General features: G+C 38.4%; 3 protein-coding genes and 1 pseudogene across 7 annotated transcripts; all 4 read right to left on the bottom strand.

Annotated features, from left to right (window-relative positions):
* Positions 1-15,694: 15,694 nt before the first annotated feature.
* Positions 15,695-16,436, bottom strand: LOC100054304 (non-selective voltage-gated ion channel VDAC1-like; annotated as a pseudogene).
* A 7,257-nt stretch (positions 16,437-23,693) lies between these two features.
* Positions 23,694-32,266, bottom strand: LOC100630378 (Fc receptor-like protein 2). The gene is given in 9 exon segments (XM_070267583.1): positions 23,694-24,134; positions 25,754-25,790; positions 29,268-29,478; positions 29,481-29,522; positions 29,832-30,101; positions 30,559-30,805; positions 30,807-30,847; positions 31,994-32,044; positions 32,047-32,266. Coding segments are annotated over 9 exon segments (1,425 nt in total). The 3' UTR covers positions 23,694-23,828.
* Positions 32,267-38,214: 5,948 nt separating this feature from the next.
* On the bottom strand, positions 38,215-84,875 carry FCRL1 (Fc receptor like 1). 5 transcript variants are annotated; one of them, XR_011438674.1, is made up of 12 exons: positions 84,731-84,864; positions 71,455-71,475; positions 68,929-69,198; positions 67,437-67,724; positions 66,994-67,272; positions 66,532-66,648; positions 65,262-65,289; positions 64,166-64,248; positions 63,874-63,945; positions 63,225-63,256; positions 61,960-62,290; positions 38,215-38,653 (listed from the first exon to the last, which is right to left on the bottom strand). XR_011438674.1 is itself a non-coding variant. In XM_023640948.2 (11 exons), exons 1-11 carry the CDS (start codon positions 84,759-84,761, stop codon positions 62,219-62,221), a joined length of 1,293 nt encoding a protein of 430 aa, XP_023496716.1. In that variant the 5' UTR covers positions 84,762-84,864; the 3' UTR covers positions 61,657-62,218. The 5 variants fall into 5 exon arrangements, 4 of the variants coding, with proteins under 4 accessions (XP_023496716.1, XP_070123095.1, XP_023496717.1 ...); XM_023640948.2 differs by lacking the exon at positions 38,215-38,653 and having other exon boundaries at positions 61,657-62,290; XM_070266994.1 differs by lacking the exon at positions 38,215-38,653 and having other exon boundaries at positions 61,657-62,290; positions 69,416-71,475; positions 84,731-84,855.
* A 15,942-nt stretch (positions 84,876-100,817) lies between these two features.
* On the bottom strand, positions 100,818-111,106 carry CD5L (CD5 molecule like). Its single transcript, XM_005609987.4, has 6 exons — positions 110,830-111,106; positions 108,504-108,530; positions 105,348-105,668; positions 103,878-104,195; positions 103,012-103,332; positions 100,818-101,832 (listed from the first exon to the last, which is right to left on the bottom strand). Exons 1-6 carry the CDS (start codon positions 110,855-110,857, stop codon positions 101,804-101,806), a joined length of 1,044 nt encoding a protein of 347 aa, XP_005610044.1. The 5' UTR covers positions 110,858-111,106; the 3' UTR covers positions 100,818-101,803.
* Between the last annotated feature and the right edge of the window lie 24,715 nt (positions 111,107-135,821).

The raw sequence follows: 135,821 nt of genomic DNA, 5'->3' as shown, positions 1-135,821 counted from the left end.
AGTCAATTCTCTTTTAATATACTAGGAACCAAAAAATAGAAATAAAATTTCAAAACCATACCATTTACAATAGCATCAAAATACATCAAATATCTAGTAAATATTCTAATGAAATATGTACAAAACCTCTACACAGAAAGCTACAAAGCATCCCTGAGACGAATTAAACACCTAAATAAATGGAGAGTTACATCATGTCCATAGATGGGCAGACTCTACACTGTTAAGATGTCCACTCTGTCTAAATAAATAGAAAATTGAGACGTATCACAGCCCTAAACATAAAACGCAGTTCTGTAAAGCTTCTAGAAGAAAACACAGAAAAATATCGTGATGACCTAAGGTCTGCTTAGAGATTTCTCAGAACACAAAAAGCTCTAATTATTAAAAAACATTTAATAAATCGGACTTTATCAAAATTATCATTTTTCTTGTAAAAATAAACAAGAAAAAGTAGACAGATTGGAATAGGAAAAAATATTTGTAACTAGACTATGCAGAGAATTTCTACAAAATAATAAAAAGATGAACAATCAATTAAAATCTAGCAAAACCTTTGAGCAGGCGCTTCAAAAAAGAAGATGTTTGAATGGCCAATATGCACATGAAAAGGTGCTTAACATCATTAATCATCAGGGAAACGTGAACTAAAAACGTACAACACAATACCCACCAGAATAAGTGTAATTTTAAAAACTGACAACATTAAGTATTAGGATGTAGAGCAACCAGAACTCTCATGTCTTGCCAGTGATAGTATATAATGATACTATTTTATACTATTATATAAAGGACTATTTAGCAGTTTCTAAATTTAAACATAAACTACTTGTAACCCATGAATTCCCTTTCTAGATATTTATCCCACATCTCATAAAAATATATGTCCACAAAAAGACTTGTAGAACAATGCTTATAATGACATTTTCATAATAACCAAAAACTAGAAAATATCCAAATGTTCGTCAACAAGAAAATGAATCAATAAATTGTAATATATTCATATAACAGTGACATACTCAGCAATTTAAAAAATACAAACTACTAATATATGAGAAAGCATGCATTATTCTCAAAAACGTTATGTCGAATGAAAACAAACCTTAACAAAATAGAACATTCTGTATGGATTAATTTATATGATATCTGACATCAGGCAAAACTAATTTGTATTGGTAACAATGAGAAAGAGATTGTTCCAGGGTGAGGAACGTATACTGGTCAGAAAGAAGTATAAGGGAAATCCTTGGTGATGGATATGTTCCATATTGGGGATGGGTGGACACATGAGTAGATAGAATTGTCAAAATACATCAGACTGAACATTTGAGATCTGTGCATTTTATTGTTCATCAATAAGACTTCAATCTAAAGAAGCTGTTATATATTCTTAATCATTAAAACATAACTGTATTGATGTATAAATAAGTATCACAAATTGGAAATTTCTTAAAAATCAAATACATGTGAATTTAGTACATGATAAAGATATTATTGGGGGAAAATGGATTATTCAATTAATCAGATTTGGGTCTCTAGTGTAGACATAGAAAGAATAAAATTGGGTCCAAATCGTATAACTTATACCAGAAAAATCCCAAATATATCTAAATATTTAAATATAAAAAGTAAAATTACTAAAAGAAACTTTGAAAGCATTCTTTTATAATCTATATGTTAAAAAAAACATTTCTAGCTAAGATACAAAACTCTACAGCCACAAAATACTCTTTTAAATTTCTACAGGTCAAGTATGACCATAAACAAAGTAAAAAGAGGGACGGCAAATAGGGCAAAAAAAGAATTCTATTTATATCACCAAACCTAAATTCCCTAATTTATAAAAATTCTTAGAAATCAATAAGAAAAAGAGCAATTACCCCATCTAAAAATGAGTAAAGGATATTTAGTTAATTTTGGTTTCATAGCAATAAAGTCAAAATCTGAGTTGTTTTTAAACACAAACATTTATTTTCTTGCTCACACGCATGGGGGTCTGGTGGGTGTGACTACAGGATGAACTGAACTGGGCTTGAGGACGTCAGCTGCATTAAGGCCTGCTCTAAATATTTCCTTGTTCTCCTTGGACCAGCAGCTGTACAGAGGTATGCCCTTCTCACGGTGGATCACAGAGGCGTAAAAGGACCAATGTAAACACAATGTCCGTTAAAACTTTGATTCAAAAACTGGCACACTGTCACTCCCATCCCGATTCCATTAACCAAAACAAGTCAGCTGACAAGCACACCAATGGGTGGGAAAATATATATTACTCAGTCTAATGGGAGTTAAAGAAAAGTCAAAAGGAAAAAGCTGAGGATATATAATTTTAATTCAGGTAAGGATGGAGAATGGAGAACAATGATCCAATTAACAACAAAGAGTAAAAGACAATTTAAAAAAATAAAAGTATCTGTGGCACTCAGTCTCACTCGTATTAAGAGAAATGTAAATTAACCTACACTGAAATACTATCAGATTTGCAAAGATAATAAAATCTTTTCCTAAAACTGTGGAGAAAAGGGTATTTTCATACATTATATCAGCTCCATGGATAGTTTTATCTATTAAAATGTTCTAATATTCATTTTGGAATATATTTACCCCAACAATTCCACTTATGGAAATTTATCTTACAGATAGACCAATGCATATCTGAAATGATAGTTTAATTCCACAAATATTGACTTATCATTTACTATGTACCAGGCACTTCTGTGGACACTGGGGATACATTAGTCATCAACACAGATGTTAGAATTAACAAACCAATTCAGTAAAGTTATAGTATACAAAATCAACATACAAAAATCAGTTACATTTCCATATTCTAATAATAAACTATCTGAAAAGGTAATTAAGAAAACAATCAAATTTATAATAGCATCAAAAGGAAGAAAATACCTAGAAATAAACTTAACTAAGGAGGTGAAAGACTTGTATATTGAAAACTTGTATACTGAAATGCTTTGTATACAAAGCATTGCTGAAGTAAATTAAACAAGACACAAACAAATGGAAAGACATCACGTGTCCATGAATTGGAAGACTTAATATTGTTAAAATGTTCACACTACCCCAAGCAATCTACAGATTCAATGCAATCCCTATCAGAATCCCAATGACATTTTTTACAGAAATAGAAAAAAACAATTCTAAAATTCTTATGGAACTAAAAAGACCACAAATTGCCAAAGTGATTTTGAGAAAGAGGAACAAAACTGGAGGTATCATACTACCTAATTTCAAAATATATTATAAAACTACAGTAATTAAAACAATATATTACTGGCTTGAAGACAGATATATAGACCAATGGAACAGGATAGAAAGGCCAAAAAGAAATCCACACATACACAGTCAACTGATCTCAACAAAGATGGAAGAATACACAATGGGAAAGTTTAGTCTCTTCAACAAAAGGTGTTGGGAAAATTGGATATCCACATGCAAAAGAATGAAATTGGGCACTTATCTTACACCATACACAAAAATCAACTCAAAATGGATCAAAGACTTAAACATAAGACCCAAACCTGTACAACTCCTAGAAGAAAACATAGGGGAAATCTTCATGACATTGATCTTGGAAATAATTTCATGGATATGACACCAAAAGCATAGGCAACAAAAACCAAAATAAACAAGTTGAACTACATCAAACTGAAAAGCATCTGTACAGCAGAGGAGTCAGTCAACAAAATGAAAATGCAACCTATGGAATGGAGAATATATTTACAAACCATATATTTGAAAAGTGGTTAATCTCCAAAATATATAAGAAAGTCCTAAAACTTAAAAGTAAAAAATAACCCAGTTGAAACATGGGCCAAGAATTTGAATAGATATTTCTCCAAAGAAAACATATAAATTACCAAGAGATGTATAAAAAGATGATCAACATCACTAATGATGAGGGAAATGAAAATCAAAATCACAATATGATGTCACCTTACACCTGTCAGTATGGTTATAAATAAAGACAACAAATGTTGGTGAGAGTGTAGAGAAATGGGAACCTTTGTACAATGTTGGTGGGAACACGAAATGGTGCAGCCACCATGGAAAATGATATGAAGTTTTCTCAAAACATTAAATACAAAAATATCATTTAGTACACTAATTCCACTTCTGAGAATATATATAAGGAATTGAAATTAGGTTCTTGAAGAATTCTGCACTGTCATGTTCATAGCAGCATTATTCACAGTAGCCAAGATAATGGAAACAATCTAAATGCCCAGTGACAGATGATTGGATGAAGAAAATGTATATATATACAATGGAATATTGTTCAGTCTTAAAAAAGAAGGAAATACAGCCCTTTGTAACATGATGGATAGACCAGGAGAACATGATAATAAGTGAAATAGTCCAGACACAGGAAGACAAATACTGCGTATCCCACTTTTATGCAAAATCTAAAATAGTAAAACTCACAAAACCAAAGAGCAGAATAGTGGTTACCAGGATACAGGAGAAGGGAAAATAGAGAGATGTCAGTCAAAGGGCACAAAGTTTAACTTATGCAAGATGAATAAGTTCTGGCAATATACTATACAACATAGGGCCTATAGTCCTATTGTACTGTATACTTAAAATACAGTTGTATTGTATACTTAAAATTTTGCTAAATGGGTAAATCTTATGTTATGTGCTCTTACCACAAAAAAAAAAAAACAAGTAAATAATAAATATATAAAGTGGGCAGGAGACAATTTTTAGAGGTGATGGATAAGTTTATGGCCTTGATGTGAATGGTTTCACAGGTATATACTTATCTCCAAACTTATCAAGTGGTATATATTAACTATGTACAGCTTTTTGTATGTCAGTCATAACTTAATAAAATTGTTTAAAAAATTTAAAAAATGAAATGTTTGTATTTCTTTCAATGATAAAATTTTTTTAAACTGCTAAAAATAATATATGTCTCAACTAAACTTTCATTCTTTAAAATGAAGAGTGGTGTAAATACGCAGAAGAATCTGGAAGAAGTGGAATTCATATAGGATCAAAACAGAAAGTATTTTATTGATGAAACTGATTAGGGAGAAACACTATTTTCTTAGCAAGGAAAGACTGAAATTAAGCACCGGAAACTAGTCTATTGTATTCTTAGTTACTAAGTAAGAAGCATATTTGGGTTACTGTATATACGTTTTATTACAGAGTATAGATTTAGCCACTTGTATTCAATTCTTTCATTGGAGAAGCAAGATATTTCCATAAGATAACAACCTGTAACATGTCTCAATCCTCAATAAGATTCCTATTTGCTCTTTTATTTCTTCTCATGGACTCCTGTATTAAACAGTTAGCTCTGGAGTAACCAGAACAGTTTTTTAAACATGAGAATGACTATCTTACATAAGGTCTAAATTTAGAATAAAGTCATTAAGGAAACCTATTTAGGGGCACAGCACGGGCTTAGACAATCAAAATTAGTGGTCTATATACACCATAACCCAGTGGGGTTTGTACCAAGAATTTTAGGATGGTTTGATATTAGAAAATATGTTAAGGTAGTTCACAATATTAATAGGCTTAAGGAGATAAATATGAATACCTTCCTAGATACTGAAAAAGTGACGAAATTCAACAGCCATTCTTCATAGAAATCTCTTTAGAAAATAAGGATTTACAGATACTTCCTTAACATGTTAAAATATGTTTACCTAAATTCTAAAGCTAGGATCTCATTTAATGGCGAAATATAAGAAGTAATCCCACTCAAGCCAGAAACAAGGCAAAAATACCCATTATTTCCACCTATTTAAAATTGCTCTGGATGTATCATCCAATGCAGTTCAAATAGAGGAGACAGTTAGAGGTAAAAGAAGAAAATAAGAAACAGAACTATTGATATTTATAGATAAACGTGTAGTACATCTGGTAAATACTGGAGAATAAATGATAAAACTAACTCAAACAATAAAATCTTTCAAGAAGGTAATAAGGTATAAAGTTAATCTTAAAATCAATAACATTTGTATACCAAAACAATGACAATGTGTTAGAATTATGTTAGGATAAATAACAGATAAAAAAATTAAACAGTAATAAGAACATGAAATACTTAGGAATAAACAAGAACTGTTCAAAATCTATGTGAATAAAAATGAAGTCACAAAAGTAGACTTGAGCAAGTGGAAAGATAGCCTTATATTTGGTTAGGATGTCTGTCATTGAACTAGACAAGTGAATACTAAAGTTCATTTGGGGAGAAGGGAGGTGTCACTTATTGTAGAATGATAAATGCCAAGTGACAAATGTTCAGGGAGTGCCAGAGTTGGAAAATCCTCATTTTGCTACATCTTGATGAAGATTTTTTCAGGCAATCAATGGAATAAATCTTGGGTGAAATTTTAATATGGGGAGCAGAATAGTTGCTTAAATATTCTTGAAGTGTCTCCCCATAAACTGCATATTAAGTGAAAGGGGAAAATGTAACTATAGAGAGAAGAAATTGGAGAACATTTTGACTGGATAATGAAAACATCATCAATGAAGGACAGATGAACATCATGAGCCACAACGTGTGGCATCCTGAAGATACAGCATCACTTACATAGTTTTCTGGCTTGGAATTCATGTGAAACATCACACATATCCAAAATGAGAAATATTCTTAAAAAAAAAAGAAGCAAGTGAAGAATAGTTCCTTAAAATGCCCAGAATATGAAAAGAAAGAAAAGAAAAGCTGTAGAAATGTTTTAGATTGAAGGAGACTAAGCAGACATAACAGCTAAATGATTATAGACTGCATACTCATTGGATCCTGGAGGGAAAAAAATGCTATAAAATACAGTATTGGGTCTATTAACAAAATTACAATACAAGAAATAGATTAGATAACTATCATCTCCCTTTTCCTTGTCCAATCTTTTTTCAAAAAGAGATGGCATATTTCAGTTGACAAAAGAGAAGGGAGGATCCTGAGAAAAAAAATAAAATACCCCTGTACAGACAACATGGAACAAATTATATGGACATACAGAAGAGGATCCACAGACCCTGAAGACGAGGAGTTAGGACTGGGTAAAACAGAAACAGTCCTCTTGGTCACAGAGACTAAGGAAAAGCACTATTTCCTGGTGGGAAAGGATTGGAGCTTAACATTAGAACTGGCAGTACGATATCCTCTTGGCTAAGTAGGAAGCACACAGGAGTAAATTGTGCATGTGACTCATTACAGACCTCTTATTTTAGCATTAGGATAATGTATTCCATGGTGAGGCAGCATAGTGCAGCAATGTCTAGTAACCCCTGGGAAACTTCCCAAACTGGGGCCAACTCCTCAGATGGCTCCTCTTGCTCTCTTCCCCTGAAGAACTATTTGTACTAAACTATTTATCCTTATGTTACCAGAATAGGGGCTTTCTCACATGGGAATACATCTTTCATAAGGACTAGTTTTAGGATCAGGGATGTCCAGGGAATCAGCTTTAGGGCACAGAAGAACTAAGACTAATTATCATTAGGAAGTAAGCTGGCCTCCACTGCTTGGTGCTTATCCAAGAAGTCACCCTATAAATTACTTGCTTTGCTGTCATTTTTGATTTCCCACTTAAAAGAGGAACATTAAAGTGGATTAAGCAAGAATAAAAAGTTAAATATGTATTTAATAAAACGCAGGAGTGAAAACTGATCATTCTAGCAAAAAAGGTATCAATCTTGTTCAAAAAAACTGTGCCAAAGGGTCAAAGTATCTCACTCAAGGTCACATGGCTATTAAGTGATTGAACTGGAATTGTAACCAGATCTACCTGCCTCCTAGACACATGCTCTTAGCCTCTGCACAGTAATGCCTCTGTGTAAGGATGTTTCCAGAAAAGCACAGGTTGAATTTCCAGGGCAGAGCACACCAGGGAGACATAAGGACAGCAAGGGACAGTTCTACTTATGGCAGGACATGGACAGCCAAGTGGGATGCAGACAGGGAAGCCAGACTTAGAGGGTTTCCTTCCTGTGGACTCTACTCTTTTGGCTGCCATTGCCTGTCCTCCTTCCTCTTGGATTTCTCATTTCTGGTGCCTGAAAATGAGAGGCCATTACCACTTTGTTGTGCCTGAGGGAGGCCACAGCTTAAGTGTCTTGCTTGTCCCTCAGCATCTACAAGGGTCTCCAGACTGACAGGGTTGCTGCTGGTATTTTAAGAAGTCTTTAGGATCTTTTTCCTTGCACTGATTAGAATGTGTTTTTCAGTTTTCAAACTTGGTGACCAAAAATAAATCATTAGTAATAATCACCCAAGTGACACCAGCATCATGGCAGAGTGAGTTGTTGCCTTTATCTCTCCACTCTAAGTTACAACCAAACAGACATTCATTAACCAACAGAGGATTCCCTCCACAACACAACAGGATGCCTGAGAGATGCATACAGCCACGCATCTGAAAGTGGGTAGATTGGATCCCTGAGAAGCAGTGGAACTAGGTGAGCAGTTCCCTCACCATCCCTAGGGGCAGCGATCCAGGTTGTGGGTCCTCATACAGCAGTTGGCACCACTGTAAGTGGAAGCAGGAGCAGCCCAGCCCATGAACAAATGCATTCTGAGTGCTAGCTTGAACCACAGGAGCACCCAGATACTGAGGTGGCCCAATCTGTGGGAACATTCCCCACCAAGGGGTAGAGGCTCAGCCCATGCAAATGCACCCCACCCACCAAGCACAGCATCTCAGCCAAACCACCTGTAAGCACAATGCCAGCCCACTCAAAATAAAGTTCCCCTCCTGCCTAGAGCAGCAGCTCAGCTTGTCCCTGCTGAGCACAACGGTCCTGCCCAAATAAAAGCAACCTGCCCTCTGAGCACAGAGGTCTTGGCTGCGTGTGCATGACCAGCCTAGTGAGCACAGAGTGCAGGCTTGCAAGAGTGCAACCCGCTGAGCACCTGCAGCTGGCCCACACAAACACAGAGCAGCCCTACCAGAAAACTACCAGTAGATGGGGAAGGATCAGAAAACACAGCTCCTGCCTCCCCTAGTGGTAGCAGGTGCAATCTGTCACCTGATACTACCACAAATGCACCAGCAGGGGATCAATTCGTCAAATACCATGAAGAATTACAGTAACACTTAAGAGCAGAAGGAAAATGACAAGTCTCCAGAAACCAATCCTGAATTCATAGAAGGCAACAATGTAAATGACAGGGAATTCGAAATAGTTGTCATGAAGAAACTCAATGAATTACAAGAAAACTGAGAAAGACAGTTCAACGAGCTCAGGAATAAAATTAATGAGCAGAAGGAATACTTCACCAAAGAGACTGAAGCTCTTAAAAAAAAAAAAAAAGCTATACAAAAATTCTGGATATAAAGAGCACAATTAATGAGATCAAAACTAATCAAGAAACCATAAAAAATAGAAGTGACATTACAGAGGACAGAATTAGTGAATTAGTAGATACAAATATAGAAACACTACAGGTGGAAGAGAAGAGATTTTCTAAAAAAGAAGGAACTCTTTGAGAAATATCCAATTCAATTAGAAAAGCAATATAAGGATTATAGGTATTCCAGAGGGAGAAAAGAGGGAGAGAGGAGAAGAGAGTTTGTTCAAAGAAACAATAGCTGAGAACTTCACAAACGTGGGGAAGGAACTGGACATAAAAGTATATTAAGTCAATAGAACTAATTACATCACTGCAAAAAGACCTTCTCCAAGGCATACATCAGTAAAATTGGCAAAAGTCAATGACAAAGAAAAAATATTAAGGGCAGCAAGAGAGAAGAAAATAACTTACAAAGGAACCTGTATGAAGCTTTCAGTGGATTTCTCAGCAGAAACCTTACAAGCTAGGAGAGAATGGAATGATATATTCAAAATACTGAAAAACAAAAACTTTCAGCCAGGAATTCTCTATCCAGTGAAACTATCCTTCAGATACAATGGAGAAATACAAGCATTCCCAGATATGGGGCTGGCCCGGTGGCATAGTGGGTAAGTTTGCACACTCTGCTTTGGTAGCCTTTGGTTCACAGGTTTGGATCCCAGGCACAGTCCTGGCACCACTCGTCAAGCCGCACTCTGGCAGCATCCCACATAAAATAGAGGAAGATTGGAATGGATGTTAGCTTAGTGACAATCTTCCTCAAGCAAAAAGAGGAAGATTGGGAACAGATGTTAGCTCAGGGCCAATCTTCCTCACAAAAAAATAAAACCTTCCCAGATGAACAAAAGCTGAGGGGGTTCATTGCCACTAGACCTGCCTTACAAGAAATGATGAAGGAAGCCCTCTCACATGAAACATAAAGGGAAAGGTTTGCAAAACTTTGAGCGAGGAGATAAACAGAAAGACAAAATCAGAAAATTGCAGCTCTCTATCAGAACAGGTTAGCAAACAATTATAATATAAAACACAAAGGGAAGGAAAGCATCAAAAATAACTATAAACACTTCAATTTAGTCACAAAGTCACAACATTAAAAACACAGTAATTTGTGACAACGATAACTCAGAAAGGCAATATTGTTCCAAAAAGGATATACACATGCCCAACAGGCACATGAAAAGATATTCAACATCACTAATTATTAGGGAAATGCAAATCAAAACTACAGTGAGATTTCACCTTACACTGGTCAGAATAGCTATAACTACCAAGACGAAAAATAACAAATGTTGGAGAAGATGTGGAGAAGAGCGAACCCTTATACACTGCTGGTGGGAGTGTAAACTAGTGCAGCCACTATGGAAAACAGTATGGAGATTTCTCAAAAAATTAAAAATAGGGACTGGCCCAGTGGCACAGTGATTAAGTTCACACACTCTGCTTTGGTGGACTGGGATTCACAGGTTCAGATCCCAGGCGTAGACCTGCACACCACTCATCGATCCATGCTCTGCTGGCATCCCACATGCAAAATACAGGAAGACTGGCATGGATGTTAGCTCAGGAATGGTCTTCCTCATGAAAAAAAAAATTAAAATTAGAAATACCTTATGATCCAGCTATCCTACTACTGGATATTTGTCTAAAGAACTTAAAATCAATAATTCAAAGAGATTTATGCACCCCTGTGTTCACTGCAGCATTATTCACAATAGCCAAGATGTAGAAGTAACCAAGTGCTCATCAGCTGATGAATGGATAAAGAGGGTGTGGCATATATACACAATGGAATACTATCAAGCCATAAAAAAGATAAAATCGTCCCATTTGCAAGAACATGGATGGACCTTGAGGGTATTATCTTCAGCAAAATAAGCCAGACAAAGAAAGACAAACACGGCATGATTTTTGTTCATATGTGGAAGATAAACAAACACGTGGATAAACAGAACAGATTAGCGGTTACCAGAGGTGAAGGGGGTTGGGGGTGGGCGAAAGGGGTAAGGGGACACACATATATGGTGACTGATGAAAACTAGACTGTTGGTGGTGAGCATGATGCAGTCTATACAGAAACTGATAAATAATAATGTGCACCCAAAATTACACAATATTATAAACCATTATGAGCTCAATAAGATAATTCTTTAAAAAGAATTAATAGGGTAGGTTTCAAGATTGTATATTACTATAAATGGGCATGCAGTTCATGCCTGTATCCTTTGAGAATGTGACTGATAAATTTATTGAATTTAAAAGAGAAGGAAGTTCAGTTTCTTGTGGTGCATATTTGGGAACGAGTGGTTCTCACCAGGCCCTTTGGGGCACAGGCTTCAGAAACATATACAGCAGTTTCATTTCCAGAATCTGCTGAGATATATTTCCCAACTGAAATAAATGAGGGGGCAAGGTGAAAATGTCTCCCAGGTTGCAGGCTTCTTAGGCCAATGCAATTCTATGACAAGCAGCAGCCGGTCTGCTCACTCGAGAGTGCAGACACTGTCACTTAAGAGATGCTCCACTCAGTTCAGAGCCAAGGTGTCAGAAGCACCTCACTCAAAAGGGAAGTGAAAACGAAGAGGTTTTGAATAGATTCAATGGGAAAAAAGGCACAAGAGTTTGTTCCACTCACTCCCCAAAATAGTAAATGCTCGTGTTAAGATTAACCTTGTGCTGGGAGGTTTCTCACGATTGAGTTTAAGTTCAAAGGCTCTGGGTTAACTGGCCTCAATTGGCACCAACTGATTGGCATCCTACTGAAGCTAGACAAAGAATTACTTTATCTGCTCTCCCTTCCTCACATGTGGCTAGATCTCTGTTATGGTCTTTGGAGACATTAAATGTGGATTCTAGGAATGTAAGTCTGCTCAGCAGAACTGTTCTAGAGTTGGAGATTGGCTTTTTAAAAAATCCAGTGAGTATGGGGCCTGTACTGTGATAATTTTTTATGTCTTATTAATTCTTTGAACTCACTAACTGTAGCCCATGAAAGTCTTGGCATTGACCCGATGCAACCTCCAAGGTCCTGAAAGAAATTACTCAAGTCTACTGCGACACGGTCCAGACAGTAATTGCTCAAAGAATGTCAGCTCCAACCAAACATTGAGAACCTCCTTTTGGCTGAGATTGAACAGAATAAAAAATTGGGGGCAGAGCGTTACTTTAATTTCTTTAGATTTTTAACTCACAAAAGATAATTGGATTTAAAACTTTATTTTTATTTTAATGTGTCTGGAATTTTTCTTACAAGGGAATTTAATCTTTGAACTTTGGTTTCCTCCTAGGCATATTAAAAAGGGAAAGAATTTACAGTAAAATTTATAGTATCTCAGTATTGTTGTAATTTAACTATTAAAGGATCTTGTGTTATTGTTTAATCTCACTGCAGAACCTCTGAACAGCTTACTGGACTTAATTTGGGATAGAAAATGTAATTAGAAACAAATTTTCAACCTGGGATGCCAAATGACATTGGTATTATTTAATTAATATTTTTTTCTGAGTCTTTTGGGAAAATTGTGCACCACTGCCCACTGGTGGTACCATGAGAATACCCACAGGAGCATAGTTGGTCCTGAGGAAGCAGCTTCATGAACGTGGGTGATAACTTCTGGGAACTCCATTAGCTACTATCAAAAATATAAAGAGTGATGAGATAGGATTCCCAAAAATCTGCAAAGAAGTACCCAAGTCCTAACAGCAAAGGGCAATAAATGTGATAAAAATTATGCTTGCCAAGTATATTACCTATTTCAAATATTTGCAAGTGTTGGTGTAAAGTTGTTGTTATTTTCTTCAAAATATTTGATAGAATTACTAGTAAGGCTATCTGAGCCTGAAGTTTTCATTACAGAAAGTTTTAAATCACTGATTCAATTTCAATAGTTACAATACTATCTAGGTATTCTATTTCTTCCAATGTCCTTTTCAGTTTATTTTTCTATTTTTCTTGCTGGAAAAAAAATATCAGTTTTTCTAGGAACATGGCTATTTCATCTAATTTTTATTTTTTAATAAAATTATGTCATATCCTTTTATTTCACTTTTAATAAGTTCAGAATATGTAATCATTGCTTGTTTTTCATTCCAGATATTGGTTATTTGTGCCTTCTCTCTTTTTTCATCCTGATCAGCCTAACCAAAGGTTTGGTTTGTCTCTTGTTATTTCTTCTGATTGTTACTCATGGTGTCTTGTTTCTTTGTGTGCCTATCTTTGTGTATAGAGTACATTTAACTAGGCACAGAGCAAGAAGCCCTTTTCAGTGCCCCAGACCTGGGAATAAACCTCGTTGATACCTCCAAGATTCACTGGTGGAAAGGCAAGGAGTCACAGACATCTCCAGCACTACCTTCCCAGCCCTTGGAGCTATTGTTTATGGGGAGAGACTAAGTTTCAGCAAGGCATAACAGCCAGAAAACCTTTCATCTATGATCCCTTCCCCAGGCTCCTCCTTTCTCTCTTGCCCTAACCCAGAGTGCTTCCTACATAATAGGGTCTTGCCACTTCTGTACTCTGGCTGTAGCTCCCCCACCTCAACAAGTGGGCTCTTTGGGGCCAGGGCTGGAAGCACCACACAGGAACCAGAAACACAGGAAAATCTTGGGGACAGTGACTGATACCAAGAAAGAGAATGTCTGAGGAGAGAGGGCAGGATAATGAGCCAGGAAGACACAGAATCTATATGGTTCGTGGAGCCCTATAGACAGACTGGTTGTGTGAGGTCTTTCAGGAGAAACACCTGAGATATAGAATGACCCCAGATGAAACTAGGTTGGCACTGCATGCAGAGACAGAAATTATTAAAGAATACTAGTGAATTAGAGCTTCCAAGAAGGAAAGACAACAGTTTTTAATACCTATATGCCTATATGATCTGAAGCCTGCTTTTTTCTCATCTTGCCTTCCCACGTGCTGGCTCCAAAGTTCTTGATGCTACCTGGGGAGACAAAATGGAGAAAAAGAGATGAAACTAAACACATTCCACACTACTTTTTCACTGTAGACTTTCGGCATGAAACAGACTGAGGCTGAGAGAAGGGGGTTGATTTGATGCTAACTCAAGTTTTGAATTTTGATTAATATCTGGGACAGTGACATCCTAATTAATAAACTGAGAATTAAATATGCAACTTACCTACTACCGAAGGGTGAGAAATAAAACCAGGAGACCTCCCTGAATTCTCTCCTTGGACAAGGAGAATTTTACAACCACAAAATTCATTTTAATGGTAAAATGGGAGGCAAAATTAGTTGGATTTTGAATTAGTATTTAAATAGTACTTATTTGAATTGAAACAGTATTATTTGTGTTTGTTTAGCATTTGTGTTACAAATATATTTCTGAGTGCATTTTGGTTGTTTTTAAAAAGAATTCAATCTTAGAGTCCATGATTTTTGATTGCTAAGTTTAAATTATTTACAATTCTTTAAGTACTTTGCTAGTGGAATCTAATTTCTGTTGTTTTATTTTGTCATTTCTGCTTACCCATGTTTTCTTTTTATGTCTTTTTTCCCCCTTGCCTGCCAGTTTTTGTTACATAAATTGAATTTTATTTCTATTTTTTTGAGGTTTCAATATTTTATTCAAGTTTTATTTTGAGTGATGTTAATTACAGAATTTGAAAGGGGGGTGACCTAATTCCACACAAAATAGAAGACTCAAAAATGTACCCATTAAACTGCTAAAAACTAAATCAAGGGTTAAGAATATAATTTAGTCCAATTTTGATTCTGAGTGTTGCAACCATGTGATTATAGCTACAAAAATTCTTCCCAGTTGATGGCTGGAATTCTCAGAAGCTATTTCATACGCTGGTGCAAGGGCAAAAAACCACACAAGAGAAAATGAAGTCCTCAATTATTGGCTTCATCACATCCACCCTTGTTACCCCAACACGGAAGAAAAGAAGTAGCCACCACACTTTGCAGACTATTTTTGGTGTAAAAGAGGTGATGGACTGGGGTGGAAACAGGTCACAAAGATCTGTCTGAAAAAACCCCTTTCAGATGATTTTGTACACACCGTTAAGTAATGAGTCACCCTTCAGTTGCGGAAGGAAACCAAGTTTCAATTCTCAGGAATTCACAATTTCATTCACTTACTCAATATGAATTTACAAAGTGCCCACACATTGTTAGCTTCCACCTGCAGCCATTGCTATATAATAAAACTGATATCCCGAGAGGGGCTATCAATTCCCTCCAAATCTATAGCTACCTGAAAGGACCCTTCTTTTGAATTGGATTTCCGCTTTACCTCTGAGAGCATAACTTCTTTGGGCTGAATCATCATTAACCTGGAGGTCTAACATGATATTTAGCAATACTGGCATTTCAGATATACAATGTTAAAATGTATACTAAATTCCTCGCTGTAGGGTCTGAATGTATCCTAAACCCATCAGGCTGGGTTTACTTTAGTTGAGAAGCAGGTGTTAGGGTTGATCTGATACTTGGCTGCTATTCCTAAGCTAATGTTACTGTTTCCTGCTGTCCAGGTGAGATGGACAGTCGTCTCCAGCTTCTTGTTCACCTTCTGGTAAAAGGAGTCACCAACTCTTTCTCATTGTTCACCTTAGTGTGAAGCTAGAATTTAGCAGCCTTCTAGCTAACTGTAAAGTTGCCCTGGGTCACTTGGGACGTGTTGGTCTCAAAATTCATTTGATAGCCTGCCAACCAATCCTCACAACTCAGCACAGAGTACCCCGATTGAAGGCCCAGAGATGTCAAAATTCACATCACAGCCCAGGTTGATATGCTCCCTCTTATACCCTGTCTTGAAATTAGCTTTTATTTCCCCACACTGTTAGGTGAGAAGGATGAATCAAACATCAGGCCAGTCCACGTACAAGTTGATCTTCCATGATAATCTCGGTGTCTAACATGTTGTCGTGTCCTGATTCTCCATAAACGTCAGACCATTTTCAGTCGATCTGTACCTGGTGTCCAAACTGCTTTTCCCTTGGGTGATCTCAGTGTTGGCTGAGCCTGAATTTGTAAATTCCAGTCCATTTTAAAATTTTATTTTCAAATCAACTTTTATTAAGCCAAATCCATAGCCCTTGGTGAAGACATCTTTGGCAGATTTGCCAAGATCAGCATACATGGGAGATACAGATCTCTTCTGCTCAGCAGTAGCTACAGCCCAGTTGGAGGTTGAGTATTCTTATGCTGCTCTGAAAGTTACACGTCCTGTTTTTGTTTTCTGGTGGTAATTACTAACTTACTGGGAGGAGTAACAGCATCCTTTTATTTTTCTTCAAAACAACTCCCTCCCACCCTTCAATTATGAGATCATACTCTTGAGTTTTTTAGTTTATTAGTTTATTTTTTCTTTCTATTTATTTTGTTATTGCTTATTTGAACAACAAAATTTTGCTATTTGATTACTCAAACTTATTTTCCATATGTTGTGGTGTATGCTTGCATATATTTTTCTTCTCACTGCAGCACTTCCTCTAAGAGTGTTTTTAGAGGGGGAAGTGTGTGTGTTAAAATCTCAAGGCTTGTTATACCAAAGAATATCTTTATTTACTCTCATTGTTAAATGAAAGTCTAGTTAGATATAAAATTATAGGTTTGGCTTTTTAGTCTAGTTAGATATAAAATTATCTATCTTCATGTAGCTAGATATAAGATTATACACTCCCCTTTGAAAACATTATTTTCCATTGACTTACATTTACTGTTATTGTTAAGAAGCCTGAAGTCAGTCTGATTTCTATGACTTACAGATAATACCTATATCCTCTTAAATTTTTCAGAATTTTCCCTTAGTCTGATATTCTTAAATTTTACTTTAATGTTTAGGTTTTTCCTGTCTATTCAGCTTAGCAAATTATAACACTTTCAATGTGAAATCGTTCATCTTTTTCTTTTTTTAATGTTTTTTGTTTGTTTGTTTGCTTGTTTTGTTTTGTTGAGGAAGATTAGCCCTGAGCTAACATCTGCCGCCAATACTCCTCTTTTTACTGAGGAAGACTGGCCCTGAGCTAGCATCTGTGCCCATCTTCCTCTACTTTATATGTGGGACGCCTACCACAGCATGGCTTAACAAGTGGTGCGTAGGTCTGCACCCAGGATCCAAACTGGCAAACCCCAGGGCACCAAAGTGGAACATGCGAAATCAACCGCTGTACCATCGGGCTGGCCCCTCACCTTTTTCTGATTATGTAAAATTCTTAGTAATTATTTTTTCCACGAGTTTTTTCCTATTCTTTATTTTTATCTGTCGTACATACATTATACAGATATTGACACTTTCACTGCCATCATCCGTATTTCTTAATTTTCCTTTTATAGTTTCCATTTCTTTACCCTTTTTTGGTATTTTTAAGAGAGTTTTCCTGATCTTCCAAATCACTTTTTTCTTTAGTATTATTCTATGTGCTAATTAATCACCCATCAGTTATTTTTATTTTGACTATTATAATTTTCATATTTAGGATCTCTACTTGGCTATTCTTTAACTTGTGCACAATTCGATGTGTCTAGGGAGTGTTGAGGAGTGTTTGCAGGCAGAAAATCTCCAGAGCTCTAACTGGACACAATCACTTCCTATTGGCCCACCCACTAGAGGATTGTCTATACTTCTACACTAGTTGCTGCTCTTCCAAGGGATTTCTCTGCCTCTTTCAATGATGATCACTCAGTCCTTGGGCTGTGGCGGGCAGTGGGGAGACAAGAATTCCAAGGAGCCCAGCAATATACCTGTACCCACTGTTATCTGCTGTCTATAATGGCTGGGTTCTAGTGCTGCCCTGATAGCTACTCCACTGGCTCTGGTGGTAGAATTGCCCAGCTGGGTTGGGCAAGAGTCAGCTCAGAGCAATATGAGGGAGAGAAGAGATGTCATCCAAGAAGCACTCCCTCATTTCCAATCCTCCTCTTCCTCTCTAAGCAGCTTCTGCTTCCCTATATTTCTGTCTTTTTTGTATTTATGGTAGTTTTTATATAAAGTCTTGATATACACCAACCTCCATCTTGTTTATCTAGTATTTCCAAGAAAAAGTTTAGGAGAAAGAGCCTAGAGCCATTTTGTCCACAAATGTAAAGTTTTTAATTAAAAAGAAAAACATGCTAGTGAAACAAAACAGGTCTGTGAGCTAGAGAGAGGTCATAGATCACCAGTTTTGAGCCTCTGATTTGAAGGGTAGAGAATTGGAGAGCTTTAAAAGATAGATAACATCTGTCCACTCAGCAAAAGCATGCGTATTTTCAGAGCAGATATCATATGAAAACAGAACAGCCTGGGCCTGAGGAAACCACTAAGCATTTACATGTCTAGTACTCCTCAATTTCATCCATCTGAGATGGAACTTTCATGCCTCCTGAGCTGGTCTAAAGGACAGAATTTCTCAAAATTGTAAGAAAGGAACAGCAGGAACACTGGTACTAATTTTTTCACTGATCAAAGCTGCAAGAGAGAGAATAGTGAGAAATGAGCACAGAGCAGTATCCTCATTTCTCTCTTCAATCTGCAGTTCTGAGGACTTTCCCAGTTCTGTTCCACTCTTCTCTCTTTCCCTCTTCCTTTCATATTTCTTCTTCCACATTCCACCTCTCCCCAAAGGCTGTACATTTCCCATCAACACTACATCGCTCGCTTCATTTTACACCCGCAAAGGAAGTTCCCAACATATACACTGCTTATTACTCAGCGCTGTTCCCTTTGCCAAGAAGTTCATCTACACTCCAGTGTGTATTCCTTTGACTATTACTTCTGCTTCTCCAGAGCCCCAATATAGCTTAAGACACAGAGCCAGGGGAACACATGGAGACGAAGAGGGGCTTCCTCTGTTTTGTATGATGTGCAAATCCTCCTTTCCCAACTTTAGGCCAAGTTTTGGCTTAAGAATCCATTATTTCATTCTAAAATTATGTACAGAATTCCTCCCAAGTACAGGAGAGAAGAGTCAGGTTTCTTAGCAAAGTTCTGACACTCCCTTATCCAGAATTAAGCAGTGGTACCTTACCAAGAGGGTCTCATTGTCTATCGTGAATTTTAATCTGTTATCTAGACAGTTTTTTTAAGATGAAGTAAATTGCTTTGCAGTTTACAGAGTACTTTCTCTTTTTTAAAGATTGGCACCTGAGCTAAGACCTGTTGCCAATCTTTTTTTTTTTCTCTCTCTCTCTTCTTCTTCTTCCTAAAGCCCCCCAGTAATCATTGTATATTCTATTTGCAGGTCCTTCAGGTTATGCTAGGTGTGGCGCCACCTCAGCATGGCTTGATGAGCAGTGCCGTGTCCATGCCCAGGATCCAAACGGGGGGAAACTTGGGCTGCCACAGTAGAGCTCGCAAACTTAAACACTCAGCCACAGGCCGGCTCTGTTATCTAAATAAGTTTGATTTTTATTCAGTATGGTGAAGGAATAGATTACTGGGGTTTAATATAGAAAAAAATCCCAATTACATCATTTATAAAGTTTCCTGTATGATCAGAAGAGAAATTCATGGCAAAGACTTCTTTCCCTAATAGAAATTGAAATGTATCCTTTCTATGCATTCTTGGAAATCTAGGTCTTCTCATCTTTTCAATTCTCAAATATCTCCGGAGACTGAAATGGAAGTGGAGACCCAGCCTCACTGTTAGGCATTAGCCAAAGATGTGGACTCTGAGAAAGCCCCACGGATCTCTACATACTCTGGTCTCCATCCTCTTGCTGCCCCAGATCTCGTTCCAAGTTGTCCACTCACCAAACACCAGCAACAATGATCACAGCAGCATGAAGGCCTCACCATTCAGCATTTTGAGAAGACGCTCTCTCAGTAACTGACCTGAAAAACTCTTTCAAAAAAGTACCAGGAAGCAAGGACAAGAAGCTACTCTTCAGAATGTTCTATATAAATAGAAAGCCAGGAAGAAAGAGACTCCTCCAATGTTTGATCTCTATTTCGTTACGTAGGATGCTGAGAAAATGGAGATTGTTCTTTCCTATAAGGTTGTTTCAATTCTATATCATGATATAACGTATAATAAGCTGCTTGACCCTTCACACTGAAGTATTAGTAGCAATTGTCTTAGGTTGATGGAAGCGACAGTGATTTTAACAGTGATTGTTTTAATTTTCTCGATTTCTAGTTTTTGTACAATGAAGATATCTTATGTGTAAAAATCCACAGGTTCTTGTGGTCCCTCTCAGCTCAAAGGGTCCAGGTGGTAGCCCTCTCAGATTTAAGAATAGTCAGGTCATATGCACGTGTGTTAAGTGTGTGGAGAAGTGTTAAATGGCAGCTCTGAGATAGTCTCCTTCTAAAATGAGAGTGGTTACTGGCAACTTAACCATTGAGCCAGACCATGGTAACATGGATTGTTACCTGAAAACCTATAATTTCACACAGGTTCTAGCAAGCCATAAATATGGAGATAAATAATTCTTGATAGGTAAGGGTGATTTGGAGTGACTAGAGCAGAGAGAGATCAAATTACCTATGCAATTTTGATCTATTCCTCTAGAGGTTTTGAACCCAGAGTTACTGTTAATAAGGAGAGTGCATACTATCCCCCAGGGATGGTTAGATGTAAATAATGCTGAGAGCAGTTCATCACTGCTAAGGGGCGGGGTCTCAGGGTTAATTCTAGGGTTGACATTACCCTCACCCTGTCATAAATCTATGGGATATACTAGCTCTCAGTCCTTGATGCTCAGATCTCAGAATTTAGGTGATCTTGACAAGGGTGTACTATTATTTGAATATAAAATTTAAATAATAAATTTCACTATTCTTAATTATTTATTTTTTCTGATGAACTTCAAAATTATTCTCTAAATTTTATAAAGCATTCTAAATTATTTTTGGTAGATTAATTATCAAATTCAAATCCCCAGTCATCTATGTCCCTCCTATTGGTGAACTATCTTTGGCAGGGCAGGGGATTGTATAAAATGTTAATCAAAGAGGTGTTGTGGTGAAAATTCTGACAGTTGTGTTTGATAATCCTTTGGTTAGAGACTGATATCACTCTGCTTTTTGAACTTTCTTAGTACTGAGTTTAAGGCCAAGTGATAATTATGCATGTTTTATTTAATGAACGCTTACATAATGCTACCTATATGCCGGACATTGTTCTAGGTGATTTACAAACATTTATTTACTCTTCATAATAACCTATGGGTTATCCTCATTTTAAGGTGAAGAAACTGAGGCATAGGAAGGTTAAGTAGTTTGCTCAAAGCTAACAATTAATAAGGGATGGATTTGTGACACACCCGAGGCAGCAGATTCCAAAGGCTGTGGTCTTACTCCATACATGATGATGGCAAGTGTAAAGCATTTAGCATTTCAAAAAGATACAAACATACTATTAATTTTAAATCAATGTGAATTAATATAAAAATTGAACATTCAAGAGTGAGCTATATGGCAAGCTAACTCAAGCTGCTGTTTCCTCCCACAAACTCACCCTAAAGTTTTCACAAAAGCAAGAGAGGATTCAATTTAAAACTTGAGATCTCTGTGGAGATAAAAGACAACAGATATCCAATTTAGGAGGGAAAGAAAAACCCAGAAATGGAGTCTCTTTATGTCACTTCAGAGTAGGTAAATGTGAGAACTTGTCTTTTGTTCATTCTGCTTTCTCAACTCTTTGGATATTGATAGCTTAAGAGAAGATAGCAGAAATAATTTCCTCACATAGCGCCTTGGATATAGTAGCAGTTCAATAAACATTTAACTAATAGAAGAAGATATTGGGAAAAGAACATGATGAGAACAAAAATGATGACACAGGTGGCTTGCCTAGAGTCCCTGAAGCACATTCTGTCTGTGACAGGTTATGAGAGCTGAGCATTTTTACAAGGTCCTATGGCAGTCCTTAGGGCTGCTCCACCCTTGTTTCTGGTCTCCCCCTCTTGTTCCTCCAAGTGTTATGCCTTCTTCACACCAGAGTAGATCACTTAGGAGTCCTAGGAGAAACACACAGAAGGAAGGACTTAAGTGAGCAAGAGAAGGAACATGGTGGAGGGACACAAGATGAAGAACTTATAAGGAGCCTAGCTCAATATGTTCTCCAGAAATGTCCTTCTGGTGTTTTCTGTGAAGGAGAAAAAAATTACTGAGCTCTTGAGTTCCTACTTATACCTCACTTCCAGACTTTATGCCCCAAGACACAGAACTGCCATGCTTAATGTGTGGATTTCCATCTTCACATGCTCTTCCGTAAAATCCATCCTTTAATGTTGCCCACTCTGAAGTGCTTCAAAGACTCCATCCATCCTATAGGCCCTCCACCAACATATATCAGACAAAACTCTTCCCAGCTCTAATGCAACTTCCATGGTTTATTATTCTTATGATCTTTTCCCTTTTGGTTTCACTGATCATTCTGTCGGAGCCCATTTTCCTGTCATTCCTCTGTGTTCTGTAGATAACCAAACATATAGAAGGAAATTGGAGACATAAATAAGGAGAGATCCTGAGTCACACGGCAGCTTGAGTGTGTGGCTGCAGGGACTGCTTAGTGATATCTGTTTCTTTCTCCCTTTTTACAGGTGGGCATAGTGGGACTGAATCTCCTTTTTTCCCTTAACCATAGATCAGCATCTAGAGGGGTCGAAGATAAACATCCAGTGGAGATGACTGTGCCTTTTCCATTTTGCTGGGCTATTCACAGACAGAGAAGGAGAATCACAGGATAAGTGATTCTCTATAGGAAGCTGTAGTGGCACAACCGTAAGCCATGCTGGCAGAAGACCCAGCTTCAGAGGCTTAGTAGAGAGTGGCTGGATGACCATCTCCCAGGAAATTGGCTGAGCTTCTAGCAGCCACTTGTTCTTTCAGGAGCAGCTAGGAGCACAGATCAAAGGGCAGGTTTCAAGGTTGCAGCTTCAAGGAAAGTGAAGCAGCAGCTTGAAGGCTCTGCACTGCTAAATAATTGTTGTCTCAATTCTTGCAAAGTTACATGTCAAAGTGAAAACTCTCTAGGTTAGGTGATTTGTTTAATGAATTCTTCCATCCCATTCCAAGACTTCAAGTCCTTTAAAAGAGGCACTTCAAGACCCTCTTCAACTGAGACAATTCCTCCTGGACTTTAGACACCATGATTTTAGATGTTCTCACTCTTGTCTGATTCCATCCCTTTGCCTTGTATCCCAGATTCTCCCTGTCTATTCTCATCTGAATGAAGTCTCAATGGACCTCCTGTCTTTTTTTTTTAAAACTCAGCTTCTCTACAAGAACCAACTCAAATATCTCTTACTCCCTCTTGGATCTACAGATTTCACATCAAAGGCAATTGATGTTTTGAAGCCTCTATTATGCACACTATGCCACTTTCCTGGGAAGATGCATCTAACAAGAACCATTTTGCCGTTTCTCACCTGCACTGCTGGATGCTCCAACCCTGGGAATAAACCACATTCACATCTACAGGGCGCACTGCAGAGTTCACTGATGTCGGTGGATAAGGGTTCAAATATATACACATTTCCCAGTCCTCTGCTTCATGACTATCCTCTCAACCCTAAGATGACTCTGAGGGAGTAATTTACTTATTGGGAGTGACTGGGATTCATGGGGTTGAGGTGGTTAAAACACCTCATGGTCTTTTCTCTGTTCTCTCTTCCCTCCTGGCCTGAGCCACAGAGCCCCTTCCAATGGGAAGACTCACCACTGACATACACTGGTTGCAGCTCCTTGATGGCTGGAGTGGAGAGGAGTGGGAGTGGGCTGGGGTAGGTGGACTCTTGAGGGTTTGGACTGGAAGCCTCTCTGTGATAAAGAGAACTAAGTACAAGATAGTCTCCAGGACAGTGAATGACAACAGAGAGGACACAGGCTAGGGAGCGTATGGCACTCTAAGTGATATTATGTTCCTTTGTATAGACTGTGTGTGGTCTTTCAGGTTGTCACTGCAGATGGGCAGCCAGACATAAGTGACATAATCACAAAGTATTTCCTTAATAGGATAGCCACTCTGACTTGGCAAAAATTTTTCTGTTCCTCATGCTTAGCTTTTTCAAAACTTATAAGTAAGACAATGATATTGCCCCAGATTTATTTTTTCTCTTATAAACTCATAGAACTTCATCTGCCTCTTTATCATTACTTTCTCTCTCTCTTTTTCTTACACTCTGTGCATATTTCACATTCCCTCTACAGACAATATGTCCATTGAGGAAATAAATTCCATTCTATGCATATTTTCACCTCTCAAAACCTAACAAAACATTACTCATACATTATAAATATTCACTAAATAATCTTGAATATATGAATTAGTAAATTAATTTAAAAATATCTAATCCTGTGCAAGATAACACCTAGAATCACATGGAGCACCCTAAGATGGAACACTGATAGCATAAATATAGTAAAGTAGAGACACGAGTAAGTGTTATAGAAAAACATTGTGTAATCAAATAGCCTTTATGTTTATGTACAGAGCAGTAATACTTATTTAAAATTATGAATAAAGGAGGCCTCTAGAGTTGCAATTTTGAATAAGGAGAGTTTTCACTTGGGTGCATTTGCGGCAAAATCTCCTTCTGAAAAACAGATAAAGGAACATTCATTTCAGGGGAGAAAGCTTTATTTTTTAAAGCTTTTGCATGGCTTAACCATGTGTAATCAGCTGGTAAAATATAAGATACAGAATAAGAATTCAATTATATTCCATCCAAAGACTACTTATTTATTCCATCACTGTAGTTGAATAGTCCATTCTTGTTTCCCAATTGATTTGGAATTCCACTTCAAATGGTGAATCCCACAGACATTGCTCACTGTTTCTAGATTTTCTTTCTATTCTGTTCTGATTGTCTCTCTCTACTCATGCACCTGTACAATGCTGTTTTACTTATTATAAAATACTTGTTAATTTTTGATGGCTCTAATTCTACTTTACTACTCTTCTTGTTTAGAATTTACATGACCATTCTTACTTTTTAAATTTTTTTATATTTGCAAAATCCACTCTATAGCAGTGGTCTTGGGGTAGGCTTGATATTGACACTCATAAGACCAAATAGGCTGTGTTTTGCACCATTTAGCTTTACAGAGAGATACAGAATAAGAAACACAGCATATCAGCATGGATGTATCAGATGCGTCACCAGAGGGAGTCTTCATAGTGGTCAAGGAGCTCTTTTCTAGTCCTCCAAGTAACAGCTCAGAGGACAAGGCCACATAGATGGGTATCGGGGCCACTGCGAGGGACATGCTCAGTTTCAGGAGTCACATTGCACTTGAGGTTGCCCCTATTTCTGCTTCCCACCAAACATTTGTAATCCTGTTCAGAGTCCTCTCAGTTTAGATATGGTTTACTAATCATGAAAACTGTTGCCTGGTAACACAGTCAGTGTCCCAACTTTATCGGGTTTCCTGGAAAACAGTGTTAGAAGATTAACCTAAGTTTATTTTCCCAAGGGGAGGAGAAACTATAGTTTATTTCATCTTCAAGAAGAGGAACAATGACCTCAGGATTTTCTACCAAGCCAAACTGTCCTTCAAGCCTAAGGCAAGAGGCACACATTTTCAAAGAGTGTGAAATCAGTGTATATGATTCTAGCAACTCTTTCTTGAATAAATTATTTTTAAAATAAACTTTAGTCTACTTTCTAAGCATAGTTGAACAATAGCAAAAATTGATGATATGTTGGGTCACAGAGAAAACTTCAAAAATATTCCAAAAAATGGATATGACATAAATAATCCTCTCTAACTATAGCACAACTGGTAATTCATAACAAAACTATGAAAAAAATCTAAATATGCCAATAACTTTAAATTTAAGGGAATTAAGTCTCAAGCTACTGAATATACATAAATATATAAGCCAAAGGAAAACAAATGTATTAATACCCAATTTGTTCAAAAGAACGAGACTAGCAACAGAAGGAAGAAGCTAACAAAGATGAGAGCAGAAATTCCAGAATTAGAAAACAAAATTGGTACATCAAATAATTCTAATAGCTTTACTTCTTAATCAAAATGACAAATAAAACATTTTCTATATTATTGCAAGAACAGAAAAAGAAGAAATTGTGGAGTAATAACCAGACACAGGGAAAGCTACAAGAATCACAGGAGACCACTATGTTCAATTCTAAGTAAGTAAATTTGGAATCTAGATAAAATGAATGATTTTCTAGGAAAACTTCCTAGAAGAGAAAAAAATGTAAACATATTGTAACAGTCAGGATGGAGTATGTTATGCTGTTATACAAACCTCAAATTACAGTGGTTTAAAGCAACAATGGTTTATTTCCAACTTGTGCCACAAATCCATCATATATTTGCCAGGCAGCTCTGTTTACTACAGTTACGCAGGGACCTATGCTGATGGAGGCTGCACTATCCTAAGATGCTGTCAGGTCAGCATGTTTCCATAATCACTAGAACATGGGAAGAGGAAATGGAAAATCAACCCTTCGCTCTTACATGCTTCTGCCAGGAAATGACGCATATTACTTCTGCTAACATTTCACTGGTCACATGTAACTTCAAGGAGACAGGGAAATGCAAACTTTCCACATGCCCGGAAGTAAAAGAGAACTAGATATTGGTGAACATTAGTAGTAACATCTCTCACAAGATTAATCACAAGATCAGAAATAGAGAAAGTTGTCAAAGAACTAACTCCTTCAAAACCCCACCAGGCACAGATGGTTTCACGGGGGTTTCACAAAATCTTTAAAAAACAGATAATTATGTTGCTGTGTAAACTATTTCAGAATATAGGAAAAGAAGGAAAACTTTGAACTTCCTTTGGTAAAGATAGGAAAATATTGAGTATAAAACCCCAAAAAGAGCACGATAATGGCAAACCTGGAAAATTTCACACATTAATATTTACGAAAAAATCTTCAATAGAATGCTTGTTTATATTAAAAAATACATCATTAAAATTGGATTTTTACCAAGAATCCAAAAGTTATTCAATATTAGATATTCTGGCATAATATAATTAGTTGATTTAAAAGATGAAAAAGAAATATTATATGATTATCTCCACAGGTATTAACAAAGTATTAGCAAAATTAAAAGTTGTTCCTGAAAAATAGTACTAATAAAATAAGAATGCTAGAACTTCATTAAAAGGAGTATTTGAATATATTACATATTAGAGAAACACAACAAAATTTCCCTTAAAAGCATGAGCTAGACAAAGTTATATGCTGTAACTACTATTATCTTTCAATGTACCAGAGGCCATGAAGCATATAATACGACTTGAAAAAATAATTTGCTTAAAACTTGAAAAGGAGGAAGTAAATGTTTTATTGTGTTGCAGATTATTTGCTTCTAAATTTGAAAAAATCTATAGAATTGGTGTGTTACTTGAAAAAATGAAAGAATTTAACAGAGTGAATGAATTAGAAATTATTTTACATAAACAACATCTCTTTTCATATACATATATTTTTTAGCAATTAGAAACTTAATGAAAGAAAAAACAATTTCCAACAATGTTAAATTGGACTTCTCTGTTTCCATTTTGGCTGAAGCATGAAAACAATAAGTTGCAATTATGGCCACATTCCAAAATAAGGCATTCCAAGGACTTAACTTAAACATTTACATTGCAATTCTGTTGTACTCCATGCTTGTTCTGTATCTTATAGATTAAAAAATAACACCTTACTAAAATGAGTGAAACTTATAAGAGGAGAATAATTAAAGTCAGGAGGTGCATATGGTCAGGCAAGTATGGATTCTGGTCTTAGCTTTGCCCTCTACTGGCTGTGTGAACACGGCAAAGTACTTAACTTTTCCAAGATTGTTAAACATGGACAATAATTCACACTTCAAGTTATTTTTTATAATTGCAGATAACGTGTGGTATCTTGCCATACAAAATAAACCAAATAATCGGTCATTGGTAACATTTTTTTGGGCAGTAGAATGCCAGTAGGGGTCAGTAGGAGACATTGATTAGGAGAATTATCTAAATTCTTGATCTTAAAAATAATATGTTATAAAGAGATATGGTTATTCTGAAAATACTGAAAACACAGCAGCTTTATGAAAGTGTTGGTTATAAAAGATGGAGGCTTTTACACTTTCAGTAATATGGAAGGAGAAATTAAACTAATCTTTCTTCTGAGGATAACTAGAAATTCTGGGAAAATACTTTTAAAAGTCTATTTAAAGGTACTGAAAAGGTAATAAGATAGCGAAGAATTTCTGAGACAAGATGAGAGGGAAGAGCGGCTTATGGAGATAAATCCGGCTACCAGAACCACTTGTTCCACAGGGCATTTGTCAAGTCCAGAGAGGGCAACCAAGGGGCTTGTGGGGTTGGGAGGCATGGACTGGAATTCGTGATGGTGTACGTGGAAATTTTAAAAATATGGCTGCAAATTCTTTGACAGTTCTCCCATTTAGAGGTGCAGTCATTACTCTCTCCCCTTGAATCTGGATAAGTTTGTTAGGCACTAGGACTCAATAAAATTGTGGTGGAGGTGACACTGCATAATTCTGAAATTAGTTGATGAGAAGATGTTGCAGATTCACTATCACATTTGCTTTAGAAGCCTAAGCCAACACGTAAAAAGTTTGACTACCCTGAGGTCAAGATGCTACGAGGAAATCCAGGCCACATTGAGAGGTCACACACATGTGCTCTAATTGATGGTCTTATGACGGCATCGATCATCAGACATGTGGGTGAAGATGGCCCCATATGGTCCATATAATAGATCCAAGAATTCAAAAAAGAGTCACTGCTCTTGTCATGAATAGGATATCTAATAAGCAATGGGTAAATAAAAGAGAAAATATTACACTAAATTGTTTTAATTCTTTTAAATACAGCTCCTTATTACATTTTACTCTACTGCATAAAAACTAAATATGCCTATTGAAAGTTATTAAACGGTATTTAATAATCAGACATTTTTATTTAGAATGAAAGAGTATGTTAATAGTTTTAATCTCAGGTGACTGCATACAAGAAAAATGACATATTATCAAATTAGTAATATGGCAACGTTGACCGCTCCTTGTGAAGTTTAAAAAGAATTGAACAGATATTGGAAGGTTTTTTTTTCCTTTTTTCTTTCTTCTCCTTTTCGCAAATCCAACCTGTATCAGTAATGGAAAAGGTCACAGCAATAAGTGATAAACAAAATAAATAGTAGATACCAACCTGATATCTTGTGAGACCAGCAATAAAACCAAGGACACTAAACAGCCCCTAAGAACTCTGGCCGTGACAAGTTCTATTCTATAGCCACCATTCCCTGAGGGAAGAAACCAGTACTTCAGCCTCAGAGGTTAAAGGCTTGGGCCCTGAAATCCTTATGAATACTTTGCAGAAACTGTAAATATAAATTCATGTAATTTTAACTAAGTATAGTGTGTACTTTTCAGTTAGTGTGGAGAGAAGAGAAGCAGCTAGGCCTTTAGGTCACTTTCTTCAACTTCCCACACACAGGAGACATGACCTAGAACTCCATCCATCTTCTGAAACCTCAATATGGTACCAATAAAGACTTCTGGAACAGAGCCATTGATCATAATACTCCTGTATCCAGGGATCACCAACTCACTTGAGATGGAGAGTGGCACTATTCCACTGCACAGAGCCCCCAGGCCATAGTCAGCCTCACAGGAGTAGTTTCTAGAATGTCCAGTGGTCAGAGAGAGATTGAAGGATACTCCTCCTTCAGAGGGAGCCGAGACGTTCTCCAGGTTGACATCATCATGATAAAACTGATACAGGATTGGGGGAGAAGCCTCACAGCAAAGCTCCACTGTGTCCCCCATGATAGCCCTGGCTGCAGGAACCCTGAGGGTGAGGACAGGACAAGACACTGGAACTAACAGACACAAAGGGGACTATCAGAGAGGATTTGTGATGCTGAAGTAGATTTACAAACTCCCAGACTATACTAGAATCTCAGCAAAGGGCCTGGCCCCTTAGTCATTGTGTATTCCTTCCATCCTCACATCCACTCCAGAACAATCAGAGGTTATTTTCTCAACCATGTCTTTAGAAATTTGAGGGAACATCAACTCTGGGGTCCTGTCTAGAGATGTGGTCATTTGTTGTTCTCATCTTATTTTTTTCTAATGCCAATCCAGCCCTTTTTATATTTTCTTCCACAAAAAAGAAAAGTGTCAGCAGTTTAACTTAGAAGAGTAACCCACCTTCAAATTGCTGTTGCTTCTCCACAGCACTGATTTCTGGGAGCTGCTGAAATTTCTTCTTGACTCCTGGGCACTGTGACCTTGGTTTTGGGATTTCTCTCTGAGATGAATGAGCATGCAACTCCCTTCTCACAGGAATATTCACCACCGTGCTCTGAATGGGATCATGGTTATTGTCAGCTCTACAATAAAATTGGCCAGCCTCGCACTCCTTCGCAGTTGGAATCTGCAGCTCTGCTGACAGGAAATGCTGGGTCTTCTTTCCCAGACTTATTCCTGTGGCCTCTCTGTGCCAGGAAAATGTGATGTTTCCTATGCCCTCAGCCACTGAGCAGAGTAGGACAAGATTCTCTCCTTCAATCACCTGTCCCCCCAGGGGGCTGGGTCTCTAAGCTTGGATTAGCAACTGAGACTCCTGAGGACATAGAAGATAACATGTGAAAATACTGATTATAGACGATTCTGTGACCAGAGGATAGACTGATTTCACTATCTAATGACAGGAGTGGGAATATGGGTATTGCATATGTAAACCGTTGTAAGTATACCAAGATAGAGAATCCATGGTAATTATCCTTGAAGGATGTGGATGCAGATACTTGCATGTCTTAACCCTGATCCTGGCTAATTTCATGGGTAGCAATCATTAAAGAATTTGTGATCAGGGCCGGCACCATGGCTGAGTGGTTAAGTTCTCACGTTCTGCTTCTGTGGCCCAGGGTTTCGCTGGTTCGGATCCTGGGCGTGGACATGGCACAGCTCATCAGGCCATGCTGAGGCAGTGTCCCACATGCCACAACTAGAAGGACCCACAACTAAAATATGCAACTATGTACTGGGGGGATTTGGGGAGAAAAAGGAAAAAAATAAAAGAAGATTGACAGCAGTTGTTAGCTCTGGTGCCAATTTAAAAAAAGAAAAAAATTTGTGATGGATCATCCACTCCATGAGACGGGAAACATTTTAGGGGCATGAGTCATGGTGCAGACAGATGCCTTTTGTGTATAATGAAGAGGGTCATTGGTAGCATCCATCCTACCTTGGAAAAGGCACTGTTTCTAATAGCCATATGAAGAACAGTTCCTCCATTATTCTCAATTTAAAAGATCAAGACAAATCGCAACCCCTCCCGTAACCTTTCCAGTTCACTTTGATTTCTGATTTCTCTGATGCTTCATTTAGCCCCATACTCTGTAGCACCATGTTGCCTTCTGATAAGTCAATTTGTCTTGCAATCTAGCATGTGGAGCTACTTGGAGAACAGATGCCTTGCCTTTTAAAGTTCCCAGCCCACTGCAAAATGCCAAGGCATGCAGCCAGTGATCAACGAAGATTTGGTCAATGAATATTACTTACCTAATAAAGAAAAGAAAGATTATAAGGAGCCTAGTCCACTTGTTATTCTTACGAAGAGAGATGCCAAAGGCAATTTGGAGAGTTTCTGTAGGTCAGTTCCCACTTTCCACAAGAACAGTTGCACAAAGTAACAAAAAGACTAGCAGTCCAAGCTGGAGCTAGAGCACTCCTGTTTTTCCCCATGCTTAGCCCCACTAATACCCACTCTGCACATGAATTTGGGATTGGAAACTTGGTTTTCTGACTCTGTGAGTCCTGTCTCTGCCTTGCATCAGTAAGATCCTGAGTCTTCACTCCACTCGGCATGGATCTGGAGCTCTGGGGAGCTGCTCCAGCCTGAGCCGAGGGCTCTGCTCTCTCTGAAAAAGAAAAATTGGAGATGGGCATCTGATCTCTATGGAGAGAGCTGGGTCTCACTGGTCAGGGGCCCTGGGCTACCCTCAGTGGGCCAGGAGGGGCTGGCTCTAGAATAGGTCATTAGGTCATGAAACTAGCTCCAGAGAAGGATCATAACAGTTCCCAGAGCAGTGAGATTTATGGTTCCTGCTGAAAAGTATCTGGTGAGAAGCAATCCCAACAAACAGGACATTCAGAACCAGACATGTCACTCATCATGTCTTCCTTGCATGGTCAAATCACAAACACTCCAGAATAAGCTGGTTACTGGAATAAGGTCCACTATTTTTAATTCTAAGAACTTTCCACTCGAACGTTTTCAAAAGTTCTCTCCTATCCATTCAATGTGTAACGAGGTAGAGATGTATTTTAACCCAAAGCTCTTAGATGACTGATTTTAGTGAGAAAAAAATCATTGCCAAAGACTAATGTCTTCCTTCAAGGCTGCTCTTGTTAGATTGGTCAAGGATTCTCTAATTTCTACCCTGTCACTTCATGTATTTGTAGTACCAGACTATTTTCAATGTTTGTGACATCTGCATTATATTTTAAGATTATAGTTGAGGATTTTGAGCTTAGGTTGAGGAACTAAGTTCTGTTTCAAATAAAAATCTTCTCCCTACCACTGTTCAATTGTACGATGACTGCCAGAATTTGGATGTTCAGTGTAAGGAAGCAGAGGTCAGTCACATAAGGAAGCAGAGGTCAGTCATATAAGAAATGTGATGCCTTATAATATACCACTGCAGGGCCAGAGCCAAAATACCACAGGAAGCTTGTGGAATTAGAATTGTAATTTTTGGAAAAATGTATGGTTTGCTACTGCCTGTTCCAGGTGGAGAGCCAGATTTACATGTTGGACATTAGTAGACAATGTTTTGGATTTTTTTAAATGAAATTACGAGGGAAGGAAAGGGGGGTTGCAGAAACAATTAGCTTAATTCAAGATTTTTGCCCTCCTTCGTAGATGGAGACTAGATCCTATGGGGACTTGGCTTGAGACTTATAATCAAGACAAGTTTTACACCACTAGTATAGTCTTCATCCAGAAACTGGAAAAATTCCCAGTGAGAATGCTGTCAGGGATAGGAGAGAAATACTCTGAGTCATGGTTAGAGATGCCATTGAAAAAGCACGTGATGGGCAGCCTCACAGGTTTAGGGCTGCAGTTGACTAAGTGAGACTTTGAGTTGGTCATTAAGGATTACATAGAACAGAATGAACGCAAGAGATAAGTCTTGCTCCTGAACAAGCTCCAGGCCAGAACTCCTGTAGGTCTCCCTTGACATTCCTGTTTCATTAATGTCTCATCATTAGAAGTGAGAGAATAATCTGTTTATTCCAGCACAGTTTCTTAGAGCCCAAAGAGTTCTTTCCACTTCGCGGTTAGCATTGGATAGGCAAGGGAACAAGTCTCCATTTCTTTAGGTTTAATCTTGGCTCGTGGAGATTTTGTGTCTAGAATAAAATATTGTTTTCATTTACTTCCTTTCTTGAGCACAGCTTTAAATTAAGAAGAATAAGATGAAATTAGTTTTAGTTATACAACTTTAGAAAAGCAGCACATTAATGAAAAAATTCAGAATTAAATAATGGTCTAGAGTAAGGGTTGGAAAACTATGACTTGTGAGCTGGTAAGTTGCTTGTTGTGGCAAATAAAGTATTATTGGAACAAGGTCAAGTCCATTCCTTTACACACAGCCTATAGAGGATTTCTTGCTACAAGGACAGAGTTAAGTAGTTACAACAGAGACATGAAAAGCCTAAACTATTTACTCTCTGGCTTTTTACAGAGAAATCCAGCCAACTCCTGATCTAGAGTTAGAGAAGCAATGAGGACACTGGCCACTCTGACCAAGCATAAATTCTTAGCCATATTCCTCAGAGATGACTTTTTCAGAGCTGTGAGGATGTTTAGTGATGTTGAAGACTTATGGTCCTATGGCCAGGAAAACAATTCTCTCTAAATAGCCCTTCTGTCCAGTCTGCACATCCTCTTTCAGATGTCACTTCCCTCCCTACTCCTGGGGTTTTGACAAGGAGACCAACCCTGGGGCTTTGGGAAGGCTGAGCAGGGCCTGATCACCCAGCCAAGCACACAGTGTCAAGGGCAGAGACTGTGGGATCCTGGAGCAGGTTGGCCCAGGGAAGCAGTAACACTGATACTTCTTCCCAGTCTTTCTACATCCATCTCTACAGGACCTTGAGGTAACCTGGTGACTGATATACCAGAGACCAAGAACAATAAAGACAAGGAGTTCCTCACCTGCCTGTTCACTGACCAAAGCTGTGAGGGAATCAAAAATCAGATGTTATCACAGAGCATTTGCCCTCACAATTTAGAAACTTATATTACTCTGCTAAATTACTTAAAAACTTTCCATCTTTTCCTCCTTTTCTATTTCCATACTGCATTATCACCAACAATTCAATCTCCCTCAAGCACACAACTAACCCTCATTCCTTGTAAAATCACAAGGTGAGTTGCAAACTCATCCCTTGACCAAAGGGATTGGCAGGAGCAAGTCCCATGGATACTGGATGTTTACCAATTTTCTCCTTCATTTCATTTTCCTTCTGCCTTACCCCGCCGATGGCCCTTACATCCACGCTTTTCAAGGGTACGTGATAACATGTTCTCCAGTCCCATAGAGTTCATCAGGAAACATACCCAGTGAGAGTTATAAGACTTGAACAAATCCTGAATTGATCCCTTTTCTCTGGTCATATTTTATGTGAAGAGTCCTTTTACTCAATTAACAAATATTTATTTAGTAACAACTGAATGTAGAGAAAGGAATCTTGTTTTCCAGCATCAGCCCTCCTCCCCGTCATTGTCCATGATTAAACAGAGGAACATTAACAAAGGTTTCAATTCATCTTCTGAATCCAAATCTTGTAGATAACTATCTAAATATTTTTCATAGAAGAGTATTAAGCATTGAAATTATGAAAATTTTATGAGGACATATTACTCTCTGAGATCTAAGATATCAAAACAGAAATTTGCGACCAACAAATGGGGAGGTGGGCTGACTTGAACATCAAGGGTTAGGATACATTGCAATTTGATTTTCCTGGAGCCCACAGCTTTGCATCTGCCTTTGAAATCTAAGCTGGAAGCAGAGACCTGAGCATTCGTACTGGTCCCTGGGGTCTGATAAATCATTAGACCTTTCTGGAGCTGGAGATCTCATCTTACTGCCACCTCAGTGCTAACTCAAATTATTGAGCTCATCAAAGATGATCAGCAATGACCACAATGATATGAAGACCTAGTTCAGTTAGTTGAGAAGAGATGTTCCCTAAGCCACCAGCTGTGGTCTGTGTGCGGAGAATAGAAACTGCTTTTGCAAAATAAGTTTTGTATAATTAGCAGAAAAGGAACTAGAAGAGCTCTGCAATATCTGACCTTATCTTCTTTCCTGTAAGTGCTAAGAGGATTAAAGATGATCCTCTCAATGCCAGAGAAACTCCACATCTTGACATGGATGATAGCTAACATATAGATGGCTGTTAACGAGTTGGACACAATTCTAAGTGCCTTATGCTCACAAAGTTATTTAATAGCCTCAGCAAGCTTCTGAAGTCAGCAATATCCCATTTACACAATTGAGGAAATTGAGGCACCAGAAAAGGCAAGTAGACTGATCAAGATCAACATAGACAATTTCTAGTAGTGACAGCTGGGAGTCAAACCCAGGCAGTCTAGTTCCACAGTCTGGCTCTTGCACACTATAATATCTTACTATAATATGTTACTTCTCAATGTTCCTTAAGATAACAGGGCCATTGTTGCAATGGCTCAGGTATCTAAGGTGAAATTTTCCGTAGGTAATTTCTAACTTTCTAGAATAGGATTTTACTAAGATTCAAAACACCTGCTCTATATCAAAGCAAACACTGTCCCCTTCCCTATTTCTAGTCCATATTGCTATTTGTACCACAGGCTGGTCCTAATACAGCCACACCCTGCAAAGCACGCATCATGCCAAAGCATATTATCATTCTCATATTGATTAGCTGTAGTCACCATAAATATTGTATATAACAATGTGCTCAAGATTGGGCCGTCCAGGCAGATGCAAGTTGCCCTTTTGGATCTTATGCAGCATGAAACTTTAAATCACAAATCATGGGTATTTGTAACCTGGTGAGTGACTAAGAGTAAAGTCATAATCATAGACTCAAGGTCATCTGTTAAGGTGAATACTTAACATTATCACTCACTCACTGTAAACCTAGTTTTACTTTGGGAAATTCTGTTGTATGTACGTGATGTCATACATCATTATAAAAGTGTAAAAAGAAAATTCTAAAAATACCCAACAAAGGCAGATTAAAAAGTAAATTATATGCTAGACAGTGGACCACTAAGCAGCCATTAAAATAACTCTGTAGAGAATATTTAATAGCAATAAAAGATGGTCATGACATATTGTTAAGGGAAAAGTGGCCCCCAGATGCAATTTATGTGCTGCACTCAGCTCTCCCACCCCTCAGTGAAAAATGTCTAGGACAATAAACCCCAAAGTGTTGCTGTAATTATATCTGAATAATGTAATTAAAGGTGATTTTTACTTTTTTCATTTTATTCATTAGTGTTTTCTAGTATTCTTACAATAAACATATGCTATGTATGTATTTTTAAAAGCGTCATAAAAATAAGGCCCAGGTTTTATGGGGTTTGTAGCCTCTATCACCTTAGAGTATATCAAGCATTGCTACTTTAACTTTCTACATAAACAAATGTTTTACTTGTGTTTGGAAGAGAGTGAGTGAGTTTTTCTCTCCCTGGGACCAGAGCTGGTCACTGAGCTTCTTATCAAGTCCTTGCCTGCTGGAACGGTTTCTAGATGGCCTGTAATACCTCCTCATCCTGACCAGGTGCAGATTATCTGTAAACTCCGTTCAATGTCTTGAATGGGACACAAAGTGCAGTGCCAAGATGGGGTATGCCAGGATTGAGACAGAGACAAAGAGAGTCTCTATGAAATAAAATTCAGAACAAAATAAATAACATGTCTCATTTGATGAAGTTGATTACTAGGACAGTTAGAATGGAAAAATGAGTTTGGATAGCTCCAGAGACCTTTGGATATATTTGGTTGAACTTGTGGTTCGAAGGTCACTATGACAGAATTAAGTGTCATAATGTATACAAATCACTTATAGTAAATTTCTGAATACACGGCAGAAAAGTAGTCGTAATCTTGATCATCCTTGTTGCGTGTTGGTAGTTGTAGTAGTAGTTTTAATAGTTACTGTAATTATCTTGAACAACAAGATATCTTTGTTGAGTGGGGCTGGACCTAGAAATTTTATGTCCAGGGTAATAAATATATACTTTGGGAGGTGATACTGTTTGTTGGAGGCCGTCAGAAGCAGGACTGACTAGTGGGCATCTAGATGTTGTCTATGTAGACACTCTCCAGATGTTCTTTAGGCAGACACAGATGACTCTTCTGCCCAGGATATTCCCTACAGTGCAATTCATTCATTTCTGGAAGTCTACTGGAGCCCTGCATAGGCCAAATAGCATGACAGGGAACTCAGAATGAATAAGAATGTCTGCAAGCTGTTGCTCATTACCTCCCTGGCAGAAATGAAGATGGAGATGCTCCAGAGATCCAGATCCTAAAAGAAGTATCCACATATTTGCTCCAGACAATCATAGAAAAGCAAGAGTAAATTTAAGTTTCAGACAGTGAATGTTTTAAGAGAGTAGAGTTTTACAAAGCTCAAATTTTTCTTTTTCATGTGGAGTCGCATTTTCTTCAGTATCAGTAGAAGTTATTATAGACTCCATCTAAAAAAAGGCATTGCTATTTCAACTGTGGGAAGTGGAAGTGAACCCAGTGTTGGAGTCTGAGGGAAGACAGAGTCACAAGAAGACTTAGTGAGGCTCTCAGTAGATATCTGAGCAGCATCTGCATTAGGGAGAAGTTCCCCCTTCATGTGTGAAAATACATGGGCTCCCAGGGGACAGCAGATGTGGAGAGGCCTCCAGGGATTAAAGACAATTCGATCTGAATCCTTCTACTTTCTGTTTTAATTGTATGTGTGTGGGTTTTCCAGAAGGGGGATGGGTTATGACTTTCAAGGCAGGAAGGTGAATGACCAAGGGGAACTGTGGATCATGAGTCATTGACTATACAAACCCTTAATAGTCACTCACAGCAGCTTCCTGTGGGTATCTTCCTGGTAGTTGAACATAAGTTTTTGGTGGCAGGAGAAAAACCAACAACCAAGATCCAGATTGTACTTCCAGCTTTCAGTCTTAATTTCCTTTCAAGGGTTTTGCTCACTCTTGTAACATAATTTACTAACATCTCCTTCTCAGTTCACAAATGTTGATCTCCAGTCAGAGGTGGCCTTCATTCATTCATTCATTGATGGGTAAATGTTACATAATTTTTTAAATGCAAAGCCAAATAGGAAAGAAATAAGGGAAAATCCCCCAATACACCTAAAAAAAAGAAAGAAACAAAGTGTTAAACACGTAAATTGACATTATTGTTCCCCTGGGGAGGAGTGGGGAGGGAAACATTCCACTAAATAATTTTTGTAAAATTAGCATTTAAAGTCCATGTGGAACTAGGAAACAAAACCTTGGGCCTGCAAAGGGCATAAACTTGAAACTAAAACACCTACATAAAATACAGACCATCAGAAGACTTTCCTTTTAATAAATGCGTGGTTTGGTGGAGAAAAAGTTCACCCACGGGCACAGAGAGATGACAAGTAAGCTTATGTTTGTATGAGCTCTGGGAGAAATAGAAAGTTTCCCCTGAAATAACAAAACCTCAAGACTGTGCTACACTCATGGGTGTGCTCTGGGAAACTCCAAATAAAGAATTGTTATAAAAATTACTCCTGGGCCCATGACCTCCCAGGGCTTAGAAGAAGCAAATACAAAATCACTTTTGATGGACACCATCAGAAGTCCAGGTCACATGGAATTCCTACACTGCACAAGAAGCTTCTTAATCCAAACTCACAAAACCCACAAAAATATGATGAACAAGATTCGAAATATGTGATAAATGTAGGCTTAAATAATTAAAAATTCAGGTAGAAAAAACTATCTAAGAATTATAATAAATTAAATTTATTTAAACTAATTCAGGTTCTAAAATGAAGTATTATGCCCATAACAGTAAAATACTATAAATAACAAAGAGACAAATTTGAAAATGGATAATAACAATAATTCATTTTTGAGCACTTAATGTGTGCCAGGTACACTTTTAAGGATTTTAAACGAATAATTTTACATAATTAGCAAAATGACAGAATACATTAGATACAATTACTATCTAAGTTTTAAGCATGAAAAAACACAGAAAGGTTAATTAACTTGACCAAAACTTCAGAACTAATAAATGGTGGAGCCAAAATGTAAATCCAACAATTCTTCAGAAACCATGCTTTTAAACATTTTGCTATCAATACCTCTAAAAAAATGTAGTCATTGAAATAAGAAGGAAGCAGATTAAACAATAAAGTAGATATAGCTGAAAAGAGGATCACTAAACCAGAAGAGAGAGATTAAGAAATCACCCAGGATGCAACAGGAATGATAAAGAAATTAAAAATAAGAACGACTAACTAGGAGTCATGAGAAAAGAATAAGAAGGTCCAGCAATCTTCTAATATGAATTTATTAATGAGAGAATTAAAATAATAATGATGTAGCATAATAATAAAGAGATAATAATTAAATATTTTCTAAACTTGAAGAAAGACATAAATCCTCAGATTTAGGAAGCATTTATCTCAAGTAAAATAAATTCACATTTAGACATATAGTAGTGAAACTATAATACCAAAGATAGAAAGACTTAAAAGCAACTGGTGGGGGCCAACCCTGTGGCATAGTGGTTAAGTCTGGCACACTCCACTTTGGTGGCCCGCGTTCATAGGTTCGGATCCTGGGTGAGACCTACACCACTTGTCAAGCCATGCTGTGGTGGTTACCCACATACAAAATACAGAAAGATTGGCACAGATGTTAGCTTGGGGCAAATCTTCCTCATCCAAAAAAAGAGGAAGATTGCAACAGATGTTAGCTCAGAGAAAATTTTCCTTACCAAAAAACAAACAAACAAACAATGCAACTGGTGAGAAAAGACAGATTAACTACAAAGGAATAACAAACTGAGAGAAGATTTCTCAAAGGCAACAATAGAAGCTGGAAGACCATAGAATAAAATAGTAAAACTGTTGGGCAAACCTAAACTATCAGTCCTAAATTCTGCTTTTGGACTTTTTGGACAAATGAAGTCACAGACTCTAGCAAAAAAAAAAAAATAGAAAGTCGGAGTTCATAAAGAAAGAAATTGAACCATAGTGACATCATTATCATGGAAGAATAAGAGTTTTCTTCTATCATTCTTCCAAGACTACCAATTTAGATAATCATTCAAGAATAAAAGAGCTTTTGTGGAAACCCAGGAGTCTAGCAGAGAAGTCCCAACACACTGTTGGAGGAAAAAAATCAGATATTAGATACAATAAAGACAATTACTAAGGTGTGCTGTGTAACTGAGATTTAGGGAGCAGCTTGGAAAGCATAAAATAGGGCTCTCAGAGGGGACCAGAGGACACAAATGCTAGTAAATGCATCACGGAATCTGTTAGGAAGACAGCCCATGAGCCATTGGGGATGACTCACCTGCAGATCCCTCCAACTGGCCCACAGACACCAATAGCACTCTGCAGGCCTCACTCACACACGTCCCCAACTCCATGGCTGGCTATCTGTGCATGCTCCCCATGGCAGTGAGAACCAGCTTTTGAAGAAGGCAGATGAACATACACAGAAAGCCAGACCCACTCTGCAGGTCTAAGAGAAATGACACAACTTAAGCCTTCAGCACTACCCAAAGGAAAGTAAAAAGAAGTCTGTCAGCACCTAGGCTGGCTTTGCAGGATCAAGAGAAGGAATACAAGCTTAAGAATTCTACTAGAAGAGAGAACACATAATGTGGACCAGCTGTACTCATAGAAAAGATCCAAGAAAGCCTCAGAATACCTAGCAGGATTGACAGCAGGTATTTCTCTCCCAAAGTCAGTCAGTAAAGACAGGGGGAAGTAACTGATTTCTCAAGTGCAAAGACAGGAATGCAAGGCTTCAAGAAACATGAAAAATCAAAGAAATATAACGCTACCAAAGGAATACAATAACTTTCCAATAATTGACTCCAAAGAAATGGATCTATGATTTACTCAATAAAGAATTCAAAATAGCTGTTATAAGGAAACTCAGTAAGCTACAAGATAACAGAGAAAGACAATTCAACAAAATCAGGAAAAAATACACGAACAAAATAAGAAGTTTAACAGAGAGATAGAAATCATAAACAGGAACCAAACAGAAATTCTGGAGCTGAAGAATACAATGAATGAAATGAAAAATGCAATCAAGAGCATCAACAATAGAGTGGATCAAGCAGAAGAAAGAATCAGCGAAGTAGAAGATAGAGCCTTTGAAATTATCCAATCTAAGGAGAACAAAGGAAAAAATGAAAAAGAGCAAAGAAATTGTATGTGAACCATCAGATACAATTAAGAGAAACAATCTATTCATTATTGGAGTCCCAGAAGGAGAAGAGAAGGACAAAGGGACAAAAAGCTTATTTAAATAAATAATGGCTGAGAACTTCCCAAATCTGGAGAGATATTTGGGCATCCAGTTCATGAAGCTAATAAGCCACCCCAACATTTCAACCCAAAACAATCTTCTCCAGGACACATTATAATAGAATTCTTTTAAAGCAAAAACAAAGAATTTTAAAAGCAGCAAGGAAAAAAAATCCCTCATACAAGATAACTCCCATAAGGCTATCAGTGGATTTCTCAGCGGGAAGCTTGCAGGCCAGGAAAGAGTGGGATGATATATTCAAACTACTGAAAGAGAAAAAATTACCAACTAGGAAAACTATTTGGCAAAGTTGTCCTTCAGACATGAAGGGAGATAAAGACCTTCTCAGACAAACAAAAGCTGAAGGAATTGATCATCACTAGATCTGCCATATGAGAAAAGCTGAAAGGAGTTCTTCAAGTTGAAATGAAAGGATGCTAATTAATAACATAAAAATATATGAAAATATACAACACATTGGTAAAGGTAAGTATATAGTAAAATTCAGAAGATTGTAATATTGCAATACTGTGTTGTATTAACAACTTAACTGTAGTATAAAGGTTAAAGGACAAAAGTATTAAGAATAATAATAGCTACAATAATTTATTAATAGCTACGCAATACAAAAAGACATAAATTGTGACGCCAAAAACATAATGTGGAAGGAGGAGTAAAAGGTAGAGTTTTTATATGTAATGGAAATTAAGTTATCAGCATAAAATTGGCAAGTATATCTATAAGATGTTTTATGTAACAACATAGCAGAAACAAAGTAAAAATTTACAGTAGATAGACAAAAGATAAAGAGAGGAGAATCAAAGCATACTGTTACAAATAATCATCAATTCCAAAAAGAAGACTACAAGAGAGGAAGAAAGGAGCAGGAAACTACAAAATAGCCAGAAAACAATGAATAAGATGGCATTAGTAACTCCTTACCTATCAATAATTATTTACATGTAAATGGATTAAATCTTCCAATCAAAAGTCTAAATGGATAATAAAACAAGATCCAACTGTATGCTGCTTACAAGAGAAACACTTCAGCAATAAGGACACACATAGGCCCAAAGTGAAGGGATGGGAAAAGATATTCCAAGTAAATAGAACCAAAAAAGAGCAAGAGTAGCTATAATTATATCAGACAAAATAGACTTTAAGTCAAAATCTGTAACATGAGACAAAGAAAGTCATCACATAATGTAAAAGTGGTCAATTCATCAAGAAGAAATAATAATTACAAATATCTATGCAGCCAACATTGGAGTACCAAAATATATAAAGCAAATGCTAACAAAACTAAAGGAGAAATAAACACCAACACAGTAATAGTTGGGGACTTACATACACCATCTTAACAATGGATAGATCATCCACAGAATCAATAAGAAAACAATGAATTGGAGCAACGCTATAGACAAAATAGACTAAACAGACATATAGAACATTCCATCTAAAAGCAGCAGAATACACGCTCTCCTCAAGTACATATGGAACATTTTCTGGATATATCATGTTAAGCCACAATACAAGTCTCAACAAATTTAAAACGAAAGAAATTATATCAAGTACTTTTTTTCCTATTAAATTAGAAATCATAAACAGGAGGAAAGCTGGGAAATTCACAAATATGTGGAAACTAAACACACTCCAGAACAACCAACGGATTAAAGAAAAAATCAAAAGGGAAATCAAAAAATATCTTTTCAACAAACAAAAATGTAAACATAATATACCAAAACTTATGGGAAGAAGCAAAGCAGTTCAAGGAGAAAAGTTTATGGCTACAAATGCCTACATTTTAAAAAAAGAAAGATCTCAAATCAACAACCTAACATTACACCTCAAAGAACTAAAAAAAAGAGGAACAAATTAAACTAAAAGGAAGAAATGAAACTTCCTTTTGCTAACTAAACTGCTAAACAAAGTTACCAAAAGGAAGGAAATACTAAAGATCAAGCAAAAATAAAGGATAGAGAAGAGGAAGACAATAGAAGAGACTAAGAAAAATGAATTGATTCTTTGAAAAGGTAAACAAAATTAACAAACATTTAGTTAGACTAAACAAGAAAAAAAGGAGAGGATTCAAATAAATAAAATTGTCAGTGAAGCAAGAGACACTACAATTGGTATCATAGAAATAGAAAAGATCATAGAAAACTGCTATGAACAAGTATATTCCAGAAAATTGGACAATCTAGAAGAAATGAATAAATTCCTAGAAATATACAACCTTCCAAGACTGAATCATGAAGAAACATAAAATCTGAACAGATCAGCAATGAATAAGGACATTGAATCAATAATCAAAAACCTCCCAATGAAGAAATGCCCAGGACCAAATGGTTTCATGGGTGAATTCCACCAAATATTTAAAGAAGAATTAAAGCCAATACTTCTTAAACCTTCAAAATATTGAAGAGGAAGTAACATGTACAAAAACATTTTTGAGGCCAGAATGACCTTGATACCAAAGCCAAATAAGAATACTACAAGTAAATAAAACTACCGGCCAATATCCCCAATAAATATGTATGCAAAAATTATCCACAAAACACTAGGAAATCAAATTCAACAACACATTAAAAAGATTGTACACCATGATCAAGTGAAATTTATCCCTTGGATACAAAGATGGTTCAATATATGCAAATCAACAAATGTGATACATCAATTTAATAGAATCAAAAATAAAATGATCATTTTAATAGAGGTAGAAAAAGTATTTGATGAAATTCAACATCCTTTCATGATAAAAACACTCAACATTGAGTATTGAAGGAATGTACCTCAACATAATAAAGACCACATATGACAAGCCCACAGCTAACATCATACTCAATGGTGAAAAGCTGAAAGCTTTTCCTTGAAGATCAAGAACAAGCAAGAATGTCCATTCTTGCCATTCTTATTCAACATAATACTGGAAGTCCTAGCCAGAGAAATTAGACAAAAGAACAATCAGAAACGAAGAAGTAAAATAATCTGTTTGCAGATAACATGATCCTGTATATAGAAAACTCTAAAGACTCCACCAAAAAAACTGTTGAAAATAACAAACAAATTCAGTTAGATTTTAGGATATGAAGTCAACATACAAAAGTCAGTTGTACTCCAATGTCATCAACATAGTGGTGTGAGAGGATCCCTTTGTCTCTCTCCTTCAATCTACAGGAAGTAAAACATTCATAACCCAAAAAAGGCTACATTACCCAACACACCAGGACACTGGAGAGATCCACACATCAGTATATATGAAGGTGGGTGGATTGGAGCATGTAGAGGAGGCAAAATGGGGGAACAGCAGAGGTGGTGCCCAGAACTGTGGACCCCCAGTCATGGCAACTGAGCCAGCCACCCCTAGCACCAGAGAACTCAGTAGGCAGCAGTGGAGGTGTATGTGTGACTTTAGCCAGCCAGCTGTGACAACACCTACAGCCATGGGGAGCCAAGCATAGTGAAGGCAGAGGCCCATAATTCCGGGACCTCCAGCTATCGCTCAGAACCTGGTAACAGCAGCAGAGGTTCTCATGTGACTCTGACATCCCAGTAGTGGTGCCTGCAGTCACAAGGTAACAGGAAACAGCTGTCAGTGCCCCCACAAACTTGTCTCCCTCCCCACCCCCCCAATACAGCAGCAGAGCTTCTGACCCAGGTCATCCTGGATCTGATGGAGGAATCAGCCGTTCCTGTACTCCACACAGTGAAGCCAGAGACCACAATGACACTGGCAACAGTAAGGCATCAGTGACCCCTAGAGGTTCAGGCAGCGATGACGAGAGTATCAGTGACAACCTGTACAGAGGTGGTGCAGGGTGGAACTTGCCAATCCTCAGATATAGCCAGAGGTGGCTCAATTAAGAGAAACCAAAAACCAGTGCTATAGCGCCACCTGCTGAAAGACAAAAGAAAGGCTTCTAATTTTCAACCAGTTGAATAGTTTGAATCAAAACAAACGAAGCTATACCTAAATAAGAAAAGTGTTCACTATGACAAATGCACCAGTGTCAGAATAACTCAGCAAGCACCACAAAAAGCCACAGTAACATGGTATCACAAAAAGAAAATAACAATACTCCAGAAAGCAAATGTAAAGTCATAGAAGATTGTGATCTAACTGATAAAGAATTCAAAACAGCTGTCATGAAGAAACTTAATGAGCTACAGGAAAACTCAGAAAGGCAGTTCAATGAGCTTGGGAATAAAATCAATGAACAGAAAGAATACTTTACCAAAGAGATTAAAACTCTCAAAAGGATACGAATAAAAATTCTGGAGCCGAAGAACTCCATAAATGAGATGAAGACTGTATTAGAAAGCATTGGAAATAGAGCAGACTATATGGAAGAGAGAATTATGGAGCTCAAATATGGAAACCTAGAAATGATGCAAGTAGAATTGGAGAGAGAACTAAGATTTTTTAAAATGTATAAGTTGTACAGGAATTATATAACTCCAATAGAAAGGGCAACATAAGAATAATGAATATCCCAGAAGAAGAAGAGGAGGGGAAAGAGTTTATTTAAAGAAATAATATCTGAGAACTTCCCAAACCTGGGGAAAGAATTGGATATACAAATTCATTGAGCTAATAGAACACCCAATTATCTCAACACAGAAAGACCTCCAAGATGCATGATAATAATACCGTCAAAAGTCAATGACAAAGAAATAATATTAAAGACAGCCAGGGAAAAAAAGCAATAACTTACAAGGGAACCCCCATAAGTCTATCAGCAGATTTCTCTACAGAAACTGTACAGATCAGGAGATACTGGAATGATATATTCAAAATATTGAAAGATAAAAACTGTCAGCCAAGAATCCTCTGTCCAACAAAGTTATCTTCCAAATATGAAGGAGCACTAAAGGTTTTTCCAGACAAAGGAAAACTGAGGGAGTTCATTTCCACTAGACCTCCTTACAAGAAATGTTGAAAGGAGCTCTTCTACCCTGAAACTAAAAGGCTAAGGTACATAAAGCTTTGAGCAAGGTAATAAATAGGCAGACAGAATCAGAAAATTGCAACTCTATATCAGGACAGATTAGCAAAGAATTAAAACATAAAGGTTAAACAGAAAAGAAGCATAAAACTAACCTCTTTGATTTGGTGACAAACTCATAATTTAAAAGGAGATAATTTGTGACAACAAAAGCATCGAAGGGAAGAGGAAAAGGATAGAACCTGCATAGGCAAACGAAGATAATGTGCTATCAGCAGAAAAAGGACTATCTTGTTTATGAGACCTTTTATACAAACCTCACAGTAACCACAAAACAAACGTTCAGAGCAGAGACACAAATCATAAAAAATGAGTTGACTGAGAAGAACATCAAAAAAAACCCCACCAAATTGAAATGGCAGACAGAAATGATGGAAATATAGAACAATCAGAAAACAAAAGACAAAATGATAGTAATAAGTCCTCATATATCAATAACCACCCTAAATGTAGATAGATTAAATTAACCAATCAAAAGACACAGAGTGGCTAGATGGATTAAAAAACAGGACCCAACAATACGTTGCCTCCAGGAGACCCGTTTCAGACCTAAAGACAAACATAAGCTCAAAGTGAAAGGCTGGAAGATGATATTCCAAGAAAATGGTAGCCAAAAGAAAATGAGTGTAGCCATGCTTATATCACACAAAACAGACTTCAACAAAAATGATAAGAAGAGATAAAGATGAACATTATATAACAATAAAGGAGATGACCTATCAAGACATAGAGCATCAAAATATATAAAACAATTATTAACAGACCTAAAAGGAGAAATTGACAACAACACAATAATACTAGAAGACTTTAATATCCCATTTGCATCGATGGATATGTCATCCAGACAGAAAATAAACAAGGAAACAACAGCTTTCAATGAAAAATTAAACCAGATGGACATTCTGCCCCCAAACAACAGAATATACATTCTTCTCAAATGCATGTGGAACATTCTCAAAGATAGACCATGTGTTGGGAAACAAAACAAGTCTCAATAAATTTAAGAAGATTTAAATCATATCAAGCATCTTTTCCAACCACAACAGTATGAACCAGAAATCAACTACGAAAGAAAGATGGAAATGTCAAAAATACATGGAAGCTAAACAACACGCTACGGAAAAATTATGGGATCAACAAAGAAATAAAAGGCTAAATAAAAAATATCTGGTGGCAAATTAAAATGAAAACATGACATACCAAAATCTATGGGATGCAGCAAAAGCAGTACTAAGAGAGAAGGTTATAGCAATATAGGCGTATCTCAAGAAACAAGAAAAATCTCAAATAAGCAATCTAAATTTACACCTAAAGGAACTAGAAACATAAGAAACGAAGCTCAAAGTCAGTATAAGGATGAATATAGTAAAAATCAGCAGAAACATATAAAATAAAGACTAAAAGGACAACAGAAAAGATCAATGAAATTAAGAGCTGAGTCTTTGAAAAGATAAACAAAATTGACAAACCCTTAAGTAGACTCACTAAGCAAAAAAGAGAAAAGACTCAAACAAATAAAATTGAAAATTAAAGAGAAGAATTACAACAGATATCACAGAAATAAAAAGGATTATAAGAGAGCACTATGAAAAGCTATATGCGAACAAATTGGATAACCTAGAAGAAATGGATAAATTCCTGGGATCATACAACCTTCTAAAATGGAATCAATAAGAAATAGATAATCTGAATACACTGAACACTAGTAAGGAGATTGAAAAGTAATCAAAAACTCCCCAAAAAAGCAAAAGTCCAGGACCAGATGGCTTCTCTTGTGAATTCTACAAAACACTCAAAGAAAATTTAATACCTATCCTTTTCTAACTCTTCCAAAAAATTGAAGAGGAGGGTATATTTCCTAACTCATTTTACAAGGCCATTATTACCCTGATACCAAACCACACAAGGACAACACAAAAAAGGAAAATTATGAGTCAATATTGCTGATGAACATAGATGCAAAAATCCTCAGCAAAGTACTAGCAAGCAAAACACAACATTACATTAAATGGATCATACATCACAATCAAGTAGGATGCCAGGGATGCAAGCATGATTCAACATCCACAAATCAATCAGCCTGATACATTACATTAGTAAAATAAAGAATAAAAATCACAAGATCATCTCAGAAGGTTTGGAGAAAACATTGACAGGATTCAGTATCCAATTATAATAAAACTCTGATTAAAATGGGTATAGAAGAAAATTACCTCAACATAATAATGCCCGTGTATGACAAACCCACAGCTAACATCATACTCAATGGTGAAAAACTGAAAGCTAGCCCTCTAAGAACAGGAACAAGACAAGGATGCCCATTCTCACCTCTGATATTCAACACAGTACTGGAAATCCTAGCCAGAACAATTAGACAAGAAAAAGAAATAAAAGGTATTCAGATAAGAAAGGAAGAAGTAAAACTGTCACTATTTGCAGATGACATGATTTCATATATAGAAAACCCTAAAGAATTCACCATAAAACTGTTAGAAATAATAAGCAAATACAGTAAAGTTGCAGAGTATGAAATCAACATACAAAAAAAAACAGTGACATTTCTATACGCTAAAAGTGAACAAGCAGGAGAAATCAAGAATACAATCTGATTTACAACCACAACAAAGTGAATAAAATACCAAGGAATAAATTTAACCAACAAGGTGAAAGACCTGTACACTGAAAACTAGAAGACTTTGTTGACACAAATCGAAGAAGACATAAAGAAATGGGAAGTTATACCATGCCCATGGACTGGAAGAATTAGCATAGCTAAAATGTCCATACTACCTAAAGCAATCTACAGATTCAATGCAATCTTTATGAAAATCTCAATGACCGTCTTTATGAAAATAGAATAGCAAATTCTAAAATTTATAAGGAACAACAAAAGACCCCTAATACCCGAAAGAATCCTAAGAAAAAAGAATAAAGCTGGAGATATCACACTTTCAAAGTATACTGCAATGTTATACTAATCAATACAGAATGGTACTAGCAGAAAAACAGACATACACATCAATGGAACAAAAATGAGAGCCCACAAATAGATCCACACATTTACGGACAGCTAATTTTCTACAGAGGGGTCAAGAACATACAAAGGAGAAAGGAAAGTCTCTTCAATAAATGATATTGGGATAACTGGATAGTCACATGCAAAAGAATGAAAGTAGACCACTATCCTACAGCATACAGAAAAATTAACTTAAAATAGATTAAAGACTTGAATTTAAGACCTGAATCCATAAAACTCCTAGAAGAAAACATAGGCAGTATGCTCCTTGACATTGGCCTTAGCAGTATCTTTTTGGACATGTCTCCTTAAGCAAGAGAAATAAAAGAAAATATAAACAAATGGAAGTACATCAAATTAAAAATCTTCTGCACAGCAAAGGAAACAACTTACCAGTTGGGAGAAAATATCTGCAAATCATATATCCAATAAGAGTTTAATATCCAAAATCTATAAAAACTCATACAACTCAGCAACAACAAAATAAACAATCCAATTAAAAAATGACCAGAGGATCTGAACAGACATTTTTCCAAAGAAGATATACAGATGACCAACAGGCAACAGGCATGAAAAGATGTTCAACCATACTAATTATTAGGAAAATGCAAATCAAAACCACAATGAGATATCACCTCATTCCTGTCAGAATGGTTTTATTAAAAATACAAGAGTGACATCAGCATTATGGTAGACTGAGCTCTTCCAGAAATCTCTCCCCTCCACCACACAATGTAAAAGACATTCATACTCCAACAAAGGACATCCACACAACACAAAAGACCTCTGAGAGACCCATGCATCCACATGTCTGAATAAACTACTTAGGGTGGAGAGGCTGGAGTTCCCCTTGGAGGAGGTGGAACAGGGTAAGAGAAAACTTCATTCCCTCCCCAAAAAACTGCTATCCAGGACTGTGCACAGCCTCTGAGAGGGAAGAGGGGAGGGGATGCTAATGCAGGGATGATCTCATTAAGCCCACACCACAGAAGAGCAGATAGGGAGAGCAGAGCCAGTAAGCCCACAAGAGCACACAGAAGAAAGTGCCCCTCCCACCCACCTACCCAGCACTGGCCCCAGAGCCTGGGATCCTGGCAGAATGCAGAAGGCTCAGAATATGCGGCTCTTAACCCCCACCTAGTGGTGATAGTTGGTAACTGCAACCAAATAATAGCAGGATGGGAAAGAACAAAGTCACACCCTCTAGCTGTATCAAAAATTATGTTAAATCTCCATATCAGAAATAAAATGACAAGTACCCAGAAATCAGTCCTGAAGACACAAAAATATGTAATCTAAATTACAGAGAATTCAAAATAGGTATAATCAAAAACCTCAATGAGTTAAAGAGAATGTAGAGAAACATTTCAACAAGTTCAGGAGCTACTTCACAAAAGAGATTGCAACTATAAAGAGGAATCAATCAGAAATGTTGGAGATGAAAGACACAATCAATGAGATAAAACAAAATATAGATTCCCTGAATGTTCAAGCAGACGTCATAGAGGAGCAAATCAGCATAATCAAAGATAGACATATTGAAATGCTCCAGATAGAGGAGGAGAGAGAACTAAGACTAAAAAGAGGTAAAGAAAGTTTCCAAGAAATATCTGACTCAATTAGAAAATGCAACATAAGAATTATGGGTATTCAAGATGGAGAAGAGAAGGAGAATGGAGCAGAAATATTATTCAAAGAAATAATAGCAAAGAACTTCCCAAACCTAGGGAAAGAGATGGAAATCCATATGGAAGAGGCTATCAGATATCCTAAATACACCAATGTAAAAAGACCTACTGCAAGGCAGATAGTAGTGAAACTGGCAAAAGTGAATGACAGAGAAAGAATACCAAGGACAGCAAGGCAGAAGAAAATAACCTACAAAGGAACCCATATTAAGCTTTCATCAGATTTCTCTGCAGAAACCTTATAGGCTAGGAGAGACTGGAATGACATATTCTAATCTTTGAAGGACAAAAACTTTCAGGCAAAAATACTCTATCCAGTGAAAATATCCTTCAGATATGATGGAGAAATACAAACTTTCCCAGATAAAAACAAAAGCTAAGAGAGTTCATAGCCACAGGACACCGCCTCCCACCCCCAACAAGAAATTCTCAAGAAGGCTGTCATACCTGGGGAAAAATAGGTTAGCAAATTCTCAAGTATAACATTAAAGATAAAGGGAAGGAAAACACCAAAAACAGACATAATCTTATCATTTTAACCACAAACTCACAACACAAGATTAATAAGATGTGAGAAAAACAACTTAGGTGGGAAAGAGGACAGGGACTGAATCAGTTTAGTCTAAGGAAATAAGAAGCCATCAGAAAATGGACTATCTTATCTATGAGATGTTGAATACAAATCTCCTGGTAACCACTCAATAAAAAGGCAGAACAGAGACACAAATAATACATAAGGAGAAAACAAAGAAACACAACATAAAAAAACTACATAACTCAATTGATAGACCAAAACATATGACAAGAAACAAAGGAAAAGCAATAGAACAGGAAAACGAGTGATAAAAATGGCACCATTAAGGGCTCATATATCAATAGTCACCTTAAATATAAATGAATTGAATTCTCCACAAAAGGCACAGAGTGGCGAGATGAATTAAAGAACAAGACACAAAAATATGCTGCCTCCAGGAAATACATCTCAGCTCCAACGACAAACACAGGCTCATAGGAAAGGGATGGAAGACGATGCTCCAAGCTAATGGCAAACAAAAGAAATCAGGTGTCTCAATACTTATACTAGACAAAGTAGACTTCAAGATAAGACAGATAAAGATAAAGAGAGACAAAGAGGGGCAGCATATAATGATCAAAGGAAAAGTCCACCAAGAATACATAACACTTATAAATATCTATGCACCCAACACAGAAGTACCAAAGTACATAAAACAACTATTAACAAACCTGAAAGGAGATACTAATAATAATGCAATAATAGTAGGGGATGTCAATACTCCACTCACATCAATGGATAGATCACCTAGACAGAAAGTCAACAAGGAAACAGTGGAATTAAATGAAAAGCTAGACCAGGTGGACTTAATAGACATATATAGAACACTCCATCCAAAAACAGCAGAATACACATTCTTCTCAAGTGCACATGGAACATTCTCGGGGATAGACCATATGTTGGGAAACAAGGCAAGCCTCAATAAATTTAAGAAGATTGAAATAATAACAAGCATCTTTTCTGATCATAATGCTATGATGCTGGAAATTAATTACAAGAAAAAAGCTGAGAAAGAGACAAAGATGTGGAGACTAAACAACATACTATTGAACAACCAGTGGATCACTGCAGAAATTAAAGGAGAAATAAAAAAATTTCTGGAGACAAATGAAAAGGAAAACATATAATAATTCATATGGGGTGCAGCAAAAGCAGTACTAAAAGGAAAATTCATCACAATACAGGCTCACCTTAACAAACAAGAAAAATCCCAAACAAGCTGTCTCAAACTACACCTAACTGAATTAGAAAAAGAAGAACAAATAAAGCCCAAAGTCAGCAGAAGGAGAGAAATAATAAAAATCAGTGCAGAAATAAATGCAATGGAAACAAAAAAAGGCAGCAGAAAAGATCAATGAAACAAAGAGCCGGTTCTTTGAGAAGATAAACAAAATTGACAAACCCCTAGCCAGACTTACAAAGAAAAAAAAAGAGAAAGATCAGATAAATAAAATTAGAAATAAAAGAAGAAATTAACAACAGATACCACAGAAATACAAAGGATTATAAGAGAATACTACAAAAAGCTATATGCCAACAAAATGGACAGTGTAGAAGAAATGGATAAATTCTTAGATGCATACATCTTCCTAAAGCTGAATCAAGAAAAATAGATAATCTGAATAGACAAATCACAAGTAAAGAGATTGAAACAGTAATCAAAAACATCCCAAAAAATAAAAGCCCAGGACCAGGCAGCTTCCCTGGAGAATTCAACCAAACTTTCAGAGAGGATGTAATAGCTATCCTTCTCAAGATATTCCAAACAATCAAGGAAGGTGGAATGCTTCCTAACACATTCTACGAGGCCAACATCACTCTGATACCAAAGCCTGACAAGGATAACACAGAAAAGGAAAACTACAGGCCAATATCACTGATGAACATACATGCAAAAGTCCTCAACAAAATATTGGCCACCCAAATACAGCAATACATCAAAAGGATCATACATCATGATCAAGTGGGATTTATACCAGGGACACAGGAATGATTCAACATATGCAGATCAATCAATGTGATACATCACATTAACAAAATGAGGAATGAAAACCACTAAATCATCTCAATAGACACAGAGAAAGCATTTGACAAGATCCAACAGCCATTTATGATGAAAAACTCTTAACAAAATGAGGATAGAAGGAAATTAGCTCAACATAATAAAGGCTGTGTGTAACAAACCCACAGCCAACATCATATTCAATGGGGAAAAACTGAACTCCACGCCTCTGAGAATAGGAAGAAGACAAGAATGCCTACTCTTACCACTCTTACTCAACATAGTACTGGAGGTCTTGGCCAGAGCAATTAGGCAAGAGAAAGGAATAAAAGGAATCCAAATAGGGAGTGAAGAAAAGAAACTCTCGCTGTTTGCAGATGACACGATCTTATATATAGAAAACCCTAAAGAATCCATTGGAAAACTATTAGAAATAATTAACAACTACACAAAGTTGCAGAGTACAAAATCAACTTGCAAAAATCAGTTTCATTTCTATACTCTAATAATGAATTTACAGAAAGAGAACTCAAGAATACAATTCCATTTACAATTGCAACAAAAAGAGTAAAATATCTAAGAATAAATTTAACCAAGGAGGTGAAGGATTTATACAGTGAAAACTATAAGGCATTGTTGAAAGAAATAGATGATGACATAAAGAGATAGAAAGAAATTCCATGCACATGGACTGGAAAAACAAGCATAGTTAAAAATCTACAAAGCAATCTACAGATTCCAAGCAATCCTAATCAGAATCCCAATTACATTCTTCATGGAAACAGAACAAAGAATCCTAAAATTCACGTAGGGCAACAAAAAACTCTGAATTTCTAAAGTAATCCTGAGAAAAAGAACCAAGCTGGAGGCATCACAATCCCTGGCTTCAAAATGTACTACAAAGCCATAGGAAGCAAAACAGCATGGTACTGGTACAAAAACAGGCACATAGATCAATGGAACAGAACTGAAAGCCTGGAAATAAAACCACACATCTACAGACAGCTAATCTTCAACAAAGTTGCCAAGAACATACAATGGAGAAAAGATAGTCTCTTCAATAAATGGTATTGGGAAAACTGGACAGCCACATGCAAAAGAATGAAAGTAGACCATTGTCTTATGCTATACACAAAAATAAACTAAAAATGGATCAAAGAATTGAAGATAAATCCTGAAACTATAAAACTCCTGGAAGATAATACAGGTAGTACACTCTTTAACATCGAACTAAAAAGGATCTTTTCAAATACCATGTCTTCTCAGAAAAAGGAAACAAAAGAAAAAATAAACAAGTGGGATTTCATTAGACTAAAGAACTTCCACAGGCAAAAGAAAACTAGAATCAAAACCAAAATACAACCCACCAACTGGGAGAAAATATTTCCAAATCATATGTCTGACATGGGGTTAATCTCCATAGTATATAAGGAACTCACACAACTGAACACCAAAAAACAAACAGCCTGATCAAAAAATGGGCAGAGGACATGAACAGACATTTTTCCAAAGAAGATATACAGATGGTCAATAAACACATGAAAAGACGTTCAACATCACTAATCATCAGGGAAATGAAAATCAAAACTACACTAAGATATCACCTTACACCTGTTAAAATGGCTATAATCACTGAGACTAAAAATAACAAATGTTGGAGAGGGTGTGGAGAAAAGGGAACCCTCTTATACTGCTGGTGGGAATGCACAGTGGTGCAGCCACTATGGAAATTCCTCAAAAAACTAAAAACATAAATACCATATGACCCAGCCATCCCGCTACTGGGTATCTACCCAAACAACTTGAAATCAACAATCCAAAGTAACATATGTACCCCTATGTTCATTGCAGCACTATTCACATTAGCCAAGACATGGAAACAATCCAAATGACCAATGATTGGATAAAGAAGATGTGGTATATATATATACAATGGAATACTACTCAGCCATAAAAAAGACAAAATCATCCCATTCGCAACAACATGGATGGACCTGGAAGGTATTATGCTAAGTGAAATAAGCCAGACTGAGAAAGACAAACACCATATGATTTCACTCATATGTGGAATATAAACAAACACATGGGCAAAGAAAACAGTTCAGTGGTTACCAGGGGAAGGGCAGGGTGGGCACAGGGGTGAATGGGAGCACTTATGTGGTGACAGACAAGAAATAATATACAACTGAAATTTCACAATGATGTAAACTATTGTGAACTCAATTTTAAAAAGACAAGAAATAAGAAGCGTTAGAGAGGATGAGGAGAAAAGAGAACCCTTATACACTACTGGTGGTAATGTAAACTGGTGCAGCCACTATGGAATACAGTATGGAGTTTCCTCAAGAAATTAAGAATAGAACCATCATATGATCCAGCTATGCCACTTCTGGGTATTTATCCAAAGGACATGAAAACATTAATTCAAAAAGATATATGCATCCTTATGTTCACTGCAGCGTTATTCACAACAGCAAAGACAGAAACAACCCTAAGTGCCCATCAATGGATGAATGCATATAGAAGATGCAACACATATATTATATTATATATATATCATATATACAATGGTATACTACTTAGTCATAAAAAAGGTTGAAATCTTGCCATTTGCAACAACGTGGATGGACCTTAAGGGTATTATGCTAAGCAAAATAAGTCAGATGAAGAAAGGCAAATACCATATGATTTCACTCGTACGTGGAAGATTCAAAATAACAACAGACAAACACATAGATACAGAGAACAGATTTGTGGTTACTAGAGGGGAAGAGGAGTGGAGAAAGGGTGAAAGGGATAAAGGGGCACATTTGTATGGTGATGGATGGAAACTAGACTTTTGGTAATGAACACAATGCAGTGTGTACAGAAGTTGAACTATAATGACATACACCTGAAATTCATGTTACAAACCAATGCTGCCTCAGTAAAAAAAGAAACTCAATTGCATTTCTATACACCAACAACAAATTATCTGAAAAGAAATAAAGAAAACAATCCCATGTATTATAGCATCAAAAACAATATCATACTTTGGAATAAATTTAACCAATGAGGTAAAAGATGTGTATACTGAAAACAGTAAGACTGATGTAAGACATCGAAGAAGACACAAATAAGTGGAAAGATATCCTATGTTTATCAGTAACAAGAATTAATATTGTTAAAATATTTATATTATCCAAAGCCATCTACAAAGTCAATGTAATCCCTATCAAAATTCCAATGATTTTTTAAAGAAAAGGAAAAAACAATCTTAAAATTTATGCAGAGCCATAAAAGAGCCCAAATAGCTAAAGTAATCTTGAGAAAGAAGACTAAAGCTGGAGACATCACACTTTCTAATTTCAAATAATATTACAAAGCTATCATAACTGGCATTAAAACAGACACTTAGGCCAATGTTACAGAATTGAGAGCCCAGAAATAAAACCACATATATATGGTCAACTAATATTTGACAAGAGACCCAAGAATACTCAATGGAGAAGGTAGACTCTCTTCAATAAATGATGTAGGGAAAACTGGATATTCACATGCAAAATAATGAAACCAGACTCCTATCTTACACCATTCACAACAATTAACTTGAAATGGATTAAAGGCTTAAACGTAAGACCTGAAATCTTAAATCTCCTAGAAGAAAACAGGGAAAAACCTCCTTGACATTAGTCTTGGCAACAATTTTTTGGATATGACACCAAAAACACACGGAACAAAAGCAAAAATAAACAAGTGGACTACATCAAACTAAAAAGCTCTGCACAGCTAAGGAAACAATCAACAAGATGAAAAGGCAACCTATTTAATGGAAAAAAAAAATTGTAAACCATATATCTGACAAAAGGTTAATATCTAAAATATACAAGAAGCTCATACAACCCAATAGCAAAATCAAATAATCCAATTAAAAAATGGGCAAAGGACAGAAATAGACATTTTTCCAAAGAAGACGTACAAATGACCAATACGTTCATGAAATGATGCTCAACATTACTAGTCATCAGGGAAATGCAAATTGAAACCATGAGATGTCAACTCATACCTGTTAGAACGTCTATTATCAAAAAGATAAGAGAAAATAAGGGCTTGCCAGGATGTGGAGAAAGGAAACCCTTGACACTGTTGATGGTAATGTAAACTGGTATAGCTACTGCAGAAAACAGTATGGAGGTTCCTCAATAAGTTAAAAAGAGAAGTACCATATGATTTAGCAATCCCACTTTTAGGTATATATCTGAAAGAAATCATTTTCTTGAAGAGATATCTGTACCATCATATTCATTGCAGCATTATTTGAAAAAGCCAAGACATGTAAATAACCTGTGTCCATCGACAAGTGAATGGATAAAGAAAACGTAGTGTATATACATACAATGGAATATTATTCAGCTACGAGAAAGAAGGAAATCCCGCCATTTGTAGCAACATGAATCAACCTGAGGGCATTATGTTAAGTGAAATAAGTCAAAGAAAGACAAATACCAAGTGATTTCACTTACATGAGGGATCTAAAAACATTGATGAGTAGAAACAGGGAGTAGAATGGCAGTTTCCAGGGGTTGGATATTGAGGGAATAGGGATATATTGGTCAAAGGATACAAACTTCCAGGAATAAGTTGAATAAGTTCTTGGGATCTAATACACACCATGGTGACTAGAGTTGCTAAGAGTAGATCTTATATGTTCTTACCACACACAAAAATAGGTTATTGTGTGTGGTAATGAAGGTGTTAAATAATCCTATTGTGGTAATCATTTTATAATATATACGTGTATCAAGTTTTGCACCTTAACCTTACCCATCGTTATATGTCAATTATATCTTGGTAAGGCTCGGGAAAAAAAAAGAAAGAAATTGATTAAGAAGTAAGGAGTGGAATGTAAGAAGTGATGGAGAGGTTTGCTGCAAGTGTTAAGGTAAAAGTTGATCATACTAAGAAGTTCAAGCTTTTCTGAGCACGTGGTGCTCCAATTTCATCCTTTGAGACCCTCCTTGAGGTCCAAGTACATAGCAGTGGCAGACAAAATATAAAATATAAAAATCTACATTTGTCCTAAAAAAATGCTAAAAATTTTTGTGGGCCAGAAACAGAAACTCAAAGCAGAAAATGCAACTAAAGGAAATAAGAGAGCAAGGCTATCAGGAGGAATAACATTCAAGGCATAAGAAATAGCAAGTATAGAATTCCTGAGTTGGGACTGTATTTGATGTATTTGAGGAATTCTAAGGCTAATGTGGTTGAAGCAGACTATGCAACAGGAGGAATGGTAGGAAGATCTGTAGTATTAAACAGAAAGTTCAAATAAGCCATGTTGTATTTGGATGAGATAAGGTAGCACGGAAATAACAGAGAAAAGAACACTGGTTGGCCCCGTGGCGCAGCGGTTAAGTTTGCACATTCCGCCTTGGCAACCTGGGGCTCCCCAGTTTGGATCATGGGTGTGGACCCACACACTGCTTGGCACGCCATGCTGTGGTAGGCGTCCCACATATAAAGTAGATGAAGATGGGCATGATGTTAGCTCAGGGTCAATCTTCCTCAGCAAAAAAGAGGATTGGCAGCAGATGTTAGCTCAGGGCTAATCTTCCTCAAAATTATTAATTAATTAAAATAAAGTCCTATTTAAAAAATAGTAAAAAAAGAACAGACTATTTAATAAATAAGAGTGGGCAATTTTTGTTGAAAAAAATGAAGTCAGATCTCTATCTCACATAATTTTTTAAAATCCAAAAAGATAAAGACATAATAAAAACAAAAACAGGAAAAGTTAGATTCTTACCCCAACCAAACATATACATGACAGATTGGATGAATATAAAAGTAAAATTATGAAAACATTATAAGAAAATATAAGAATATTTTTATAACGTAGTAACATGGTCTGATAGAAGATGACCCAAAAGAAAAGCAATTCAAGCCAAGAAGGAAAAAATTGAGATTTAGCAGCACAGAAACTAACATTCCATATTTCAAAATTCACTGTAATTAAAAGTGAAGTGAAAAATTAGACATATGAAATGGAGAAATGATTAAAAGACAACGTTCAGTAGTTGTTTCTAGAGGGGCAGAAATGGAATGGGAGGGGATATGAGGAAACCCTCTGGAGCAACGGAAACATTTTATATCATGATAGGTTTCTGGATTACTTGGGTGCATGCATTTGTCAGACTGATGGAACTGTGCACATGAAATCTGTGCATTTCACTGTATATAAATTATACCTCAATAAATAGTTCCTATAAAAGCTATAACAAAAAGCCAAAAGAGCACACAGAAGGTGAGCAAAGAGTAAGCATAGGAAATTTTTAGAAGAACTACAAATTCTCAGTGAATGTATGGAAAGATGCTTGACTGCATTAACAATTTTAAAGATTGTAATTGATACTTTTCTCCCACTAATTGATTCTCTCATATACTGTTGGTGGACGTATGAATTAATACAGCCTTACTGGAGAGTAATTTAAGAGTATTTAACAAAAAAACATCTAATGTGCATAACCTAAAATGCAGTAATACTGAATTTACAAATTTATCCTTCAGATGAATTAACAGGAATGCATAAATGTTTGTATAATGACATGTATTTTAGCATTGTTTTTATAATACAAAATTTTTGGAAACCACCTTAACGTCCCTCAGTGGTTGAAAGGATTAAAATATATTGAGATAGTATTTAATGGTACTGAAATGTACACATTAAAATGGGGGCCTGCCTGGTGGGGTAGTGGTTAAGTACACACGCTCTGCTTCAGCAGCTCAGGGTTTGTAGCTTCGGGTCCCCAGTGTGGACCTAGCACTGCTCGTGAAGCCATGTTGTGGCAGCATCCCACATAAAATAGAGAAAGACTGGCACAGACATTAGCTCAGTGGCAATCTTTCTCAAACAAAAAGAGGAAGACTGGCAACAGATGCTAGCTCAGGGCCAATCTTCCTCAGAAAAAATTAAAAACTGGTTAAAATGATAAGTTTTGTTATATATATTTTACCAAAGTAAAAGAAGAAAAATACATACTATGATTTACCTATGTAATAGAATACTACTTTTAAAATAGTACAATAGATCTTTATACAGACTTGAAAGTATTTCATGATATTTTGTTAAATGGATACTTTTATAAATTTGTACATATTTACATGTATGTATGTGTAAGTGTGTGTACAAAAATAGAAAAATATCTGCAGAGCTAAGATTTTAACAATGCTAAGTTTTTAACAATGGGTGCCACTTGTGGTGTAAAATTATAGGGAAGACTTTAAATTTTTACATTATATATTTTTAAATTGTTTTAATTTATGAGTTAGTGCATGACTGTTTTAAAGTTAAAATACAGACTCCAAACTATATTATCATGTTTTCAAAAAGTTTGTGAATAAAAGAAGAAAATTTATATTCATAAAGCTTCTAGAGGCAGCAATAAATACCGAACTTTGGATGTGGTGAAACTTACAAAGATTGTATCTCATTATAAACATGAGAGCGTCTAGATTGGCCTGTGCATACAAAATATGTTACTAAAATTAAGTGTAGCCACAATAACTTCTTATGTAACTTTATTTTAATTCTAATTTGGTAACAGTGACACCCAATGCACTGTCATATTTTACACAGAAAGAGGATGATTGACATAAGTGACAGGTCTGGAGTTCTGTACTGTCTGAGCAGAGAAAGCCCTTGGACAAAAGGATGGACACAGCTCTCGGTATGGAGGAGTCCCACAAAATCACTAACCTTGGGTCCATACATTCTAAGTATCACTGTCCCTCTACCCCAAGATCCCAAGTTCTTTTTGTCCCATCCTGCTTCCTCTTGTAAAAAGAAGTTAGAGCACAATTTGACCTGTGCCTAAAAGAGCCAGTAGGAATCCGGTTCTAGTAACAAAGTCCTTCCCATTTCTGCATTCATGTCGGTTCTCCTGGGTGAGTTCTTCAGGGTTTGAGCCTACTTCACTTCACAGTAGTTGCAGGAATAGTCTCATGGAGGAAAGCACCTGGATGAGGTGTACTGGCAACTGACTCCCCCAGGACCTCTGAAGAACATATTGGTTCTGAGGCATGGGGTCATGGATGGTTGCCAAGGAGCAGAACTTTCCATAACTTTACATAGCATCTTCGTAGTCCAAATCTGTAATGCTTGCCTTCTTCAGCCAAGAATATATGGCTGAGGAGTCCTAGAAGCAAAGGCATGTGAATAGGACCAGAGCAGGGAAGACAAGAAGAACATGCCTCCCATGGTTTCTCTTCCCCAATCAACCTGGATGCATCCTATCATGGTGCACCACACAGCATATAAATTGGAGATTCTTGGAAGACTGTGGCCCTAGGCTAGCATTTTCAAAGGGCTGCATCCCACTCATGGGCCACAGAAGTGCCTCTAATGTGCTGCAAGCTGATCAAAACATGCAAGGCCTTCTCTCATTCTAATGGGCCATTGTTATTTCCATGGGCTGTCATTTTTTAACGATGTCAAAATTTTATATTCATAAACTAAATTTAGCGTGTCTCTGGAGTTGACCAAGGACACAAATTCTGTCCTGAGTCATCTGGCTGCCACATCACTAGACAAAATTACAATGCACCTGCTGTCCTTGAACACATGGCCAGTTGGAATACCTGCAATATTCTGAAGGTATTTTTGTATCATCAGTGATGTCTTGAATTGTTCAAGGTTTACAAATTACTGAGTTTTAATGACATAAATCACTATTGGTTTAGCTTCGCTCAATATTAATTTCATTTTCTACGGGGGCTTGGTTAACTTTAGAGCATGGTGATGTGTGTATGGTTCAACAGTATTTCCTGATAAAGATTTTTAAGTAAATAGAACTCTTAGACTAGGCATGCGCTACAATTTAACTGCAAATCATCCATATGTGCATTGTTAAAGGAAATGTATATGTAACTTCCAAAATTTCCCCATACAGTGACACTTTATTGTTATAACCAAATGTCTTGATCCCCATTGTAGGGGGAAACAAGGGAGAAGGTAGACCATGGGATCTTTTGACTTTCCTAAGTGGCCATCATTTTAAAAGTTTGAGAACCAGTCCCCAGAATAAAGAGAAAAAGAGCATACAGGAAAGAACAACAGGGATTCCAACTCACCTTATCCTCAATCTGTGTCCTTGGGGGTCCCACTGTGGAGGAAAAGGTACGATACATGCTGTCAGATTCCACTTATACTTAAAGTCCTTCACTAAATTAGTGTTAATAAGGGCTTCTTCCTCTCCTGTCTATTTCCTGTGGATTTATTTCCGTTAATACTTTTTGTCTCACTTTCCTGCCTATAACAAAAATAATTCCTTTACTATAAAGAGGAAAACTGGCAGCCTGGGAGTGGGAGGGTAAGTAGGTCCCCCCTGGCATTTATACCTCTCAGCTGTTCTGGGTCCAGCATGTATAGGATAGGACAAAACAACAGTAACTAGGCAGCTTGATGCAGTGCAACAGGGAGTGCACAGGGCTACTCAAAGAGGGCAGGCAGAAGCCACCATCTCCAATCTTGCCATCTCACTTGGGTGTGAGATATGCAGGAGATGAATTAGCATCAGCACTGGGCTCTACTGGAGGCAGCTTCCAGGTCACAGGTCAGTGTTCAGATAGGCATAGAAATGCTCATGGTCAGCTTCAAGGGCAGAAGCAGCAGCAAGGAAGAACGCTGCCATATACATACTGCCATACACAGCCACTGATTATCCTCTTGGTTCCAGGAAAAGATAAAAGTCAGAGACAAATTCACTCCCTTATGTCTCACCTGCTGCTGGTTGCAGTTCCTGCTGCATGTGGTACACCAAAGAATAAACCTCATCCCCGCGTACAACATTCACTGCAAGGGAACAAAGGATGCATCATGACACAGTCGCTTCGTCCTGCCGTTGAACTTACTCCATACTTACCACCTTCACAGCCAAAAACACAGATGGGTCACCTATTTGCAGAAGTGGCTAGGGCACAGCAGTGTCAGGTTTGCCCAGCAGACATTACTCCGTTGCCCCTTCCCCCAGCTTGCTCTACCTACTTGTCCCAATTCACTTGGGAAGCCTCACCATTTTCGTATACAGGATGTTGTTGCTCCCGGTCAGGTGAGTTGAGGTAGGTAGATTGTTGGGGTACAGGGCTGGGAGGGCTCCTGCAAACACAGAAACACACGCTATCTATCTGGGATAGCATCCCAGATATCCCAGACATCACTATCTGGGATTATGAGTAAGACGCTGAAGGAAAGAAGCCTGATAGAAAGTCCTGAGCAGAATACTAATTTACAGGAAAATCAGCAATCAGCACAGCTGTACGGTACAAGCCACGGCCCTATACCTAGGCTGAGTAGGGCATTGCAGAGTATCACTAGAGAATGTACCTCATGAATGTAAAGTCCTTGTCTGACTGACTCACTGTGGTATTGTCCACACCCAGAATAGTACCATTCACATCACAGGTGCTCAGTAAATACTCAATGAAGAAATATTGATTCACTCCAGATGGAAAATATGTTGCTAGGCAGAAGAAGCAGCTTGAGGAGAAAACAGTCTTGCATGTACATGTACCACTGAAAGTGTGCTACTCTGATTTGGGGAAAAAAAATCAATATTTTGTTGGCATAAACAATAATACACTATAAAAATATATCATCTAAACATTGGTTATCCCCAGATGGCAGTATTTTCAAAAATCTTTTCCTCCTCTAAACTTCTAAAGAACTTCATCAACAATTTTTCATTATGTTTATTACTCTCTGGCCTATATTACAGAAATGCATATATATCTTAACTACTCAAAGACTCTCAAGGCATTTCCATATTTTCATGCCTTTCAGCACTCAACAGAATGACTTATAGACCCTCAGATATTGGTTAATTGATTGAATGAATGCGTGAAACGGGTCAAAGTAATGTAACTTTCTTATTCTGCAGATTTAGTGAAAGAGATAATCAGGAAGAATGATGCAAGGATTTAAATTAACTAGCTATTATATAAAAGAAGAGGAATCACAAATGAATGTTCAAAGTTGTCAGTGGGACGACTCTCAAATGGTAGTTTTGGGTACAATAAAACATGAAAAAAACTCATGAGAGAGGACAATTCAAATTTTTTGAATAGATTTTTCTATGTTGCCAGTGAACATAGAAAAAGCAGAGACCTCACCTGGGTGGATCCCTGGCTGCACGTCTTCCTGCAAGTCAAACAAATGAACATACATGTCAACGGAGGAACTCTTTCTTGGGGCTTTTATGTAGCCCTTGTGCGAGGAATGTTCCTCGTGCCAGAATGCCCATCACAAGGTGCCACCGTGTGCCCAGAGGACATCCTGGCAATCGTTTAGGCAGATCCTTCATTTTTTGACGAAGAGACTCAGGCCAGGATAGTCAAGCGAGCTTCCCAAACACAGTTTATACCAGAGCTAGGACTTGAGTCCAAGTCTTAGAAATCTTACATCTATTATATTTTTTCTTTTGGTATTACAATCATACCACCTAATCTTATCAGAACAAGAGTCCTCAGAAGCAGGAGCTGCCACAGCCATGTTATAGAAGGATGAGGTGCCCAAAGATGCAGGAAAAGCTTGGAATTTAAACGAGAACTCACATTGTCTTCTCTTGCTCCATCTCCAACTTGTTCAATGGAGAACAGGAGACCAAGATTAAACACACAAACCAATATGTAATTACCAATTGTGATAAATATGAAGCTAAATAACTCAGTACTCTGATGAATAATAATAGAAGAGAATTGTAGGCTGTGTGGCAAGGAGGAGCCTCTTGGAGAAAATGATATTTACGATGAAAAGTGAGAAAGATCTAGCAATGAGTAGAATGTGTGGATGTGTAGACGAGCATTTCAGGGAGAAGAAAAACCATGCGACAATACTCTAAGATGAATAAGAATTATTGCATTGGTTGGGGGAGGGCAAAAGCAGTAAAGGTGGACATTTGTATGGTGATGGATGGAAACTAGACTTTTGGTGGTGAACACATTGTAGCGTTTACAGAAGTCAAATTATAATGATGTACACCTGAAACCTATATAATGTTGTAAATCAACGTTACCTTAATAAGTAAAAAAGAATTGATGCATTGACTTTAACTAGGAGATGATTGGTGTAGCTGGAACTGTTAACTGTACTTCTCTTCCAGTGGCTGATTAGTTATTTTAAATAGAGTTACATTTTTGTATAAAAATTAAATCACAGAAGCACAAGATCTCAACTGATAACATATGGTGGATGGAGAACTTTAGTAAAAACGTTGCACTACTTTAATAGGTGCCATTCCCAAGCTGGGAGTTATGAGCAGATCTATCGGCAGATGGCTAACAGGATATATTCATCCTTTACAGTATATATGTCACAAATCTAGCCTATTTCAGTGAAAACAAAGGTCATAGTAACCAAAGACCAATCCCTATAGATACTCACCTATTTTTCTCTTGAGCCAGCAGCAGAATAATAGGGCCATAGTGCCAGGACCAAGGATCCCAAGCAGTACCTCAATGACTCCTGAAGTAAGAAGTTCTTTTCTGTCCCTTGTAGGCACTGAGGGGAAAGACCTGTACATGAGCTGCTAAGGAAAACGGCTTGGGTTTGGAGAGCAGACATCTTGACTGTGGGTTGAGGCCAAGATCTACTCTTCCTGGAGGGAGGGGAGGGATGGAATTATTTATCTAGGGACTTGCAACTTATCACATTGATTAAAGGAGAAGAGAGGCACCCAGCCTTCATGTCCTCCATGCCCCCTCAGGTATACCTCCCAGGACAGCACCACCTGCAAAAGCCCCATCTTTGGTAGCACACCACCGAAAACATTTGGGGTCAGCAAAACTCTCTCACGATGCTGGAAAAGAGACATTGACCAAGACAATTCCATAGCCTGAGCTATACCTGTGATGTTGAGTGACACCAGCTCACTACGCTGGGCCCCCAGGCCATTGTTGGCCTCACAGTAGTAGTTCCCAGAATATTCTGCAGTCAGAGAGAAGTTGAAGGACACTCCTCCTCCAGAGGGGGCCAAGCTGTTCCCCAAGGTGACATCTTCATGATAAAACTGGTACAGGATCGGAGGAGAGCCTCTCTGGGCCTCACAGTGAAGCTCCACCACGTCCACTACCACAGCCTCGGCCCCAGGAGCCCTGAGGGTGAGGACAGGACGAGACACTGGAACTGACAGAGATAGTAGACTGTCAGAGAGGGTCTCTGATTATGGGATAGATTCATAATCGCTACCCACAGAGGCTCAGCCCCAGTGAACTTCCTCAGGGTGCCCCAGGGGAGCATGGAACCCAGTCTGCAACCTGCTGGCTGAGCTGAAGCGTAGTGGAACTTACTTCTGACAGTGATGCTCACCAGCCCACTGAGACTGGGGCCATAGCCATTGTCAGCTGCACAGTAATATTGCTCAGCATCACTCTCCCTCACCGTAGGTATCTCAAACTTCGCCGTCAGTGAACGCTGGGTCTTTGTTTCCAGGTTTAAACCCAGGGCCCCTTTGTACCAGAAGAAGGTGATGTCTCCTGTGCCCCCAGCGACCAAGCAGACAAGAACCAGCTTCTCTCCCTCCATCACAAGTCCACCTGGAGGTTGTGTCTCCAAGCTCACATTACTGACAGGAACTCCTACATGAACACAAGAAGACACAGGAGGACCTTGAGTAGGGAGTATTTCAGGGACATAGAGTAGGTGTGACAGTCCTGAAAGCAAAGGCCTCAGATAAAATCAATACTTTATATAGTTTAATGGCAGGGGTGAGGTGGGGCGGAGGGCAGTTCTGCTTATTTGGAATTGGTATGGCTGAGTTGATGATGGCAGGGTAAGAAGGGCACCTTAATATTACCATAGAGGATGCGGCATCACCTCCCTGCCTAGGATAATGTGATTCCCAGAACCCTGATCTCTCAAACTCATTTTTCAAAGCATAGTAGTATAGTGGTTACAAGTCCAGGTTACAAATCAAACTGCCTGGGTTTGAATGCTGATTCCAACTCTTACTGTGTTTGTTTGATCAAATTACTTAACTCCTCTGAGACTCAATTTCCTATATGTAAAATGGAGATGATAATGACAGTGATCTCCTACAGTCGTGAAGTTTCAGTTGAACAACATGTGTAAAGCTCCAGAACAGGGCCTGCAGCATATGAACTGTCCAGTGTTTGTGTGTGTGTGTGTGTGTGTGTGTGGTGGTCCAGGTTCACCAGTACTAAGTTCTAAGGAAGCCTGGGGAAGCCCAGCCTTCTGGAGGAATTAGACATTTGCTTTATGGCATGATGGATACATCTTTGTCTGAGAAGGGGAGAGGATGTCAGAAGTGGCAACCCTAAGATGGAATAACATGGTTCAGAATCACAAAACTCTCTCTTTTCTTTTTATCTTTCAAAATCAGGCCCCAACTTCTCCTCCTTAAGCCCTTTCCCAACATCCCCTTCCACAAAGCCTTCTCTTACCACCTCAGTCAGATTTCTCCTTTCTCTAGGGTTTCTATTAACACTCAGCACTACACCTCACATATTTCACCCTAGTTGTTTAGGGCGCTGGTTGAGCATCAGCTTCTTGTAATCAGGGACGATGTATTATGCAGCTATTTCCCCTACACTCTCCAGCACAGTGAAGACACACAGTAAGGGTTTCCTAAATATTCTTCTGTTTGCTTGAATGGGAATAGCAAGGATAAGGGAAGATTCATTAAGGACTCTGATAAAAACAGAAGCTCAGGTATATCTCTTAAACAGCTCCTATTCCTTCAGGATACAATAGTCAGGGAAGGCCAGCCTCATGCCTCTGCCCTTCTCAGCCCACCCCAGCAGAGGGCCCCCTGGCACTCACTCTGCACTTGTATCTGGATTCTCCGGCTCCATGTCTCTATGGATGGCACTGTCTTTGCTCCACACCAGTAGGACCCTGAGTTTTCCCTCCAAATGGTGGCGATCTGGAACTCTGGGGAGCTGTTCCAGCCCTTCCCCAGGACCCGACCATCTTTGAAGAAGCAGAACTGGAACTGGAAACCTGACTTCTGTGGAGGGTGCTGGATCTTACAGGTCAGGGTCATTGAAGTCCCCTCTACGGGCTGAGAGGGGCTGGCTGTCAGAAACACCACTAGAGAGAAAGATTAAACACATATTCCAGGACAATGAGTCAGAGTTTCTGGTAAAGGTGCTTTGTGTTCTCAGAATTTGAAACAAGACTCAAAGAACCAGCCATTTGAACAGACAGACCACCCCTCACGTTACCCCCCCAAAGTGGGCTTTTCTGCTGACCCCTAGCACAGCCTGCCCCTGTGCAGCATCACCTCCTTCCACAAGGCAGCTCTTACCTTTGACTTGGTTCTTACTCTTTGAAGTTTCGATCCATGAACGAAAAAGACCTTTTTCGGACACAGTGCAGGGTTATTGATGACTGTCACTGGCGTTGGCATTGGACATGGTGAAGCTTGAAGTTTTAGGAAATGTGAATATATTTCATTCATCCTTGTTGTAAACTATATTGGTTATTTTCTTCTGTTCCCTTTCCTCTGACATCTCAGACCCATACTATCTCTTTCAAAGACAGAATCTGAGGACTGGAGAATCAATCAGTCTAGGAAAGACTTAAAGGAACTCAATTCCTTTGTTACTGTTTCTCATCTGCCCCTATTATTTCTATTCCCAGTGGAAGGAACAGGCATGCACTTGCCTGGACATGCCCTGCATCCGCACATTCTAAGTCACAGCTCCCCTGCTCTGAGACTCCTATACAAACCTCTGTAGAAGCCATGGTCATAAGAAGCAAATTCAGTCCATACCTTACTTCTCAGGGATGTATCCCTTTTTCGTCAAAGGGGCTCTTTTCTGTATGAATTAAAGATGAGCAAAGTTGTGTCCTGCTTTCATCTCATCTTCTTATTGGCCCCAATTGCAGAAGCCCATGAAACATCAAAGCCCTGGTAGTATTGACTCTTTGGGTATTTGTTTTTCCAACCCTCAGAGCCTCTGCTCTTTGGGAAATTTAAGAATTTTCTTAAGAAAACCTTTTTCTTTCTTCATCCGATGAAAAGGCTAAATTGGGATGCTTTACCCTGGAACTTTTAAGAAATCAATTCAACCATGGTAACAGAATGTTTGCTCTGTACTGAGGCATGGAATACCCTGCACATTAGTGTGACTTTATCTCCTTAGAAAACTGTAGTCCCCAGAAGACTGGGGAGCAGCTTTGGGGCTGAGCAAAGAAAGGAATAAAAAAATGCATTAGGCACTTGTAACCCACTCTTCTGAATGGGACTGGGGTGGAGTTGGACTAGGATACCACACAAGACAGTTTGCAAGGATCTAGAGCTTGGTCTTGCAGCCCAGAGTTTCTTTTAGATAATTTTCGGGCACAGAGACTATCTGGCAACTTACTAGCAGCAGAAGCGTTGTTACTTCATCCTGGATGTGACTTTAGGTTTCAGCTTAGGCTAGGATTGGACACATACAATTATAGGGTAAAAGCTGTTCCAGGCATAAGGCAACATGGCATTAACACAAGGCATGTGTTAGACTTGGACAAACATCAGGGAAGGAATCCAGAGGCTGAGTTGGTTCTAAATACCTCTGGTCATGGGAATTCCTAATCCTGTGTTCCCTAGTTGCACATGCAGCCTGTGTTCTTGAGGTCAAGGATAACCTCTTTTAACCCTATGGTTAGTATGTACAAGAGAGCAGTTCTACTATAGATTAGATTTAAACATGCTTTAGTGAAAGATTCCTTGTGGGGGGAAATTTCCTCCTCTTTTCATATGGTAAAACTAAGACTTTGAATCAGAATCAGAGCAATGAAGTAAGTTTGCAGAAGCCAGAGTCTGAGAGAAAGAAATTGCACTGGGGTAATGGTAGTGGCTGCAGAGCAGGGCTGAAAATAGAAAGGAGGCAGCAGTACCACTTTGTTTTGTGCATGGCCCAAGGATTGAGTGTAATGTTCTCCATGGATGTGTGACTTTGGCATTTCTTCCATCACTTCTGGTGGAGCACCCGGTTGGGAATACATAGAGGTCTTGAAGCCCCAGAGGCTGGGAAGGCAGAGATTCTTCTAACATCAGTCTTCTACACCCTCTGACTTCCTTGGACAAACAGCATCTTCCTCCGTAAGCTGGGATTTCCCAGAGGAAAGACTGTGATCTTGAGAAGGTCAGAGCAAGCGTGCTCCTGAGGTGAACAGGCACGTGTCAAGTACAGAAACTGGTGTGAACACAAGCAGCCCTGGCCCAAGGGAGCCACTGTCATTTGCATATCTCAGCAGCTGTCACCCGATGTCAGACAGCCATCCACAGGCCTTTTGCATTGGCTCAAGTGACAAGATACCCACAGACCGTGAAGAAGAAAGGGAAGTGCAACTCACCATTTGGTTCACAGAGTGGAGCTGGGAGAGAATTCAGCAGAGATCAGTACAGAGAAGCAAATCCCAAATGTACACAAAGTTTAACATCCCCAAGAGCTTTCCAAACAACACATCTACCTTCCCCATGCTCTCCCCACATCTCTCCCTCCCTCTCTCCTTTAGTCTTTCTCCCTCCTTTCCTCTCCAACTTTTCTTCTCTCCCTCCCTCCTTCTTTTTCTCTCCCTTCCTTCTTTCTCTCTGTTCTTTTTCCTACATTCCACATCACCCACAAAACAACACCTAGTTCATCTTTATGACCCTAAAGTACTTTCCAATAACTTTTCTAATCTATGGTTAAGAGGTGGTGCCTTTGTCCTATAACAACCTAGCAACTCCCCTCTCCAAGCCCCTGATTCTCATCCCCTCCTCTCAAAAGTCTTGATGATCCAACTCTAGACTGGCTGACTCATGGTAACAACAGTCAGGCAAGGACAGTGGAAGGGCTCATGCTCGAGACATGATGCCCCTTTATTTACCAACTTCAGGTCAAAGCAGATCTAGGTCCAGAGAAGTAATTCAGATTCCTGCGAAGATTCTCTTTAATCTCAAGGATTTGACCGTAATATTATGGCATAATTATCAAGAATGGAAAATTCTGGGGGAAATGCAGGCTCTGCAGCCAGATGGCATAGATTTGAGTCTTGGCACTTCCTCTTACAAGCTGTTATACCCTGGGAAAAATGCTTCATCTCTCTCTGCTTTAGTTTTCTTTTCTCTAAAATGGAGATAATTATTGACCTACTTCACAGAGTTTTTGTGAGGGTTAAATAAATTGATATCCATAAAACGCTCAGAATAGTGCCTGGAATTTATTTAGCATTCAATAAATATTATCTCATTATTATTATCTATTTTAGCCCATCTTTAGTCTAAGATGCCTGCTTTTTTTAGGTTAAATGCTTATTTGAATAATTAGTTCCTCAGGTAGGAGAAGGGAATCAATGGGGGCTAGCATTTATTCATTCACACAACAGACTATTTTGAGTGCTTACTATATCCCAGGCATTGCACATGGCACTGGGGTCACAGGAGTAAACGTGAACGACAGTCTTTGCTGTCAAGGAATTTACATTATAGTGGGAGTGAGCCAATTAAAAAATAATATATAACATGATTTCAGAGAGTGATCAGTGTTATAAGAGAAATAAAGCAGAGAAATGTTACAGAGTATCTTAGGATGATTTTGACTATTTAGATAGATGTCAATTGAGCAGAAACCTGAATGAAATTAGAAAGCAAGCCTTCTGAATATTTGAGAAAGAGCATCCTGGCAGAGAAAAGGCAATTGCAAAGACCTTGAGAAGGAATGAACTTGTCCAAGGAGGAATGAGAAGGCAAGTGCACCTGGAACTGACTAGGTTGGGGGACAGTGGTAGATACTGGTGCATTAGAAGTAGTCAGGAGGCAGCTGTGGAGGACTTTCTGGACTTGGTAACAGCTTTGGATTTCATTCTAGATATGATGGGGAGCTATGGACAATGCTGACAATTTATATTTGTAAAATCACTCAATGTTGTGAGAAAAACAGGCTATGGTCATGCAAGAGAAGCAGGGAGAACATTAGTGGGAATTTAGTCTGGAAGAGTGAGGATGATGGCTCAGGTTAGGCAGTACTGGTGCTGTGAAGCAGCCAGATTTCAGGATAAATTTCGAAAGGAGAATCAATAAGAATTACTTATGGATTGGATATAAAGTACAAAATAAAGAGAGGAATTAAGTATGATTCTTAGATTTTTGGTCTCTGCAACTGGAAGAATGATAGTGACATTTACAGAAATGGAGAAATCATGGGGATAAATAGGTTAAGTTTTGTGGTGGTGGTGGTACACGTGGAAGATCAAAAGATCTGTTTGGACATGTTGAGTTTAAGATGTTTGTTAGACAGCTGAATGGCAGCTAAATACATGAAAGGTGTTCAAAGGAGAGATGAAAGCTGGAGAAATAAGCATGAGTTTAAGCAGTTTAAGCTTAAAGTGGCATGTAAAGTGACTAAATTGTATAATTTTGGAGTGTGAGTATGGATAGAGAAGTGTAAGTATCAACCTTGGGAAAGTGAAACATTTGGAAGTCAGTAAAGCAGCAGGTATTGAGTTAGACAGGGAAACAGCAGAATATGATGTTCCAAAGCCAAGTGAAAAAGTATTTCAGGAGGAAAGAGTGATCAACCATGTCAAATACCCCTGAGAGGTTAAAAAAGATGAGAAATGGAAATTAAATCCTGGATGGGGCAACATGGAGGTGGTTGATGATATTAGCAAGAGCAGTTTCAATGGAGTGGTGGAGATGAAAGATTAATTGAAGTGGGCTCAAGGAAAGATGAGGAAGAACCACAAGGACCTAGAACAGTTTAACAGCAGTTAGGAATGGGGGAGAATTCTATATATAACTAAGATATATGACTAAGAGCTGATTCTCTGAAAAGATAAACAAAATTGACAAACCCTTAGCTAGACTCACCAAGAAAAAAACAGAGAAGCCTCAAACAAATAAAATCAGAAATGCAAGAGGAGAAATTACAACGGACACCTCAGAAATACAAAAGATAATAAGAGAATACTATGAAAAGCTATATGCCAACAAATTGGATAATCTAGAAGAAATGGATAAATTCTTAGAAACATACAACCTTCCAAAACTGGACTAAGAAGAGGTAGAGAATTTGAATAGACCAATGACCAATAAGGAGATTGAAAGAGCAATCAAAAACCTCACCAAAAATAAAAGTCCAACACCAGATGGGTTCCCTGGTGAATTCTACCAAACATTCGAAGAAGACTTAATACCTATTTTTGTCAAACTCATCCAAAAAATTGAAGAGGAGCCATTCTATGAAGCCAACATTATCCTGATACCAAAACCAGACAAGGACAACACAAAAAAAGAAAATTACAGGCCAATATCACTGATGAGCATCAATGCAAAAATCCTCAACAAAATACCAGCAAATGGAATACAACAATACATTAAAAAGATCATACATCATGATCAAATGGGTTTTATTCCAGGGATGCAGGGATGGTTCAACATCTGCAAATCTATCAACGTGATACACTACATTAACAAAACAAAGAATAAAAATCACATGATCATCTCAATAGATGCAGAAAAGGCATTTGACAAGATACAGCATCCATTTATGATAAAAACTCTAAATAAAATGGGTATAGAAGGAAAATATCTCAACATAATAGAGGCCATATATGACAAACCCACAGTTAATATCATACTCAACAGAGAAAAACTGAAAGCTATCCCTCTAAGAACAGGAACCAGACAAGGATGCCCACTGTCACCACTCTCATTTAACATAGTATTGGAAGTCCTAGCCAGTGCAATCAGGCAAGAAAAAGAAATAAAAGGGATCCAAATTGGAAAAGAAGAAGTAAAACTGTCACTCTTTGCAGATTACATAATTTTATATATAGAAAACCCTAAAGAATCCACTAAAAACCTTTTAGAAATAATAAATGAACACAGTCAAGTCACAGGATACAAAATCAACACACAAAAATCAGTTGCGTTTCTATACACTAACAACAAAGTAGCAGAAAGAGAAATTAAGAATACAATCCCATTTACAATTGCAACAAAAAGAATAAAATACCTAGGAATAAACTTAGCCAAAGAGGTGAAAGATCTGTACACCAAAAACTATAAAACATTGTTGAAAGAAATAGAAGACACAAAGAAATGAAAAGATATGCTGTGCTCTTGGATTGGCAGAATTAACATCATTAAAATGTCCATACTTCCTAAAGCAATCTATAGATTCAATGCAATCCCTATCAAAGTTCCAACAACATTTTTCACAGCTATAGAACAAAGAATCCTAAAATTTATATAGAACAACAAAAGACCCTGAATAGCCAAAGTATTCCTGAGCAAAAAGAACAAAGCTGGAACTATCATACTTTCTGATTTAAAAATATACCACAAATCCATAGTAACCAAAACAGCATGGTATTGGCACAAAAACAGACACACAGGTCAATGGAACAGAATCAAGAGCCCAGAAATAAACCCACACATTTATGGACAGCTAATACTCAACAAGGGAGCCAAGAACATACAATGGAGAAAGGAGAGTCTCTTCAATAAACGGTGTTGGGAAAACTGGACAGCTACATGCAAAAGAATGAAAGTAGACCATTCCCTTACACCATGCACAAAAATCAACTCAAAATGGGTTAAAGACTTGAATTTAAGACCTGAAACCATGAAACTTCTAGAAGAAAACAGAAGCAGTACATTCTGTGACATCAGTCTGAGCAGCATATTTTCAAGTACCACGTCTGACAGGACAAGGGAAAAAGAAGAAAAAATGAACAAATGGGACTACATCAAACTAAAAACCTTCTACACAGCAAAGGAAACCATCAACAAAATGAAAAGACAACCTAACAAGTGGGAGAAGATATTTGCAAACTATATATCAAATAAGGGGTTAATATCCAAAATACACAAAGAACGCATACATCTCAACAACAACAAAAAACAAAAACCCAATTAAAAAATGGGCAAAAGATCTGAACAGAGATTTCTTCAAAGAAGATATACAGATGGCTAACAGGTATATGCTTAACATCATTAGCTATTAGGGAAATGCAAATCAATACTACAATGAGGTATCACCTCACTCCAATCAGAATAGCTATAATTAACAAGACAGGAAACAACAAGTGTTGGAGAGGATGTGGAGAGAAGGAAATCCTCGTACATTGCTAGTGGGAGTGAAAACTTGTGCAGCAACTATGGAAAGCAGTATGGAGTATCCTCACAAAATTAAGAGTAGATCTACCATATGATCCAGCTATCCCACTGTTGGATATTTACCAAAAAACTTGCAAACACAAATGCATAAAGATACATGCACCCCTATGTTCATTGCAGCATATTCCCAATAGCCAAGACTTGGAAGCAACCTAGGTCCCCATCAAGGGATGAATGGATAAAGAAGATGTGGTATATATACACAATGGAATACTACTCAGCCATAAGAAGGGATGAAATCCGGCCATTTGTGACAACATGGATGGATCTTGAGGATAATACGCTGAGTGAAATTAGTCAGAGGGAGAAAGTCAAATACCATATGATCTCACTCATAAGTAGAAGATAAAAACAATGACAAGCAAACACATAGCAATGGAGATTGGATTGGTGGTTACCATAGGGGAAGCGGGGAGGGATATGGGCAAATGTGTCATTAAGCTCACATGTGAGGTGATGGACTATAATTAGTTTTTGGGTGGTGAACATGATGTAATCTACACAGAATTTGAAATATATTACGATGTACATCTGAAAGCTATATAGTGTTATAATCCAAAGTTACTGCAATAAAATAAATTTAAAAAAAAAGAAATTGAGGACATGAGGAAATGTTTGAAGTGATGGAAATGTTCTGTTTTTTTATTGTGTTAGTGGTCACATTGATATCGACTCTGATATCAGTTTCCCCACATTAAACCCAGCATATATGAGGTTAGAACCAAAACACTCTTTCTCTGCTTACTCTCTGGCTTCCTGGCTCCAGAATCCACTATCCTCTGTGGAGACAGACATCACCAAGGACAAGCACCTGCATTCACTATCTCCTCCCTGGCAAGGAGATACAGGCTGGTGGGAAAGCTGCTGACCAGCAAGGTCCCAGGCTCCCTCCTCTCTGCAAGGAGTCTTAAGGCCAAAGACAGGCAGGCGGGAAAACTGGCCAGCAAGGCCATATGCTCCCCCTCCCCTACCTGAAACCCCAAATAAAAACCCTTCCTTTTAGCTTTTCAGGGAGTTTGGGATTTCAGCGTTAGCTGCCCTCTCTCCTTGCTCAGCGCTGTGCAATAATAAAATTTCTACTTTCTTCCACTAAGTGTCAGGTCCTTGCTCACTTGGAAAGATCTGCATGGCGGATCTTCATTTGTTGGGTGTCCCCCGAGTGTAGGACATGGACTAAGCTGGGACTGGAAGCACTTTGATTTTTGGTTTTGGTCTTTGTTTTGGCTTCCGTTTGTGGCCCAGGGCTTTTGGGAAAGTGTGCTTGTTTGGTATTTGTTGCTGTCTGTTTGTCTTTCCTTTTAAAAGTATTAACATGGGAGGTGCCACATCTATTCCACCTAAGAGCCCCTTGGGAAAACTTTGGCTAACTGGTCGACCTATAGTTATAACCCAATGTCTAAAGAGGGAGATTTCCTTTTGTAACACCATGTGGCCACAATATTCTTTAGACTCTGGAGGAAAAAAAAAAGGTCAAACAATGGATCCTTAAGCTGGGAAACTTTTTAGAGAGCTCTTATGATAAACAGCTGTTTTATTGGTACCTATGAAAAGACCAAATTAAAAGGAAACTATAATGACTAGTCTTAAGAACTTAATCAAACTTGGGGTCTCAGCTTCTTCTCGTGGTCTTACAGATGCTAATGAAGACATTAAGTTAACAAAGAGAAATCAGAAAGGGAAGAGTCACAGGACTCATCCCAATGGGATAAATGGAACAGACGTGAATAAAGTTAAAACAAAGGTTTTAATAAAACACTGCCTAAGGTTGAATGGGCTAAAGGGACCCCCGTATTGGCTCCCCAACATTAAAGGACATCAGACAAGCCTGTTCTTTCTTTGTTTTTTTTCAGTAATTTATGACTCTTTTATTTTCCACTGTATTTGTGGATATTTCCCTGTTATCATTTCTAATGTGAGCTATTTGTGTTGTTTTTCTCTCTTTTCTTTTTTGCTTTGAATTGGTTAGCCAATGATTTATCTAATTCATCACTTTTCACAAGTAAATTGTTCTTTATTTTATTTTGAGTTTTATTTTTTTCGGATATACATCATATTTCAAATTCTGGATAGATTGCATCATGTTCACCACCTGAACACTAATTATAGTCCATCCCCTCACATGTGACCCTAATCACCCCTTTTGCCCTCCCCACTCCCTCCTTCCCCAATGGTAACCACCAGTTCAATCTCCAGTGCTATGTGGTGTGTTTTTTTTGTCATTTTTATCTTCTACTTATGAGTGAGATCATATGGTATTTGACTTTCTCCCTCTGTCTTATTTCACTCAGCGTAATACCCTCAAGGTCCATCCATGTTGTCACAAATGGCTGGATTTCGTCATTTCTTATGGCTGAGTAGTAGTCCATCGTGTATAAATACCACATCTTCTTTATCCATTCGTCCCTTGATGGGCGCCTAGGTTGCTTCCAAGTCTTGGCTATTGTATATAATGTCGCAATGAACATAGGGGTGCAAGTATCTTTATGCCTTTGTGTTTTCAAGCTCTTTGGATAAATACCCAGCAGTGGAATAGCTGAATCATATGGTAGATCTATCCTTAATTTTCTGAGGATACTCCAAACTGCAGATAAGCCTGTTCTACTTACCGCAGTTTGAAAAAATTTAAAAGGTCAGGAGGCAAAAATCAGAGAGGAAAACCTGACCAACGATTGTTTGGGGCAACAGTTAGGCTACTAATGTTAATAAGGCTATAAATATTAAAGTGTTTAAGCTAATATTACATGAAGAGGTTATGTCAACTTTGCCTGAATGTTTGCTTTGGGAATAAATGTTATGTCTAACTGGGAATGCTTCCCCTACACAATATTGTAATACCAAAACTTGTTAATGGAATTCTAATGTAAGTTATAATTAAAAGTATAAGAGTTAGTAAAATTAAAAGTTTTGTAAAAATTGATATACTTAAGTGGGCCAATTTCAGTTCACACTAACTGATATATGCAATTGGAAAAGCCAGCTGCAACAACAGGGAGCCTGTTTGAATCTTTTGAGACTTCTAAATAAAATTAGAAATACTTTACTACCTCTTTAAGAAAAAATAATTACATAATTAAACATGCCAGCAGCTAAACCCAAATCTACTGCTTTTGTCTACTCTCTTGCTGAGCTTCCCAGCAAGCTGAACTTCTCTTCAACTCCCCCAAAATTCCTGCTCCAAAATTAAACAAGTAAAAATAGGTAAACTTTTGAGATAATTAGAAATTGCAACGGTCATTCTGGGAAACCTCTGTTTCAGAGAAGAGAGGATTCAAAATCTCTCATAATGAAATGCAGTCTTCAATTAATATGCAAAAGCTTTTAAGAGCCAAAGTTATTTAACATGATATAAAATGATTGATGAATGAAAGCCTGTTTAATTTTGCTGGTTTGATTTAAAATAGAGATGTCCTCAAAGTTATCAGCATTGGCTGTGATGCAGACATACAGCCTGGGTTTACTGCTCAAATGAGCTCATGTCATGTCTGTTACAAAATTTATCAGCAAAACTAATAACTCAGTATAATAGCTAATTTTGTTTAATGTCTCATGAGATTTTTGTAGATGATCTAAATATAATTGCTAAAGACAGGTAAACTAAATAAATACAAAAGGATAAAAGTTTTTGGAAAAACTTTTCAATGATAATTATATGTATTATGATGTATGTACTTAAAACAACTGAGGATGATAGTTAACTGCTGTAATGTCACATGAAGTTTTAAAGAGTAATTTTTAAAACTGGGTAAGAGTTTTAAGTACAATAATTATGTTTTATAGTCTGTATACTTAAAAAATAGCTTCCAAAATCTTTTTATAAACTTAAACTTTATAGTTTTACTAAGTTAAGTTAAATAATAACAGTTTATTGGGTATCTAGGTCATTTCCACATAAGATACAATATTAAAGGTTAACTACTAAGCACATATTTGTCTGGCTTTGGTTTCTCATGTCAAAGAAACTATAAATGTGCTTAGGTTTATTGATAAACATGTTTTATGTATGCTGAGAAATTTTCTATGAGAAAACATATATTTCTAAAAGGTCTGTATACAAAGAAAGTAAAAGATACGTTTTCAGTAAAAAGGTATAAAGAATAGAAATATTTTTGTTTCTTGAGTTGAGAAGGATAAATTTGTCCTAAAGTACTGGGACAAATTCTGAATGTAAACGAAGTAACCAAAGGTTTGTAAAAGTAAAGCCCTAAAGAGTTTTATGTCTGGTCAAGTTCGCTAAGATTAAAGTAAATCCAATGAAGTAAATAAATTTATAAGTCAAAAGTCGACTGGTACAAAATTAAAATTTGGTCTCCTCTTTCTTAAAAAGATAATTTTCCTAAACTTTTAATCTGCTCTTGATAAAAAAATTATTAAAAAAAGTTTTTTTTACTATTTTAACTCTGTTTCCCCTTGACTGTTTCTGTTATGACTTTGAATGGATACCTGAACACGGTTTCGCAGTGAACCTGGTTTCCTATCTGAACAAATGTTTTAAAGCTTTTAATATTTTTGACAAGCTTCCCCGCACACATAAATATTCAAGTCCTGAGTAAAAACTCTCTTTTGAACCGGAAGTAGAGGGAGGGTTTCTTTGGGGATTTTCAGAGGGCCCATGGGACTTCTTAGAGAAATTTGCTTTCTTCCTATAAGAAAAATGCTAAACTAAAAAGGCTTATTTTGTATGTTAAATTACATAAGAAGCATTGTCAATTAAGTAATGATAAACTTTTTAAAATGGTATTATGTAAATGAGTTTTATTGATATAAGTATTTTAAAAGTTATCTGATCTGATTGTCAGTCATAATTCTGGTTATTATCTCAAAATGTTGTATATCACAGAGATGGTCAAATACCTTTGTCAATTACCACTTCTGAATGTTTTGTTATTTACAGACAGCTGCTGTTTTACTTTGATGTTTTTGTAAATATGTTTCATCTTTAGGGAAATTCATAGAAAGGACTCTGGCGCTTACTCTAGAGTACAGGTTTTAATAAACGTTCAGATTGTAAAACTAAACAGGGTAGAAATTACAGAACTCCAACAGAAAAACTGATGACCTCACAAACTGCTGACAGAAGATTAAGATCAAGAACCAATTACATGGGACAGAATAAACTGATAGGGATGATTACAACTTTTACGGCTTTTTACTTAAGATATTGCTGATTTTTGATGTTTTGTTTTTTTCAGATTTAAGAAAGCCTTTTTCTCTATTCTCTTAAGGAACTATGACTTATAGCAATTTGTAAACAAAATTGAAACATTTATCTTTTTCTCCCTATCTGAACCCTCTAAAACGTAAAAACTCCTGATAAGTAAGTATTCTTATTCTCATGGCAATATGGTTGTTTGCAAAAGTCCAATAAGAATCTGTTCTTCTTATAACAGGATACAATTGGAAACACTGGTTATAACACCAAGGCTTTGACTTGAACATCATATTTGAGAAAAACACACAAGCTCGGATATGACTAGGCAGCTTTTGAGGAATGAAGGTTGACATCCTGGAATAAAGCCACTTGGAAATATTGGCCTGGTACCTTGCTTATGGATTCAGTGACCTGGTAAGGTTGAGCAAAGAATCTTGCTCCCTCTGGCAGGCACAAGGAACCTCAATATTTTGGGGAACCTCACAAAGAGAGGAATTCACCCAAATCTGTAGGTACCAAAGGCAGAATCTGATGACAGGTCCTTCGCTTGGCTTTCCTTGAGAGGCTTTTAAAGTTCAACCTGAGATTCTTTATAAGGTCCCAGCAAAGCAGATTTAAAAGAGCCTATATAATCAATTACTATTCTTGCTGTACTTATGTAAATAATTATGAAAAATCTATTAAAACTAGACTTATTTTGCAAACCAGTTAGTCTTAATTTGGCTATGTCTAGTGAAATTGAGGGTGATTTTAGAGAGGAAGGTTATGTTTCCATAGAAAGTATAATATACGCTTATAGATATTGGATTTTAGTTCTTTTAATTGTCTGAAATTTTTGTTTTACATCTGTTAACTGGAATGGATCTTGAATTCTTCCAGTCTCCTGAAATATCTGGCTACAAACCTCCAAACTAACATTTTCAGGATTTTTTCCCAACATTTTCATCTGGAATCATTGAAAACTAAATCTCCTCTTTTTCTTGAAGCCTTGCAAACTGAAGCTGGAGGACCTAATACAAACTTAAGAGAGATTCATGTCTACTGCTGTGTAAGCCACTCAAAAAGCTACCTGAGTGCCTGATGACACCATGAAAAACATTTCAAACTGCAACAGATGCTTCAACCCTGACTTCTAGGAATCTTGATTGACTGCCCCCTGGGCTCAGAAACTGGTTTATGATTTTCTCCAACCATTAACCTTGTTTTTCTCTTTATTTTTCTCTAGAAAAATTTCTTATTAAATATCTGGCTACTTACATCACACAGGCCTAACTTCAGGAGCCCACCAGCATCACTGCCTTATTAAAAGACTGGTTCAGTAAGATGAAACAACCTACGCCCCATTTCAACAGGAAGTAGCTGGATCAGTCACCACCCCAAATCCCTCAAGATTGAGGGATGGACATAAAATAAGGGGGAGTTGATACAAACTCTGATATCAGTTTCCCCACATTAAACCCAGCAAATATGAGGTTAGAACCAAAGCACTCTTTCTCTGCTTACTCTTTGGCTTCCTGGCTCCAGAATCCACTATCCTCCATGGAGATAGATACCACCAAGGACAAGCACCTGCATCCACTATCTCCTCCCTACCAAGGAGATACAGGCTGGTGGGAAAGCTGCTGACCAGCAAGGTCCCAGGCTCCCTCCTCTCTGCAAGGAGTCTTAAGGCCAAAGACAGGCTGATGGGAAAACTCTGGCCAGCAAGGCCATATACTACCCCTACCCTACCTAAAACCCCAAATAAAAACCCTTCCTTTTAGCTGTTCAGGGAGTTTGGGATTTCAGCGTTAGCTGCCCTCTCTCCTTGCTCAGCGCTGTGCAATAATAAAGTTCCTACTTTCTTCCACTACACCCAGTGTCAGAGATTGGCTTGCTGTGCAACAAGTGAGCAAACTCACTTCAGGTTCGATGTCAACATAACCCTAAATCTTTGTCAAAATCATAGATGGTGTATCAAAAAAGTGAATGCTACTATCATTTAAGGTAAAATGAATTTTAAAAAGAAAGGATGGGACGAGGTGAAGTAAAGATAGCAACTCGCTGAAAACTTTATGAAAGGAGACAGAGAAATGGTGCAGTAAATACAGAGACCATCAGGTCGCATTGCTATTACTTTAAGATAAAAGATACTGTAGAATGTTTGTATATTTAGGGAATGGGGAATGGAGAAATCTTTTGGTGATGGAGCAAAGTTTTTGAGAAAGCAAGAGAGTCTGAGACCCAATGTACACGTGTAGAATTCTGTCTTTGATAGGATGAGAGAAAATATATTCATGGTAGGGGGAGAAAAGGCAGGGCATGAGGATGTAAACGTAGGTGGGTTGGTAGACATGACAATAGAAAGATGCGGAAATTTTCTTCTGATCACTTTTATTTTCTCAGTGAAATATGAAGCAAGATTATAAATTGAGAGTAAGAAGGGAGAAGTTTGGAAAAAAAAGAAGGTATGAAATAGTAATCATCAAGAATGGGAGAGCATTGACTATGAAAATGTAGGAGGATTCCCTGGTACTGCTGATGGTCATCTGAGATTTGCGGTCTTACATGTTACCAGAGATAAGTCAACAGGATTGGGCTTTTTGTTTAAAGTCACGTTCAGCTGCTTAGACACAGGTATGAAGCATGCAGAAGAGTGTGTTAATCAGGAAAGTGCTATGGAGGAAGAGAAACGACGGTCTATCCAAGGGAGTATTGTGATGGACTACAGAATCTAAGCTGAGTACTGTGAGAAGTGAGGACATGGAGTGTAGTAACTGACAATGGAAAAGTAATCCTGGGGACTCGAAGACATGTTGGAAATGGAGAGTTAGAGAAAGTAAGCTGAAAATACAATACAGTTGTGGGGGCGAGGGCAGGGTGGGGATGCTGAAAACAAAGATTTTGAAAGTCGGGCAGTTGTTAGTGTTGATAAATTCTAGGGTTAGATGGTAGGAATGGGGAGGTCCAGGAGGGATAAAGGGAAATAATATTGATAGTAGGAAGGACAAGGAACTAAGAGGGCAATTTGTTGTATGATTTATCTCTGTGGCTATTGAAAACGCCAAGAATAAAGACAGAATTAATATTGGAAAGAAAGACAGACAGTGAACACTTCCTATGAGATAAAAACTGAAATGATAGTTTTCTTCAAAAATCTGTCTTTCCAATATTTACCACTTTCTTGCTGACTCTGAGCTCTCAGTTGGAAGTAGACATCTCAGCATCCCTGAGCATCACCAGGCAGAAACTTAGTCCCGAGAAGTCTCACAGCTCTTCAGTAGGCAGAGCCCCCAGAGTTTGAAATCCCATACCCTGCTCTGAGCTGTCCTACTCACCACAGATCAACAGCAAGAGCCTCAGCAGCATGAGGACCAGGTCAGGGCTGCAACTGGAGATGTTCTCTCATCAAAAGAACAATTCACCTCATAGTCAAGAAATGATGGTTTGTCAGATGTTTGCGGAAGTCAGGATCGGAAGTCACTCTGCAGCACAAGTTTCCAGAAATAGAAAAAGGAACAAGAGTCTTCAGATGGCCAATCTCTATTTCCTCTCCTGTGAAGGCTGACAAATGAAAAGTGCTCCATTTTACAGATTGGTTCAATTTCCACAACTTCAAGATAATACATCAGGTCCTTCTTCAAGAACTCAGGTATCTCAAAGGAAGTTTCTCAAAGGCAGATTTTGACTTTGATGAGAGTGTCACCAGGCTATAGTCCCACTGAAATTCAAATGGCATGCGTTTCATATTTGATAAGGATATCTCCTGGACTATATCTAATCAGCACATCCTTTTGTTTCTCAGCAGCCTCTATTGTAGTCACACTATGCAAACATGTTATTAAGCCAGGGACTGACAGGCTGTCACCCATGTTATGTGTAGTGTCTGACAGTTGTTGCACATGACAATTTTTACAGAGTCAAGCTATTAGTGAGTTGAAGTTTCACAGTTCACCAATAAGTGAGCATGAAACGGCTGAAAAACAAAATCACAGGAAATCACAATCTGCAAGATATTTGAAAATGAAAACAGGAAACAGGTATATGCAAATTAGCTTCTGGGCGTTTGGGGAGAGTTCACCATTATTACTAACTCTGGCATTTGTGATATTGCTTCTGCCTTCCCCCAAAATCAGGATATCTATAATTTCTCCCATTGCTTCCTTTAGCACATTGGGACTATCAGTTCCTGGCACTTGAAGTCTGTATGTAATTCAGATTATGGATTAGAGGAGAATAAGTCATCTTAATTTTCAATATTTCTTGAATCTTTGAGTATCTAAGATTAAAAAGAAACAGACAACGTGTGGAAGCTAAGCTTTAAGAGACACAGGAAGATGCTATTCAGTAATGATATCCAAGTCCAGATATCAGGTCCAAAGAGGAAGATTGAAAAAAGAAACAAGTGGTAAGTGATGTGCAAAACTGGAGGGAAGAGGGAGCAGTGTCAGGAACCATGCAGAAAATTCAATGAGAAATGTGGAGCCTCTACATCCAGGGTGTATAGCTATGTTTTTGCGTATACTATGCAATGTGTACAGCTATGTTTGTGCTATTTCACACCTCTTTCCTGTATGTATGCATGTGCCTGCACAATTTCTTCAGATCAAAATATCTCTCCCCTCCTTCCCTATGGGTTTAAAGGCTGTGCATCATTTGTTAAGCTCTCACATTTTTATTTTCATAACATAATAATTAATACATACATGCTAAGAAATGTAACATGCATACAAATTATGAAATGCTGTGATGAAATAAAAAACCAGGAACCCACCTACCAAGGTTCTAATGAGGTAAATGGGGATAAGTTCTGATTCAGGAGGCGGTGAGTGAAAGGGTACACTACTGGAGAGGAGAGAGATGTGAAAAGAATTTGTGACTGGGGTCCAAACTCAGGTTAAGAATTTTCACGAGACAATGGATCTGGAGCTTCTATTGGGAAATCAGCACCTTTTGCTCCATGGAGTAGTGGTGAAGGTACAAAGGTGATCCAAACTCAGATGCAAGTGTTTGGAGAAAGAAGTAGCACACCACAATGCAGAGGAAAAAGATCTACAATGCTCCCTGGCCATATCTAACAAGATGAAACTTGCCTTCTGTAGGGAAAGCTGAGATGGTTAACTTTATGCATCAATTTGCCTGGGCCACAGTGCCCAGGTATGTGGTCAAAGGAGGAATCTTTACTCCAATATACTAGGGATGAAGAAAATGTAGCCCATAGAACAGAAGAAACTTGTTTCGAGTCACTGTAATAGATTGGATTACTGCTTCCCACTATCGGCTCCCTTCTTAGAATTATACGTGCTTTCTCATTATCAGATGACTTGCTCAAGCATCGTTTGGGAAAAGTGGATGTTCCTGATTCACTGGCTTTTAGCTTTGTTATGTGAGATGCTTTGGCAAATGAGAGCAAAGAGTACAAGGCATTTGCTGCATCAGTAGACTCCTCATTGCAGTTGCATGGTTTAGCTTGGCTGCTCTTTCAACTCACTTCCCAGAATGAGAAGACAGAGGAAATTTGAACCCAGCCCAGCCTAGAGCCAAGCCCAGCTGAGCCCAACAAAACCTCAACTGACCTGCAGCCCTCAATTAACCTGGGTAAGAAATAAAAGTTTACATTGTAAGACATCGGATATTAATGTGGTTTGTTACCACAGCAAAAGCTAACACAGTTACACAACAGATTTGTGGCTGGGTACTAACATGCATTATCGCTTTGATTTCACCTTCAAATTAACGTTATTCATTTACTTATTCGATCTCTGCTATGGGCTGTTAGGGATACACATCCTCTACTACTCATGTTTCCATAAAAGGGAGAGATTTTCTCTCCATAACTGAGGAAGAAAATTATCAGAGATGTGACTTATTTGACTGATAAATTTAGGAGAAGCAACTGAGCACGCTTGGCTTGGTGCTACCTGGGTTCTCTCTTTGAGCTGCCAGGCCTCAGCCTGCTCTAATCTTCCATCATCCATACAAAAGGTGTCTATCCCTGCTTCAGAGGCTGGTGGTTGTCCAGATGCCTGTGACCAGGATGGTAAATACGCCTAGCGTAGCAGTGAGTTAGAACCCACTTAGGTCACACAGCTAAGACACTTCCTTCAGAGTGATTTTTATTGATGAGAAGGCTGAAATTTGAGCCCTTCCGCATGACTCCTGTTGCTGTCAATTTTTTCTGAACTTGGATAAGTCAGAAAGGAGTGTTACTTGTTGGTCTCCGAAAATGGCAATATGTACCATGCACTGTACTGCATGTTGAGTATACAGAGATGAAAAACACATGTCCCTTAAGTGCCAAGAATTCACAGAACAGTAGAGAGGAAAGCTATGTAAGCAAACAAAATACAGGGAGATGTGATGAGCATGATGACTGAAATAATCAAAGTATGGAAGTAACATAGAGGAGAATCTAAATGAACTTATAGCAGGAAAGGGAAGGGGGATGGGAATTGAGCAAGGCTTTCCAGAAATGTGACGTCTGAACTGACTTTCCAAGGATGAATAGGAGTTCAGCTAGCTGTCTAGGTAGGGAAGAACATTCTAAACAGAGCAAAGAGAGTGTGCGAAACCATAAAAGTCATGAAATAGTGAGGCATTTTGTGGAGGTATTTGCAGTTTGATGTTGGAACAAAATATGAGGAAGTACTGACACAGAATGAGACCGAAGAGACACAGATAAAGGATAAATGATGAAAGACTTTATATGCTCTACTGAGAATTTGGGAATGTATGCTTCAGAGAGTGAATTGGGCCAAGTTAGGGCTATGATGGGCTGGAGAAAGCCTTCCCCATCTAGGAGAGCAGTTGCTACTCTGCTTCAGTTGGTCACTGCCATGAGGTTAAAAGGACATGTTGCCAGATCATCTGATTGCTCAAGGAAACCATAATTTCAGAATTTTATGTAAAATCTACTGATTTTTAAATGTTTGAGACTAACTTCTAAAATTATTTAAAAACAAGGCAATTCTGTCGAGCACCACAGCTTTGTGACTTTTACTCTAGGTGATGCGGGTGACGGTCAAGGCAAAGACACAACTAAACATATAGAAGGTAAATTGGTGAGGGGATGACCTGGGCATGAAGATCTGAAGCAGGAATTGGAATGGAAAGGAGTGGACTTAACTGGGGAAATATTTGGGAGGACTTGGTGACTGGCTGGATGTGCAAGAGGGGTGAGACGATTTTTTTTCTGGCTCAAGATGGAATGATAAAGCCACTAACTAAGATAGTAATGGAGAGGGAAGAGAAAGTTCAGGAAATAAAGAGATTATGAGTTTGAACATTTTGAGACATAAAATTTACTCATTTTATAGATGAGGAATCTTAAACTGAGAGACGTTAAGAAATTTTCAAAATTTACTTGTGATAAGAACTAAGGTTGCTATGACTCCAAGGACTTCATCTTACCCCCAGACACGTGCTGTCCAATACAATAGCCACTAACACACGTGGCTTTTGTGCACTTGAAACATAGTTTGTCCAAATTGAGATGTGCTGTAAGTATAAATTACAGAATTTGAAAACTTAATAAGAAAAAAAGAGTGTAAAGTACCTCATTAATAATTTTTTGTATTGATTACATGTTAAACAATAATATTTTAGATATATTGAGTTAAATAAAATATATCATTAAAGTTAATTCTGGGGCCAGCCCTGTGGCTGAGTGGTTAAGTTTGCCCATGCCACGTTAGTGGCTCAGGGTTTCACTGGTTTGGATCCTGGGCATGGACCTAGCACCACTCATCAGGCCATGCTGAGGCAGTGTCCTACATAGCAGAGCCAGAAGGACCTAAAACTAGAATATACAACTATGTACTGGGGGGCTTCAGGGAGAAGAAGGGGAGAAAAAAGGAAGATTGGCACCTGATGTTAGCTCAGGTGCCAATCTTTTTTAAAAAAATTAGCAGAGACATTATCTCTACTTACAAAAAAGAAAATTAATTCTGCCTGTTTCTTTTTTACTTTTTTTTAATGTGGCTACTAGAAAAATTTAAATTATATATGTGGCTCATATTACATATCTATTGGACAGAGCTTCCCTGGACCCATGACTAGCAACAAGAAGATGCATTCTAACTCTGCCTACAGCCAGTCTATAGAGAATGTCTGGACTTGAGCCATTAGGCATACCTTTCCCATTATTGTGTGTCAAACCTCCATAAAATGTGATGCCTTCATCTCAGAGTAGAAGAAAAGACACACTAGGAGGGGAAAGCATGGGTTAAGGGAAGAGTAAAACTGAATTATCTAGTTTCCCAAGCATCTCTGAGGAGCATGCTGGGCCTGGGGTCCTACATCAGGAGCAAATCATGAGATGAGAACATTCTCACAACTTTAGAGCATCTTCATGAATTCGAATTGATTTGTGGTCCAATCCTATTGATACTCAAGTCTAGATCATCCTCCCGTCAGAATAGATTACTGAGTAGTCCTGATGAAGAAATACTGAGGTAAAGACCTAAGGAAGGGATAAAGGATCATGGAGAGAAAGCAGCCAAGGAATCAGACTCACCTTATCCACCTTTTGGATCCTTTGGATGTTTTCCCTGGAGGGGAAAGAAAGTTTCAAACTGTGGGCAAAAATGTCCTCCTTTCTATATATCTCCAAATTTTAAAATGCAATTCTCAAGTATTAACCATCCCTCAATGCTAAAATGAACATGAAATTCATTATCCAAACTAGGATAATTTTGAGAGTGAGAGTTCTTATTAAAAATTATTAACAGAAGTTAACTGATCCTCAACAGACATCAACCAATACTGTCTCAGGCAAACTGGGACCAATTCTCTTTAAGACTTCACCAAATCAAAAAGCTTTCCTCCTAAACTAATGTTTTCAAAGACTTTTCCTCCTTCTCATCAGATAACCAGGGATTACCTCTAATGTTTTCCTTCCTGTTTTTCTGAACTTGACAGGGCTCATCTCCTGTGTCCCTGGGATAACCACCTGTGGATAAGTCTTGTCACTACTAGAGACAAGATTTATCAGATCCCAATTCAAGCAGCAGCTTCTCAAAGAGACAGAGTCCAGCAGAAAGGCCACTTAGAGACTGCAGTTTCCCTTTCTCTTTCTCTGGAGGGTTAACAAGGCAGAGTCTCTTTCCAGGCTGTCACTGCACATCATCTACAATGAGAGCCTAGAATATGAGCATCCACCAACACAGCAAGGATGATGGTATCACTTGGGTCTGCTGAGCCAGTCAAGAATAGGTACAACTTCAGATATTGCCTATAACAAGGCTGAAAGAGCAGCCTGGATGGGAAATAGTTGGAGTAATATTAGCTTCTGACTGTTTAAGAGATGTCAAGACTTGACCATGGACTAAAGACTAATATTCTGGGATGTACAGCACCTGCACAGTTGACACCAGCTCTGAAATGCACAGCAGATACAAATCAGAGTCAAAACTATTTTCCAGTATTCACTTTGCTCTTCCAGCCTCTGTTAGATGCTCCAGGCTTGAAAATAAACCATAGCTTCAGCAAACGAATTCACTAAGAGAGAAGATAATTTCTCACAGGGGCTTATATGAAAGACTTTTCTTCCAAACTATCTGTTAGATATTTATCCTCCCAGACACAATATTGAGTCACTTATATACTGGAAGTGTCTTGGCCTCAGACTACATGGGACAGAAATAAATGTTCCTTAGTCCACAGCTCATGGTTCATTACTACAAGCCCTCCTCCTTCCCTGGCCTAGCCTCGATTCCTGCCCGAAAAAGACTCGTCGGCATTAACTTCACACATTGGCTGCAGCTCTATTGGGGTGGTTAATTTCATTGAGTGGGCTCTTGAGAGCCTGGGCTACAAAGTTCCCTGTGAAATAGAAAATCCCTGGATATTTTCCGGGACAGTGAATGACACAAGGACAGAGCTAAGCCTGAGAGATAGAGTGGAGGGTGGAAAATCCATGATTTGTGGGTGATGCTCTCCTAAGCCTATGCAAGGGTAATTTCACAGAAAACATTAAGGGGGAGAAAAATGACCAAGGTAGACCTCAACCTAAGGTATTTGGCTACACAGCAAAAGACAGGCCCAGAGGACAATAATCACTTAGTTGCAATGTCCCATAGGTAGAGTAGCTAAAAGTGTCATCATTACAGCCAGTTCATTATGATAACTTTATTACCCCTTCCTCAAGTTCCATTCACTTCTCAAATCATTCACATTTGGCTTCTGCCTCAACCATTCCACTGAATAACTCAAATTAACCTTCTTTGGAAGAAGGGAGTAGAGGAGAAGTAAATGGAAGAGAGAGGGTGATAAATTCCACAAAACAAAGGAAGTAAGTGACTCTGACTTCTCTGTGAGGCAGCAACTTGAGTCCCATGCCCTTTCAATGCCCTAGAAAGACAGCAGAAGCTCGAAGGGGAGTATTTCTATTTTGCACTTATGGAGAGTGGACCCCATGGTGTAGAATCCAGTACTGAATTCTCAGTCATCTTATTTGACCTGTCAACACAGTTAATGCATATTTACTTCTTGAAATATTTTCTTCAATAGGGTTCCAAGATACCACAATCTCACGTTTACTCCTACTTCACTGTCTCCTACGTATGTGGTGGATAGGACTTATGCACACTGACAGCTTCCAACCTCAAGAGCACATATTTCTTCACTTCTATACTTGTGGCTTTTGCTGGTTCTCATGAGTTTACTCAAACCTATATACAGGAGTTAAGAACAACAGGAGCATTCTCAATCTAATAGGATATAGGAGTTGGTAGATAAATACCCCAGCTTCCCCATTCCTTGGGGAGATGATTTTGAAGTGGTTTCCACATAGTTCCTCAGAAGACCCCCAATGGGAGGGAGACCTAGTTGCCCATAACAGTAACCAGCTCGTTAGTACTCACTTTAATGAATTTTCTCCCTTTCCTACTCACTTTTTTCAGTCCCTCACCAGTGTTTCCTAGGATTACCACCCAAAGGAAAAACTGCACATAAATCCTTGTTTCAAGGTAATCTAAGCTATATGTTGCGGTGTCCTGATTCTCAGTCCTTGGATCTCAGCTCTTTTTCAGTCCCCACTCATTATCTGGACTAAAGTCCTCCAGTCTCATGTATTTAAATACCTTATATGTGCAGTGATTTTCCAGGTTATGTCTCCAAGCCCAGACTTCTCTCCTGAACTTTTCTAAACATCTCCACGTGGAAATCTAAAAGGCATCTTAGACTCAAAACATCCAAAACAAAGCTCCTGATTGCTTCTCTCTCCCAAAACCTGTTCCTCTGGAAGACTTCCTCCAGCTCAGTAAATCTGGTTTGTTTCAGGAAAGAATTGAAGGCCCATGTGGCTAGAATGTGCTGTTAGATGAAAAGAGTAGCATGAGATGAGATTGGAAGTTTAAATGGGGGCCAGATCATGCATAGCCTTTCAGGACAAAAAAGTGTGCATTTAAATTATGTGAAATGGGAAGCTCTCAAAGGGCTTTAAGCAGGGTTGTAAGCTGATATAAATTACATTTTGTAAGAGAAATGAGCCGTTAAGAATGATTAAAAGTTCACCAGGTAGAAAAGTTGAAAAAGAGCCTTTCCAACATAAGAAGCAGAAAGTATGATTGGCGGTCAGAGTTGCCTATCTTCTGTAAACCACCTTTATTGATCTTTAATTGATCTGGGGGATTTTTAAGATATTTTTTCAGCTTTATTGAGATATAATTGACATATAACATTGTGTAAGTTAGAGGTGTACAATGTAATAACTTGATACATGTATATATTGTGAAATGATTACCACAATAAGGTTAATTAACATATCCATCACTTCACTTAGTTACCATTTTTTTAATGTGGTAAGAACTTTTAAAATCTACTCTCTTAGCAACTTTCAAGTATACAATACAGTATTGTTAACTACAGTCATCATGCTGTACATTATATCCCCAGAACGTATTGATCTTCTACCTGGAAGTTTGTACCCTTTAACAACCTTTATCCATTCTCGTTGCTTTGCACCTCTGGAAACCACCAATCTAGTCTCTGCTTCTATGAATTCATCTTTTTTAGGTTTCACATATAAGTGAGATCATGCAATATTTGTCTTTTTCTTCTGACTTATTTCTCTTGGCATAACACCCTGAAAGTCCATCCATGTTGTTGCAAATGTAGGATTTCTTTTTTTATAGCTAAGTAATATTCTGTTGTGTGTATCTATGTTTATATATATATTACATTTTTTAAATATTCATCTATCAATGGACAGTTAGGTTGTTTCCATGTCTTAGGTATTGTAAATAATGCTGCAATAAACATGAGGATGCTGATATCTCATTAAGATAGTGATTTCAGTTCCTTTGGATATATACCTAGAAGAAGAATTGCTGGATCATATGGTAGCTCTATTTTTATATTTCTTGAGGAACCTCCACACTGTTTTCCATAGTAGCTCTACCAATTTATTGTCCAGCTATCAGTGTACAAGAGCTCCTTTTTCTCCACATCCTCACCAGCACTTTTTATCTCTTGTATTTTTTATAATTGCCATTCAGCAAGTGTGAGGTGATATCTCATTGTGGTTTTGATTTGCATTTCCATGATGATTAGTGATGTCGAGCATCTTTTCATGAGTCTGTTGGTCATTTGAATGTGTTCCTTGGAAAAATATCTATTTGGGTACTTTGCCCATTTTTTAATTGGACTATTGTGGTGTTTGCTTTGAGTTGAATAAATTATTTATATATTTTGTATATTAACCCCTTAACAGTTGTATGGTTTGCAAATATTTTCTTCCTTTCCATAGGTTGTCTTTTCATTTTGTTGATTGTTTCTTTTGCTGTGCAGAAGATTTTAGCTTTTTGTACTCCTATTTGTTTATTTTTGCTTTTGTTGTTTGTGCTTTTGGTATCACATCCAAAAGTTTATTACCAAAACAAATGTCAAGGAGATTTTTCCCTATGTTTTCTTCTAGGAGTTTTGTGGTTTCAGATCTTAAGTTCAAGTCTTTCATTCATTTTGAGTTGATTTTTGCATGTAGTGTAAGATAGAGGTCCAATTTCATTATTTCGTATGTGAATATCTAGTTTTCTAACACCATTTATTGAAAAGACTATCCTTTCCCCATTGAGTGTTCTTGGCTACCTTGTCAAATATTAGTTGATTGTACGTGCATGAATTTATTTCTGAGTTCTTGATTGTATTCCATTGGTCTGTGTGTCTTTTCATGCCAGTACTATACTGTTTTGATTACAATAGCTTAGTAATATAGCTTGAAATCAGTAAATGTGATGCCTCCAGCTTTGTTCTTCTTTCTCAAGATTTTCTTTTCATGTAGTGTTGTTATCTCCCTTTAGTATATTGGTAATACTGGCCTCATAAAATGAGTTTGGAAGTGTTCCCTCTTTCTGTATTTTGGAAGAGTTTGAGAAGGTTTGGAGTTAATTCTTAAATGGTAGAATTCACCAGTGAAACCATCTGGTCTTGAGGGGTTTTTTGTCAGGAAGTTTTTGTCTATTGACTTCAATCTCCTAGCTCATTACTGATCTATTTAGATTTTCTATTTCTTCATGATTCAGTCTTGGTGTATTGTATGTTTTAAGGAATTTACCCATTTTTTCCAGGTTGTCCAATTTGTCAAAATAGAATTGTTCATAACAGTCTCTTATGATCTTTTGTATTTATGTGTATCAGCTGTATTGTCCTTTCTTTCAGTTATAATTTTATTTATTTGAATCCCTTCTCTTTTTTTCCTGCTGAGTCTACCTAAAGGTTTGCCAATTTTGTTTATCTTTTCAAAAAACCAACTTTTAGTTTTCTTAATCATTTCTATGATCTTCTTATTTCCTATTTTATTTATTTTTGTTCTACTCTTTATTGTTTCTTTCCTTCTGCTAAGTTTGGGCTTAGTTTGCTCTCTTTTTTCTTTTTGCTCCTCGGACTAGATAATTTCAGATTGCCTATCTTTGAGGTCACTGATTCTTTCTTCTACTTGGTCAAGTCTACTGTTGAAGCTCTCTATTGAATTGTCAAATTTAGTCATTGTATTTTTCAGCTCTAGAACTTTTTTTATGGTTTCTATTTCTTTGTTGAAGTTCTTATTTTATTCATGAGTTGTTTTCTTAATTTCATTTAGTTGGCTATCTGTGTACTTTTATAGTTTAGTGAACTTCCTTAAGAGAATTGTTCTGAGTCTTTGTCAGACAGTTCATAGATCTCCATTTCTTTAGAGTCAGTTATTAGAGCTTTATTAGGTTCCTTTGGCGGTGTCATGTTTATCTGATTCTTGTGACCTTTTTATTCTCGCATTGGTATCTGCATATTTGAGTAAGTAGTCCCCTTTCCCAGTCTTTACAGGTTCACTTTGGCAGGAAAAGACATTTACCAGACAGCTAAGATACTGGATGGGTCAGCTGCTGGCAGGTGGGGCTTGCTATTAGGGTCTCTAGTTGGCAAGGCCACTGCCTGTGTTCTGACGTCAGGGAGGTGCTAGTGGCTGGGCCTGCAGTTGGGTGGGTCTGCTGGTTGGGCTCTGCTTTCAAGTAGGGTTACTGAGTGGGCTGTCTCGTCAAAAAGAGCTTCTGGTTGTGCTCTACAATCAGGTAGGGCTGCTAGCTGGCCTCTACAATCACCTCTGATTAGGCAAGGTGAAATGCTGTATTCTCTGGCAGGGAAGTGTCATTGGTTGGACTCCACGATTAAGCAGGACCACGGACTGGGGTTTGTAATCAGGTAGGCCACTAGCTATGTTCTGCTGTTGGCCAAGGTCACTGGCCAAGCTTTATGGCCATACAGGGCCTCGAGTTGTATCCTGCAGTTGAGTGAGGCTGGAGATTTTTCTCTGAAGATGGCAGGGATCACTGTCTGGGTCCCTGGTCTGGTGGGGCTGCAGGCTATGTTCTGTGATTTAGTGGGGTTACTGGCTGTGCTCTGAGGCTGCCAAGGGTCATTACTCAGGCTCCCTGGCTATGCAGGGCTAGAGTCTATGCTCAACATCCGGGCAGAGCTGTTGGCTTGGCTCTCTACTCAAAGGTGGCTGTTGGATGGCTCTGTAGCTGCCTGGGTTTTCCTGGTTGGGTGGGACAGGAGGGTATCCTGGGCAGTTCAGTGGGGCTGCAAATTTTCCTCACTGCCAGGGCAGGGCTGGAGCGGTAAAACAGGCTCCACAGCTCATACGGCCCATTGTCTGGGACCCCAAATCAGGCAGAACTGCCAACCAAGCTTCTCGGTCAGACAGGGCTGTCTCGGCTCTGCAGAAGGGCAGAGACACTGGCTGAGGTCACCACTTGGCAGCCACTGCCAACAGGAGTGCAGTCCACCAATATCTGAGCACTGGTTTCTATAAGCCCACCCCCTTCCCAGTCTCTATCTGATCTCCAGTGGTCAAAGCGACAGATTCCCTCAGTGATTCCCATGAGAAAAAATTTGAGTGGCCCCCTGGGAAGCATCTTGCAATGCTGGGTAGCTGGTTGCCCACACTGGGCTCTCTTTTCCTACTGAAGAAACAATAGGGCCAGTGGGGGCCCTCTTAACGTGGCACTGTGTCAGCCTGGGGACGGGGCAATGAAGTGGAAGTGAAACTACTCCTCTTACCCTTCTATGCAGTCCTTCTCAGTCTCTGAGGCCCAGGGGGTTTTTTTCAGCTTCATCCCCAGGCTCTGGGATTTTCACAATGATGTCTTGTCTGTGGATAATTGATAGTTGGTCTTCTTGTGAGTGAGACTGAAGTCTGGAATGACCTATGTCACCACCTTAATAAAGTCACTTCAATGCATCTCTGTTTTAATAAAGAGGGGATGAGCTATAAATGTCACCTATGTAAATGGGTTGATTGATCATCTATCCAACAAGGATCGCAAGGGTAATATATTGTTGCAGTACCTCTGCTATAGGACCTGGTCCTTATCCTTTCAGATCCGTAAACTTGATTTTATGCAGTGGGAATTATTCATTACTAATAAACGGGCTTATCTAACTACCCTTACACACTATTGGTAAATTATCACTTTATTAATTTAAAATGAGAAAATTTGTTAGGGTTATCTTGGTTAGAAGTCTAAAAACCAATGATATAATTCAATCAAAAAATATATATATATTATAAACAGATAGCAGTTTGTCATAGAACCTAAGACCAGGAATGCAGCTGGACTCCAGGAGAAGACAAGAACCAGAAATTGAAAATGCTGTTGGGTTCTTTCTCTGTCTCTCATCTATGTTCCTCTCTGTGCATCTGTTTCATTCATTTCATGTATCTCTGTGGAAAGGATTCCTCTTGTTCTCTGATCTGCATGGTATATGAAAAACGATCATACACAGCTCCTCAGTTAACTTGTTACAAGTAGTTACTTGGAGAAACTAATCCTTTTTCTATCACAGTTCCCATCTCCTGCGAAAGGCTGATTGATTTAGCTTGGGACAGATGCCCACTCATGGGACTAATCAACTGTGGTCAGCAGGGTAGGATTTGTTGTTGAAAAATACACCTTAGTACTTACCCAAAGGGGTTGAAAACTTACATCCACACAAAAATCTGCACACGGATGTTTATTTCAGCTTTATTCATGATTGTCAAAACTTGGAAGCAACAAAGACGTCCTTCAGTGGTGAATGGATAAATAAACTGTGGCACATCTAGACAGTAGAATATCATTCAGCACTAAGAAGAAATGAGCTATCAAGCCATGAAAAGACATGGAGGACACTTAAATGCATATTACTAAATGAAAGAAGCCAACTTGAGAAGGCTATATACTGTATGATTCCAATCATATGACTTTCTGGAAAAGGTAAAACTATGGAGACAATAAAAAGATTAGTGGTTAGGAGGGGTTGAGGGGAGGGAGGGATAAATAAGCAGAACACAGAGGATTTTTACGGTAGTGAAAGTACTCTGTATAATACTATAAGGGTAGCTACATGTCTATAAATTTGCCCAAATCCATAGAACAACACCAAGAGTAAACTCTAATGTAAACCATGGAATTTGAGGGATAATGATATTTCAATGTAGGTTCCTCGATTGTAGCAAATGTACTACTCTTGTGAGTGATGTTGGTAATGGGGAGGCTATGCCTGTATGGGGGCAAGAGGTACATGGGAAGTCTCTGTACCTTCCTCTCAATTTTGCTGTGAACCTAAAACAGCTCTCAAAAAAATATAAAGTCTTAAAATACACACACACAAAATGTCTCCAAGGAACCCTCCATGGACATCTCGGGTATAGTTTTTAGGGGAAAAAAAGGCCTCAGAAGACTGTAAAAAATCAATATTAAAATAAAATATAATAATTTATAGTAAAAATAAAAATGAGTAGGCCAGGTCTCACATTTCATGATTAGCATGGAATATTAGATATTTAGAGGCTATTGAGGAAGTCAAAGGATCATCAGAAAGTTTTCTGGTGAGCTTTGAAGCAAAGCAATTGATTTTTTAAAAAACATTTTATGTCTGTGTTAGTAGTCTAAGCTAACTGCTGTAAATAAGCCACCCAACATCTCAGTAGCATAATACAAATAATGGTTATTTCTTATGCATGACAGAGTCAGCAGAGTATGGGTGAGAGACTCTGGCTCCATCTAGTCATTCAGAGATCCAGGCTCCTCCCGTCTTCTGGCCCTGCCTTCCCCTATGTCCATGGAATCTTGTCTAGCAAGCCAGCAAATAGGGAAAGAAAGAGAATGGAGAAGGCAAACTCGTTAACTGCCTTGATGTGAAGTTGTCATAAATCACTTTCATTATGAGAACTGGCCACATGGCTCACTTACATACAAGAGACACATGGGAGCCATGGTTGCTGAAGAAGCTCAGGAGCCTGCCATGCAGCAAGCCCAGGTGGGAATAGACTGTCACCAACTTAGAACTGCCAAATCAGGACAATTTTCAAACTGTGGGCCCCTCCACACTGGAGACTATGCCAGTGGTTGAGGCTGGGCCTCAGCTCCACGGGCCAGGAGGGTCCTACTGCCCAAGAAGGGCTGAAAGTGTGTGTACTCCCCATGCACCTCCTCACAGTTCATGGTAGCTGGGGATCTGGAACATGGCACTGGTTAGAAGAGGCTTTTTCACAGGAGGAGGAGCTTGGGGACACAATGCATACGGCTAATTCCAAAGGCTAGCCTACACAAAGGTGTATGTTCCTTCTGAAGACAGAGCAGCAGGAGACTGTCCTGCCTTGCCAGGGCCAAGCCCTACTGACTGGCTTGGGTATCATCTGATAAAAGCTTGGGAGCTGGAGAATCCCAGGACCCCATCAGGCAGCAAGGCCAAATGGGGACTGACTGTCACCAGTTTTAGCTGCCACCTCAGGGTGATTTTCAGGCGCTGAGTTCCCTCCACATTGAAGACTATGAAGATGGTGGGGCTGAGCCCCACCTCCACAGGCCTGGAGGACCCAGGCTGCCTCAGGATGGCTAAAAGGGTACCTACTGCACATGCACATGCCAAACAGTTCAAAGTAGTTTGGAATCCGGACCTGAGTAAGGGTGGGGAGAGGGTCACAGGAGAGGCTCTCGGAGGACAAGTCATATGCCAGCTCATAAACCCTAACCTACCCAATGGGCAATACTCCCCCTGAATGCAGAGCTCAAGTTTACTGGACTGCCTTGCTAGGGAGGGGCCAGGAGGGCTGGCTGGGGCATCATCTAAGAGAAACTTGGGAGAGACTAGTGGCATGTCCGGGAAGAAGAAACAAACAGGAGTATTTGTGAACACAGGCAGTCACTGACAGTACGCTGATCACTTCAGGCTCTGATATGCTATTTTATCTTTGGACACCAAGATTAAAGAGACACATTTTTAGTCAGGGAATCGTCTTCTATGGACAGTGCTAACCGGCCAGTGTCAACTTCATCTTTCAGCTTCTCAATTTCCTCTCCTTAATGACGCAATCTTATCGGACCGACTGACACTATCTATTAGGATATTGTCAGGTCTTGCTCTTGGAGTGAGATTCACACCATCTCCACCAAGAGCTATTACTTTTCTCTCATTGGTTCTCTGGGGTTTTATTGGGTTGGAATTTTACAAAAGAAATTTTAATGTAGAACCTAAGGGGAAATCAAATTTTATTTTGTGAAATTCCAAGTCTGATCTACTCTACTAGGATAAGAGAGCTTTTCAATGACCCAATCAAGGCAGATCAGCAGGCTTCTAGATTCCAGATAATACAGGGTGAGAGCGACAGGATAGTAGTCTGTGGGGAAAATCAGGAAGCCTTGTGAGAACTGATCAGATAAAAGCAAAATCTCTTTGAGTAGACAGAGCAGATCCCCAAATGTCTGTTAAGACATTTTCTTCTCTTCTATGAAGTTAGATTTCTCTACTTATTTTCCCATTCTAGGAAACAGAGAAAGAGTTCCACATCCTGACTAGAGTAATATTTCTATGTTCTCTTTTAACTAACCCTGCCTAAAAGGCTGTCACCAAGAAGCTGGCACACTGCTTCCCTGTGGGTAGAAAGAGCACATCACACAGAGAAGCAACTGTGGAGACTATGAGATCTACTTTATTAGATAGCATTAATGTAGGTATATTGCAGGTACTCAACTTAGCCCCAGAGTCTAAAGTTGTTGATTTTTAGCATTGTCTTGATTCTCTCCTTTGTATCGTTCTCTCTTGCCTCATGCTTGCAGACCCCAAAGTCTGAGTTGATAAAATGAAAATGATATTATCTTGTTGGTATGAGGCACAACTTTGGACCTCCTCAAACTCTTTCTGCCTCTTCTTTTCCTTTCTTCCAGTGGAAGCCTCATAGCCAATTTTTCCTTAGATAAACTAAAATGCATTTGTGAGATTCTTCTTGTTAAATGCCAATTATGTCAGCAAGTTCTATGTACATGGACAAAAAAGGTATTTTATTATGGTCATTCAGGAAGCACAACATCTTTTTCCAAGCGTCATGAAAAAGTCTATGATTACAAGATGCTGCTCTGCTACTGAAAGAATGGTCTACTCTTACCAAGGAATAGGAGAGTAATGAGGTGTCATTAATTGTTGTGATCACCTGAAACTTGAGGAAAAGAGTTCAAAAAGACTCTAAACTTTCCCTCAGGTTCCACGTAATCATCTAACCACATACCCTTTCAAATGTTCCTTTCGTTGTCTCCTTCCTTTCACGTTCTTTATAGACATGGATCTTGCCTTGGTAATGGCCAGTACTGTCACAGTAACAGGCCTGGACATCCCAGGTGTGTTAAGGAGGCTGGAGAGGCCAAAACCAATGCCAAGGGGTCAGTAGTGAGGAGAAGATGACCGGGAGCTCATCTTCCCCAGCAAGAGGGAATTCAACAACTCATATCTCCAGGCAATGATGGGGGTGTTTAGCTCAGAGAGCAAGGCATAAGCAATTGTTCAGACTCTTGCTGAGAGGCTGAGGGAGTGGTGGCTAAAGCCAGCAGGCCCAATGCTCATGCTGGGCCAATCAGGACCCATGAGGAAGCAAAGGATACTCGGGGCCTGTGAGGGTCATGTCAAGCGTCAGGAAGCCCAGGCTCCTGTCCTGTAAAGAGAAGAAAAATGTACAGTAATGATGGGGATATGCCAAGAAGAGATTATTTCATTCAAGCTCAAAGAGACAGAAAGGAGAGTGGGTCCCAGAATAGGAAAGAGACCCTCCCAGAACCTAATCACTCACATATCCCACACTGATGGGAGCCAAATCAGAATCTGGTGCAGTATTCTAGGGACTTATCCACCAGATTCCTTGTATGTCACAAACAGTATTCATGTATATTAATGCATCTTATCCTCACACACTCACACAACACTTCAAGGCAAATGGGCACAAGTGTCTCCCTATTTTGCAGATGAAAACACTGAGGTCCTGAGCAGTTAAGTGACTATCTAAAATTAGATAGCTTCAACATGGCAGCAGCAGGGCTAAATCTCTTCTTTTCTAGGCACTGGCTGCTCCTCACATCCTTGATCAGCTATCAGCTCTTACCTAATTCCTCAGCTGGGTCTTTAACCAAGCAGCCCCACACAACCAGCTTCCTACCCTGGTTATAAAACTGAGCTTCAGACCTATGGCTCTCTTGAGTCAGCAACCCAGGGGCTGCACTTGCATTTCCTGGCTCAAGTTGAGTCAAGCCTTCTTCGTAGAAGAGGTCTACAGTTCAGGGCTGGTATCCCGGCCTCTCTGAAAAGACTCTCTCATGGGCATTCCCAAAGAGCCCCCCACCCCGGAATCATGCCCCCAGATTAATTTAAAATCTGGGGAGTGACAATACAAAAATAGGATGGGGTAAAACCATCATCCATAGTTTAAAATTAGGGTTTGAGGGTTAAGGTCATCTAAGAGAAGTAACCCTGAGTTAAAAGTCAAGACTGGTCATTTCAATTCTACCATTTGAAAGGAATTTTTTATGATTTTTGTAAGTTGCTTATTTTCTCTGATTCTTACTTTCTCCATGTTTAATATAAAGGTGTTGATCCAATAATTTTCAAAACCACTCTTGCTCTCACACTCAGTAATTGTATGGTATGGGTTTTTATATTATTATTCTATTCACTACTAGAACTACTCAATTATATCCCTTGATTTGCGCATAAAGTAGGTGACTACTATGGACAGCTATATGGCACTGGTAGAGCCACCCTCATCCCAGAGTTCACCCCCACCACCCCTTCCTCACCTCCCTCTGTGCCAGTCCTCATGAACTCCATATACAGGACTTACCTGAGCAGATCACAGCCACATCTTCCTTGTGTTTGCAGTTGTGATATCCCCACAACCTGTGCCCACACTCCTCCAGGGAATACTCCTCCCCTGAACAATGAACATCATCCAGCCAGATGGTGCCATTCCCAGGTCCAAATCTTCTCCGGACTTTGACAGATGGAAAGAGGGACTGTCCACATTCAAGTTGCTTGCACACGACCCGGTCCTCCTTTTCTCCCCAGCCATCATCACAGACAGAGCCCCATTTGCCCTTGTGCAGCACCTCCAGTCGCCCAGAGCAGCTGTTGTTTCCTCCTACCAACCTCAACTTAAAAGGATCTTTGGTGTGCAGGAGGAAGTCAGGGGATGGAGAGAAGCATGGAAAGAAGAAAAAAATAAGAAGATCATCCACATCCTCATTCAAATCTCATCAGTACTTTTGAAACTCTCCTCCTGCGTTTCTATGATTATAGCCCCTTCTCTAGGTTCCAATCCATTTGGCTGAGGTCTATTCTTTAACTAGGATCTTTTCACTTCCCCATTCATTTTATAAAAATCTAATATTTATAAATGACTATCTAGTAGTTTTTAAAAGTTGAAGAATTCAACAAATACATGGAATGGTGTGCCCTGTCCCTATTATATAGAATTCAATGTAATAATCATTCATGTTAAAATGGTACTTAATAGTGTTTAAAGAACTTTCATATACAAAGGCAGGTGTTATCATTTCCATTTTAAAAACTAGAATTGATGATTGACACAATTAAGTAACTTTGGCATGGTGATTCAATGCATGAGTAGTTCTTGTAAACATTGATTGAATGGAATTTCACCTAATTGAATTCATGAATTAACCTAGTCTCTTGATTCATAGGCATTACCTTCACATTCAACCCACATGTCCTCATCGTGGGTGCAGTTGTTCATTCCCCAAGGCTCAGAAGGGCAATCCTGAAGGCTTACTTCTTGTCCTGAGCATGACACGTGACTCAGCCAGATGGGCCCTTGGCCCTCGGTAGCTTTGTTGCAGGATCTTTTGGTCAGTATGGCCCTCCCACACCCCAACTGCCGGCACACCACCTTTGCATCCAAGAGGCTCCAGCCTGTTTTGCACACGGTGCCCCACTGCCCTTGGTGCTTCACCTCCACTCGCCCATTGCAGGCCCCGGTGCCACCAGCCAACCGCACACTCTCTGGAACTGTGGGAAAAGAAAGAGGAAGTGTCTGTTTCCTACAAGAACACAGACTTCCCAGAAAATGCATGCATGCCTAATGTACACATCTCTCTGTTCTTGGTGTGTAGTACAATGTATTCTAGAGTGCTTAGCACTGCCTAATAGATGCTTGCTGAAAGAATGGATGAGTGAATCAACGAAGTGAATGTTATTTCTCAGTTCCAAGTTGAATCATCAATTATTTCTGTAGCATTTTTTTATTTTTCAAATTATTTTAGCATTAAAATTTTCATTTGTTTCTCACAAGAGGCAGGTAGAGGCATTTCACAGATTTTTTTTAAATAATAATAAAATACAATAATAGCATATACAATGGGTCCAAGGCCAAAAACCTTTCAGCTCAATTTCAACATTATCATCCAAGTATCCCAGATTAGAGCTCCAAATCCTCAATCTTTCTAAGAAATAGGAATGAGACCTCATCATCAGGGCACAAAGATTTAGTGATTGTTTCCTTGGTAATAAACTGAGGGCTGACAAAGAGAAGACATGTACCAGTCTCACAGACAAATCGCAGTCTAAGAGGAAGAAAGTGTATGCAGAGAGGGGAGAAATTATTAATACATGAAAGCAAATATATGAAGGGAGTAAAGGAATGCAACAATACTATATATATATATATATATATATATATATATATATATATATATATATATACACACACATATGGTTGTGTTGTGTTGGTTTCTTATGAGCAGCTCTTGTCTATCTAACTATACGGTGGACTCCTTGAGAACTTTAAAAGCATACACTATACTTTGCAAGGTCATCTCTTCCCCACAACTCCACCCCAAGCCAGAGACAGGATGCACTATTCAACAAACATTTAGTGGTTGATGGATCTGTGTATGTCTATGTGTCTGTAAAGGAGAGAAACAGGTTCTCATATACATTGTAACTAAGAGGAAAGCATTAGGTCAACCAAGAAGGAGTAACAATTCTAGGTGAGGCTAATGTTTGTCTCCCGGGCCCACAATTGAGAAAGTGTGAGATGTAAAGGACAGAGAGCCAATTTGCCGTTGTGTGAAAGTCCACTGTGAGAAATAAAAACAAACAAGAGTGATCATGTAGGATATGAACAGCTGGAAGATAGTCCTTGAGCCCTGGAATACTCACTCTCACACAATGCTCCTGCAGCCTCATTGTCTAAGCAATTAAAAACGTCTTCAAGCTCACATTGAAACAGTGTATCTTCCATCCCATTGCAATCGACGTCTTGGATGAGGAATTTTCGCTCTTCTTCTGATGATGGTTTATATAAAATACCACTGGGTGTCCCCCTGGCTTCTCCACAGCCCAGCTCTCGGCATACCACAGCAACGTCTTTGATGTCCCAGCCATCATCACACACGGCACCCCAGTGACCTTCCTTTTCCACTTCCACCCGCCCTTCGCAGCGGCGGGTGCTTCCCACCAGTCGCACTCTGGATGAAGATCCTGCAAAGAAATGGAATATTGGCTGGACATGTGGGAGGAGCCCGGAGAGTACTCAGGCATGTACTCAGTCATCTTGGAACTCTTCCACCATTCACAGAGGGTGTGAAAAGTTGGATGATGAGAAAGGAGGAGTCAAAAGGGAGGGAGAGAAGAGCTTCAGGACCCCATCTCTGCATTCTGTTTTGCAATACTCTTAACTGTACCCTACCAAGAAATTGCACTTCATGACACCTAGATATGACTGCTGGTTTTTGAGTTTGAAGATTAAGAGAAAGAGGTTAGTCAAACATCCAGCAGTTTTTAGAATCCCTAGTGGTCAGAATTGGAAGGACCTATAGGGGTCGTCAAGTCCACCTGACTATTTCACAGATGAGGAAAATCATCCTCATGAAAATGAAGGTCATATAGTCATACTGTCAAATAGTGGAAGTCTCAAGTCAGAACACGAGTATAGAGATATCTGTTGTGTCTTTTCTTCTTCATAATGCTGTTTCTTCCCATGGTAGCCAGATGGAGGCAGAGTGTCTTGATATAATTTGGGCTGATCAACCTGACTCTCTCTCAATATCAATGATCTACCCCTACCCATCCTTGTTGCTATGACATTTTCCCATGTCCAAGAACCCAACTCAGAAGAAATACAGAGAGCAGTGGGCAAGGGAAGAGTCAGAGCCTCAGGGTCTCAGAACCCCAATACTTAGTCTAGAAAATTCTAGGCATTAGGGATAGGAGGGAGATTCCAAAGAGCCTCCAGATAAGTTCTGAGTAATCCAGGACTTGTTCCTGCTTCCGAGCTACAACTCTAGGGGTGGAAAAGACTAATAGAAATTCTTTCCCTTCCACCAGGTTATAAACATAGAGTAGATATGGTGCTGTAGGGAGACCAAGGAAGAGCCTGTCAAACAATACACTTTTGTTGAGCACATATTAGATTCCAGGTATTGTTTTATAAACTCAGGGAACAGTGATGAACAAAATAGCAGTGTTGCCCTCAAGGAGATTATATCTAATAGGCTTGAGGCAATCCCACCACTTCCCCTGCAGCCCCAGAGCAATATAATGAAATAGAAGAGCTAAATTTTCCATGCCTCCATAAAATAGGGCAGTTGACTGAGAGAGATCTGGTGCACAGGGAAGGGCCACATTTGGACTGGTGGACTGTGGCCTATTGAGATATAAATAGTATAACATATGACAACATGGGCCACATGGGATGACCCAGATGCCTATGTGAATGAATTATGACTTCTGAGGACCAGATTTCCCACTGCCTACCTTGTCTCAATTCTGCACAAACTCCGTAGGACTTGGAATCAACTCCAGAAGAAGTGGTTGAATGACAAAACTCTGGGCTGGCTGATTTTAAACTGCACTGAGAAGTTTATGTTTGGTTTGATCATTTGTTTTGTTTTTCTCTTTTTCTTCCATAACTTTTTGGGGGGGGGAAAGCAATATGAGGAATGGAGGCTAGAGATAGAATTCAAAATCTACCTATAAAAAACTAAGAGAAGTTTCAATTTTGTCACACCAAAGTTTAAGGTGTACGAATCTGAGTACAAATATAATACAAGAAGAGCCACCTAGAAAAAACTTTTGGGTCATTGTAACTAAGGTTAGAGTTTGGATAAGGATTGTTGCATACCCCAGGAAATAGTAGCTATCAGGATCATGCCCACGTTATTTTATTTGATTTTGAGCTACAAAATTCTGGCTTTAAATGGGTTTTCATTTTCCATGGAGAGGAGGACTAGAACAACTCCTAGGAAAGAAGAAATATGTAAAGAAGAAACACAGAATAAGTATAAAAGAAATCCAGCTTGAGGGGAGAGAAGGGCTGAGAAGAGATTTGAAAGCTAGAGAAAAGGAAGAGTAGAGGGGCTCATCAGGGCAGCTGTGTGCTAGACATTGTCTTTACCCTACTTTGTTAGCTGAGGGCTTCAGAGAGGGACCTGGGGTGGAGGAAAAACATCTTGGAACGTGGGAAGACTATAAAGAGAGCAGCTGCCCCCCTGCACCAGCAGTGAGGGACAGCCCCGAAGGCCAGAGAAAAAAAGACCAAGTAATCTGAGTGTTGGACTGGGAACCAAGAAGCAGCACTCCTTAAGGAATCAAATTGCATCCAGCAAGGTGTAGGATCCTCCACATCCATAGCACAGTCTGTAGTTTTCCCTTTCTGACGAAGCCTCTATCATCAAAAGAAAGAGTAAACTGAAGGGATAATGTAAAAGAAACTGATAATCCACAACCAACTTCCTTGAGTTTGGACCATCATGGCCTTCCTCTCCCAGAGACTCATTCTGTCTGTGCAGCCCCATTTTCTCTTCAGTTGAGCAGTTTGTGCATTGCTCAAAGACTCCTCACAGAGGTGGCCAGTGGCGTCTGAAATTCAGTCTGAATTCTGCTGGTCAAGCCATGTGCTACACAGAAGCAGATGCATTTCTAGTTCAAAGGTGGCATTACAGCTGGTAGAGGGACCTGGAAGTGGTAGCACTTCGCAGGGCAAAAGGAAGTTTATTTCCCAAATATGCCCCCAAAGGGATGAGGTGCTTTCTAAGCCTGAAACAAAGCCATCTGATACTTGGAGGTGGCCAAGAGTCTTGGGCCACAGAAGCCAAGTGGGAAGGAGTCCACTTTCAGGACAAACCACCCAAATTCCTTCTACACTCTGGAGGTGAAAATCCACTCATATAAGACTGAGTGGGTGGATTGGGAAACCAGAAAGGAAATCTACTTGGGCTTTTTTGAACCAGAGCGTCTCTCTGTGACCCAGAAAACTTCAAAATTTCCATTCTCCAGAGCTTCGAGGGCTCCCTTTCAAGATCCCCAAAATCTTACCTAAGAGAACAGGTCCGGTGCAAATAGCTGGGGAAAAAAAGAAGGAAGTGAGTGAGATCATGTAGTCAATTTCCAAGGCTTTCTTAAAAAAAATGCAACTCTCTACAAAACCTTTACCAAACTTTGTGGGACAGGTAGAGTGGTAGATAGAGAGCCTCCAAAGTCAGTCCTGTTGGGACCTTTCTTTTCTGGAATGACCAGCCTCAATGGACACATGGACACTGGCTAGGAACCACAAAGACCAATTCTATAACAGCAGACTGACCCATCACGTTCCCTTTACGTTTGATGTTGGCTCTACCCCAGGCATGGATAGATTTGGTTTTCTATTCTAGTCAATCAGATTGATTGGTGAATACTGCCTGAAGTAGAAGTGTGGTGATACAGCCTCTAGGCTCAACAGGAAAGCATGCTGGAGGCCACAGGAAAGACACACTGGTGGGGGAAGGTAAAGACGCCATGGCAGGTAGCACAGAAAGTAGGGGAAAATGGTGGTATTTGTCTACGTTCACTGGCACTGCACTTAGACCAAGGGCAGCAGACTTTTTCTGTAAAGGGCCAAATCACAAATATTTTAGGTTTTATGGACCATATGGTCCCTGTTACATCTACTCACCTCTGCCACTTCATCATGAGAGCAGCTATATATATGTAAATGCATGAGCATGACCATGTTCCAATAAACCTTTATTTATGTACGCTGAAATTTAAATTTCATGTAATTTTCGTGTGTCACAAAATATTATTCTTCTTTTGACTTTTTCCCACCATTTAAAAATTTAAAAACCATTCTTCACTTGTGGGCTAAAGTTTGCTGACCCCTGGTCAACAGATCAGAAAGCAGTTCCACATTTAGTTCCAAACCTCCAAGTTTAAACACCTGCTGGCACATATTCAAAATATCAGAGTTTCCTCCTATAGTATCTCTGTGTGAATCAACTCCTCCATATATTAGGCTCCCTCCTAAAGCTGTAGAAAGTCCTGAGCCCTGTGACTGTCAGCGGTCCCTGACACTGAGGCATTTTGAACTGCAGAATTCACTGTCTCCCCACCACCTCACCTTATAGGATATTTCTAAAGGAGCTAATATCTTTGGACCTCCAGCCTACAACTTTTCAGGAAGATCCAAGTACAGCACTTCAGTGGCTTGTCCTGGGACATTTTCTTTTTTTTTTTGGTTTCCAATAATTTGTTAATAACTCCATCCCTTAATCTTTAGGACGTGGCCACTTTCAGACTCAGTGAAAGCTTGTCTGCAACTATCTAAAACTCAAGGTTATATTATACATAACATCCTAATGTCTAGTAAAGAACACAGAACATGTACATGCAAAGGAAACTGAACATGCCAAGCCTGATATGCAGATGTGAAGTGATATAGACCAAAAGTTTAAAAGCTCTGTAGCAGAGTCAATAATTACGAGTAAAGAGACCATAAAGACTTCACGAAGGAGAGGGGATTGAAGTAAGCCTGGGAGATTCAACAGTACCTTCATGAAGGGTGGGACTAGCTGTTAGGTATATAGGCGATGTACAGATGTTTAAGAATATGCCCAGCAGCTTACATAGAACACATAGGTGCCCAATTGAGAGACCAGAGTGAACTTCAGTGATGCACTGGATCATCAAGACAATAAAAATGGATGTGATTAAGGAAGAAACCTAGAAGTCATGGTTAGATGCCCTAAGTTAGTCATCCTGTGAAAAGGCTCTTAGCAAACCTCTGAGGAACATAAACTTGTCTTCATTTCATGGATGATAACAAAATTTCAGAGAGAGATGGTAATTTAAAAATTCAGACAGCTAAGAAATCAAAGAACAAGGATTAAAACTCAGATCTCTTTGACTTTGAAATCCCCATTTATTCTAAGTTAATTACATAATAAAAAACTTGGGGAAACATTGTACGAAACACTTTTGAGAGGAAACTGAACAATATGATCAATAAAGATATTTGTCTTACAGTTATACTTCTTTTTCTTGCTTTACCTGCTGCTACCCATGGTCCATCTATGTGTCTTTTTATAAACAGTACATCTAGGAAAATTAATGTAAAAAAGGAAATGGGATAAACTATTATAAATATGTCAGTGCAAATATAGGGAAGTAGAAAAAAATTTGATAATCAAAGCAGATTATAAACTGAGTACAGATTAAGTGACTTTTGGGTTTATAACAGTTGCTAGATATAGAGAAAGGGTAGAACAGAGAGAAGACTCTCCTTGAAAGATACCTGGATCTGCACCAGCTAGGCAGGGAAAGAATTCTCCTGATCAAAGTCCCAGAGTACTCTGAAGCCTAAACCAACAGGGGCAGAGATACTCACCAAGGATCAAGGAGAATAGCAGAGCCATGACCCAGGCAGCTTAAGATGACGAGCTGAAATTTAGGACTGGAAGGAGGCCCCAGAGCAGGAATATTCAGTTTTGGCTGCAAGTGTGCTGAGAGGAGAGAGGCGAGAGGCAGGCAGGTCCTATCAGCAGCAGAAGCCTTATCAAATGACCAGAAACGAATGGGCTCAGGGGCAGAACTGACAAGGCTGGACTTGCTGAACTCAGCATATCCCAAGAGGAAGGGAGGTGTCTGTAACCAGCAGAAAGATGCTGAAAACAAACAAAAAAAGACTTTAAACTGTTATGACTTGGTTCTGCTATAATGTCAGCTCCATCCATTTCTGTTTTAGTCCTTTCACCATGTAAACAGGGGAAGGAGTTCTCACAAGGAAAGGTTGGTTCCAAGAATGTGACCACTTCACATTAGAAGATCAGGTAATGCATGACCTCTATGTATGAATCATGGGGGCAATAGGCCAATTTTGATTCCTTCACTCCAGCTGGAAGTGCCTAGAGAATATAGAAACCAGACACCATAGACTAGATCCAGAGTTGCCCTTAGAGGTGCCATAATCCAGAGTCAAGACCATAATCCAGAGCCAAGGTGTCTATCTCTGCAGGTTGGCTTTATTTACTTCAAACCAGCTTTTCAAGTGCTAAGCAGAGGGCCTAGTACATGGATCTACTCTTTTTCATTTCTTGTCCTGGTTAATGCTCACCTTTGGAGGCTGAGTAGAAACAAGTCCCTGTGGTAATGAAATCAAGTCATTCTTAGTTCTAAGATATGGTGGGATAGGAATTGAGCAGGAAGACCATCAGTATTTCCAGGTCCCCCCACCTTGCTATTGAGTATAGCTGTGCCTCAGAGCTATTCAATTGCAGACCACTCAAGTACTCAACTACATACGCTAAAATCACTCCCTACTGTTTCAAGCAGAATAATATTTCCTCTATGATGAAACATCTTAGCTTCTCTGTTATATTCAGGTCACACCTCACAAAGCTTATTTCCTTATGGGCATTCATTTATAATCCGGTATTTCTTCATTTGCACATTATTGTATTCAGTAAAAAATTTTTAACAGCCATGAGTGCCAGGTGAATGTGATAGGTGGAGGAAGTACACTGATAAATACGGGATAGTTTGGCACTCTAAAAGGTTATGGTCTAATAATTTTAAAGCTTGTGAAAACAACTGCCGGGGAAGAAAGTATAAGAAACTTTGGGAACCCAATGGAGGAAATGGTCACCTCTACTTGGGGCTAATCAGAGACTTCACAGAGATGATGACATCTAAGCAGGACTTAAAGGATGAGTAGAATGAAGAATTAGAATGGGAAAAGGGTTTCCTATGCACATGCAGACAAATGAAACAGCATTCTCCATTTAAGAAGCAACAGGTAGTTTGGAATGGCTGGATCACAGCCTGCTTGTTGGTGAGGTGTCAGGAGGCATTCTTGTTGAAGGGTCCAGATGCTGGATGATATGAAGGCATCAACACAATCCAGATCATTGAGGGTCTATATAAATGGGTTGGTAAATGTGAATTACTCACATCCTTCCCTCTCCAGCTTCTGAAATGATGCACTAACAGACACCACAAGCAGAAAAGGCCCAAAACATCAGCTTTACTGTTAATGAGGCTACGTTAGATTGCAACTGGAATCCAAAAACCTATGCATTTACCTTCAGCCTTCAGGAGCCAGACCTGCCCTGCTGAGTTTACTTGGAGGAGAAAAGACTTCATGTGGTCTGTGGGCAGATAAATTGACCCAGATTCAAGATTCAGATGTATTTCTCCTCCTCTCATGTGGAAAATCAACTGAAAGAAAAGGAGAGAAAAAATAAAGATGAAAGGTTTGTCCTCAATATAGTATTTTATTAACAGAGTCAAGAACATGAAGAAAGGAAATGGAGGGTTTTTCAGTCAGAAGGGCATTATCCCAAGCGCAAAAGAAGCCACTGTAAGATGTTATGAATTTTAGAGTATGTGTTCTGACTGCAGCATGCAGAAGGAATAGGAATGGGGGAAGTCTGAAACCAGGGGGACTCATGAGAGACCACTGCACCGGTCCAGAGAGAGCAAAGAGGGTCTGAACCGACAAGGTGGTGAGGGGTTTTGAGGGGAGGAAATGAGTATGAGAGAGAATTAGCTGTAGAATCTATAAAAAGACTTTGCTATTTGGATGTGAACATAAGGGATAATTAGGGGTTTAAGATGATCCCCAGATTTCTGGAAGGGAAAAATTTCATAGAAGGTAAATAAAGATAAATGTCAGCAATGATAAGTGGAAAGTAGAACACTATACCTCATAGTCTCAGTGTTTGGGGGTGAAGTGGCAGATAAGTGAGTTAACAGGAGTCAGGAAGACTGTATTGGATGGGAAGCTTCTGAAAAGTGGTAAAGGTCTGAAATAATTACTAAGAGGAAAAGGGACCTGGATAAAGACAAGTGATATGACTATTTTTCAGCATTGAGTTAAAAACCTGCATTTGTAAGTGACATTAGTGTGCCCAGTTGTGAAGTCCCCTCAAGCTACAGTCCAAGGGTTGTGTGTGAGATTATCAGCCTGATTGATTCAGAGTTGGACACTTGTAGGGAAAGTATGTTGGAAGGTTGATAAAGCTGGGAGTTCAAGCTGAGAGAGCAACTCAAGTGACCTACAAGACAGAGAAGATCAGGAAATGGGCTGATAAAAAATGAGAACAGAAATACATTGCAAGAAAGGGGATTTCACTGAGGAAGGACTGGGGAAGGAAAAGTGTTAGACAGTTCAAGGGGTGGTAAGTTGTTCAGAGATTTGGAGAGGAGTGTTTACAGGTTTAGAGGAAAAGCAGGTCTGAGCAATGATAAGTCCCAAGTCAGGGGACTGAAAGAAAGTGAAGGTGCAAGTTTCAGAATCTAAGGGTTTAGGGACTTGAGAAGAGGTTATCAGTAAGAGGCTTATCCAGATAAGGGAGATGGATGCAGGGGATGGGGAAGTCCAAAGCTGTGTGGAAATAGATAATTGTCTGGAGGACATCAATATTTAACACATATAAGAGCACAGAAGTGGGGTGCTCTAATGAAGGATGAGCAACATGTTCTGCTGGTTTTGCATCAAGGTGAAACCCAACTGACAAATAACTGAGTATGTCAATTATTGGTGGTCTCTGTGAGAGTAGGAAAACATCTGAGTTGTTCCCTCTGAGTTATACCCAGTACTCAGCATACAATAAATGATTGCTAACCCTGTGAGTGAATGAATGATTATATTGGCAGCCAAAGAGCGTCACCAAGACTTTCAACCATCAGAACACCATCTCTTGTCCATTATGTCCAGATTGTCTTGTATGAGCTGGGGGATAGAAGTCATAGGGTCTCCAAGAGGAAAAACTATTAGGAAATATATATTCTGTCTATTTAGGGTTTGCAAAAATCAAAGGAAGATCTGAATAGCTAACAGGATATCAAGTCAATCAGGGGTCCACCATTGTAATAATAAGATAGATTATTTTTTCCAGGAAGACTCATTTCATTCACGCTTAGTGGGACAAGATTTTTGATGTGTACATGTCTTACATAGAATTGGCTTTGAAACTGGGTAGGCTTGAGCCCACAGGTAAGAGTCACTCAAGTGTGCTTCCTGGGTGGGAGAAGGTAAGGACTGACATTCTGAGATGGTTGCCAGAATGACTAGGGCTCTCTTGGGCTGCCCTTCTATAATAATTGGTCTAAAACAAGATTCTGGTGAGTTTGGCTGCTCTTTCCTGTGTACATCTGTAAACACCTGTAAATAACATCATTGATTCCCTTCTGTTGCTCTCATTTGTTTATCTTCCTCTCCACCTCAAGCATCCAGGATTGAGAAGTTGCTCAAAATAAGGAATACATCCAACACTAAAGGTTGAGGGAGCATAAGCACAATCTTTTGGAATTTAGAATAAAACCATTTCATGGAATTCTTGAGGAGAAAACAAGATCTCCATATGGATACTACAGGAAATTATATTTTCGACTCACCATGAGAAAAATCTGAAGACAAAATAGGTTGTCCCAGAGATCATGACCTATAACTATAGGTGTTTAGTCATATGGCCTGTTAATAGATATTCCATTATTTGTAGTTGGTTGATTATTATTAATTTTTTTGTTACCAAGTCTCAAAATTGCAAAAACATTCTAAACATGGTCAAGCAAAAGATCCTAAACACTTGTTAAAATACTAGAAGAAGACCTGTCAGTCTGGGGCCCTTGTGGATGCTAAGGGACAGGAAAGATACCTGGACTGTGGCCTCCCTCAGCACATGACAAAGCTGTAATAGCCTCTCATTCTTCAGGCACCATAAATGAGAAATCCAGGAGAAAGGAGGACTGGTGATAGCAGCCAAAAGAGTGGAGTCCACAGGGAGGGAATCCTATAAGCCTGGTTGCCCTATCTGCATCCTGCCTGGCTGTCCATGTCCTGCTGGCAGTAAAACAGGCTCTGGCTGTCCAGTAAAACTCCATCCCTGCTGTGCTTTGCCCTGTAACTTCCACCTGTGTTTTTCTTGACTTCTCTGGAACCATCCTTACAAAGAGGCATTACAGTGCAGAGGCTAAGAACATGTGCTTTGGAGGCAGGCAGACCTGGTTACAGTTCCAACTCAGTCACTTAATAGCCATTTGACCTTGAGTAAGATACTTTGACCCTTTGGCATACTTTTATTGAACAGAATTTATACCTTTTTTGCCAGAATGATCAGTTTTCACTTCTGCCTTTTATTAAATACATGTTTAACTAATTCAGTCTTGCTTAGTCTGCTTTCATGTTCCTCTTTTAAATGGGAAATCAAAAGTGACAGCAAAGCAAGTAGTTTATAGAGTGACTCCTTAGATAAGCACTAAGCAGAGGAAGCCAGCTTACTTCCTAATGCTAATTAGGCTTAATTAGTTCTTCTGTGCCCTAAAGCTAGTTCCCTGGACATCCCTGATCCTAAACTTAGGTCATATGAAAGACATTCCCTGTGGGAAAGCCCTAATTCTGGTAACATAAGAATAAATGGTTCAGTACAGGGTCCAGAGGAAGAGAGCAAGAGGAGCTGTCTGAGGCGTTGGTCCCAGATTGGGAAGCGTCCCAGGGCTTACTGGCCATCACTGCACTATGCCGCCTCATCACAGAATACATTGTCCTAAAGCTGAAATAAAAGTTCTGTAATGAGTCACATGCACAATTTACTCCTGTGTACTTCCTACTTAGCCATGGGGCTATTGTACTGTCAAATTCCAATCCTTCCTCACCAAGGAGATGATGATTTTCCTTAATCTCTGTGACCAAGAGACCAAGACAAAAGTGCCATATTAAAAGACAGTGTATTTTGAACATCACAGTATAAGTGCAACACTTTTAGAATGACATTTTAAATTAATTACTTCTATTTTATTCTTATAGCTATTAGAGTATCCATCCTTTATATTTAGTTAATATTAATATTTTGCCTAATTAATAACTATTTATAATAATATAAATAAATAAGCATTATAAATAATGTCAATTATAATTGCTTTAATTAATATTTTAAATATTTATATTTTAATATTAACTTTTGACAACTTGAAAATATCAATAAGTTGTGAATATTTAAGTTGGGTAAAAGAACTTCTACGAAAACGGAAATATGAGAGAAAATTCTACATAGATGTATAGTAACACAGATATAGATTCAGATATAAACATAGACATAGACACAGATATCTTATATCTTGCAGGGGTAGAATCAAGAGTTAATTTCTATGAGACTAAGAAAAGATACCTTAGGAAGACTCAAAATGTTTAATGAGAATTTATTTGGTTTTACCTTGGTGGTGAGGGAGTAATGTGAGTTTTCTAAATTCTATCAAATCTCCCCTATAAAATCATTAGTAGCATCTCTTTTGCTCATAAATGTGATTTTTCATATCATTGCAGTTTTGGCAGGGGACCTAATGTGTGGAAAAATGAGTGCTAGATCATGTGTACAGGACATGTTCAAAGATTGTGCAACCAAGGAACTAAAGTTTATAATCAAATCTGATGTGCTGCCAGCCAACTTGAGATAAAATCTTTTTGGACTTCACCAAGATGGCAACATGGGAGGCTCCTGAATTTCCCAACCCGATGGATGCACCAAACTACACAGGTCAATTCCCTCTGAGAAAAATCCAGAAACTACTTGAGTGACTTCTACAAATTGTACAACTAAGAAAATAGCCACATTGAAACAGGTAGGAAAGGCTAAGATACCCTCCTCCCAAAAGTCCCTGACACAGCACCTTATAATCAGGAAGGAACCTCCAACTCCCACCTTCCCCCTGAGGGGTGACAGGTTTAGATCAAACATCTAACACTCCAAATTTTAAGGCTTCCACCCAAATGATGGTCCCCTAATCACCTAACTCTGAGATCCGGTGGGGACTGCATTCATGAGACCCGTAGGATGATAACAAACAAAATACTAGTTGTTAAGTGGGTACGAAAAAACTTTTCACAGCTATCTCCCCCACCCCAGACTCAGGTAAAAAGCAGTTGCAAGAGGGAAGTTTATAGTGATAAATGCCTGAATCAAGAAAAAAGAAAGATCTCAAATAAACAACCTAACTTTTACACCTCAAGGAACTAGAAAAAGGAAAATCTGAGCCCAAAGTCAGTAGAAGGCAAGAAATAACAAAGATCAGCGGAGAAATTAGAACGGTAATAGAAAAGTTCAATGAAACTAAAAGCTAGTTTTGTGAAAAGATAAACAAAATTGACAAAATTTTAGCTGGACTAAGAAGAAAGAGAAGATTCAAATAAAGAAAATCAAAATGAAGGAGGAGATGCTAAAAGTGATAACAGAAATACTAAGGATCATAAGAAACTAGAATGAACAATTATATGCCAACAAATTAGAAAAACTAGAAGAAATGAATAAATTCCTAAAGCATACAACCTACAAGGACTGAATTATGAAGAAACAGAAAACCTGAAGAGACCAGTAACACTGGAAGAGATTGAATCAGTAATCTAAAACCTCCCAACAAAGAAAAGTCCAGGACCAGATAGTTTCATTGGAAAATTCTACCAAATATTTGAAGAAGAATTAATACCAATCCTCTTCAAACTCTTCCAAAAAATTGAAGAGGAGGAAATACTTCCAAATTCATTTTATAAGACCAGCATTACCCTGAAACTAAACACTGACAAGAACACTAAAAGTAAAGAAATTACAGTTCCTAATGAACATAAATGGAAAAATTCTCAAAAAGATATTAGCAAACTGAATTCAACAGCACATTAAGGATCATACACTGTAATCAAGTGAGATTTATCCATGGGATGCAAGGATAGCACAACATACACAAATCAATAAATGTGATACCCTTCTTAACAAAATGAAGATTAAAATTCATATGATCATTTCAATAGATGCAGAAAAATTATTTGATAAAATTGGACATCCTTTCATGTTAAAAACTGACAACAAACTAGATGTAGATGGAAGTACATCAACATAATAAAGGCCACATATATATGACAAGCTCATAGCTAACAGCATACTCAATGGTGAAAAACTGAAAACTTTTCCTCTAAGATTAGGAACAAGACAAGGATGCCCAGTCTTACTACTCTTGTTGAACATAGTACTGGATGTCTGGCCAGAGCAATTAGGCAAGAAAAAGAAATAAAATGCATCTAACTTGGAAAGGAAAAATGAAATTGCCTCTATTTGCAGAGGACGTAATCTTACGTATAGAAAATTTTAGACTCCACCAAAAAAAACTGTTAGAACTAATAAACAATTCAGCAAGTTTGAAGGGTACAAAATCAACATACAAAAATTAGTTGTGTTTCTATACACACACAAAAAATGAACTATTGGAAAGAGAAATTAATAAGACAATCCCATTTACAATAGCATCAAAAATAATAAAATACTTAGAAATAAATTTGACTAAGTTGATGAAAGATCTGTGCACTAAAAACTATAAAATATTGATGAAAGAAGTTGAAGAAGACAAGTAAATGGAAGGATATTCCATGTCCACTGATTGAAAGAATTAATATTGTTAAAATGTCCATACTACCCAAAGCAATCTACAGATTTAATGCAATCACTATCAAAATTCCCCAGCATTTTTCACAGAAATAGAAAAAAAATCCTAAAATTTGTATGGAACCATAAAAGACCCAAAATATCAAAAGAAATCTTGAGAAAGAATAATAAAGCTGGAGGCATCACACTTCCTGATTTCAAACTATACTATAAAGCTATAGTAATCAAAATAGTATGGTACTGGCATAAAACAGACACAAAGATCAATGGAACAGAATAGAGAGCCAAGAAGTAAACCAATCCATATATTGTCAATTAATTTTCATCAAAGTCACCAAGAATACACAACAGGAAAAGGATAGTGTATTCAACAAATGGTGTTGGGAAAACTGAACAGCAACATGCAAAAGAATGAAACACGACTCCTATCTTACACCATACACAAAAATAAACTCAACATGATGAGAGACTTAAACACAAGACCTGGAAACATGAAACTAGAAGAAAACATAAGGGAAACCTTCTTGATATTGGTCTTGGCAGTGACTTCTTGGATTTGACACCAGAAGCAAAGGCAACAAAAGCAAAAATAAAGAAGTGGGACACATCAAACTAAAAACTTCTGCAAAGCAAATGAAGCCATCAACAAAATGAAAAGCCAACCTGTGGAAAGGAAGAAAATATTTGCAAAATACATATCTAGTAAGAAGTTAATATCGAAAATATGTGAGGAACACACACAACTCAATAGCAAAAAAACAACCCAATTAAAAATGGGCAAATGGGGGCTGGCCCCGTGGCCGAGTGGTTAAGTTTGCGCGCTCCGCTGCAGGCGGCCCAGTGTTTCGTTGGTTCGAATCCTGGGCGCGGACATGGCACTGCTCATCAGACCACGCTGAGGCAGCGTCCCACATGCCACAACTAGAAGAACCCACAACGAAGAATACACAACTATGTACCGGAGGGCTTTGGGGAGAAAAAGAAAAAAATAAAATCTTTAAAAAAAAAATAAAAAAAAATAAAAAAAAAATAAAAAAAAAAAAATAAAAAAAAATGGGCAAATGATCTGAAAAGACGTTTTTCCAAAGAGGACATACAAATGGCAAACAGGTACATGAAAAGATACTCAACATCGCTAATCATCAGGGAAATGCAAATCAAAACCACAATGAGAGAGCACCTCACAACTGTTAGAATGTCTGTTATCAAAAAGACAAGAGATTTTTTGGTGAGATTACTGGTGAAGATGTGGAGAAAAGAGAACACTTGTGCACTGTTGGTGGGAATCTAAATTGATATAGCCACTATGATGAACAGTATGGAGGTTCCTCAAGACATTAAAAATAGAATTACCATGTGATCCAGAAATCCTACTTCTAGGTATATAGCAAGAGAAATGAAATCAGTATCTCAAAGAGATTTCTGTCCTCTCATTTTCATTACAGTATTATTCACAATAACCAAGGTATGGAAACAAACTAAGTGTCCATTGATGGATGAATGGATAAAGAAAATATGATATATATACACATATACACAATAGAATGTTATTCAGCCTTTAAAAAAGAAGCAAATCCTGCCATCTGTGACAGCACAGATAAACCTGGAGGGCATTATGCTAAGTGAAATAAGCCAGACATGGTGATGGATTGTAATTAGTCTTTGGGTGGTGAGCATGATGTAATCTACACAGAAATCAAAATATGATGTACACCTGAAATTTATACAATGTTATAAACCAATGTTACCACAACAAAATAAAATAAAATATGCCTTGGAAAAAAACAAATAAATAAGCCAGACAGAGAAAGACAAATATTTCATGGTATCACTTATATATGGAACCTAAAAAATAAAAAAAATTGAACTCATAGAAACAGAGAATAGAATGGCAGTTGCTAGAGGCTGAAGAGTGGTGGAAATGGGAAGAAGTTGGTACATGGTTCATGGGTTCATATCCCGGGCATGGACCTTCTGGAGAGAGGACTACTTATTGATACTTGCAAGTGATTGAGATTTCAAGGGTACAAATTTTCAGTTATAAGATGAATAAGGTACAAGGATCTAATGTATAACACTATGACTATAGTTGGTAGTACTCTATTGTATAATTGAAATTTGCTAAGGCAATAATGATACAGCTGTGATATAAGTTCCCCTACATCAAAACCAGCATATATGGGGTTAAAACTAAAAGCACTCACCCCCTTTCTCTGCTTCTTTACTTACATTCATATGTAAATATCTGTTTCTTCAACCTTTGACACCCTGAGCTTTACAACCAAATAGAAGTTACAAATTGTTAAAGCCCAGGTGGCCTCACACTGGGCTCACTGGTGTTTGGCTAATCACAGGTCCTTGAAGCTTATTGCAGGGACGCTGACGTCCAGAGAATATAAAAAAACTAAAACATCCCAGGCCCCAACTCCTCGGCTTCCTGGTGCCAGATCCATGATCCACCATGGAAAGAGACAACCAAGAAGACCCACCTGTGGCATCCCTAATCTCTTCATTCCTACAAACAGCCTCACAAGGCCAAACACAGGCTGATGGGAAAACACCAGCCAAAAAGGCTACACATCCCCTCCTCTGCCTAAAACCCCAAATAAGAACCCCTACTTGTAGCTTTTTGGGGAGTGTGGGATTACAGCATTACCTACCCATTCTCCTTGCTCAGCTCTTTGCAATAAAAAAATCCTATTTTCTTCCTCCACACCCGGTGTCAGAGATTGGCTTGCTGTGCAACGGGTGAGCTCGCTCACTTCAGGTTCAATATCAGTAAACCTTAAGCATTCTCACCAAAAAAGAAAGGTAAATATGTGAAGTGATGGATATGTTAATTAACTCAATTGTGGGAGTCCTTTCACAATTTATACATATTTCAAATCATCATATTGTAACTTTAAATGTATTACAATTTTATTTACCAATTTTACCTCAATAAAGTTGAAAAAAAGAAGATTGTGAAATTGGTTACTGATATCTTTAGTCCACCTTGCATATCTGGGCTTTACAAGACAATGCTAAGAATTCACTAAGTAACAAGGAATTTATTTAAAAATGTTTTTCAAGGGCCAGCCTAGTAACATAGTGGTTAAGTTCATGCCCTCTGTTTCAGCAGCCCGGGGTTCATGGGTTCATATCCTGGGCATGGACCTACACATTACTCATCAAGCCATGCTGTGGCAGCATCTCACGTACAAAATAGAGTAGGATTGGCACAGATGTTAGCTCAGAAACAATCTTCCTCAAACAAAAAGATGAAGATTGGCAACAGATGTTAGCTCAGTGTCAATCTTATTCACCAAAAGAAAAAGAAATTCAGCATACTGTGTACTTTTTTCCACTCGCTCCAAAACAAAGCAAAAGAAAAGTTCAGCAAATCCATCAGAAAATTTTACACATATCCACTGCAGTTTGGAGGGCAGTGGACCAGCACCTGGCTCACTTATGTAAATATCTAAAGGTGAGCAGCTGTCTGGAGTTTTGTCGGGAATAACTGGTGCATTCAAATTTCAGCTGGGAAAGGTGTGCTTTCCAGGGTTTAATGTAGACCAGAATGGATCATCTTGAAGCAGACCCCACCATAAGATGCATGGGAGAGTAAGGAGACTACAGAGGAAATATGTGAGAAAGGCCCAGGAGCTGTGGGGGAATTATAAGTAGTCCGTGGAGGAAGCATCATCACATCAGGAAACTGCAGGTGGATGCTCATGTGGAGGAAGATCTGAAGAAGCCACAAAAATCCTACTAAAGAGAAAGAGGCAGCTGGTGGACACGGGCCTCATCCAAGGGGCACCAGCCCCATTATTATCGACCCCTCCTCACAGGAGACTTTGCCCTATTTTATTAACACTCCCATCCTGCTCCTCCCCTCTTCTTGAGGAAATGATCCAAAATAGCAGCTAATGAGTCGAGAAGGAAGTAACGCAAAAAAAGAGTAAAGAAATGGGCCACAATCCTATTTCCTCCATGCAGACTTCCAAGTAGGAGGCAGCCCTGAGCTGAGAGAAGGATGAGGAAGAAGCTGTCAGATGAGAAGGGCAAGTTTTAAAATGGACGAGATTTATTCTTTCGTTCTCTTTTCTTTCTTTTTTTTTACTATCTGGAGAGAGGACTACTTATTGATACTTGCAAGTGATTGAGATTTCATTTAGTGGTGAAAAATAAAAAGACTCAACAAAGTAAAGGAAAACAAATAGACTCAACAAAGGGGGAAATAATAAAATTACTTTCCATTTGCACCATGCCAAGTAATTTAACAAACTGAACTTGAATAAATTCAATAACATTATATTCAATAATGCTTTGTGTAGAGGAGGTTTACTTTGGAAATGAGAAGAAGAGATGAGTATTGTAAAATCGGGCTTTGGGAGAATGAAGGATGCTGCAGACATGGCCACCATCCAGGTCACAGGAGGAAAGGACAGGACACAAAGTGCAGGAAAGTCATACTGTGACCCCTATTCAAAATAAAAACACTGATTTAGGCTAATAAACGTTTGTTCTGCAAACACATATGGTCTGATATTTGGCACAATACATTGAGTCTTAATACGAGACACATGTGAAAGATCGAATAAAACTTTCATACCACGACTCAGGTGTGCAAAGAATTTAAACTTTGCTTTTTATCTATTACCAATCACATCTTGATTTTGAGTTCTCACCCTGGCTGATGTTATAAGAAAATTTAAAACTGCTAACTAAATATACCTCAGACTTGTCTGATTTTAAACAGTCCCTTTTCTCCTAATTCAACCTCTTTTGCATACATATTCAGTGAATTAAAAATTTAAACTCCCTAAAGGGCTGTTTTATCCCCTTTCACAAAGGAATGCTCTTTGTTTTCCTTTCAAAGACGGTAGGTGGGAGTAGATGAGGCAGGCATGGGAAAGCAGAGGAGGGAGATGCGGGTGGTAGGAGACGTTGGGGGAGCTCATTCTCCTGGAGGTGACAAAGGGAGGGGCCTATGGGCAGTGAGTTTCCTCTCCGGTCCCCTCTTTGAGTGGCCTGGTCTTATCCCTGTCGCCAATTCTGTATAGTCCTTCTGGGGTATTTTGCTGGTACCTACTGCTCGTCTCTATGATATGTACAATTTGCTTTAAATCATCGGCAGGAAGGAAGTGAAGTATGATTTTTTTTCATACTTCGCAACCTTTTCATCCAAATTCCAGACACTGCCAGGGCACAGGTCTTTTCATCACTCTGTGCACCTGCTGGAGCCCTGGAACTCCTGGGTCTCTGGCATGCACTGCTTAGACCCATTTATCTAGAAGCCTCCTCTGTACCTGCTGCCTTAAGGTTGCTGTGAGGGATATGGCAAGGACATGGAGAATCTGGCCAGACAGTTATCCCCCTGAATGTGACTATGAGAGTCAGGAATCTGTCCTGGATCAGGACCCAGTTGGGAGTCTACTAAGAAAGATATACAGTCTCCAGACTTGGAGCCTGACCCAGGCCTGAGGTTGGGTGGAAGTAAGGGGGATCTGAGGGGTGGAAAGGCGAACATCTTCCCCATAATGCCTCTTCCTTGTGTCTTACAGATGAGATAGGTCAGAGTTCTGAGGTAGGAAGGGATAGGGACCTGGAACTTGTGAGAAAATTCATTTATTTTGTGTTTACAGGATAAACAAACCATATGCTTTTGTTTCATAAGGGTGGAGAAAACAGAGCAGGGAGCCAAAGGAACTGCACTGAGATTGAAGAACTTCTCAGAGGGTTACATGATGAGAAGTTTTAAGCATCATTGCTTTTTGGCCCATGACTGTCCTTCAGCTCAGGTCAGCAATGGTCCTGAGTTGTCTGCTCCTTCTTCACACTCTCTAACACTGAATCACCTTGGCCAGCACAGAGACTGAGGGTTGCCTATCCAGACCCATGTTTTTCTGCAGGTCCTGGGATAGGACTATACTATAGCCACACCATTTTTCACCATTATCTGTTTAGTGCATAGGCTGTGATACCTGGAACCTTAACATGCAGGATCCGTTGGTCTTCCTGGACCTTCCTGAGGTTTCAGAGTAGAGAGAGATGTGCATTAAGGGTGCTTATATGAGCTCATCTACCAGCAGATCTAGGGCCCTTCCAACTCCAAAATGACTCCATGCATCCTTCCTTCTTCACGTCCCTCAGGCTCCAAAGTTCTTTGAGTTCTTTCCCCTGATCCCCAGGACTAGCTTTGTATCAAGTGCAGTCTCCATAAAATACATCTTTCTAGGTTCTCCCCAAAACAAGCACACTGACCATATTCCTTTTCACAGCTTTCCTGCTACAGGCTTTGATGGTATCTAACAACATAGTCACAATGAAGCTTGGTGAGCACAGACTCATGATAAAGAGAAGATGGGGAGGGATTGCCATTTACAATTTCAGGGAGAAAGCAAGAAGTACAGGTTAGGTACAAAAATAATGAGACCTGTACATCTGTGACATTTGTAACTTTATGACTCAGCTGTGTTTATTTCTACTTATTTGTTGACAAATTGCAGCTGAATATGAAATAAAGTAAAAGACAGTTTTTAGGGTCAATGAGAACATTTCACCTCGCTACATGATTCCATTTGGCAAATTCAGTGCACATCAGCAAAGAGTAATTTAACTATATTATGTACCAGGCACTACAGCAGGTAACATGAAGGAACAAAGACAAATATAATGCAGTATCTTCCCTCAGGGAGGTTATGGCTTACTGGGTAAGACTCATACATAAAGTATAGATTATAATAAAAGAAAGGTTGGAACACAGATTAAAACGTATGCAAGAAGAACAGAAAAAGATTAAGTCTGATCAGGAGGTTGTCCTTGAGGGATAAGTAAAATAGTAATAAGAGAACAAAAGGGCAGGGTGCTCCATATTAATCCAATATTATGCAAGGGCAGAAGCCTAAGTATGTTTAGGAATGAGGAGGTAAGCCACGTGACTCCAGGTGAGGGTGTGTCAAAGAATGTGATAGGGGGCTGGCCCAGTGGCGCAGCAGTTAAGTTCTCATGTTCTGCTTCACTGGCCCAGGGTTCCCTGATTCGGATACCAGGTTCAGACATGGCACCGTTTGGCAAGCCATGCTGTGGCAGGTGTCCCACATATAAAGTAGAGGAAGATGGGCATGGATGTTAGCTCAGGGCCAGTCTTCCTCAGCAAAAAGAGGAGGATTGGCAGCAGATGTTAGCTGAGGGCTAATCTTCCTCAAAAAAAAGAATGCGATAGGATAGGTGCGTGGAGAAACACAGAAAACTGAGAGTGTAAGCCCGCTTGAGTCCTTGGGTAAGGAGTCTGGTCATTGATTTGTCATCATTTGGGAATAATGGAAAAGTTTAAAGAGGGAAGAGATGTGAATAAAGCCAGAAGATAACTCTGGCTGGCTTGAGAGGTAGGCCCAGAGGAGTAATATCCTTAGGGAATATTATAAGAGTCTGGAGAGAGACAATGAGGGCTAGAGTTGGAAAGCAACAGAGAGAATGGTTACAGATAATCAACTGAATCAATTTCACAAGAGCCAAAAGGGCCCAGTTATAGCAAATTCACTCTCTCCGCCAAGGTAAAATCTGAAATTCCACTGTTAGGGTTCCATTTGTGGACTCAAAAGAATAAGGTGTCTTTGAGGTTATATGAAATGGACAGGTGGAAAAACTGAGCAGCCAAGAGAGGTCTGTTGACTCTGAACCAGGCACCGTGTTCACCGCTCCACTGACTCCTTTAGCTTAAAGACATAATCCTCAGAAGACAGCAAGTGGCCCTGGGAGAGCGAACACTTTAAGCTATTTTTCGGTTTCAGGGTAAACGAGTTTCAGTTTCCATTCCTGTCTGAGGCTTTGAGTCACACAAGAGGTCCTAAGGACGGTGGGTGTATTAATTTGCAAAGGCTGTCATGAGAACGTACCACTAAAAAAGTGGCTTAAAAGAACAGAAATTTATTGCCTTGGTATTCTTTGGCTTGTAGATACCTCACTCCAATCTCTGCCTCCATGTTCACATGGCATTCTCCCTGCCTGTGTCCAAATTTCCCCTTTTTATAAGGACACCAGTCATGTTGAATTAGAGTCCCCTCTAACGACCTCATCTTAACTTGACTACATCTGCAAAGACCCTATTTCAAACTAAGGTCACAATCACAAGTACTTGTGGATTAGAACTTCAACATATCTTTTTGGGGAGACATAACTCAGCTCCTCACACTGGGGCCCTGGAGACAAAATTGTCTGAATGTACGCGTTTTTCTCCAGATTGGAGCAGGCAGTTGGGACCCTGTACATCACTTCTTTATGGAAAAAAAGGCATGAGCCTGATTCACTCCCAGGAGATACACTATCTTTGCAGGCCCACAGATGTCTGATCTGAAAGTCAGTGTGGTTTCGGTGAGAGCAGCAAGCAGTGAACACTGTCTTCTCTATTAGGTAAGTGAGAATAGCAACAAGATTTACGTGTGCTTGCAATTAAACAAAGCAACTGACTACTAGGGAGGTCTTGGAAGAAATTTCTGCTTGAAGAAATTTTAAACGTTTTCACCCCATTAGGGCATGATTTGAATTGTAGATAGAAGGGAGGTAATGAGAATGTTTCTGTGGCTACCATTAGCAATAGGGTAGTCCTTTTGCCTCATTGGTATGGAAAACACTGCAAAATCTCTATGCTGCCTGCGCTGAGGTAATTCAGCAAGCAATGCGGACTTCAGATCTGACCAAGTTCTGTCCGATCTTGGAGGCCCTGATATTAACCACTGAGCTACTAAAGTCCATTCAAGGCCTGAGTCTCACTCAGACTGAGGCACACCAATGTAAGAGCCACACCCAGGGCAGGACCCAGCTGTGAAGGCTGAGATCCAGAAGAATCTTCCTAAGAACTGACCAGGTCCCCACCCACTCCAGTAGACTTCCTTCTGGATCCCTACCCCTGCAGTTGTGCTAAATCTTGAACAACTCTGGTCAATATATTTCTGTCACAGTGAAAGAAACAGTAATGGAAATAGCTCGTATTTGCAGAACCTTAACAGATGCCAGACATTGTTCTAAGAGCTCTACATGGTTCTCATGTGAACCTCACAATATCCCCATTATGTGCATAATTTTATTACCCTGAGATAAGCAAACCTGCAGAGTGACTAACAGACCTTAATTAGGAGAATTCCAAGACTCTTAACAGGGCCAAAGGGAACATCTTTCCACATATTCAGAACATTGGAGCTGGAAGGAAACTTAGAAAGCACTGGTCCAGGAGCTTTGTCCCACTATGAAGGACTAGGTTCATCCTTGAAGGAAAGAAAGTGCTGTTGATGTTTTGCAGGTGGGGGAAGAGGAAACAGGGGAAGAATAGAGGAGATTTTGAGATTCCTCCTCATGGCTCATACATGACTATTTTTCACTCCTTTAAGGGGACCTGATGGTGGACCTTAGCCTGTGAACCATCCATTAAGGACTCTCAATCTCTAGTTCAGGCCCTTTCTCTTCAAATGGAAACCGAAGGCCACAGAGATGCAATGACTTGGCAAAGGCCACACACTGCAGGTGGGGCAGAGTTGCCCTTAGAGAGCTGGGTCCTGCCTGATTCCTTCCAGCACATTGTGGTGACATTTTTATACACCACAAAACCATAAGCAGGTTTTCTCCAGCTTTGTATTAGCTGCCTAATGTAATGGCCAGATTCTAATATAGAGAGGAGGGTGCTGGATCAGAGAGCATTGGCGTAGATTTGTGGACCAGTGATTACCAATGTCCACTTCTGACTATCTTCTCTGTGTATATTACAGTCTTGCTTCTACTCTGTTTCCTCTAAGGACATTTTATCAAATGTTAACAGCTACTGTATTGACATACTTCTCCACTGTGTGACCTTCAACAAGTTAGTCTCTTTAGAACTCAGTTTTTTCATTTTAAAATTGATAAATACGGGGCCGGCCTGGTGGCATAACGGTTAAGTGTGCACGTTTTGCTTCTTGGTGGCCTGCAGTTCGCTGGTTTGGATCCCGGGTGTGGACATGGCACCGCTTGGCAAGTCATGCTGTGGTAGGCATCCCACATATAAAGTAGAGGAAGATAGGCATGGATATTAACTCAGGGCCAGTCTTCCTCAGCAAAAAGAGGAGGATTGGCAGCAGATGTTAGCTCAGGGCTAAACTTCCTCAAAAAGATAAATAAAATTAAAATTGATAAATAATACAACCAGCGCATTGAACAAGCAAAACTCTTGAAGTGTCTCTCTGCTAAGGCCTGTTTACTTCTTTCCACCAGTCAGATCTCTCACATGGATGAATCATATGTGGATCCTGGAGCATAATTCAAGCACTCTTTACTCTTACAAACTCTGGGAGAATAAGGCCCAGAGAGTAGAATCCCCACAATAGCTCAATTCAACCTCAACTCATGATTAAAAACTCTCAGTAAACTAGAAGTGAAATAAAATTTCCTTAAACTGATAGAAGATAACTATGAAGAGCATGTAGTTAGTATACCAGGATAAGAAGAGTCAAAGTCTACCATTATCAGCTGTATCCTAGAGCCATCTGCTCTAGCCAGTGCAATATGACAAGACAAAATGATAAAAGGCATACAAATTGGAAAAATAAAGAAAAAACTATTATTATTTGAAAATAATGTGATTATGTCCATAGAAAACCTATATGATCTACAAAAGGAAAAAAAAAAAACTACTAGAACTAATAATTTAACAAGACCACAGGATTCAAGGTCAAAATACAAAGTCAATTGCCTTTTAATATACTAGGAACCAGAAAATAGAAAATAAAGTTTCACAACAACACCATTTATAGTAGCATCAAAATACATCAAATATCTAGTAAATGGTCTAATGAAATATGTACAAAACCTCTACACTGAAAGCTACAAAGCACCCATGAGATAAATTAAACACATAAATAAATGGAGAGTTATACCATGTCCATAGATAGGCAGACTCAACACTGTTAAGATGTCTACTCTCCCTAAATAAACAGAAAATTGAGATATGTCACAGCCCTAAGAATAGAACACAGCTCTGTAAAGCCTCTAGAAGAAAACACAGGAAAATATTGTGATGACCTAAGGTCTGCTTAGAGATTTCTCAGGACAGAGAAAGTTCTAGTTATTAAAAAACATTTAATAAATTGAACTTTATCAAAAGTATTATTTTTTCTTGTAAAAAGACGCAATTAGGAAAAAAATCAGACAAATTGGAATAGGAAAAAATACTTGTAACTAGACTATACAAAGAATTTCTACAAAATAGTAAAAGATAAGCAATCCAATTAAAATTGGACAAAACCTTTGAGCAGGCACTTCACAAAAGAAGATATACGAATGGTCAATATGCATATGAAAAGGTGCTTAACATCATTAATCATCATGAAAATATGAACCAGGACTACAATGGAATATACAACACCCATCAGAATGGTTGTAATTTTAAAAACGGACAATACTAAATATTGGTGAGGATGTGGAGCAACTGGAACTTTCACAGACTGCCACTGATGGTATAAAATGTTACGATCACTTGGAAGGACTATTTAGCAATTTCCAAATTTAAACACACACTAGCCTGAGACTCAGCAATTCCTCTTCTAGATATTTATCCCACATCTCGTGAAAATATATGTCCTCAAAAAGACTTGTATAAGAATGCTTATAATGACCCATTCATAACCAAAAACTAGAAACTATCCAAATGTTCATCAACAGGAGGATGAATTAATAAATTGTAATATATTCATATAGTGGTGAAATACTCAGAAATTTAAAAAACTCAAACTACTAATACATTCAAAAGCATGCATTAGTCTCAAAATGAAATGAACCTTAAGAAAAGAGAACATTCTGTATGATTTCGTGTATATGATATCCAACATCAGGCAAAACTGTTATAGTGGTAACAATCAGAAAGAGATTGTTCCAGAGTGAGGAATGTATGCTGGTGAGAAAGAGCTATAAGGGACCTTCTTGAGGTGATGAATATGCTATATATTGGGGTTATGTGGATACACGAGTAGATATAATTGTCAAAATACATCAAACTGAACATTTGAAATCTGTGCATTTTACTGTTCACTAATAAGACTTCAACCTAAAAAAGCTCTTATAGATCCTTGATCATCAAAGCAGAATTGTACTGATGTATGTATACATGTCACAAATTAGAAAATTTTTGAAAAATCAAATACATATGAATCTAGTATATGATAAAGACATTAACGGGGCAAAGGGATTACTCAATCAGATTGGGGACGCTAGTGTAGACCTGGAAAGAATACTATTGGGTCCAAATCTTATAACTTACACCAGAAAAATTCCAAATATATGTAGAAATTTAAATATAAAAAGTAAAATCATAAAATTGCTAAAAGAAACTTTAAGAGCATTCTTTTACAATCTATATGTAAAAAAGGCATTTCTAGCTAAGATACAATACTCTAAAGCCACAGCATACTCTTTTAAATTTCTACAGGTCAAATACCACCATACACATAGTAAAAAGAGGGATGACAAATAGGAAAAAGAAGAATTTTATTTATATCACCAAGCTTAAATTTCCTGATTTATAAAAGTTCTTAGAAATCAATGGGAAAAAGAGCAACGACCCCATCTGAAAATGGGTAGAGGATATTTTGTTAGTTAGTTTTGGCTTCATAACAAGGAGAACCAAACTGAGTTGTTTTTCAACACAAACATTTGTTTTCTTGTTTATATGTGTGGGGGTCTGCTGAGTTTGCCTACAGGATGAGCTGAACTGAGCTTGAGGATGTAGGCTGCATTCAGGCACGCTCTGCATGTTTCCTTGTTCTCCTTGGACCAGCAGCTATACAGGGGTATGCCCTTCTCACGGGGGGTCACAGAGGTATGAAAGGCCAGTGTAAACATACAATGTCCCTTAAGGCTTTGATTCAGAAACTGGCACACTGTCACTCCCATCCCAATTCCATTAACCAAAATAAGCCACCTGACAAGCACACCAATTGATAGAAAAATATATACTACCCTGTCGAATAGGAATTTTAAAAAAGTCACAAGGCAAAAGCCGCGCATGTATAATTTTAATTCAGATGAGGATGGGGAATTGAGAGTAATAATCCTATTCACAACAAATAGTAACAGATAAGTTAAAAACTAAAAATATCTGTGACACTCAGCCTCACTCATATTAAGAGAAATGTAAATTAACCTACACTGAAATACTATCAGCTTTGCAAAGATAACACGATCTTTTGCTAAAGTTATGGAGGAAAGGTTTTTTCATACATTACAACAGCTCCATGGATGGTATTGTCTATTAAGATATTCTAATATTAATTTTAGGATATATATTTACCCCGACAATTCCACTTTTTGGAATTTATCTTACAGATAGACTTATACACACCTGAAATGATAGATTAATTCCACAAATATTTACTTATCATTTACTACATACTAGGCACTACTGCGGACACTGGGGTTACATTAGTGACCAACACAGATGTTAGAATTAATAAACCAATTCCATAAGGTTAAAGTATACAAAATCAACATACAAAAATCAGTTACGTTTCTACATTCTTACAATAGACTATCTGAAAAAGCAATTAGGAAAACAACCCAATTTATAATAGCACCAAAAGGAATAAAATACTTAGAAATAAACTTAACTAAGGAGATGAAAGACTTGTATACTGGAAACTACAAAATGTTGATGAAATAAATTAAACAAGACACAAACAAATGGAAAGACATCCCATGTTCATGAATTTGAAGGCAATATTGTTTAAATGTCCATATTACCCAAAGTAATCTACATATTTAATGCAACCTCTATTAAAATCCCAATGGCGTTTTTTACAGAAATAGAAAAAACAATTCTAAAATTCATATGGAACCATAAAAGACCACAAATTGCCAAAGTGATTTTGAGAAAGAAGAATAAAACTGGAGGCATTCCACTTCCTAATTTCAAAATGTATTATAAAACTACAGTAATTAAAACAGTGTAGTACTGGCTTGAAGACAGACACAGACCAATCGAAATGAATAGAGAGGCCAGAAATAAGTCCATACATATACAGTCAACTGATCTTGACAAGGGTGCCAAGAATACACAATGGGAAAAGGTTAGGGTCTTCAACAAATAGTGTTGGGAAAATTAGATATCCACATGTAAAAGAATGAAATTGGACACTTATCTTAAACCAGGCACAAAAATCAACTCAAAATGGATGAAAGATTTGAACAAGATCCAAAACTGTAAAACTCCTAGAAGAAAACATAGGGGAAAATCTTCATGACATTGATCTTGGCAATGATTTCATGGATATAACACCAAAAGCATAAGCAACAAAAACAAAAATAAACAAGTGGGACTGCATCAAACTGAAACTCCTCAGTACAACAAAGAAATCAGTCAACAAAATGAAAAGGCAACCTATGGAATAGGAGAAAATATTTGCAAACCATATATTTGATAAGGAGTTAATCTCTAAAATATATAAAGAAATCCTACAACTTAATAGTTTACTCAGCTGCAAAACAGAACAAAATCATTCCATTTGCAATAACATGGATGGACGTTGAGAGAATTATGTTAAGTGAAATAAGCCAGCGAGAGAAAGATAATCTGTGTATGACTCCACTCATGTGAGGAATTTAAAATTATGGACCAAGAACAGTTTAGTGGATACCAGGGGAAAGGTGGGGTGGGGGGTGGGCACAAAGGGTGAAGTGGTGCACCTACAACATGACTGACAAACATTAATGTACAATTGAAATTTCACAAGATTGTAACCTATCAATAACTCAATAAAAAAATAAATAAATAAATAAACCCTAATAACCCAATTAAAACATGGGCTAAGAACTTTAATAGATATTTCTCCAAAGAAGACATATAAATGACCAAGAAATATATAAAAAGATGATCAACATCACTAAAGATGAGGGAAATGCAAATCAAAACCACAAAGAGATATCACTTCACACCTGTCAGGATGTCTACCATCAAAAAAATAAAGACAAAAATTGTTGATGAAAATGTAGAGAAATTGGAACCTTTGTACAATGTTGGTGGGAATGCAAAATAGTGTGCCCACTATGGAAAACAGTATGGAGGCTCCTCAAAAAATTAAAAATAGAACTATCATTTAATGCAGCAATCTCACTTCTGAAAATATACATAAGGAAGTTAGGATCTCGAAGAAATATCTGCACTCCCATGTTCATAGCAGCATTATTCGCAATAGCCAAGATAAGGGATACAATCTAAGTGTCCATTGCCAGATGACTGGATAAAGAAAATGTGGTATATACATACAATGGAATATTATTCAGCCTTAAAAAAGAAGGAAATTCTGCCCTTTGCAACATCATGGATGGGCGAGGAGAACATTATACTATGTGAAACAGTCCAGACACAGGAGGACAAATACTGCATATCCCACTTTTATGAGGAATCTAAAATAGTTAAATTGATAGAACCAAAAAGCAGAATAGTGGTTACCAGGGGTTTGGGAAGGGGAAATAGAGAGGCGGCAGTTAAAGTGCACAAAGTTTCAGTTATCCAAGATGAATAAGATCTACTATACAACATAGGACCTATAGTTAACAATATTGTATTGTATACTTAAAATTTTGCTAAGAGGGTAAATCTTATGTTTTCTTACCACAAAAGAAAAATTAAATAAATAAATAAAGTGGGCAGAAGAAAATTTTTGCAGGTGATGGGTAAGTCTATGGCCTTGATGTGAATGGTTTCACAGGTATATACTTATCTCCAAACTTATCAAATTTTATACATTAAGTATGTACAGCTTTTTGTATGTCAGTCATAACTCACTAAAAAGGTTTAAAATTTTTTTAATAAAATATATTTATTTTAATGATACAATTTTTTAAAACTGCTAAAAATAATACATATCTCAGCTGAACTTTCATTCTTTAAAAAAAAAGAGTGATGTAAATACACAGAAGAATTTGGAAGTGGAATTCAGGTAGGTTCAAAACAGAAAGCATTCTACTGACAAAATTGATTAGGGAGAAACACTATTTTCTTAGCAAGGAAGGACTGAAATTAAGCACCAGAAACTACTGTATCATATTCTTAGGTGCTAATTAAGAAGCATATTTGGGTTACTGTATATACATTTTATTATAGAGCATAGATTTAGCCACTTGTATTCAATTCTTTCATTGGAGAGGCAAGATATTCCCATAAGACAACAACTGTAACATGTCTCAATCCTCAAGAAGATCCCTATTTGCTCTTTTATTTTTTCTCATGGGCTCCTGTATTAAACAGTTCACTCCGGAGTAACCAGAGCAGACCTTTTTTAACACAAGAATGATTGTCTTACATGAAGTCTAAATTTAGAATAAAGTCATCAAGGAAACCCATGTGGGGGCACAGGAGAGGCGTGGGCAATTTAAATTAATATTCTGTATACACCATGACCCAGTGGGGTTATACCAAGAATTTGAGGATGGTTTGATACTGGAAAATATGTTAATATAATTCACCACTTAACAGGTTCAAGAAGATAAATATGAATACCTTCACAGATGCTGAAGAAGCCCTTGATAAAATTCAACACTCATTCTTCATAGTCTCTTGAGAAAATCGGAATTTATGGATACTTCCTTAACATGTTAAAATACATTTTCCTAAATTCTAAAGCCAGGATCTCATTTAATGGGGAAATATTAGAAGTAATCCCACTAAAGTCAGAAACAAGGCAAGACTACTCATTATCATTATTTAAAATTGTTCTGGACATATTATCCAATGCAGTTCAAGTAGAGGAGATAGTTAGAGATAAAAGAAGAAAATAAGAAATAAAACTATCGATAATTATAGATAAATTTATAGTATATCTGGAAAACACTGGAGAATAAATCATATAACTAACTCAAACAGTAGAATCACTCAAGAAGGTAATGAGATATAAAATTAGGGGCCAGCCCCATGGCGCAGCGGTTGGATGCACACGTTCCACTTCGGCGGCCT

The sequence above is a fragment of the Equus caballus genome, chromosome 5 (assembly GCF_041296265.1).
Source record: "Equus caballus isolate H_3958 breed thoroughbred chromosome 5, TB-T2T, whole genome shotgun sequence".
Lineage (NCBI taxonomy): Eukaryota > Metazoa > Chordata > Mammalia > Perissodactyla > Equidae > Equus > Equus caballus.
This window is presented reverse-complemented; position numbering and strand designations above follow the sequence as displayed.

Excerpts from the sequence above, each read along its gene's own strand:
- FCRL1 (XM_023640948.2), bottom strand. The coding sequence starts at position 84,761 with ATGCTGCTGAGGCTCTTGCTGTTGATCTGTG. Across the intron at positions 65,290-66,531 it reads CTGGCTCAAGAGAAAAATAG|GAAGACGTGCAGCCAGGGAT; the intron begins GTGAGTATCTAT and ends TTTGACTTGCAG. Across the intron at positions 62,291-63,224 it reads GGACACAGATTGAGGATAAG|GACTCCTCAGCCATATATTC; the intron begins GTGAGTTGGAAT and ends CTTTGCTTCTAG.
- CD5L (XM_005609987.4), bottom strand. The coding sequence starts at position 110,857 with ATGGCTCTGCTATTCTCCTTGATCCTTG. Across the intron at positions 104,196-105,347 it reads TGCAGGAGCATTGTGTGAGA|TTCCAGAGAGTGTGCGGTTG; the intron begins GTGAGTATTCCA and ends CTTTTCCCACAG. Across the intron at positions 101,833-103,011 it reads TGTGGCTGTGATCTGCTCAG|GACAGGAGCCTGGGCTTCCT; the intron begins GTAAGTCCTGTA and ends TTCTCTTTACAG.